The 144,179-nt window shown below is 41.4% G+C and overlaps 1 protein-coding gene across 2 annotated transcripts; it reads left to right on the top strand.

Moving 5' to 3' along the window:
- Positions 1–31,697: 31,697 nt before the first annotated feature.
- On the top strand, positions 31,698–136,862 carry PRDM6 (PR/SET domain 6). 2 transcript variants are annotated; one of them, XM_065934419.1, is made up of 9 exons: positions 31,698–32,017; positions 32,541–33,132; positions 42,107–42,414; positions 104,175–104,302; positions 107,868–107,992; positions 118,932–119,274; positions 128,715–128,891; positions 135,727–135,875; positions 135,989–136,074. In XM_065934419.1, exons 2-8 carry the CDS (start codon positions 32,556–32,558, stop codon positions 135,860–135,862), a joined length of 1,794 nt encoding a protein of 597 aa, XP_065790491.1. In that variant the 5' UTR covers positions 31,698–32,017; positions 32,541–32,555; the 3' UTR covers positions 135,863–135,875; positions 135,989–136,074. The 2 variants fall into 2 exon arrangements, with proteins under 2 accessions (XP_065790491.1, XP_065790502.1); XM_065934430.1 differs by lacking the exon at positions 135,727–135,875 and having other exon boundaries at positions 135,989–136,862.
- The last annotated feature ends 7,317 nt before the right edge of the window (positions 136,863–144,179 follow it).

Raw genomic sequence — 144,179 nt, 5'->3', positions numbered from 1 at the left:
GTTTACATTTCCATCAGCAGTGTAGGAGGGTTCTCTTTTCTCCACTCCCTCTCCAGCATTTATTGTTCGTAGATTTTTTTTTTATGTTAACCATTCTGTTCAGTATGAGGTGATATCTCATTGTAGTTTTGATTTCTATTTCTCTAATAAGTAGTGATGTTGGACATCTTGTCTTGTGCCTCTTGGCCATCTGGTCTTCCTTGAAGCAATGTCTATTTAGGTCTTCTGTGCATATTTTGGTTGGGTTTTTGGTTGGTTTGTTTTGATGATATTAATCCTCATGAGCAGTTTGTAAATTTTGGAAATTAAGCGTTTGTTGATCACATCACTTATAAGTATTTTCTCCCAATCTGTGGGTTGCGTTTTCATTTTGTTTATGCTTGGAGGCACTCCCTTTTGTTAATGTGACTTTGGGGCTCATTTCATCCAGAAGTGGTATTCATTTCTCCTCTCCGTTGAATTTGGACTGGCTTTGACCAACAGAATGTGGTGAGAGTGAGGTGGTTTGAGTTTGCAAGCCTTGGTCTTCCATGGTCTGGCAGTGAAGCACTGAGAGAGATGGCTGGCTGTCAGCCTGAGGCAGCGGGTCTAACCTACAGGAGACGATGCAGCTGTATAAAGTATATAGTGTAAGATTATATGATAACCATGATACTTCTATAGATAACCACTTCAGTCAGCTCAAATGGAGCAGAATCAGGCAACCGAAGCCCTCACCAACTGCCAAACACATGAGTTTTGGCTGTGTTAACTGCCCACCCAGCCACCCAGCCAAATGCATGCAGCTGTGTGGGGGAACGAAAACAAGACCAGCAGAGAAACTGCCCGACCAGCTTACAGAAGTGTGAGAGATAGTACGTTGTTTTTGCAAGACACTAAGTTTTGGGGGTGATTTTGTTATGTAGTAATAGATAACTGATTCAACTCATCAAACCTTTTAACCTGTATTTGTGGTAATAAGAGCTCAATTGCTTAAGGGAATTCCTTGCAATTTATCTGCAATTTTCTATTGTTCCTCAGGCAGAGAGATGGGCTCCCTGGGTAAGGAAAGCTGTTTACTTTCTTTTTCTTCTTTCTTTCTTTCTTTATTTTTACTACTTTTAAAATTGAAGTATAGTTAATTTACAGTTTTAGTTTCAGGTGTATAGCAGAGTAATTCAGATACGTGTATATGTATTCTTTTTCAGATCCTTCTCCTTCATAGATTATTACAAGATATTGAATATAGTTCTCTCAGGTAACTTAGTAGCCTCCTACCGCGCGGTTCTTGCCTGGAGAATCCCATGGACAGAGGACCCGGGCGGGCTACTGTGGGGTTGCAGAGTTGGACACGACTGAGCAACTTTCACTCACTCACCACAGGCTTGCCTATTCTCATTTCAGTGGCACAATATGTAGGACATCTCTTAAATATAGTCAGTAATCTTTTCTCCTTGTGGCATGAGGAAATGATATCTCCTACCCAAATATCAGAGAGACGTTTCAGAGATTAATCTTTGGATCACTCGTTTTAAGAATAAAGTAATTTTCACTCTGAGTAAGCTAATATCAGATCATGAATACATTTTGATTTAAGTTGTAAAATGAATCAGAGGTAATTTGTTTCAGTCAGCCAATATATCATTAAAAAATATTTCCATTCCGAGTGTTACTTTATAAGTAAGATAAAGTAAAGCCAATGAGAAGAAATGAACACAAATCAGAGTTACGTTATTGCTTCTGATGAGGTAAACCCTGTGCAGAGGAATTATCCAGGAGCAGGTGTTCTCTGATTGACAGGTGGGGGTGGGGTTTTTGAAAGGGAAAAAACCTTATGAGGTGAGGAAGGGTGCTGCAGTAAAACACAGTTTGTCTGGAGCCCAGGCATTTGACCATCACTGAGGGATGTCTTTCCATCATGCCTGCCCTCAGCTGCATCTACCTGAAGGGAGAATGCCCAAACTTGGAGACCACCCTAAACTTGGGGCATCACCTTTATACTCTTTGTCCATAACAATGCAGTGAATATGCTTTAAATAATAATCTATGTGACTGAAGATGTTTCATAAACTCTCTCCTCTTGCCCAGATTCTTCTAGCTAATTCTGTGATGCTATTTGCAAATCCCAGTGGCCCAGGCATCTGACACTGACTCTTCAGCAGGTCTCTTTGTGAAACTTAGAGGAGGGAAACCTAAGAGGACGTGCAGGGTGGTATACATGACAGTTATTTGGCACTTCTCACATTTTAATTCCTACTTCTTTCATGAACAGGCACTGAAAAAGTCATTGCTTTGAGGGACTGCCTTTCAGTTTTCCACACAAGGAGCCATATGTGTTAACTGCATAACTGTAGATTATAGTAGATTTCAGCTGTCCTACAGGAATCTATAGGTTAATGTGCATCTGAAATATTATAATAAAGACTTTAGTTGTTTTACATAATATATAAGGGGACTGATCAGAGTTTGTTTATATCAAACAGTAAAATGTCATAGATTATTTTCAACTTTTATTACTACATGTATTGATATCAGGGTTTTTTCTTGGAACTGTCTCTCCCCTTAATTGTTTGGTTGCCATTTTAGGGAGATTTCATCTACATTTATCCTTTTTTTCCACCTAGTCATTTCTATTTTCTCTGTTGGAAGTTGAAACATATAACATCATATACAATAAATCAATTTTTTTCTTTTCTCTCCTCCTTTTCCGAACATTTCTTGCCTTTAAAATTCAGTACCTCTGGTCATTATCTCATAGTTTTATCTGATATGGCTACTTTAGCTAATTAAAGTGGTTATTTGTATAATAAGTACCATAGTTATCTTTACTATGTAACCTTGAATTAAATACTTTACACAGTTTGCACAAATATTTTTACAGAGTAGAAAAGAACACAATAGAGCTTCCCAGATGGTATAACAGAGTGAACACATTTGTCTAATTTTACTCCCTCCTGATAACCTGTGAAAACTACAGTAACATGATTTAAAACAAAAAAAATAAACTCAGCAGGGCCAGGTACAGTAGGAGAGAAGGGCAATAGTTTTGCAAATCAGAAAGCAGATGGACAGGAGGCATCTTTAAAAATGCAGGAAACCAAATTCTAAGCCCGGACTAGAGAAAGCTGGGAACCAACCTGATTTCTTTGCATAGTCAGTCCTCAGAAGGCAATGCAGGGGCTTCTGGAAGAGGAGGTTTGAAGTGAGGAGCAGGGTGAGGAAGTCTGGTGGGAACTGTTGTGGAGGTGGGTAGATTTCCTGCCTTGCTGCCTCTTCATCCTGGGAACCTGCGCCTTGTCCAGCCCTGCAGAGCACCGGGAGGTTTCTTCCCTGCAGAGGGGAAACTGAGGCTGTCTGGTCTAGGGGTGGGAGTACCAGACAATGCTAAGGGTGGGATTTATTGTTGTTCAGTTGCTCAGTCATGTCCAACTCTTTGAGACCCTGTGGACCGCAGCATACCAGGCTTCCCTGTCCTTCATCATCTCTCGGAGCTGATAGGGCTACTGTGTCAAAACAGGGAAATTAAGCATTTGAGCTCTGGATGACGATTCCTTTCAACATTTTTCCTATTTAACTCCCAGTACAAGAAGTCAGCTGTTGACTTTCTAGACAAGAGAGAGAGAAAAGTATTCCATCTGGAAACTGATCAGCCCTAGAAGGAAGACCTGGGGGCTTCCCTTGTAACTCAGTCAATAAAGAATCTGCCTGCAATGCCGGAGACCTGGGTTCAATTCCTGGGTCAGGAAGATCCCCTGGAGAAGGAAATGGCAACCCACTCCAGTATTCTTGCCTGGAGAATCCCATGGACAGAGGAGCCTGGCAGGCTACAGCCCATGGGATCACAAGAGTCGGACATGACTTAGCAACTCAACCACCACCACCAGAGGAAAGATTTAAACCTACTAACATCAAAAGTTCCCCAACAAACAACCTAGCCAGATCATTCTACATTGAAGGGCAGTATGGATAAGCCCAAACCAAACCTTTCAAAACTTTCAATCAGCTTTCTGTCTCCTCATATTAAACATAAGTAGACCATCAAGGATTGCCAGATATCTGCAGGATGTTATGCACTTTGAAGATAGACGTTAAAATGATGCAACAGGTTCAAGTGCAACTTGGGGAAATCAGAAGCAATGCAAAGAAAAGAAAATGACAGACAACATACTAAAAGATCATTAATATCCTCAGAGAGTTAAAAGAAGACACCACATTTTGAAAACAAATGCTATTAGGCAAAAGGCCTAATATTATACAAATGTAACAAACACTGAAAACCCAAACACTTTCAAAGAACAAAGCGCAATTTTTAGAAATTAAAAGCATAATAGCAGAAATGATATTAGTGTTGGAATTAGAAATGTTGGTAAAGTTGAATAAATTTTCTGAAAAATACAGAAAAAAAGACAAGAGGAAGAAAGCACCAAAAAATAGTTCCAGAAAATTTTCCTAGAATCAAAGAACATGAATCTTGACTGAATGGGCCCACTTGACATCCAGCATCACCAATCACAGTGATCCATATCAACGGATACCATGCTAAAATTTCAAAATAGGAAGATTCTATAAGTTTCAAAAAAGGAAAACAAGGTGCATCCAAAGAATCAGGGATCAGGATTATTTCAGACTTCTTACCTGCATCACTGGAAGCTAAAAGACAATGGGAGAAGGACTCAAAATTCTGCAGCAGAGTTATTTCTAACCCAGAATGCATTGTCAGCCAAAATGTAAATCAAGCATAGAATAAAGACATTTAAGACAAGAAAGTTCTGAAGCATTTTATCTCCCATGCACTGTTTCACAGGAAGCTCCTGGAGGCTCTGTTTCACCCAAACAAGGCAGTAAGTGAGCCAAGGAAGAAAGAGGAAGACCTGGGACCCAGTGCTCAGAGCTGGATAGTAGGAGCTGTTGATGCAAGTCCTCAGGATAAACGGAAACAGGGGGACATCTGCACACCAGGGGAGGAGGGAGACCAGTCCTGACTGGAGCAGTGTGACTCAAGAAATAGACGGGGTCCCTTATGCTGCTGATTTCTCCTCATGAACTTGTTAGAGGCTCCATCCCACCAAGACAAGGGATTACACCAAGTGAGACCCGGAGACCTGAAATCTAGACTTGGAGGCAGGCTAAGGCTGGTCACAGATGACAGCAAAGAGTGGAGAGCCCCATGGGAGAGGTCTAAAGACAAAAACCAAATCTCCAGATAGATAAATACAGATACAAATCTGTGAGTAAAATGTTTTAAGAGGCTTTTGGGAGATGTCAAAAGAATGAATAAGAAACTAAGCAAACCAATTAAGCAAATGAAAAGCAAAGGCAGTTATTAACGTCAGGAAAAAATAAAGATTATACAACATTGCATATATTTAAACAAAAATTATAATGATACAGGATGGATGGGAGGCTGTGAAGCAGATGGATGGTGGTGAAAACTGAACCCTTAAGAAACATAACAGAAAGTCAGGTGATAATGTCTAAAAACAGCAGAAGCAAAAATAGTACAATTTTATATTTAGTATTTGCTACATAGTATTTACGAGTGAAGTATCATGATATTTGCAACTTACTTTTTAAGAATTTATCTGAAATGTATGTATATTGTTGTTGTTGTTGTTTAGTCACTGAATCATGTCCAACTCTTTTGCAAAAGCATGGACTATAGCTTGCCAGTCTCCTCTGTCCATGGGGTTTCCCAGGCAAGAACACTGGAGTGGGTTGCCATTTCCTTCTCCAGGAGATCTTCCTAACCCAGGGATCAAACCCATGTCTCCAGCATTGGCAGGCGGATTGATTGCCACTGAGCCACCTGGAAAGCCCAAAGTATACGTATTTTTATACACACACACACACATATATATTTATCTGACATTTCTTATAGTAAAAAATTAGGAATAAAAGTCAGTCATCTAGAAAATGATGATGTATAAACACTGGAAGCAATACCTCGGAGTGGAGCTCCCTGAAGATGGACACTAGGGCTGTGGTGAGGAGTGGGTCAAGGGACTAGTGTTTTTTTGTGAGACTTTTTGTGAGACTCATTTTGTGTTACTTTTTGACCCTCTATGCTACGAGCCTGCCTCACTTGCATAAAAGTAAAATTTTATTAGAAAGGAAAGGAAAATAGGACTCTCAGTCCACTTGCTTCTACCCCTACTACTTTCATGATCATGGGTAAGTTCTTGTCCATGGAAGACTGCAGGCTTCCGAACTATTATATGAAAAAAGTTCAACTAGACCTGCTGCTTCAAGTTAAAACTGCTGACTCTGTTATCAGACACAAACTTCTTTATTTAAACTTTGTATTTCTTCATTACTTTTAATTTTGTATATCTAAACATCTAAAACTTTTTCCAGATTATCAACTTTCATTGAATAGAAAAGTAATTCTTAATAAGCATGACAAAAAGGATTTAGCTATTTGTCACAAAAATGCGCAATTAGACTCGAGTTTATCCTCTTCATCATCAACAAGAAACCTGGTCTTCCGAGATTCCTAGTCTCTGACGTGGAAAAAAAATATGGAGCGTGTGAAATAAATATAGCTCAAATGTAGAATCACTTGGGGAATAGTTTGGACTTACATAGTTAAACGAAAAATCTCCAAAGTCATATTCACCAGAATTACATCCAAGAACAACGTTTTATTTAGCAACTAACTGAGATGAATAGCAGCTTCAGTAGCTCTAAGCAAAGGCTCTATTCATCAAATTTAAGGACACAGGCAAAGGAAATTGATTCATTTCTGGACCTGATTGAGTTTCCACAGTTAGATGCATTGGAGGGAGGCAGGGTGTGAATGCTTCAATTCTGTGGTTGTTGCCTGCATGTAATCTGGTCTGGAACACCCCACCCTATGTCCTCAAGTCTAAGCAGGCTCCCCACATGGACAAGGCTCTTATCTCCATGCCACTTGTAGAATAATCAATGAGATCTTTAATAAATACTTGTGATCTTTCACCAGAAGTCCAGTTTTCTCTCTGGAGATGCCTGTGCGCCTGAAATAGAAGAAGCATGAAACATCGGAAAGCTGGTGCAAGGGAGGGCTCAGTGTGGTGCCCGGCGCTGTCGGTGGTCTATCACTGCCTGTTAAATCAATGGAAAGTCTCATGTTAAATCTGTTACGTTTGACACAGTTGTAAGATTTATTTTCACCTTCTCCCCATCATCCTGAGAGTCTGCTTGGAAGCCAGAAGGCTCTTCTCCTCTGACATGTTATCACTGCCACTTCCATAGATCTTTTGAGTCGTTTTGAGTCACTCTGGCACAGTGTCTCAACTCAAATCTGCAGGGTAAGGTCTGTGGAAGCGGGCACCACGCGTTTCCTTCACCCTCAAGAGGCACGTGGCAGGCGCTTGGAAATGTTTGTTAGAGGAGCAAGCTTGGTTCTAGTTTTCTATTCTTACCACCTATGACATTTGTTTGATGTCAGGATGCTAGTTCTTTAGTTAACACGTTAAGTTAAAGTCTTGCCCTTGGAGTCAAAAGACCCTGGGTTTTAGCCTCAGTTTGGCCTATTAACTGTGAAACTTCAGACAAGTTATCAAACTCTCTGAACTTCTGCCTTAATCTCTATAAAGGAGGTGATAATAACACTTTCACAAGGTTTTAGTGAGAGTTAAATTATATGTATATATGAGTGTGTGTGTATATATACAACTATATACACATACACACACATATATATATAACCTAGGACCTCATAAGTACACAATAATGTTAAAGCTCTTCTGTGCACTGATCACATTACTGATGTGTAGTGTCAAATTCCTTGAAAGTAGTAATAAGGGGCTGCAAATTATTTGTAATAGTTCAAAAAGACTAAGGATTGTTGCATTTACTTATAATAACAATGTTAACCTTTTTGGGTATCTACTCATTGACTCTGGCTAGTGAGCAGTCTCTTTTGGTACATACTTGTCTCAGATGAATTAAAATGAGAAAATGAACTATTCCTATATATAACAGTATAAAAACTTAGAGTATGGAGTTTATGAGGTGTCCTTGGTTACTTGCAACTACTATGGATCCCAGGTTATTCAGAAGCATGTGTTTTGGATCTAGCCCTCAACTCAAAAATTTATGATGAGCTTACAGAATTTGGGGGACTAAAGTATTTGTTGCTGGGCACTTCAAGTGTGTTTAAGTAATAAAAACTAAACCAGTTTCACCATAGTAAGGACTCTGCTGACTAGACTGAGCTATCGCAATTTTTCTTGAAACTCATAGCAACCACATATGTCTAGTTCGTGTGACAGGATTTTATTGCAAATTACTAAATAGTGGATGATGAATAATTTTACCACAGGCTTTTATTACTAGATGGTCAGAATGTAACATTGGCATGAAATGACTATGGCATTCTAAAGCAAAGTAGAGTTATAGTGCACATTGAGAAACCCTATAAACCCTCAACTCTCTTTTATTTTACCCTTTAAAATGTTTCAAGAAATTATCAGCTAGTATACTTTGGAGAGATAGTGTAGAGATATAAAATCAGAGAAGAGAGACTATTTACTAACCTCATAAATATGTTATAAAAATCCTAATGATTTCATCAGACTACCCTTGTTTATTACCAAAGTGTTATCTAATTCCTATGGGACTGCTTATAGTATGAGAGAAAGAGAGAGACCTTTTGATCTTTGGGTAGTATTCCCTAACTCCTTTAGTATGTGGATGATTTTTATGTTATTTTTGTATTGTTACATCAAATTTCCCATTATCCTACTCTGAACTAAACTGAAGCCAGATTGAAATTTGGGAGAGGGTATTTTTTACTAATAGGGCAATTAAACATTAAGCCATTGCAACCATAAGTCCTGTTTATATTTCCTTAAGTTAAAGATGTTTTAACTCCTCTATCCTATATATTTTATCATTACTCTGTTGAAAATATTGTGAAAATCTGCTCCACAGAAGCCTGATAAACCACAAGTAATGATGTGTCATTTGTGCCTGTTGGGCATTTAAACCACTCATATTTCTCACTTGTCCATAAAGAAATTGTGAGATACGATTTATCTTCCTCACCTTGGATCAATTCTATGATAAGACTTGATACCCTAAATAAAATTTTAAGATGTTGCCTACTTATTTACGTAAGAATTATCTATTTTAATTCTTTTCTTGCAAAATATGAAATACTTAAAATAGAACTTTGCTAGTACATTTACAGTAATTTTGGTATCTTATAAAAGTATGAAAGGAAGCTTTCAGTTTTCTTACGAAGTGTATATTTTAATGACTGTTACCTCAATAACAATTATAACTAGCATTTTTATCCCTGTTACATAATATACATACATAACGAACACTATCTCATTTTGTTTTTACAATAACCCTACGAAGTAAGTGGTGCAAATATTATCAGCCTTATGTTATAGATAAACAAGGCTCCAAAAACTGAGACTAGAGGAACTTTGTTTTTGTCCAGAGTGAAGTGGCTAATGAGTACTAAAATCAGGACTCACTCTCTGGCCCTCTTCCTCCCACTTCTGTATTTCTTTTCCCTTTTTGAAAAAAAGGAGGTGAAATTCGCATAGCTTGAAATTAACAATTTTAATGTATATGATTAAGTTACATTTAGTCCATCCACAATACTGTCCAATCATTACCGCTATCTAGTTTCAAGACATTTTCATCAACCCAAAGGGAACTCTGTACCCATTAAGCTGGCAACCACCAGCCCCTGGAAAACACTCATATGGTTTGTGTCTCTGTGGATTTACCTATACTGGATATTTCATATAAATGAAATCATATAATATGTGATCTTTTGTGTCTGACATTTTTCACTTAGCATTAATGTTTTTTGAGGTTCATCCACATTGTACTTCATACCTTTTTATGTATGTGTAATATTCCACAATTTGCATGCAATGTAATTTCTTTACTCACTCATGAGTGTTGACTTGCTCCCACTTTTTGCTTTTTATTAAGAGTAGTGCTGAGAACATTCACACGTTTGTTCATATAATGCTAATTATTGCTAGTGGATATTTGGATTGCTTCCATTTGGGGGCCATAATGAATAATGCTGCCGTGAATATTCATGTACAGATTTTTTGTGTGAGCATATGTTTTGAATTCTCTCATATATATATCTACGAGTGGAAATGCTGGGTCCTGTGATAATTCTATATTAAACTTTTTGAGGAACTGTCAAGCCGTATTCCACAGTGGCTGTACCATTTTATATTCCCACCATAAATGTATGAAGGTTCTAATTTATCCATATCCTCACTGATGCTTTTTAGTTTGTTTTTTAAAAACTTGTAGCCATCCTAGTGAGTGTGTTCAAAAAATTGTAGCCATCCTAGTGAGTGGTATCTCATGGAATCAACAGTTTTGACTTCCATTTTCCTAATAACTAATAATCTTGAGCATTTTTTCACATACTTGTTGGCCCTTTACATATCCTCTTTGCAGAAATTTGTTTGTTGAATTCTTTGCCCATCTTTTTAAAGTATTTATTTCTTGGGCTGAGCCCAGTCATAGTTGTGGCTCTTGGGATCTTTAGCTGGGGTATGTGGGAAGCCTGGCCCCCTGCATTGGAAGCACAGAGTCTTAGCCACTGGACCACGAGGAAAATCCCAATTCTTTGGCCATTTTTAATTTGAGTTGCTTCTGTATTTAAAAGTAATAAGTTATGCTCTTCCCCCTAAAATTCCACTCATGCTCCTTTGGAAAATTTGCCTTCCTGATCCCTTGGTGTGTCATTATGTACAGAAAATACAGTTACACATTCTTGAGATATTTTCATGTGTGTGTGTATGTGATCAGGGGTCATCCTTGTCTAGGAATAGGATACAGAGTTCTCCACAGGTGATGGAATTGATAACCTAACGTGAAGCCTGAGATCATCCATTTGTCAGTTACCATGGTGCTCTCCCAGCTTCCTTGGTGGCTCAGACAGTGAAGAATCCACCTGCAATGTGGGAGACCTGGGTTCGACCCCTGGGTTGGGAAGATCCCCTGGGGGAAGGAATGGCCACCCACTCCAGTATTCTTGGCTGGAGAATCCCATGGACAGAGGACCCTGGTGGGCTACAGTCCTCGGGGTCACGAAGAGTCAGACATGACTGAGCGACTAGGCACAGCACGGAACATGGCGCTACCCTCAGGCTGGGGTGCCCCTCAGAGGAGGAGCCAGGGTGGATGGCAGATTTGGGAGCATGGGCTTCTACTTAACTTGGACCAGGGAGAGGAGGAGGTGCCTGGCTTGCTGCCTTGTGTCAGGGGATGATGTGGAGCCTGCTCTGGAGTGAAAGGTCAGGATGAGATGGCCATGGGGTGGGAATGGAGCTTCCTTTGTGGCTGTAGCAGCCTCTTGGGCCAAGGCCATTTTTCATGGTCAGACACTTGCCCGAGGGAGTCATAATGTTTATGCTGTTTGTATTTTCTGTGACTACTGACTTTTTGTCTGTCTTGGTACAGAGAGCAGCTCTTTGTAGAAGTACCACCTGTTCTAGTTGTGCTAAGGGGAACACAAGAAGGGGTTCTGTGACGACTTGGATGAATGTTTTGAGGAGAGACAGCTCTGAGAGCCAAGTGAGGTGTGGCTGCCTTGGAAGAAAGGCTGAGAAGATACCACTGGGAGGAGGGGCTTGGGAGCCAGGCTTCCAGCAGGCTTCCTCTGGGGCCTCTCCTTAACAAGTCTCAGTGTTTATCCCTCACAAAGCCTGTGTTCTGCAAATGTGACTGAATAGTGCTGTGAGATATTAATTTACAGACTTTTCTCATATTTTCCCCTTCCACCTCCCCCCTTTAAATCAAATGGTTGGCTCTGCTCCATAATCTCAGGAGAAAGAGGTGACTGGCCAAAAAGCGGACTCACAACATAAATTATGTTCTGTGTGTGTTCTGAAAGCCCAAATAGGGGAACATAGGAGATTCTGGGTTTGAACACAATGTTTGGGTAAAGGGGGCTTTCCTTTTACCTTCAAACTTGAATAAAGGTCTTCCTGGGTTGGTGTAGGGATGGGCGGCTAAGGTGGGTACATGGGCATGAACACAGAGAGGAGTGTGGGTCCCAGAGCTGAGGGGCCTGAGCCTGCTTTCCAGGGGAGCCTGGGAGGCCCCAGGGAGGGAAAGATCATGTGGGTTGTGCTAGACTGAATGCGTCTGTGCATGAATGCTCAGTCATGTCTGACTCTCTGAGATGCCATGGAGTGTAGACTGCCAGGCTCCTCTGTCCATGGAATTTCTCAGGCGAGAATACTGGAATGGGGTGCCATTTCCTTCTGAAGGGGATCTTCCCAACTCAGAGATTGAACCCCTGCCTCTTGCATTGGCAGGTGGGTTCTTTATAGCTTAGCTGCCTGGGAAGCTCCCACCACTAGACTGAATAATGGCCCCTAAATGTCGGCCTTCTAATCCCAGACCCTGTGAATGTGTTACTTTACATGGCAAAAGGGGACTTTGCAGGTAAGATTAAGTTAAGGATCTTGAGATGGGGAGAAGGAGCCTGGTGCACCCAGGTGTGTGCAGTGTAAGCACAGGAGCCTTACACAAGGGAGGCACGTGAGCGCAATGGGTCGTGATGATCCTCCATGCCGGCTTTGAGGATGGAGGTAAAGGCCACCAGCCAAGTGCCTGTGGCCCCCAGAAGTTGGCAAAAGCAAGAAAACAGTCTCTCCCCTAGTGCTTTCAGGAAGAACCAGACCCACGGACATCTTGATTTTGCTCATAAGGCCCATTTGGACTTCTGATCTCCAAAACTGTAAGGTAATACTTGCCCTTTGTTTTACGCCACGGAGTTTGTGGCCATTTGCTAGAGCAGCCCTTGGGAGCTAAGGGTGGGTCGTCTTCTGCAACCTGCACGGGGTGCCGGCTGCATCAGGACGCCGACAGGAGGGCTTAAAGAGCCACATGCAGGGGCAGGGGAGCCCAGCTGATTGTGTGGGCTGGGAACTGGGGACTTGGTGGGCTTCTGACCCAGCACTCTGGCATGACAGCACCCCAGGATTTCCTGTCACATCCTAGGGAAGGCTGGAAGCTCTCTCCAAGTGACATTGAATTTCTGTCACCCAGCCTAAGTGAGCACTTAAAATATAAATAAAGGAAGTGATTACTCTTGTACACAGAGCTTTGGATCTGAAATTCTTCCTCTCCACACGATGTTTTATTTTAAGTTTAGGGGATGGGGCAACCACTGTGTGCCACATACTTTATATATACCTGGTTAGTGCGTTTTCACAGCCCAGTGAAGTAAGTACACCTCATTATCAACTTAATTTGTTCCTGAAAATGTGACAGAGGATTTAGGGAATGGGAGTGGCTATATTTCATTATTTTAAACAGTGAGTTAAAAAAAAAAATGAGTTCCAGGCTTGTCCAAAAAATATAATCAGTTTGCTTGAAATAGCACTGAGCAGTAATTCTACTGTCATTCATTCATTTTAAAAAAATTATTGAACTTTTGATTGATTTACAATGTTTTAGGTGTATAGCAAGGTGATTCAGTTGTACAAATGTATATTCTTTTTCAGATTCTTTTCCACTATAGATTATTATACAATATTGAACATAGTTCCCTGTGCTATACAGGAGGTCTTTATTGGTCATCTATTTTATATGTAGCAGCGTACATCTGTTAATCAAAATTCCTAATTTATCCCTCCCCATCTTCCCCCTTTGGTAACCATAAGGTTGTTTTCTGTCTGTGAGTCTATGTCTGTTTTGTCAATAAGTTCATTTTTGTCATTTTTTTAGATTCCACATATAAATGATATCATGTGATATTTGTCCTTCTCTGACTTGGTATGATAATCTCTAAGTCCAACCATGATGCTGCAAATGCATTGTTTCATTCTCCTTTATGGTTGAGTAATATTCTGTTGTATACATATTGCACACTTTCTTTATCCATTTTTATATCGATGGATGTGTAGGTTTACTTCCATGTCCTGGCTGTTGTGAATAGTGTTGCTGTGAACACTGGGATGCAACAGTCTTTTCGAAGTAGTTCAGTTGAGTTCAGTCACTCAGTTGTGTCCGACTCTTTGCGACCCTATGAACTGCAGCATGCCAGGTTTCCCTGTCCATCACCAACTCCTGGAGCTTGCTCAAACTCATGTCCACCTTTTTCCACATATATGCCCAGGAGTGGGATGGCAGGATCGTATACTAACTCTGTTTTTAGTTTTCTAAAGAACCTCTGTACTGTTCTGCATAGTGGCTGCACCAATTTACATTCCTACGCAACAGTGTAGGAGGGTTCCCTTTTCTCTACGTCCTCTCATTCACTCTTTCAACTGATGCTTACAGTTTTTTGCATGTAACTGTGATTCTTTTCATGATCCCTGTATTAGTTTTCTCAGGTTACTTTAACAAAGTACCATAACTGGGTGGCTTGAAATAAAAGAAATTTCTTCTCTCATGGTTCAGTTCTGTTGAGTTCAGTCGCTCAGTTGTGTCCAACTCTTTGTGACCCCCTGGACTGCAGCCTGCCAGGCTTCCCAGTCCATCACCAACTCCCAGAGCTTGCTCAAACTCATGTACATTGAGTCAGTGATTCCATCCAACCATCTCATCCTCTGTCACCCTTTTCTCCTCCTGCCTTCAATCTTTCCCAGCATCAGGATCTTTTCCAGTGAGTCCATTCTTCCCATCAGGTGGCCAAAGTATTGAAGTTTCAGCTTCAGCATCAGTCCTTCCAATGAACATTCAGGACTGACTTCCTTGAGGATTCACTGGTTTGATCTCCCTGCCGTCCGAGGGACTCTGAAGAGTTTTCAACACCACAATTCAAAAGCATCAATTCTTCAGTGCTCAGCTTTCTTTATGGTCCAACTCTCACATCCATACATGACTACTGGAAAAACTATAGCTTTGACTAGATGGATCTTTGTTGGCAAAGTAATGTCTCTTTTATTATGCTGTCTAGGTTGGTCAGAGCTTTTCTTCCAAGGAGCAAACGTCTTTTAATTTCATGGCTGCAGTCACCATCTGCAGTGATTTTGGAGCCCCCCCCAAAATTAAAGTCTCTATTTTCATTGTTTCTCCATCTATTTGCCATGAAGTGATGGGACCAGATGCCATGATCTTAGTTTTTTGAATGTTGAGTTTTAAGCCAACTTCTTCACTCTCCTCTTTCACTCATGGTTCAGGGGCCAGAAATTTTGAAGGCAAAGTGTCAGCAGGGTCATGCTCCCTTCAGAGGCCTTCAGAATCCTTCCTTTTCTCTTCTAGCTCCAGGTGGTTCCTGGTGTTTCTTGACGTCTGACATCATAGCTCCAATCTCTGCCTCCTCCTTCCTGTGGCTGTCTTCCTGTGTGTCCTTGTCTCCACACAGCCGGCTTACAGGGACATCAATCATTGGATTTGGGACCTACTGTTATCCAATGTGACCTTATCTTAAATACTTACATATGCAAAGACCTTGTTTACAAATAAGATCACATTGTGAGCTTTCAAGTGGACATGAATTTCAGGAGACACTATTCAACCCATCGCAACACCCCACCGAACCCCTGCCCCTCCGCCCACACCACCACCACTTCTATGCTCTTGCCAAGGCATGATCAAGAGTTAATTTGTTTTAACTTTTTCTTAAATGTGATATATTCCTGTTATATATCTATCACTTAAGTCGTGGGCCACCTGCCTTGTACATCCCTTCATTTTCTTGACTTGCCTCAGTGTCTCTGAAGGAATCTGCCAGATACCTTTGTACCGCATGCCCATCCTCACTGGGCCATGTACATCTTATGAGGAGGTTCTCCCTCTTTCATCTTGGCATTGCATGGATTTTACAGTGCGCTTGGTCAGAGATGGTGCTCATCTGCATGTTTGCTGGTGGAGGGAATGCTATATGTGAGAGAGAGACACATTGTATCTCCTCTGCTAACTGGATGTGCTAATCTACTTTAGAAGTTTCACTCTCTCTGGCTGCTGCAGGGACTTACCCATTTGTTCCTGTTACTGCCTGGTAGCCTCTGCTGGTACCCCTGCTGATCGGTTAGCCTGATTCATCCCTCCACCGAATAGCTATTGCTGCTCTGTGGATCCTGTAACAAAGAGCGTGTGAGCTGCTTGTTAATCATAATTGGGATCTTGTAGAGCCCAGGTACACATTCAGATGTATAGCACCTCATGAATGTGTAGAGGAGCTGCCTTGAAACACACCAGATGAGGTTACTGCTCAGATTCCATGCAGGATCGGCACAGCGCCCTGCTGCCTTGTAAAATGGCCTGGATTCTATAGAATGGAAATAGTCTAATGAAGTTTACACCCCCTGAAGAGTACAGATGTGCTCCATGAAAAGAAAGTATGGATAATTTATGAACCAAGTCTAGGACAAATTATGGATCATTAAAACCAGCTTGCCTCAATCTAAGCTTTCAAGACTCACAAGTTGAGAGTAATGAGTGTTGAACTTTCCTTTCAAATTCTACTTTTTTGGGGGAATTATTCCTAGAAAACTCTCTCCTAACTTACCTTGTTGTCTAGAGAAAACCTAATAATTATTTCTCTTTGTTATAGCTCTCCTTTTGCCCACCATTAATTTTGGTGATTAAAGGATATCCTTAATATTACTTTGGATTGGCCACAAAGTTCATTCAGGTTTTTCCACAAAATGTTATGGAAAAACCTAAGTGAACTTTTTAGTCAACCCAATATAACAGGTACTGCATTTCAGTCCAGACAAAGAGGTAAAGATTATGTATTTCAGCCCATAGAAAATCAAATGAGTTGTCTAACTTCCTTTCATTTTCCTCGTGATAACAAATGGCAACATTGGAAGGGTGGGGATCACTTTTGGTTTTTCATGTCTCGTCTCTCCTTGATCCTGTGACTTCATGAGGATTCAAACCCCAAGTGATGTTGTCTCCTGTCATTGCTACTGTTTACCACTCCACCACATTTTACATAATGTTATATTGCTAAGCCTAAGTTAATTTCCCCAGCCCTGGCGTTCTGTTCCCTCAGAGAAGTGAGAGGAATTCTCTATGCTCTGTCCTCACTCTTTTCTTTCCTCATTAGACCTCCATCTACCCTGGCCTACCATATTCCCCCCGTACCCTAGAACCATAACATCCAGATGTGCAGGGTCTCTCTCTTGAGTGTATATATTTGCTCAGCTTTGACTTAGAATTCTAACTGTGAATTTGGTGTGTTTAATAAATGAAACTCTCCCATTGTTCCAGGACCTGATGTAGCTTATATTATTTCCAAAGTATATTTTTCATGTGGAATTCATGAAAGCCATGGAGTTCAAAATTCATTTGATTACTCGTTCAGATTATTCGGGGTTTTGCTAAGACTGGCCAAGTTCCTGCTTCTTTCCTCTGTGTTGATTAGATCCCATCATGTTTTATACTAAGATTTCTCTGCACCATTATTACACTCAATGGACTTCATTTAGAATGTCGTGGCTTCACTCTGGTGTAAGATATGAGTGCACTCTGCCAGTCCACAGACATGTGCTGTCATTTCCTATTAAAAAGAAAATGGACCACATACTTCTTGCTGTGCTTATGAGGTCTTAATGGGAATTATTAGACCAGAGGGAAGATTTGTGAGAGATAATGGTAATGTGATCATTTTATCGATCTTTCTATTTGAAGGAAGGAATCCCTTAATTTTACTTGCTTCATTGGAAGAACTGTTGATGAAGGTATAGTTCAGTGAGTCCAGAGGGCTGTGTGAGGGCCATATGGGGGTCTCAGACAGAGATTCTCTTCTTCAGGAAGGATATAGAAGTATAAACAGGTACAGATGGGGATATAATTCAGATTGTAGTTAACTTGTGCACAGCAGTATAAAAGAGAGTGAGCTCTGTGTACCTAGGGCAAAGACAGCACTCTCCTGATACAGAGGGCCGAGGTGGACTTAAACTCTCCTGGTCTTCCAGCTTCATCTTCTGCCCCTACCGCAGTCTCTGAACACCTGCTGGCTTTGGCCCTTCAGGTTTTGTCTCTGACATGCCTCCACATGGTGGGACCTTGGGGATCATTCATTCATTCGCTTGTACATGCATTTATGTGCACCCTTGTTCATTCATTCACTCACTAAAGCATTCACTCATTTGACAATGACTCAGCAGTATTTGATGAGAGCCTCTGGGTTCCTTGTGGCTTGGCAGGTACTGGGCATTGTATACAGATAAAGGTTAGTCATAATCCCTATCCTCCAGAAACTTACTGCTTTTTTTGAGAGAAAAATCTAGCACATATTTTTGAGTTTAGTGCAATACATTGTAGTTCAGAGTTTCAGCACCAAAAACATAACCCAGAGAGAAGGAGCTAGAGGAGATCCAGGGAAGGTGAGCGTGAGCAGTGGGGGGTACCTGGATACAGCCAGCAGGACGTGAGCAGGACCCTAAACTAGGGGCCTTTGGCAGGTATGGAATAAAGAAAAGGAAAGTCAAAGTAGAAAATACAGGATAAGCTAAGGCAGAAGGTCATAAATGATAATGGTGTTTATAGGGGAGAGTGGAGAGACCATTCTGGCAAGAGGAAAAGGGCCATGTGTGGAGTTGTAGAAAGTGAAAGTCAAATTAGATCAGGACCAGAGTGATGAAAGAATCTGAAAGAAACAGCACCTTTTAACTTTATTCAGTACAGGTTTGAGAACCACTGGCACTCTTGAATGTAAATGTGATACTGTTGCAGCAAATGTAAGATAGTTCAGGATTTCACCATTACCCAGTAGTCAGTTGGGGTGTCTGGGAGTGCAGGGTGGAGATGAACCCTGAATAAGATGACCTCTTTCATAGGCAATGGGAGGGGGACAGGAAAATGAGCGAAGGGGTTAATGTCCAGTTTTCCTAACCATATGTGAAACGTTGAAGAATTTTCTGATATACATTTACATGGGTAAACGAATCAAACAGGGTTTGCCAATGAGAGAAAGCCTTGTGAGCAGCGGCTCATTTAGAAAGGACTGTGTACTGACTCAGGAACCTAAACCGTAGGAAGGGCTAAGGATATGGCTCAGGGCAAAGAGGGAGGATTTCATTTATAACTCTAGCCATTTTACCTAAAGTTTAAGACAGTTATTTTTATTTATTTTTTGATTAACATCCAAATAATTCACAGATTTAACCAAGTATATTTCTCTTAAATGCTTTGCACCAGTTACATATCCAAATTCCCAGACAATTTTTTCCCACACTTTGAACTTTTTGTTTTGTATTGGGGTGTAGCCAATTAACAATGTTGTGATAGTTTCAGGTGAATAGCAAAGAAACTCAGCCTTGCATATACAGGTATCCATTCTCCCTCAAACACCCCTCCCATCCAGGCTGCCACATACCATTGCACAGAGTTCCATATGCTCTACAGTAAGTCCTTGTTGGTTATCCATTTTAAATACAGCGGTGTGTACACAACCATCCCAAACTCCCTAACTATCCCTTCCCCCCAGCACCCACAAGTTTGTTTTCTAAGTCTGTGAGTCTCTTGCTGTTTTGTAAGTAAGTTCATTTGTATCATTTCTTTTTAGATTCCACATATAAGGGATGTCATACAATATTTTTCTTTCTCGAACTTCCTTCACTCAGTATGACACTCTCTAGGTTCATCGCTGTTGCTGCAAATGGCACTATTTCATTCTTTTAATGGCTGAGTAATATTCCATTATGTATATATATACTACATTTTCTTTATCCATTCTTTTGTTGATAGACCATTAGGTCCATTTCTTGGCTATTGTAAATAGTGCTGCAATGAACACTGGGGTGTATGTATCCTTTTGGATCATGTTTTTCTCTGGATATATGCCCAGGAGTGAGATTGCAAGGTCATGTGATAGCTCTATCCCATTGGGTAGCTCTATTTTTAGTTTTTTAAGGAACCTCCATACTGTTCTCGATAGTAGATATACCAATTTGCATTCCCACCAACAGTATAGGAGGGTTCTCTTCTCTCCACATCCTCTCTGGCAGTTATTGTTCCCACAAACAATTTTAAATGAGGAGAACAAACCTACTATATAAAGCTATAATGATGCCATAATGAACACTTATATAGCACTGACTATGTGCCAGGCCCTATTGTAAGCACGGTATAGTACTTAGAGCTAGTTTCCCAGGTGGCACAGTGGAAAAATATTCACCTCCCAATACAGGGGGCATAGGAGATGTGGGCTCAGTCCCTGGGTCGGAAAGATACCCTGGTGGGGGAAATGCAGTACTCTTGCCTGGAGAATCCCAAGGACAGAAGCAGGCTACAGTCCGTGGGATCACAGAGTCAGACACGACTGAACACACATATTTTATATACATATAATTCATATACTTTATCAGATAAATTGTTACCAACCCAATTTTTGAAATGAAAAATTGAGCCCTTTGGATTTATGCATTTAATAAGTTGTATAGATTAGATTTCAACCTAGTCATCCAGACTCCAGAGTTCATGCTCTTAACCATTATACTTCTACTACCTCTCAATATAAAAACTATTAGAAAAGTATATTCTAAAACTAGCATCATGCTTAAGAGGGAATCACTGTTACTATCATTATTTAACAATATTTTGGTGACACTAAATAAAGCAACTACATATGAGAAAGAAATCATAAACATGAAACACTGCAAAGCAGGAGATAAAATAATTATTTGTAGATACTATGATTCTACACCTGGAAAACAACAAGAAAATCAGCAGAAAAACTGCTGCAAATAATAAGGGAATTCAGACCATCAGCTTGTTATAAAATGAAATATGATATTTAGTCACAGTCATATGTAAAAACTACATAGACAGAAGATATAATTGAAGAAAAGCCCCATTTGCAATAGTAAGAAAGCTAAAATTCTTTAAGATAAACCAAACAAAGTTTATGCAAGATGCACATAAATAAAACTTTACAACATAAAGACCCAGGAAAAGACATGAGGAAATAGAAAGGCATGCCATATTCTTGGATAGGTTGTTTGAATACCATAAAGGTGTTTATTCAGGTATCTTAATTTAAAGATTAACTTGAACTTAGTAAAATTCCAAAAGCTCATTTTATAGTTCGTATAGAAAAAATATAAAAGCAAATACAAGATTGGCTTAACATCCAAAAAAAAAAAACAATGTAACACACCGTATCAATAGAAAAAAAGGTCGAAATCACATGATCATCTCAGTGGACCAGGAAAAAATCATTCGTGGTAAACAAACAAAAAACTCTGAAAGGGGCTTCTCTGGTGATCAGTGGTTAAGAGTCCACCTTGCATGCAGGGGTCACTGGTTTGATCCTTGGTCTGGGAAAATCCCACATGCCACAGAGCAATTAAGCCTGTGCACTGCGGCAGTTGAGCCCATGGGCCACGACTACTGAAGCCTGTGCCCCCAGAGCCTGTGTTCTGTAACAGGGGAAGCACTGCAATGAGAAGCTCACACACCACAACAAAGAGTAGCCCCTGCTCGCTGTAACTAGAGAAAAGCCCACACATAGCTGTGAAGACCCAGCGGTAGCCATAAAAGTTGCATAAATTATTTATCTTTCAAAGATTTTTTTAAAAACCCTGAAAAACTTAGAAAGGGAAGGAACTTGATCAAACTGTTAAAGGCCATCTGTGAAAAATTCCAGCTAACCTAGTGAAAGACTGATTGCTTTCCCCCCAAGATCAGAAAAAAAAGACAAGGATGGTCACTCTCACTCCTTCTATTCAATATTGTCCTGGAGGCTCTAGCCAAGTCACCCAAACAAGAGAAAGAAAGAAAAGGCATCCAGATAGGAAAGTCAAAAGTAAAACTGTGTCTATTAGCAAATGACATGATTTTGTATAGAAAATCCTAGGGAATCAGAATAACTGTTAGAACTAATAAATTTTTTTTAAAGCTATTAGAATTAACTAAGTTCAGCAAGGTGGCAAGATACCAGATCAACATAAAAAATCAATTGTATTTCTATACATTAGTTCAGTTTGGTTCAGTCGCTCAGTCACGTCCGACTCTTTGTGACCCCATGAACTGCAGCACTCCAGGCCTCCCTGTCCATCACCAACTCCTGGAGTCCACCCAAACCCATGTCCATTGAGTTGGTGATGCCATCCAACCATCTCATCCTCTGTCGTCCCCTTCTTCTCCTGCCCTCAATCTTTCTCAGCATCAGGGTCTTTTCAAATGAGTCAGCTCTTCGCATCAGGTGGCCACAGTATTGGAGTTTCAGCTTCAACATCAGTCCTTCCAATGAACACCCAGGACTGATCTCCTTTAGGATGGACTGGTTGGATCTCCTTGCAGCCTAAGGGACTCTCAAGAGTCTTCTCCAACACCCTAGCATCAATTCTTCGTCGCTCAGTTTTCTTTATGGTCCAACTCTCACATCCACACATGACTACTGGAAAAACCATAGCCTTGACTAGACAGACCTTTGTTGACAAAGCAAGGACTTCTACTTATATTCATTTTTGTGTGTGCACTTAGTTGCTGAGTTGTGTCTGACTTCTCAACCCCATGAAAATCAATCCTAGAAAGTCAGTAGGGAAGAGAGTTGTGAATGGGAGCCCAGTCAGGCAAATATTATGTATCACAGAATGACTTGGGCCGGTTCCAAAAGTGTTAATGCTTTGCTCCTAAGAAATAGCCATGGTGGCTTCAGGAAGGCTAAGAACTGCTACACATGGCCCAATAAATGAATAGAGATTCACTATGAGCAGCCTAGGGCTTGTCAATGGCAATATTCTTTACAAAAAGGGACCTGAGATTACTAGCAGGCAGAACCTTCCTAGTGGAGAGGACATCTGTACTGACTTCTCAGCATTCACTTCCACTTTTCTAGGAATAGCACCCTGGTTTTCCTTTGGAGAGCTATTCCTGCCCAGCTCCAGTCTATGTGATTTGATCAGGGCTAATGTCCAGGCCTGGGCAGTCAATATACTCCATTTCTTCGATTAGGATGATTAGCTCAGGGATAGTCGGGTGACTCAACTTAGCCTAAGCTCCAGAATTAAGACTCAGCTCTAGAATTTTTGTTGGAACAAATGGGAAATAAGTGATCTTTCCCCTTGGGTGGTTATTTAGAAAAATAAGCTTGCATCTTCTGGGGGCAACCACATGGTTGCCTGACTGAGATTCAAGTTAGAACACAGGAAGGCAGAACTAAGAGGTGAAGAGAAAAACTGAGACTTCATAAGGGGTTTGAATCTCTGAGTCCATCTATACCTGAAATCCCGTGACCTGGTTACTCATAAGTCACGGAATCCTTTTATAAAGCTGTTACCAGTTTAGTTTAATTTCTGTCACCTGCAATTGAAGGAGTTCTCAGTAATAAAGCCAGCTACATCAGCCCTGATTCTTCTCAGACTTGGGGAACAAATCAGTGATTTTCTTCCTTCATATTCACATGTACAGTCACTCAGAGACTCACACTAACTTTCTCCTCTCTCCTTTTTATCAGGGAGGAGGGATTAGAGGGGCCTGTGCTACCCACTTTCAAAAATATATATCCGGAAATGAGAAGACAGATGGAACCAACAATCAGATCACAAATAAATTAGCATCTATAAAAATGAAATGAAACGTTGCTAAATGTGCATGTGTTATCTGAGCCATTTTTACCAAGAAAAAAAATCATTTTGAAAATGCTTGCCCTTGTCTTACAAAGTATTTTGGAGGTTAGCCTTGTAAAGCAACCCATGGAAATCTGTATCAAAATGATTGCCCTTGTCTTACAAAGCATTTTGGGGGTTAGCCTTGTAAAGCAACCCATGGAAATCTGTAAGGCATGTGACCAGTAGTGAATCTTGATGGTGACAGAATAGTAGTGATGGATGTATGGAAGAAGTTTTCTGGAATGCTTGGCTGCCTCTGCTGGCTCCAAGACAAACATTTTATTTTGAGGAAACAAATTGTGAGAAATGCTGCTGTTTGAAGACATTGGCTTATGGAGCACACATTTAATTTTGAAATCTATACTTAAACTATTAGGTTGCTGCCAAATAAAATACTTGTCTACCTAAACATATGTTTCAGTTGAAAACGCTTGTCAATGTAGACAGATAAGAAGGAAATGCCCAGAACATGGTCAAACTTGGCAATATTTTTAAAAGCTAAATTGTTAAGCACTGAATTTTTAGAATGTTAATTTTCCAAACAATGTTTCAGTGTCACTTGTCAATTACTGTGTTATAAAAATGAATTCTGAATGTGTAGCCTTTTTAAAAAATTCTATTTACAAACCCAGCAGTCTTGTCAATGAAAAAAATGATTTTTTTTCCTTTGATATTCAAGAATCTTGTCATTTTTCTAAATTCCTTTTTTTTTCTTTTAAAGAGGAATTAAACATAGTCTGTCAGAATCCTCAGGAAGCATACCTGCTTGTTCTAAAATATTTTCTTATATGATTTTTTACTTCAGAGGGATCTAGAGCACTCTCTCATATATATATATGATAAATATATATATGATATATATATGATAAATGTATATTATACATTTTTTTGCTGTATAGTTCTGTATAAACTGTAAACTGTATAGTTCTATACAGTTTAAAAAGAGCAGTTCAAAACTTTTGGACTCAGTGGGAGAAAGTGAGGGTGAGATGATTTGAGAGAATAGCACTAAAACATGTACATTACCATATGTAAAATAGATGATCAGTACAAGTTCAATGCATGGAGCAAGACACCCAAAGTCAGTGCTCTGGGACAACCCAGAGAGATAGGGTGGGGAGGGTGGTGGAAGGGGGGTTTCGGATGTGGGGGGACACATGTATACCTGTGACTATGTGTCACATGATTCATGTTGATATATGGCAAAAAAAAATCACAATATTGTAAGGTAATTATCCTCCAATTAATCAATTAAAAAATAAAAAGAGTAGTTCAGAACATCATGGCTTATACCATCCAGAAAATGGCATTGTTGAACTTGCCAAATCTTGGTCCAATGCAGTGTCTTCTGTGCTGATGGCTTCATCTTGGAACCCTCAACTGGTTTTCAGTTACCTTAATTGTGAGTTGATTTCAGACTTGAACTTGAGCATATTGGCTCAGGATGCTCTCATAAAAACATCTTTCTGACTCTATGGAATATGACTGCAGGGCCCCCCAAGGAGATGGTGTTCTGGCCCTTGGAGAGGAAGCAGTCAGCCAGACAATCGTTATTGTTATGAATGGAGAAAAAAGTCAGCAGCCCCGCCAGTTTGTTTGTACAGAAAGTTCATTTGCTCAGGCAGCTCGCCTGATCTAGGATCCCTTTCCTCAGTTCCTCTTTCCCTGCCTGAATGCAGGGAAAAATTTTATGGCTCATCTCATTTGGGAAACTTTGCTTGATCTTCTCCTCACCTAAAGTGGTGGCTTCCTCTTCTGATCTGTTATGCCACGCACTGGTTCCAGGTCCTAGGAACTAAAGAGAGAAAGCTGAGTTCTTGAAAGATTTCCCCAGTATAAGATCCTTAAAGACACTGGCACTGCAATTTACGCTCTTTTGGTTTTCCCCACAGCAACTTCCAGGCTCCTCTGGTGGCTCAGTGGTAAAGAATCTTCCAGCAATGCAAGAAATGTGGGTTCGATCTCTGGGTCGGAAAGATCCCCTGGAGGAGGGCATGGCGACCCCCTCTTATATTCTTGCCCTGGACAGAGGAGCCTTGGGTTACACAGTCCATGGGGTCACAAAGGGTCGAAGGAAACTGAAGTGACTTAGCATGCATGCACACACAGCAACTTCCATAGAGTCTGTATTTTAAAGAGAAGTTTCTGGTTCCAAAAAGGAAGCTGAGAATACGTGGTTGTTGTTATTGTTTTAACTGAGAGGCTCTTACACAGTGAACAGAAACTCACCAAAAATAATACAGTAATAATAAGCCTTCGTGTCATCATCTGACCCACTAATTCAGAGGGTAAGGGTGGGCACTTGTCCAGACAGGAGAGTGTAGGCCGAGGGAGCAGACAGGTTTCCAGGGTTCCCATCGGCATTCATAAGAGCCTCGGTGGGACTGTGGGTCCTCTTTCCTCAGGCTGGCTGGTGGGGGGAAGGCCTCAGGGCCCCTTCACGTCTGAGGCTACCTGTAGGCCATCCTGGCTCTTCGAGACTGTTGTGGAGCACTCAGGGAATTCACCACGCACTAGGACCCACCAACCCTCAGAATGTGAATCCACCACGGCATATGTTCCTAATTTCAAACAGATGCACGGCAATATGCTTGCCTCATCCTGATTATAATTTAAAGCCTACAGGCTTCAACTGAGGTGACAAACTGGTCACCAAAGGAAGATTGTATCAGAACCAGGTAGAATTTGCTGGAAGAGTTTCATAGGAGGTTGTCCTAAACATCCCTACCAACAGTTGCTTGCACACAGTAGGTGCTCATTAGATATCATTTGTAGCTGTTACTCTGTAAGTGGGTAACTTCCATCAGGCTTGTCTCTTCTTAGAGATTCTTTGAAAAATGGAAGAATAAAGTATAAAGGGACAAGTGGCTGCAAAGGAAATAATGAAGGAAAAATATGAGTTTCTCAAGGGCCAGTTCCCCTTGTCTAATTATTACTCTTTTCCTTTACTTACCAAGAATTTTTTTTAAAAAGAGCAGCTGTTTTTCACACATTGGGTATTCATTAAATCTTTATGGGACTAAACTGCATTTTAAACTGCATGAGGCCTTTGCAAATAATAGCTGATTTCCCTGCAAATGGAAAGGATATATTTAGAGGCTTTCCTGGGAGAATGAACCGGCCCCTGGGGATTTGTAATGGACTGTCGAGCCTTCCACCTCGAGGTCAGTAGGTCAAATCCAAATCAGGTCTGGGGTGGCTGACAAGCATTGTTTGAGTGACCGCTGTTGGGTGAGCAAGATGAGAGGAGCTGGAGGGCTGGGCTACGTTCAAGTGAAGTGAACAGGTGCTGTCTGCAGTGATCTTGGCAGAGGACTGGGGACGGGAGAGTGGTTGGAAGATAGATTGAGCTCCGTGCCTCAGCCCCAAAGGCCATCTTCAACCTGACCAAGTGAGGAGCATGCCTTCCCAGGACAGTTGTGACAGGAGGAAAACTGAGGAGATGACATGTGCAAAACTGCCAAGGCCTCAGAAAAACGGCAGCATTCGTGCAGCTATGTGGGAAGAGCTGACTTGTCCAGGCTAAGCTCTAATGCATCTTCTTCTCCTGTATCTTCCTCCTCACACTTCTGCTTCCTGAAGGTAGCTGGCACTGTTTTCTAAAATGGAGTAAGGACATGCAAGTGAAGGTGCAAAGGGATCAATTGGAAGAGGGCAGTGATTCAAGTAAATGGTGTGAGTTTCTCAAATTCTTCACCCCACACGCCTTAGACTCATGGCATCCAGGGGGTGGAGGTAGAAAATGGGCAGTAGAGAGGGAGGGCAGAACTGGAGAGTTGCTTGCAAAAGAGCTTAGAGCAGACAGCTACATTAGTGCCATCCTTTTGTTTGACCATGGAAGAAACTGCGGTTCAGGGCAGTTTGGAATAGGTCACTGTGTAACGTTTAAGTCACCAGCAGCAAAGGTGACTTCAGCTGATATAAATAGTGAACAGATGTATTTGAAAGGATACTGAGTAGCTCATAGCATCTTGTGGGAACCAGGTGGGAAGAGGTAGGAGCAAGAGGAACCAAGTGTGGCCCGAGGTTGATGAGGCAGGAGCCTTCTCCCATATCTTGGGAGCTCTTTGGGGAAGCCCTTTTCGCACTGTTCACCACTGAGGCACAGGTTAGGGCAGGGAATGTCCCCACTCCAGGCACAAAACTGGCATCCTCTTGTTTAACTCTCCACCCAAATTTCATCTATGAGAGAAGCCTTCTCTGACCACTAGATTTAAAACAGTAACACTCTCCACCTATTGCTCTTGTCTTTCCTCTCATCCTTTCTGTCCTGCTCTTCATAACACTTCTTCCCATCTGACAATTACTTGTTTATCATTTATTCCGTCTCTACCCCCCACAAAGTGATCTTCATGGGGATCTGGACTTTTTTGGGTTCATCTTGCTTTAAAGCCCCCACAGCCCTTTCTGAGGAGCTAGAATCCCCACCAGAAGCTGCTTGTTCCCTCAGGAGTGGGGAGCCTCCTTGGGATCCCAGGTCTGGGCAAGTTGCCAAGTTCCTCTTTTGGTAATGTTATAGGGGTGGGGTGGGGGTTGGGGGGGGTAGGCTAGTCTCCTTTCAGAGGTTCCCCCCCCCCCCCCCGTTTTCCTGCACACCCAAGTCCTCAGTTAGGTGGCTCTCCCCTTCCTAAAGAATGGAGGGATGGCGCTTTCAGAACAAATGTGAATGAAAAGATGTAAAAGTAGGGAAAAGCACTGCTAGAGGCAGAGTCCCTGTGCAGTTTGGATGGCACATTTTCAGCCAGGTGTTTAACAGCAGGGTAGAGGCGTCTGTCCACTAATCTGGCTAAATAAACAAAGATCTTTCCTGGGTCCGGCCTCCTTTTTCTCCTCCCCCTTTTTCACCTGCAGTCCCTCCCACCCCCATCCATTTCTCAGGAAAATAAATCTCTGGGAGGAGGCCAGGAGAGTGGATCTCAGAGAACCCTTCTGAATAAATGTCTATATTAATGAATTATTAACTCAGTCACCCATGACCTTAAACCTGGAAGAAGGAGCATGGAGGGCAGAGGGGAGAGCTGCTGAATTCTTTATTGGAGTCTTGTCAAAGGCAACCGACCATTTGTTCCCCTCCTCCATCAGGAAAAAAACAAATATTAATATAAAAGGCAAACCTTAAAACTGTATGTCAAACGAAATCAGATAGGGAGTCCCGGGGACAGAATTCTCTTTTTGCTTTCCTGCCCCTTCTTGCCTCTCCCCCTCTGCCCTGTCTCCATCCCCACCCACCAGTTCCCCCTCCAAGCTTAAGGGTCCAATGGTTTCCCAAGGATAATTTTCTGGGGGAAAAAAATGCTCGAGAAAATGATGAATTTGGGTAGTTAATTTATCGATCCTGGCTCCTCTTCCCACTTGTTTTATTTTAGAGGTCATTAATCAATGAAGAAAAACACCACCGTGTCCCCCGTTTGCATTTAATACACTCACGCTCCTTATTTATTCCTCTGGAACAAATTCCCAGCAAATATTCACCCATCGATTTGGGAGCGATGGATTTTTATAAAGGTTTGATCGCTTCCTAAGTGGTCGAAGTGATTTGTTTCATTGGTCTTCTAAATAATGAAGAGCAGGGGCGCGGATTTGAGGGGGTGCAGGCCGGTGGGCTCACTTTTTGAAAACTTCCGAGACGTGCCGGGGTGGCCTGTGACAAAGAAGTCCGGGATCAGCTGGGTGAGCGGGAAACGGCCCGGGGCGCCTGCTGTCCCGAGCAGGCAGCGACGGTGCGCCCCAGGGTGGGACTGCGCCGACCCTCTGCCCCTGCTGAGCCCCTGCCGACCTCGCGCAGATCTAGGTGGGAGCTAGGGCCCCGCCCCGGCTCACGGGCCTGCTGGGGAGACTCGAATCCCCGCGACCCTCCCCTCGAGAGGTTTTGGTGCGCTCCTGGACTTCCCGGCCTTCTGAGCGCCCCCTTTAACGTTAACCCACTCCTTTAGCTAACTCTCGGTTCCCTAAGGCCTTTGGGCCCTGGGTCGCGTTGCAGAGCACGCTGGGGCCGCTGGGGGTGGTCCCCAAATCTGGCAGGTCAGGAATACCGCACCGGAGCAGAGAGAGAGATGGGTTCAGCTAGTTTCTACTTCTCCCCGTGCCCCGCCCCCGCCCCCACGCAGCAAGAGGAGCCAAATCTCCCCCCATGGCGCCGCAATACACATCTGGCGTCAGTCCTTCCGGACTAGTGTGGGCAGGAAGATGCACTGACCCGGGTCTGAATCTGCCTCCATCACTCATTAATGTGACCTCAGGCAATCTACCAAACCTAACTGAGCCTCAGCGTCCCCATCCGTAATATGGGGTGAATGATAAAGCTTTCTCCGCGTGGTTGCAGGGCGGACCTGAAGCTTCTGCCTGCACCTGGCCTGTCGAAAGCTCTCACAGACGGTCAGCTAGTCTTATTAGGAAGGGAACTCTCGAGGTTTCCCAGAACGTGGGCGGCAAGAGGCCTTGGGAGTAGTTGCCAGTTCCCAAATCCTGAGATTTTGAAGTGTGTTTGGAGGGCAGTTTTAGGTGGAGTTCTTAGGGACGGCTAGTTCTGGGGATCGGGCACTTGTTAAGTAGCGGGTTTGCACAGAAAGAAGGCGGCGGCGGGACCGTGGCTGCGGTGTCCCGGCTCGGAACCTCGGTGCTCTGCCTTTGTTCGGAGAACAGAGAAAAAGAACAGGAGAAAGACAGTATGCCTCTTCTCCCGTGGCCCCACGGACGGCTGCTCTTCGGCAGTCGGCGGGCAGATGAATTAAAGGGGCCTAGCCCTTCCCCCTCTCCTCCCGACGGAGTCGTTCAAAGCCGGTGGAGACTGCGTGACTCGCCTCGGGGGTCCACAGCACCGTGGGTTTTCCCTCGCGGTGTTTGCCTTAAACTAGGGTCCTATCAATCTCTTCAGGGATGACTGATGACCTTGTCACGGCGACGCCAGTCAAAATATTTTCGGTCCAACTCCGTACCAACCAGCACCGAGGCATCCTGCGTGAGACCCGGACAGAATCTAAACAGCGCGTTTCCCAGGCTCAGAAGAAATGAGTCGTGGGAAGACAAAAAGAAACAAGCGGAAATCAGGAAAGAATGGCTAATAATTGTTCAGAGTGGCAGGTGCTAAGTAAATTGGTTTGTTTCGGGTGGGGGAGATGAATGTTATTTCTTCTCTGTGAGGTATGGACAGAAGTCTGGTGATGGGAAAGCGCCCGAGCCGGTGCGGTGCCCTCTGCCTACCTGACTAATGTGAATGCCTTGAAGAGCTGGGGGCGGCGGGTGTTTAATCCTTGGATGTGAAACCACGCCTGGAAGGACTGCCTCGGAGGAGGTAAGATGGGGGTGGGGATGCGCTCCCACCCCACACTTCGAACACCAGGTTTTGGGGGGCGAGAGACCCCTCTGGGGGCAAATAAGCCTCGCCTGTGTGCGGAGCACTTGTACCACCAGACGTAGCTCGGGATACTTGCCTTGCATGCCAAAAGGGAGAAGGAGCCAGCCTCCCAGGAAGAGCACTCGAGAGCGGGTGGGCTGAGGGCTGGGCGCTGTGAGACTCAACTGCAGCCTCCTTTCAGCCCCGCGGCCAGGCCTGAGTCCCGCCAGGACCGGTGCCCTTTAGAGACCCTCTCGGTCTCACGCCTTCCAGCTCTCAAAGACAGCCTCCTCGACTGCCGACTGAATTTCATTCCAGCTTGCAACCCACCCCACCCCGGACTCCCCCTTCACTCCCATCTCCACCAAGATTTATGTTAGAGATTGCGTGGCGGGCTAGCCGACTCTGGCACCCAGCAGTACTCCTGAGAAAAACGGAGCCCGGCAAAAGCGCAAACCCACTGCCGGGACTTGGTCCCACTCGCCCGGCCGCGCGCGCGCTCGCCCGGATGCCGACACCCGAGCGAGTGCAGAGATGCGTTCCGGTTTCCGCGTTTCCACTGCTTCCAGGACCAGGGCAGTGAGCCGGCACCTAGAAAAGATATATCATGGTCAGAAAGAGACAACAGGAGAACCGGAGACGTCACGCCAAAAAAAAAAAAAAAAAAAAAGTGGGAGGTGGGAGGGCAGAGCGGGTATTTGTACGAGAGAGGCGCAAGAGCTGTGTGTGGATACACCCGAGTTAGAACTTCCTTCTTCCCTCTCCCCTCCCCTTGGTTCTTCTGGCCTGCCTCCCGCCTCCCCCCACCCCCATCTCTCCTCTCGCTCGCTCTCTCTCACACACACACATGCACACACACTTGTATTTTGTGCTGTCGTAAAACCCACGTGTCCAGCCGGGAGGCTGCCAGAGCGTGGAGCGGAGGAGCCGGGACGCGGCAGCGGCCAAGAGCCCGCCGCCGCTGCTCGGTCCGGCGCCCTGGTCCGCCCCGCACTCCCGCGCTCGGAGTAGCTGCTCTCACGCCTTCCGCAGGCCTCCACCACATCCCTGGCTTGTGGCCCCGGAGGGTCCCGAGAGCCGGATCTCGAGCGCTCTGCTCCCGCGCTGCCCAGGGGCATGTAGCGTACCGGGGGCGCACACTCCCCTGCACGCTTGCCAAGACACACGCACGCACGCACAAACCCGCCGGGCAGCTCCGAGTTTTCCGGTAAGCGTGGCTCGTCTAGGGCTGAGGGTCTTGGGCCGCGGAAATAGGAGGCTGGAGGTCCCGCGCTGGGGGCGGGGGGGGGGGGCGGCGGGATGGGGGGTGGCGAGACTGTCCCGCCTCCTGGCGCCGGAGGCCAGCGCGGCTCAGGCGCTGCGCCGCTCGGGCTCGGGCTCGGGCCGGCTTCGAGCGCCGGCAGAGGGCGGGGGCCGAGTCCTGCCGCGGAGTTCCGCGGGGAAGCGCCCTCTCACCCGGCTTCGACAGTACAGGGTGGGCGCTGGGCGCCTCGGGCGGGGAGGCAAAGCAGGGTGCACACAGCTCCCCCCGCGCGACGCCGCGGCTTCAGAGTAAACTTTGCGCCCCAACCGAGTTGGGAAGAGAGAGCCGCCAAACCCGGCTGCCGCTGGCGGAGCCAAGGACTCAAACTCTTCGCTCCAGGGTCTTGGCTGCGGTCCTCCCCGCCCCTCTCGCACCAGGCCCTGAGTCCGGCTCAACGAGCACCCATCTCTTTGCCCTCTGTCCCCAGCTTGAATCGTCGGACATGCTGAAGCCCGGAGACCCCGGCGGCTCGGCCTTCCTCAAAGTGGACCCAGCTTATCTGCAACACTGGCAACAACTCTTCCCGCACGGGGGCGGAGGCCCGCTCAAGGGCGGCGGTGCCGCGGGTCCGCTGGGCGCACCACAGCCTCTCCAGCCGCCGCCACCCCCGGAGCGCGCTGAGCCCCAGCCAGACAGCCTGCGCCCGCGGCCGGCCTCGCTCTCCTCCGCCTCGTCCACTCCGGCTTCCTCCTCCACCTCGGCCTCCTCTGCCTCCTCCTGCGCTGCTGCTGCCGCCGCCGCCGCCGCCGCCGCGCTGGCCGGTCTCTCGGCCCTGCCGGTGGCGCAGCTGCCGGTGTTCGCGCCTCTGGCCGCCGTCGCCGCGGAGCCTCTGCCCCCCAAGGACCTGTGCCTCGGCGCCACCTCGGGCCCGGGGCCCTCCAAGTGCGTAGGCAGTGGCGGGGACGGCCGGGGTGCCCCGCGCTTCCGCTGCAGCGCGGAGGAGCTGGACTATTACCTGTACGGGCAGCAGCGCATGGAGATCATCCCGCTCAACCAGCACACCAGCGACCCCAACAACCGTACGTAGCAGCAACCGGCGCGCTCTCTTTCGGGGAGCTGGCTCTGTCGAGCGCGGGCGCCCGTCCGGGAGGCGCATCAGATGAAGGGAACCCCGGGTGATTGGCTGTCCGGGTCGCGGGCCCGTACCTCCCAGACCACTGTGACCAAAGTTTTCTGGATTAGAGAAGGAACGAGAACGGCTAGGATGGCGGGGTGGCCCCCATGGGTTTCCTCTTCCCCCTTCTCTCATTTCCTGCTTCCCTGTCCCGATTCTTTAAACCCAGGTTTCCCGCGGACCGAGCAGTACCGATCGCCGCCCTACCGCGGCATTTTGCGCCCGGCGCCGGGCGAGTTCTAGCAGCGCGCGATGGGAGTGACCCGGGACCGGCCTGGTCTGGCTTTCCGAGGGATAAGACAGGAACTCTCAGCGGTTCTGGGGAGCGTGGATTCCAGGGCTGATTTCTCCTTCTCTCTGTCTTACCTCTGGGGTTAACCGTGTCCGTTCATTTTCCGACCGTGGGGTTGTCGGGGGACCAGCCGGGAGCTGCTGGCTGGCTGAACCTCTAGTAGGAGTTTTGGATGGCACTTGGTCAGTCTCTCCCTGCAGGCAGGCATTATTCTTAAGTTTACTATTTATTTTAGGGAAGAAGGAAAAGAAAAATAAATGCCAGTTACTTAGTGAGAAAACATTTATGATTTCAGGCCAGGGTCGTTTCCTGCGGATCCCGCATTCTCCGTGCACCCTTGATCCTGCAAACATTTACAGTCCGTAGCCACGCTTGTGGGCTCACACATTGTTATTTTTAAATGAGGGTAATAGTAATTTAATATAAGAAGCGTATTCTTCTTGTCTGCACGTAAACGGAAAATGCCTAAATTAGCATCAGTTTTCTTCCAGCATCCCTTCCTGTATTCACAATTTCAAACCCTTATCACAAGTGAGGTTCCATTTTGAGGCTTTAAAGTAAAACTCTAAATGAACATCAAGAATGTATTATTTATGTTTTATATCCAATTCTTTTTGGTCATTTCAGAAGTTATACACTTTCTGTGTTGGGATAAGTTGCAAATACACTTCCGGAGACCCCAGGAGAGATCATTAAAGCAGGTTAAGAGAGTTAAGTTGAAAGCAGTTCAGGATTTGAAAGAGCAACACTCAGCTACTTTCTTCCTCTCATTCCTTCATCTAGCTTCTCTCTGAGCAAAGCTGGTTACAAATGTGTATGATCATTCTATTTTGATCATGTCCCTTCTTACAGAAGGTCTACCAATCTGCAAGCTTCTTAATTCGTTGTAAAAACAAAATAACTACAGGCTGTAGTTAGTGAAAGGACTCCCAAGTTTATTACTTTGATTTAAAACACTGGGAATGATCCTAGTGATTGAGATGTATTAACCTTTTCATAATAGTTGAAGATAATTGTTTCAATGGAGACAATTACTGTTAATAAGAGCAGTTGTATTTACGTTTTTCCTTTCTAGAGTCTGAGGCTAAAATATTGGGTTTACAATGAGGGTTTTGATTCAAATTTGTTCTGCAGTTAAGGAAATTCTATTTCAGAGTTCCAGAAAATGCTACAAAGCTATGTTGTCTGAATAGATTTCAAAAAAGAATACTTATTGCCTACTGAATTCCTTGATGGTGTTGTTTTCAAAGCATTTCTATAAAAATATTAAAAGCTAATACTTTAGTGAAAAGGTATTTCTTACCACTCGGTGAAGTATAGTCACTGTGGGCTGAGAGTGCTTCATCAAACTTGCAGACTTTCTTCTGAATTAAGTCAGTGCTGGAAAAGACACCAGCAGTACACCCCCAAAACCTTGTCTGTATGCTGAGCTCCCCATAGCGTTTACAATGCAATCTTGAGGTTTAATGCATTCTCATCAGAGAAAAACCTGGACTAATCAGAGAAAGAACTGGGACAAAGTCCTAATTAATAATATGATTGTTAAACCAGTTTATTGTCTAGGTACCATTTTTCCTGGTTGGAGGAAATGAATTATGATTTATTTAAATTATTCCTATTGTGTTAATCTAATGTCTCCTTTTGAGTCGACCGAACTGCTTCAGTGGGCAAAGTGCAGAGGCAAGGCAGGAAAGAAAGGAAGTCAGATTCCCCTATTAGAGCTACACTTCATGTTGCTCTCTAATTAAAAGGCAATTGAGAAAGAAAATAGAAAGCTGAGGTGGCTGGCTGTGTAATGCCGGGAGACCAGGTGTGCCTTGCCTCCAGGAACTTCTCTGGGCAAGAGTAAGCACTCATTTGAAACCAGGAGATGTGTTTTACAAAGACAAAGTGAGAAGCAATTGAGTTTAATCTAACTAGAGGATCAAAACACATCAGAAATGCATAGAGTGGGAAACGTTTTTTTCCTTGCCAAGGGAAGTTGATATATCACTTGAAAGATGGTGAAAAACAGTTTCACCCCATTCCCAGGTTGTATGTGGGTGGGGGTGGGGTGAGAGATGGGCAGAAGGGAATCACCTATTAATTTATCGTGCATAGATCTTCCTAGTTTTCCTTTTAGTCTGTTGCCCTTTCCCTCTAAAAGAATTCTGTGAAGTGACCATTCAGCAGTGCTTTGTTTTTATTACTTTGTATGTAAAAGGGTATTGAGTCGTTTTGTCTTTTTTTTTTTTTTTTTACAAGGGAAAGGCGCCTCTAGACTTGTCATTTCCCTTTAGAAGAGTAACTTGCCTGGGATCACCAACACCTGTGAATCAGTAGCACTCCTTTCACTTGAAACTGTATTGGCATCTATGGGAACTGCCATAGGGAAGGCGTAGTGAAGGGTGTGAAGGCATAGTGAAGGCAGCTCTGTTTCACACATAAAAAGATTGAAAAACAGCAGAAACTATATAGCCTAGCCCGGTGAGCTCTTCTAGTATATATCTAACTCTGTGTATGAAGTTATTCTATAATTGAAGTACACTTTCCACCGAACGTCTCAATGTTTAGTTGCCTCTTCTTGCGTCTGTTTAAAGTCAGGTGGGACTTGTGTAAGTTAAATGGGAGATGGGGGACCTTCCGTCCTCTTCCTGTATTACTGCCCTCATTTGCTGACAGTTTGCTTGAAGCCATTGATTCCGTCAGGCTCTGTTGCAGCGGCAGCCTCTTCTTGGATTCTGGGAGCTCAGTGCGTTGAGACCCTGTCACTTTTCTTGGAAGGTTTTGAGCAGCAGCCAAGCGGCGCACTGAACGCTTGTGTTTGTTCAGAAACGGCTGGCCGAGCCACTTTGCTCTTCATATCTTTTTAATTTTTGACTAAGATCATCCCCCCTTCTACCTGGGAGAGAGGTGGGAGCTAAGCCTGTCCCGGGTCTCTCTGCGGAGAATGGAGTCCGGGCATTCCGCAGCTTCCCCAGCAGGAGGTCTCCATCTCTTCAGATATTTCGGGGAGCCCTGTGTGCAAGGAACGGCAGTGGGAACAGCACTGGCTGGAGCACAGGTGTAGGAGTTGGGGCCCCGAGGCTCCCCTCTTGGTAGCACCATCCTTTCCAAGGGTTTGGGGAGAGATACTGGAGAGAGAAGGAAAGCTGGGGTTTGTTTAGTTGAGAGGTCAGGGCGAAGAGATAAAAGGAGAGCGAGTGTTTTCTGACCTTCCCTAATCTCTTCCCACCCAGTTGGAAAACGCTTGTCCTATTTGGGAAGCTCCCGAGCTCAATAACCCAACCAGTGGGATTTTCCTGACATCAAGACACATTCGCTGCGCTACTCCTCACTGTCAATGGCCCCGAGCGACTTAGATTTTAGACGGGGTCCTCGGTGGGAGGGAGGCGGCTCGGTGTCGGAGTGTGGGCTTTTGTGTCGTTCTTTTTCTTTTTCTGTCTTTTTGTGTGCAGGCCCAGGCCCCATCCCGGAACACACATGATTTAGCTATTTTACATCATCCGTTATCTAGTGCCCTGAAACTGAACATAGAGCCATATATTAGATTGAGGTTAGGAGAGGTGGCGACTGTTTATTTAAGGTGATAAAATGGTCCATCAGCAGTAATCTCCATCGATATGTGCCACCAGGAGATGAAGGATGAGGGGACAAGCCACAATTAATTGCCCTATAGTTTTGTAGGAGAGAGTGGAGCCGGCCCAGACCCGCTTCGATCTCCTCTCGCGCCTCCTATTCATCATCTCCGCATTGTATATGGCGGCCTCGCAGGGGCAGGGGCCGGCGAGGTTTATCTCTGCGCAATATTCTCTTGCCCTCACACACTGGCGCTCCCATTTAATTTATTAATACAGTCATAGGGAGGCCAAAAAAAAAAAAAATCACATTTCCTCTCTTTCTTTCCCTCCCCCTTTTGTCTCTCCCTCTTGGTCCCAGGGCCAAGCCGGCAGCCAGGCCGAGCAGGGGAAGCCTTCAACTCGCCTAGAAAGAGTCCCACAGAAGGCTCCCCGCGAGCTGGGCCACCCCGCGGAGACCACGCTTGGCGGCTCCCCTTCCTGGCCTGCCTCGCCTCTGGATCCGCTCGCTCCTAGTCCCGGTGCCGGGAAGCCTAGAAGATCCCTTCCCAGGGGAGGAAGGGGGCCGGGCGGGTGGTGGCGATCGTCTGGCCTTGTAAGCGAGCCGTTCGCTGGCAGCTAGGGGGGCGAGGACTTCCACATTCCGGTTTAGTGCTAAGGGGCCCGGCGTCCACCCCGCGCAAGATCCATCACCATCCCAGCCAGCCGGCGGCTGGGCGCGGACAGAGCTGAGAGTGCGCGCTGGAGTCGGGCGTCGAACCCACGTGCGGAGACTCCCGGCCACTGCACTCCACCGGCCCCAGGTCCGGGTCGGCTGACCCCCTCGGCGACCCTGAGTGTCCGCACCACCACCCCTCCCCACTACCCCCCCCCCCCCCCCCCCCCGCCACGAAGCACGCGGAGCTGCCAGCAGGCGGCACTCCCGGGGCCGCAACGCGGTCGCCGGGCAGGGATCGATGGGCACCGGCCCCGCGGGGCTCGGCCTCAGGACAGAGGGCGGCGACCTCGGCGGTGGTCGCAGAGAATTTATGGCTCGGCGGTTACCGCGGTCCGGGCGCGGAGGCAGGCTTTTCAGCTGCTCCCGGGATCCCTGTCCGGAACACGCGTGAGGTCAGGCGAAAGCAGCGGGAAAACTCTGGGGAGCGAAGGCCCAGCGTGGCGGGCGCGTCCCCGGGGGTTCCCGCTCCGCCTGCGCCCACACGCGCCTCTCGAGGGCCCTGGAACGCTGTATATTTCACCTTTCCTAGAATGAGAAATGAGATACCAGAGGACTCTGGCCTCCTTTGCCCCTTTTGCCTTAAAAGAGATCCATTTTCAATTACAGGAGCCGCACGTGCTCTTGTAAAAACATCCAAACAGTACAGAAGGATAAGGAGCTAAGAGTGAAAGTCGGTTCTTCACTCCACTTGGTCTGGCCTTTTAAAGTCAGAGGGTGAACAAATCTTTAACTTAGTGATACCTCCTCCTCATTCAGAGACCAATAAACAGGAGCTTTAAAAGATCTGTTCAAGATAGAGACCATGATCTCACATCCCCCAGTGCTATAATGGCATTTCCAAATATCTTGCTTGGAGAGTATAATCTGTCTCAGGAGCCTAAGAGACAGTAGGAACATTTGTTTGCCTCTTCTTTATGAATACAAGTAGACATATTATGTATCGTTTGGCCTAGAATGCTGTAACATGTATTACATATATAATACCTATATATTTTTTTATGTGTAGTTTAGGCATCTAGCCCACTTCTCCCTCAAATCTATTCATGTAGGTGTTGGTGGCTTACTATCTAGAAGACACTAGAAGGTGTTGCTGGTTTGCTATCTAGAATGTTTGTCCACTTGGGCCACATTTGTCAACCCCAGGTAATCAGTTACTTGTTTTAGCCATCCTTAGGCTCCTTTGGGACTCTTGAGACATAAGTCAGAAGTCACATATTTTCAATGACAGAAGCTGTTTGTATTAAGAAACAGTACTGTTAGGATTAACATGTATTTTGATGTAATTGGTCAGCTTTTGGGGTAGAATATTTTGAAGTAGCTTGAAGTCATTTATAAATGATGATAACTTCTATTGGACAGACTAATGACAGTGGATTGGCATTGCCTATCCTGCAAGTATTCTTCTACATATTGGGAGAGCCTCTGCTTGTCACTGCGGAGTGCTACTATTGTTTTAACACTTCATGGAGACAAATGAAAGTTCCTAAGTTGAAGAAGTGCTTTAGAGGCGAAAGCACTTTGAGAAATCTTTGAGAAGGGACTAGCAATACTCTATCACGTGTAACAAAAAACAGGAATATGCTTGTCTGGGTGGTGGCTGCAGTTGGCACCTTTGCACCTTATTTTATTGCTGATGTAGTTGGTATGATGTTACAGGTTGTGGTAATCTTGTAGGTTGACAGAATCTCTGGCATGGACTGTCAGGGAGTGAATACCAAATGCTCTTTCTTCTCACCCTTTGTTTCATTGAGCCAACTAGAAAGGAAAGGTCTGTTAATCAAATCCCTGGGGTGATTTATTTTTACTTTTATGGGCATATTGCCTTTACTTGTTGTCTTTTGTTTTAAGCTATTTTTGCTAAGGTGCTGAAAGGCCATTTCTGAAGTTATGATTACAATTCAAAATTATGGACATTATCATCTTACTTTTTAAATCATCCTCTTAAGTTAACCTCCCCAAACCCCAGTGTGGAAAAGAGAAAAATCTCTTTAATTCAATCATGCTACAACAGTTTTGTAGCGCCCCGCCAAATAGTGACTTCAGTGAAATATTTCAGTTCTATTGACTGAGTTATAAGTTTGGATATAAAATTCTCCTGGCTTTCATTAATCTTAGATCTCTAGATCTGGAGGCTTTTGGAGTCAGGTGGACCTGATGGTGAATCTTTCTCTGCCCCTTTCTAAGTTTCTGGTCCTTGGTTAAGTTATATTGCTCATAAAGCCTCACTTGCCTCATCTGCAAAATGGGAATTATGATATTACAATGATATAGTGGCTGTTTGGTTGAAGATGGGTGCCTGGCACATAGTGGTAATTGTGAGTTTTTATTGTCTTTCTTTCCATGCCCCCTTCGTCTTCAAGTTTTTGTTTTCACAATCAGGAACTTGAGAAGGCATGAGAAGTGAGTACATTGTGGAAAAGTTGAGAATAACTCCCTCCATCTAGGCCCGAGGGTCAAAAGCATAGCCTGGCACGGTTTTGATGGTTAGTTTGTGTTGCTGAAAGAGGGGTCCTTTGTGTGAGGGCAGTCCAAGGGGCACGATCACTGCACTACCTGCAGAAGGAGGTTGCTTCTTTCCACTGGAGAGGCCTGGGGACACCCTCAAGAAGCTCCAGTCAAAGGTCCCTCATTCCCTGGGCTCTTTGGCGAGAAGTGTAGGAGTAGCCAACTGAGGGCTGCAGCCCTTCTTCACTGAGATAGGATGCTCATGTAGTCAACCTTCAGTTCACTGTGAAGCAATTGAGGAAAACAGGGGATCACTCACCAAGCTGGCTTGCCATCAGATGTTCCTCAAAGGTTGCCCCATGGCTCATTTGTCACGAGTTCTTTGGGCATTTCAGGTGTTCCAGCACGGATAGCATACACCCAGGGCCATCCACCAGGACTGGCTGTGACCAAGGCTGGGCACAAGTGTCCAGAGGCTGATCCGTCGCCCAGTGCTGGCGCATCCGCTGCTGCCCAGCTCTTGCCATCTCTGCCAGTCGGGGCTCGCCCTACATCAGGCCCAGTGCCACAGGGCTCTGCTGCGCAGGGGCGCCGCGGCTCCCCAGGGAGGCTGGGCCAGAGAGGCCGGTGTCGCCGGCCGACGGGCGCCGAGACCGCGTCCCAGAGGCAGGTCCGCCGAGCCGGGGCGCAGACACGGCGGCTCCGCCAGGCCCATTAATAACCCGGAGGGCGCTGCGATCCGACAGCATGGTCGCCGCAGGCCTGCTTCCCGCGGCTGCCGGGCCTGTTCCTGCCCGGTTTGAGTCGAGGGACACCGGGCGTTCATGGCCAGCCGCCCCAGAGGGTGTGGTGTGTGTGTGAGGCCGGGGGTTGGGGGTGGGGGAGAGGGGGTGGTCCTCTCATGCGCCGGCTGCTCTGAAGGCTTCGCTAAAGCTCTTACTTAGTTTATAATGTTTAAAAAGAAATCGCATTTAGCCTCGGTATTAACCGTCTGGGCGGGATTTAGGGCCCTCTTCAAGGAAACTTTATCTTCATCATTAAAGACCCATTATTTTGATCATTACATTTGCTGTTCGTTTTTTCTCGGGGAGGGGGGAAGGCTTCGGGGAAGAGCTTGCACGCAAGCACAGGGCGCCCCAAACCCGCCAGAACATCCCCCCTGTCTCCCACCGTCTCCACCGGAGCGGGGGCCGCCGCAGCCCTCGAGAGACCCTAGCGCCAGGGCGCCCTCTGTGGCTGGGGTGTGGGACTGCGGCTCCACGGGGCCGCGGCCGGCTCCGCCCCCTCGCATGGACGTTCTCGCGGGAGCAGAGCGAGGGTCGAGGACCCGGGATGGCGGGTAGGGTCGCCCGTCTGCTCTGGTGATTTTGAAAGTCTCTTCGTAAGGAAAGGAAAACCAAACATAGCCAAGCAACCAAGGTAGAATCTCTCCGAGATCCCAGATGGGTCGAGAGACACTTTCCTCCTGGTACAACGATAAACACACCTCGAAACACCACGGAGAGCGAGAAAAGGGGAGAGGGTGAGAGGGAATAGGGAGGGAAGCGGGGCAGAGGCCCGGAGAAGCCGCCAGCCGTCCCCGTCGGTTCCTTGGAGACGACGACGCCATCCGCAGGCTGGAGGACGGCTCCGGAGGCTTGTGGAGGGCGCGCGGGGTCTCGACCCCGTGCCAGGCGGATTTGGGCGCGGTGAATTCCAAGGGAGAGCGTCGAGTCCACCTCTCCCCCTGCTCCCAGGGGCCTCGGCGCCCTCGCGGCGTCACCTCCCTCGCAGGTGGCTCACCCGGGCGGGGAGGCTTGTTGTCTCGGGGCTTACCAGGGGTTAACCCTCTCCCTTTCCTCCCCTCCCTCTCGCGTGTCTCCGGCAGGTTGCGACATGTGCGCGGACAACCGCAATGGCGAGTGCCCCATGCACGGGCCACTGCACTCGCTGCGCCGGCTCGTGGGCACCAGCAGCGCCGCGGCCGCCGCGCCCCCGCCGGAGCTGCCGGAGTGGCTGCGGGACCTGCCCAGGGAGGTGTGCCTGTGCACCAGCACCGTGCCCGGCCTGGCCTACGGCATCTGCGCGGCGCAGAGGATCCAGCAGGGCACCTGGATCGGGCCCTTCCAGGGCGTGCTCCTGCCCCCGGAGAAGGTGCAGGCCGGCGCCGTGAGGAACACGCAGCATCTCTGGGAGGTAAGTCGCCTGGCCACCCAAGACCTTGCCAGCGGGCAGAGTCTAGGCCCATATAGAGCCTCCCTTGTTCCCCAGAGGGCAGTGGAGACAAGATTTCTCTGGTCATGCAAATATCTGGTATTTGCAGCACCTGCAGAAAAAGAGGTGCCCATAGCAGCCCAGCCAGGAAGTAGCCCAGGCTTACAGGTTTCTGAAGATGGAATCACCTTAACAAACTTCCAGTCCAGCTGCGATAGATTTGACCCTTGGTCTCCCTTGATCTTGAGAAAAAGAGAAAACACCTGAGGAAATAGAACAGAGGCTGTTGGGCATTGGGATGTGAGCTAGCTGAATTTTGTGTCCTATTTTTAAGCTCTTCCAACATGTTTTTGTGTTTGTCCACTGGGCAAGAAGGAACAAAAGCATAAACAGAAGGAAGGAGAGTCAGGCTCATTTTCTCCAATACAGACAATTCGGTAAACGCCCAGTGTAAGAGACTATAACACATTCCACAACTTTCAAAGTGCCTAAAGTAAAGGAAGATTATATTGTGAATCAGAAATCACAAATTCTGCTTCTTCTCTGACAAAGTACAATTGTTCAGGCTTCAACAAAGATAGAAAATCATACTGTAGGAAAAACTCTGAAGCGGTTCAGTGTAACCCAATTGATAGTACTTCAACCGTACAATCTTACCTGATGCTTTTACTTAGAAATCAACAATGTATTTGAAACATATTAACCTGAGATTTGTCTCAGAGCTTCATGGTTGATTACTGAGGTCCATTCTGAAAGAGAGAAGACTCTTAATATAGGTCCTCCCCCCATCAATTTTGGATATTCCTACCACGGAGAGTTGTTTGTGAAAATAAGGTGCCATAAATCTTACCCTTAAGCGATATGTAAATCTGACCGAGACCAGGGACTATAATGGAATGGGATTAGCCAGAAAATAAACATTTTTAAACGCCAGGGGCCAAGTTGTCATGGACCTTAGGGCTCCATTAATAGGTCATTTTTGTAACAGTTTGCACCCCACACTTGGCTCAGTATCCTGCAAGATGACCATTTCCATTGCAAGCTGCCCTGTAGTCACTAACTAAACTCATGGGATTCAATAATCTGCTCAGATTTTTGCTGAGCACCTTCTCTAGCCAGCACTGACTTGGTCTTCAGAACACTTATATGACTCTTGGCATTGGGCCACTATGGCTTGTGTCTGCAAAGCCACCTTTGATGGAGGAGGAGCTAAATCCGTGAGCTTATAGACAAACAGCCCAAGATGACTTCATGGTACCTGTTGGTCTATGTACCATACAGCTATCCACTGGGGCACTGGGCCCAGGCTCCCAGGTTCCAATTCACACCTAAACTGTTATTGGAAAACAGTTACATTTTCAGTCTTTCAGATTAGGATTCTTGAATGAGGGGAACATAGAAGCATATTTACGTTACCAAATAGTGCTTTTTTTTTTTTTTTTTTACATAATTTTATATAGGGAAATTGGGCAGGAGAAAATGGTTGATACATTGAGGCAAGTTAGACATTAGCATTTTGGGGTAGGAAAAACTGAGAAGTGGGAAATAAAGCATCTGGTTCTGAAATGTTTCCTAGTTGATTTTTGTTTCTGACTAATTAGTTGTAACCTCCAGTGTGGTTTAAAGTTTGTAGAACAATTCCAGGCACTTTTCATGTTCCAGTGGTGTTATTAGGAACTCTGTACCATACAGTTGAAGGTCTGCCAATACTTTTCTGAGGAAATTGTAAAGCAATTGTTTAGTGTACAGATTTATTCTATCTGAAAATGTTGAAACTGAGAGCTATTATATTGCCCTCTGATGCCTTGAGTTCAGTGCCTATCTATTTTTAGAGTGCCAGGGACAAAGCCACAATCATGTAAAAAATCCCATAGTTTATTGTCATTGTTGGTTTTTGTTTTCCTCAAAGGCTTTGAATGATTGGGATGTTGGCAGGAAACCACTGTATAGGTAGAATATGATGATTTATATCAATATTGAAAACTATGGAGTCTTTCTTCTGTACCTTTACTTGTACTTGATGAAGTTAAAATTCTGTTGCAGTAAAGAGACCAGGGAATTTAATTTGTTGGTGGTGGTGATGCTTTGGTGGATAGAGTGAGTTTTATCTGTTGCTTGAGGTATGTGAGTTGAGTGTGTTGGGGACTAGTGCATAGACTTGATTTTGTGTTTAAAAATAATACTTGTTGGGTTTATGCTTGAATGGTCTACTTCTAAAAAGGACATAATCTGTTTATTTTTATCATCTGTAAGAATAGTTATAATGACATGCCTTTAGGGGACTGAAGAAATATTAAAACTGTGACAATGTAAAATGTATCAGACTTCTGGGAGATCATATAAAATGCGACTGACTGAGGTCAGGTAACTTAGGTTTCAGATTTTTACTAGTATAATTATTTTTAAAATATGAAGTATAAGTTTATTTTTAATTTTTAAGCATTATAATATATTACTTTTATGAAATGTGACTATTTGGATTAAGTTACATTTATAACAAAATTCTAAATGTTGAATTGTTCCTTAGACTTTAGTCTTTCTTTTCAAATCTAAATTTTATTGTGAAAAGAATTGTAATTATATTTTTTATATTAGAATCAGTAATTGGAATACACTGTAGGTCTATAGGAAACTCTTGGCAATAATTGTTTAATGACTCATGTAGTAATTATCCATTTTGAAAACATACTTTTAAAAATACTTTCTAGAATACAGATCGACGTAAAGCAGATCTTGAAAAATTTAAAGGAATTGAATCATGACTATTGCATTGTAAATGTTAACTGGAATCGTTTCTCTTTCTCACATTTTTTCCTCACTTGCTGATGAAGAAATGTCTTTATATTTAGAGTTCAATACTCAGATCCTGATGGATCTTACTAAGGTTACTTATCTTTATTTCAGTACAATAAATGGATTGCTAATCTTTTCCCATCACTGTTTCCAAGTAGATGATGGATTTTTGTTTCAGTTTACAGTTCATTGTTTTTAGTATGGTTGGACTTTATTATACACATGAAGGCTTATTACAGAAACAGATTCACCTTAGTTAGTCCTTTTGTTTAATTTTTAAAAGCTCTATTTTTTTTAGAAAAATGACTTTTTTTTTTAATATTTAAAGTATATCAGCTATGGAGAGCTTGATTGGTTTGTAAGTGTGATGTCATCTTTTAGTTAATATTTTCTTTGTGTATAATGCTGGTTCATAAAAATATAATTTTATGAAAGTTAAATATCATACCACTACCTTCATTATGTTTTGACTCTTTAGGGTACCTCTTTAGGGAAATTCTAAGAATTTTTCTTTTTTAGCAATAATCCAAGGCAAAATTTTTTTGTGTGCTTTAAAGAGGTTAACAAGCTAAAAGTCAAATTTATCATTTTGGGGGGCCAGTTTCTTTTAGAATCAGAATTTTAATGTATTTTACAAAAATAGTGAATTTAGATATCTTAAAATAGAAATATAACTGGATAGATTAAATAATCTCTTGCCTTGCTTGTATACATTTATTCCAGCCAGACTTGGATGCATGATATATTTCTAGCTATTTGGCCATAATGGGAAAAATCTTTCTAAATGTTTTGCAAAGAAAACATAGTCTTTCTCAGCAACTAGGTCTTATTGATGAGAGTGAGATAATTTTGTCCTAATGTGTTTTCTAATAAAGAAGTGAAAAGGCACATTTGATTCCAACATTTATGAAAACATTATCTCCATTATTAATGTGCCCCTTTTCCCTTGAGATAAATTAATCTAGTCCGCACATGGTTTCCCCTTTCTGCTTAACATCAGAATTTAATATGACTGGACCTGAGGAATGTACACAGTGTATACTTTAAATTCTACTGGAAGAAAATACGGAAGTTTAAAATAAAGTTACAGTTTAAGATAGGCTAGAATTACTCAGGCCTTTCAACTCAAAGGTTGATCTGACAAGAAGTTTTAACAACATTGACAAAATAAATTGCACTTATTTTCACCCTAGAAAAGTTACTCTGTTAATTGAAATAATGTAGTAACTTGTTAGGATTACAGTCAAGGTATTAGAAATTACACTAACTTGGAGTACTTTGCAATACTTTGGAGTTAATTTTATAGAATTTCTCTTTGCTTAGGTTAATTTGAGTGTCTCATTTTCGTTTGTACTATGTAGAGACTTTCATTATTTTTCTTCAGAAAATCAAGGGGGATAATATACAGTGGTCCTTTTTGTGGTTTGATTTTGTGCCATAATATTTTAGATTTAATAAGAGGTTTACTTTGAAGCAAATAGTCTATTTTTCATCATTACTATTTAGCTTAGGTAAAAAGACATTAATGAAAACCAATATTAAAAATATATTGCACGCTACTAAATGTTTATATTTCAAAGCCATCACAGGTAATTGGTACTAGAAGGAAATGAATTGATCTCATATTTTAAATGTATTATGTATGTTTTCATAAGTGAACCAGTTCCATGTGTAGTACTGTACACACTTGTATGTATTTAGATAGTAAAAAGTCACTTGAGAATAATTTTAAATTGAATAAAAGTAATTTAAAAATTCAGTTAAAATTATTTAAAATTTTTCCAGTGATTGTACTGTAACTGCATATTCCATATTTTGCTCTATAGACCTGGGTTCATTTTGGCCTGATTCACCAAAGTACCAGGGGACAGGATTATGTAGCTATCACAGCTGTATTGAAGTAAAAGTTATGTTTCTTAGCAATTTATCATTTAATATAGCAGACTGTCATTTCAGTTTTGAACGTATTGACTTCATGAAATCCAAATATTCTCCTTCAAAACAAATCATAGTAATGTTACTATTATGTTTTTAATTATGCAGAGGAACAGCTGGTGTATCTCGTTGACTTTGCCTCATTTGATTTGAAGATGTCTTTTATAGTGGTGCCCATTTGATCGAGTGTGAGCATTTTGTAGTTTTACATAAACTGTAAAACCATCTGCCGCCTCTTGGAATGGTTTCCAGCATTGTGTTAAAAATAAAAACTTCGTACTTAAGGCTGGCTTTGAAAAGGTCATTTAAAGTCCCGATACTCTTGGTTTATGTACCAAATGTACCAAATTTTCTAAGTCCAAAAATGACTCTGTTAAAAAAAAATTATAACAGCCATTTGGAGATTCTCATGTTAGTGAAGTTTAATCCAAATATACATGTGACTCTACAGTGTTTTACTTTTTTAGTTGCAAATGCTTTATAAAGAATGATGTATTCTATATCTGAAGGACTATTTTTCTGATCAATCAGTTCAGTTTATCTATTGTTTATAGATTGCTTCTTTCGATAGCATTTTGTCCACATGAAGAAAACAATCCCTAAGTTTTTTGTGGTCCCTAACTGCATATTTTCTTACATTGTATGATTTTTTTCCCCACACTGGGAAAAATAGAGAATGGAGGTTAAAATAGAGAATGGAAATTAAAATCAGAATTGCGGAGGAACTGGACAGATGAAATCTGCTCTCCCCAGTCACTGTGGCAGCAAGTGATATGATGAAAATGCGATTTAGGTAATACTGCGTCAGAGAAACCTGCAGGGGAGCCTTTTAATTTTATATGTCAATTAAGGCAGTTTTACTTGTTCAAGGAAATCTACTGTGTTACCCAGAGACCATTTATAGTTGTTGTATAATGTGAGTTTTAAAAAATTTTGGTTGAATATGAAAATCTTATCTTTTACTCAGTTGAGCGATCATATGTCCACAGTATCAAAATCCTCTTTTCTCAGAGGGTAGATGTGATACTTTGGTGTTTGGCCATTCTAAAAAAAAATGCAGTGCATGAAACCACTATGAGACCGCCTTGCTCCCCTTCTTTCTTTCTTTCTTTTTTAGAATCATATATACTCCCAGATTTCACGAGTTCAGACATTCCTTGTGTATTTACACAAGAAATACAGACTCTGGTATAACTACTTAGCATAAAAGCCAGAGCAGCATATACTTTTCCTTGTAAGCGTTTGCCACCTCACTCAGATAAGTTACAGAATTCCATTATCCAAATTGTTACACATGTGTGACAGAGGTTGACCTTTCGTCATGTCAATCCTTTTTGTGTAGGCCCCAGGCTCCAGCCTAATGGCTCAAACCCTGATTTACTCACTGTAATAAGGGCAGGAGGTCGAGCAATTGTCAGGCTGCCTGTTCGTACTCTTCTTGGAGCCTGGTTGAAGGCTGTTAACACAAAGCTTTTCAAAGTGAATTTACAACCGGCACCACTGACAGAGGCCAATCAGTGCACCATAAATGTCAGGTTAGTGAGATTGAGCAGTAAGTAAAGTACTGACAGCACACTATTGGCTGGAATCAATTGACCAAGGTTTAACTGAGAAGAGCAACCTCCTTGTGGTGGTCTTAGGGAGAGACCTAAGTGTGCAGCCAGGGTTTCCAGGTCGCATCCGTAGGTTTACCTGTAAGAGTTGGGATGTCATCCACTTGCCGCAGAGCAGCCAGCATCCTGGTGCTGACACGCTTCACAGTCTGGGAGTTCAGAGTGGAGGAGCCTGCTGACTCTGAGTTGGGTGGTTAAAAAAAAAAAAAGGTCCCAGCATTAGAAAGGAGAGAGAGAAAAAAAAACTATTAAAATATGGGGCTGTCAGAATTGGGAGACACATCCAGTGTGTTACAATTCAGTGAAAGGTAATTTGTTCAAATTGCAAAGTGTACCAGGGAATTTCCACCAAGGCACAGACATAAATAAGCCCACTCTTCCTGGGGCTCAGCAGGGTGAGACTTTCATGGAAGTCACTAATGAGTGATTATGGGTTGAGGGTCTGAATATCCATGAGATGTGGTTTCTCTACCAGACGAATGTTTTTATCATTTTGTGTAATGACAGCCTGGACAACAATTCATTGAGCTCAGAAGGCATCAGCATTAAAATGGAGGAATCCATTAAAATGCTGTATGCAAGGATTTATAAATTAGGCAATTTCCTTGATTATTGCAATCATTTACAAAATTGATTGTTCCAGTGTGGTATAGACAGATTTCAGCACTGATCATTGACAACAAGCACATTCTCTGATATCTGTAGCTACTGGTCACTAAACCAGGTCACTATTCCTCACCCCTCTGCTGTTCTTGGTCTCAAGGTCAGGCAGACTGATCTCAAAGAAGCTTATAATTATGAAGTTTCACTTGTCTTCAGAGGAGATTCACCTAGGCTGTGAGGGTAGGTAGGTCCAGTTTGCTCTAAAGGTTGTTACATTGTTTTTATAGTTTAATTCTAAGTTGGGGGGAAGATATGGATAATCCTGATAGGCTTCAGATCAGCAGCACAGATTTTGAGATGCTGCCAACTCAAATGGAAATAATTTTTGCAAATTGCAGCTGTAAATATTTGTTTGATTGAAGATCTAAAAGTCAATAATGTGTTTTATGTGTTGGTCCTTAGAGTTCTAATTATCCAATAGATATATCGTAGAGTCACTGGATTTTAGGTCAGTTAATTCTGGAAGGCATAATAAAGACATTGTTACAAGTGTGAAACAGTCAAAATGCTGCAGATTTTCCTATATATGAACAGACACAAGTTCACTTGGTGCTTAATCACTAACCACAAACCACAGAATTGTCTTTATTTCTGAAATATCAGAGATAGGCATGCCAAATGTGTCTGCAGAGCTCTGCCCAATGAAAGCTAGCCGTGCAGTTTATGCTTAGTACAAAATAACTTTAGCCATTTGTTTTCAATCATTTTGTTTTTAATCATAATTTTCCCCTTTTGGAACTCTAACACAAACTAGGGTTTGTAAAAGAATAACACTTTTATAAAATTGTTTAACACTGTGGGGAAGGCAAAAAATTGTTCGTTTGTCCTGATTTGAATATATAATAATTTGATCTCAAGGTAGTTCCTTGTTTTAAAGTGAAGATGTTACGTTGTGGGAAGGCCTGTGGCCTGGGGACACTCTGCACTTACTTGGCTATTATTACTTAATACTGTATGTAAGAAGTTCATTTTCACTTTTAATTAGTTGTAAAATTCACTACTTAAAAATTCAGTACAAAGGCACTGTTTTCAGTACTGTGTCTTGACGTGATCTCTTCATTTTTATTTAAATATTTCTCTACACAGTATTCTGGTTTCTGTTAAGAATTAGAGGCCGTGTCACTAGATCTGTCTTGGGAGATTTTTGAATGAGGCACTCAGTTTTATAGATGTTTTTGCCTGTCCCTTTGTGCATTTATTTAATAAACCAACACCTCACACACATGTTTGTCAAATAATGATATGGGATTAAGCCCATTTTATTAAAATGAACAGTATTTTCCCCTCTCTGTGATCGTTTTAAATTAAAGCTGCCTCAGATAATGAAGTGTCGTCTATAGAAACATTCAGTGTAATCTAATTCACTAGAAAGTTCTTAAGTGCTTTTTAATTGGAATCAAATTAAATGTAATCAAGTCATGTTTTCAGTACCTTGTAAAGCACTGGGGCCTTAAGTGTTGTTAGCACACTTGGGAATATTAATGTTTAGTGCAAAAGCAGCAGTACTAAATTCTGAGATATCCTTGCAAACTCCAAAATGGTAGATAAACCATAAATAAATTATATGTTAGAGTGTAATGTTTTTAGAACCTGTTGTATTTGTCCCAAACTAATATTCAAATTCATTTTTGATGTGCGAAATGCACAAATAGTTCCTGGGGCAGAGAATCCTGTAAAGTATTGGTCTTTTGAGGAAAGCACTTAATTTCAATTTATTAAGATTAATTGCAATTTAAAATTTGACCTGGGTAATCTACAAAGAAAATTTAATTATAAACTTTAAAATAGTAGAAATGAGCTTTTCTATTAAAAATAATTCTTATCATGAGAAATTTAAACTATATAAAAGTATAAACCAAAGGTAGCCATTAATGATGATTTTTATAATAGCCTTTTGAGAGAAAACTATGTAATGTGATATACATTTGTTTGTATATGCATTGTATATACATTGAATAACAGTTTGTGTAAAGATACTTGTGCTATTTCCTTGATACCACAAAACACATTTTTAAAGCAGCAACTAATGGCACTATTTTCATGGAAGTTCCTGCAAATGTTTAAATTTGGCTCACCCATGAATAGATTTTGTGTCTAGTTCCATCGTTTGATCTCTGTATGTTTCCTGGTGGGAAATTTCAATCTGTAGACCCCACTGATACTATAGATGCATTTCTACTGGTATATTCATATGTTTGATAGCCCATCTTAGTAAGACCAGAGTTTTTCTGGGATCGAAAGGAAGATTTTAATGGTCCTCAGGGAAGAAGGAAAAAAAATTTGTGTTTATTTTAATAGATCAAGGTGTTAACAAAAAAGAATCAGATCTCTTTGAAATGCTTTTCTAAGTAAGAATACTCTATTTATGTAGCTGTATATGAGACTTCAGGGAACATACTTAATTTCTTTATATCTCTTATTTCTCCATATGGAAAAAAGAGCCATATTTGACTACTATGCAAATTAGAGGGATAATATTTGTGATGTTTGTGTAATAAAAGAGATCTTTCTCTTTTCAGTTAGCGTTTTAACATTACTTTTTAAGACTAGTGGACTCTGCATAGAGTTATAAAAATCTCGTTATTTGTTAAACCAAAAGATTGTACATGGTAGACCATGATACATAGCTTGGATTTAATTGCTATAAAATCAGGCTTAAAAATAGTGAAATACAAATTTATTTAGCACTACTCTCAGGTAACAAATGTATGTATTAAAGGGATACCATACAGTTTGGAGGGCTTCCCTGGTGATGCAGTGGTAAAGAATCCGCTTGCCAGTGCAGGAGACACAAGAGCTGCAGTTTTGATCCCTGGTGGGGAGGATCTCTGGAGAAAGAAATGGCAACCCACTCCCACTTCTTGCTTGGAGAATTGCATGGACAGAGGAGCCTGGCGGGCTGCAGTCCACGGGGTTGCACAGAGTTGGAGGTGACTGAGTGTGTGATACACTTCTCACAACTGAGAATTGACTCCCGATGTGGAAGGGGACGGACTCAGTAAAATCACAAAGGGCCCTAAACCTGAAGGTCTTTTGACTCTGATCAGGAGCAAGTCGTTAGGTAGGTATGCCCCCACATACTGAATTCTGAATAGAAAAACATCTCCATGCCCAGCGTATTGTGATTTGTCAGTAAATATTAAAGGGCAACAAGTCAGCATAATGGCACCTTTGCCACTGTCCATAAACATGTCTGTAGCTGTGTGTGTATCAGTGAATACTGACATAATAGTGCATTATACAACTCCTGAATATGTGTCAATGTTAACCATAAAATGTATGTAAAGCACGAATTTCAAGTGACAGAGCAAGTTTTAATGAAAAAAGTAAATGTAAATACTGAAGCATGTCATAGAGAACAAAAATTAATCTGAAATTAGTATTTTTTCTAATATATGTTTACTGAGTATTAACCATGTCTCTTATGGTATCTGGAGTTTCTCCTTTGGTAATCCAATGGAGGTGATAGTCAAACTATTTTAACAAGCACCAGCTTAGACCTTGCCCGTAAATCTGAATGCCTGTGGTTGTATCTATGCTCCATGGGTTGATATCAGCTCCAAAGCTAGACTAGCTAGCAGAGCTTTAGCAAAGCCACTAAACATAATCCATCATGGGTGTAAAGTTTCAGTTTTGCAAGATGAAAAAGTTCTGGAAATTGATTGTATGACATTGTGGATATTCTTCACACTACTAAACTATGGTAACTTTTATAGCAGGTGCATTTTACCACAATAAGAAAGGAAAAATAACTCTATTTTCAGTGCTTTTTCTTCTAGCTCACTGATTTTTAAACTCTAACATCCATAAGAATCTCCAGGTATAGGGAGCTCAGCAAAATTCAGTCTGGGGAGCTGCTCCCCAAAGATTCTGATTCTGTCCTGCAGGAGGACTTAGGCACCTATTTTCTGAACCAGTGTCTCTTGTGGTGCTGGGACTATACTTGAAGAATATGAAATGCCAGGCTCTACCTTTCTCCACCTTACTCCTGGGTTACCCACTTCCCTTTCTGCTTTCTTTGTCTTGGATGCTCTTGAGCAAATCCAGCATCTCTCTGCTTCCGTTCCATACCTGGTCTCATCTGTTCCTGTGTGAATTCTACTCTTACCCTTGCTTTCATTTCTGCTACACTTTGGCTAGTCTATGGGCATTTCTAGTCTTCTCCCTTACCACCCACCCCCAAAATAGATAGATGAGTAGATAGATTAAAAAAAAGATATAAATATTACAGAGCTACTAACAGACAGCCCTGGTTGCTCAGCTGGTAAAGAATCTGCCTGCAGTGCAGGAGACCCTGGTTCGATTCCTGGTTTGGGAAGAGCCCCTGGAGGAGGGAATGCTACCCACTCCAGTATTCTGGCCTGGAGAATTATGGACTGTGTAGTCGATGGGGTCGCAGAGTCAGACATGACTGAGTGACTTTCACTTCACTTCAACAGACAGGAAAATGGACTTCCCTGATTTTCATCTTTTCTGTTTTTCTGAAGTCCACCTGACCAGGTATAAGGAAGCAACCAAAAAGGAGAAGGCTCTCCACAGCATTTTGACTGCAGCGTGTAATTAGCCCCTTAGCAATCAGGGTGTGCTTCAGGAGGAGGTGGCCTGCTGAAAGTTGTTCAGTAGGTTCATAGGTCCTGAGTTCCAGCTCTCACTGGGTCTGAGCTATGTGACTGCAAGCGATACCTTCCCTCCCTTGGCTCTTACCAGTGCTACATCCGATGGCACTGTCCTTTCTGTTCCTGCCAGCCCCGTCTGTGCAGCCTGAGATCATAGAGAGAGGCCATATGCTTGCATGATATTTGCAGTTTGCAGCCAACTTTATCTGCAAATGTGTTGGTTGTTTTCGGTCTTCCTCCTCAGGTTCGCATTTCTGCTGGTTGAGAGAGCATGCAGCCTGTATTCTGATTAGAGCTTAGCTGCTCTTGTTATTTCAATTGGTGCCACTTCCCACACTCATCTCTCTTGGATCCTCCATCCTCACTTGTCTGTGGGAAGTTTCCATTTAGATATCCAGACATTGTTTCAAATTGAGTTCACTAATCATCTTCACCTCACCTCTCCTCAAATAAGTATCTCCTTGTTCCTAACTTACAGTGCTCTGGTTGTCCTTTTTGACCTATGAGCCCAACATTTTTGAGTTACTATAATGGCTTTTTCTTTTAAGATTTTTTTTTTTGGATGTGGACTATTTTTAAAATCTTTATTGAATTTGTTATAACATTGCTTCTTGGCTGTGAGGCATGTGGGATCTTATCTCTGCTACCAGGGATCGAACCTGCATCCCCTGCCTTTGAAGGGAAAGTCTTGACCACTGGACTGCCAGGGAAGTCCCTGTAATAGCTTTTAAAAATATTTCTATTCCTGGCAACTAACAGAGTATCTGGCACATAAAAGGCACTTAATACACACTGTTGATCTTTTTTTTTTTAGAATTGGAGTTTTTATATGAACAAACTGGAGGATCACGCAAGTAAAAGTTAATGGTGCATACAAATTATTTTGTAAAAAAAAAAAATCAGTCTAAATATGAATCCTAAATTGTATCCTAGCTTCTGGCCAGAAATATCCATTACTGAAAGCCAAATATCCTCTGTTGCTAATAACAAAATAAGATTTCTTTTTATTCTTCAACTTTGTGACTCATTTGAAATACTAAAATGTCTAAACAAATCTTATCTGTGACACTTTTATAAACAAGGTATTAAAAATTGCAATGGGACATCTTAGACACAAGCTGCAGTTGGTGCTAAGATCCACTTTTAGAGTCTACTTCTGTAAAAAGTAAGGTGGTAATGATCTGACACTGGAAACACTGTTGATCTGACCGCAGTAATAAGAGCTAATACATTTAAGCTGAGACTTTGTGCAAGGCGTTCTGCTAGGAGCTTTATAGGAACTATCTTAATTAACCCTTAATCACCCAGTAAGGTAGACTACTACAGTATTTTTCAGATGAAGCAACTTTTCAGATGAAGGAGAAGTAACTCACCCAAGGTTTAGGTTAGCAAGGTAGGGTTTCCATAGGGTGTGGACTGCAGAGTTTTTGCTCTGAACCAGTCTGTAGCTATGTCGCCTGCCCCTTCTCGCTTTCAGACCTGAGCTCCCATCATATCACACAGGGCTCCAGTCTCTAGCCCAGACTTTGCCTCTGGACCTGGCTGGGAGCACTCCCTCCTTGGTGGTCACTGCTTTGGTTTGTCAGGCACAGCCCAGCTATCTTCCCAGAGACCCCATAGCTCAGACCCTTGGCATACTTAGCCCACCTTGTGTTCAGGACCATGGACTCCACATTTATCATCCCCAGAAAATTTAACCTCCCCAGCATTCAGTAAAGTGCATTTATGGAGAAACTGCTGTGCATGAGTTGTGCATGGCACAGATATCATGAGTAATTCCAGTTGAGAACAGTGTCCAAAAAGTGCAGTTTGAAAGGAGAAGTTCCTGCTGGGAAGACCAGGGAAAGGAGTAGGAAGTTGACCCTGGGACATAGATAGTTAATACTCAAAGAGTTAGAGGTTGGGAGGAAGGATGCTCCAAGGGGAGCCTCAGCCAGCCACTGACAGTACTTGCAAGCACAGCTCTCCTCCCTCTGTCTGCTTCTTCTTTCTGAGTGGACTGCTTCCTATTCTTTGCCCTTGTCTTGCTAATTTCCAGTGCTGCAATTTTGCCTAAGCTGTTATTTCACCCAGAAGGCTTTTGCTTCTTATTCTGGTCAACCTGTACCTTTTACTTTTTTCTAGTTTTATCTTCAATGGGTGTGAATCCCACATCTGCACCACGCTTTCCACATTCTTTTTTCTTCAGTCCTCTCCTTGACAGTTAAAGCTTTGCTCTTTGCCTGATATTGCCTGTAGCCTCAGTTTGGTAAGCTCACACTTGGGACATACTTGCACTAAACCATTGCTTGTTGTTCATCTGAGATTCAACTTTGACTGGGTGTCCTGTATTTTTATTTGTGAAAGTTCAGTTCAGTTCAGTCACTCACTCAGTCATGTCTGACTCTTTGTAACCCCATAGACTGCAGCATACCAGGTTTCCCTGTCCATCACCAACTCCCAGAGCTTACCCAAACTCAGGTCCATTGAGTCAGTGATGTCATCCAACCATCTCATCCTCTGTCCTCCCCTTCTCCTCCCTCCTTCAATCTTCCCAGCATCAGGGTCTTTTCCAGTGAGTCAGTTCTTCACATCAGGTGGCCAAAATATTGGAGTTTCAGTTTCAGCATCAATCCTTCCAATGAATATTCAGGACTGATTTCCTTTAGGATTGATTGGTTGGCTCTCTTTGCAGTTCAAGGGACTCTCAAGAGTCTTCTCCAACACCACAGTTCAAAAGCATCAATTCTTTGGCGCTCAGCTTTCTTTATAGTTCAACTCTCACATCCATACCTGACTACTGGAAAAACCATAGCTTTGATTAGATGAACCTTGGTTGGCAAAGTAATGTCTCTGCTTTTTAATATGCTGTCTAGGTTGGTCACAGCTCTTCTTCCAAGGAGCAAGCATCCTTTAATTTCATGGCTGCAGTTACCATCTGCAGTGATTTTGGAGCCTGAGAAAATAAAGTCTCTCACTGTTTCCATTGTTTCCCATCTATTTGCCATGAAGTGATGGGACCGGATGCCATGATCTTAGTTTTCTGAATGTTGAGCTATAAGCCAACTTTTTCACTCTCCTCTTTCACTTTCATCAAGAGGCCCTTTAGTTCTTCTTCGCTTTCTGCCCTAAGGGTGGTGTCATCTGCATATCTGAGGTTATTGATATTTCTCCTGGCAATCTTGAGTCCAGCTTGTGCTTCTTCCAGCCCAGCATTTCTCATGATGTACTCTGCATATAAGTTAAATAAGCAGGGTGACAATATACAGCTTTGATGTACTCCTTTCCTGATTTGGAACCAGTCTGTTTTTCCATGTCCAGTTCTAACTGTTGCTTCTTGACCTGCATACAGATTTCTCAGGAGGCAGGTCAAGTGGTCTAGTATTCCCATCTCTTTAAGAATTTTCCACAGTTTATTGTGATCCACACAGTCAAGGCTTTGGTGTAGTCAATAAAGCAGAAGTAGATGTTTTTCTGGAACTCTCTTGCTTTTTTTTTATTTGCGAAATGTGGGATCCTGTTAAGATGACAATTGAGGAGACACCTGATGGAAAAAGGAATGAACTGCCAGGGAGGCCGGTGTGCCAGTAGCACAGTGAGTTCAGAGGAGTGTGGTGGGAGAGAAGGTCAGAGGTAACTGGGTTCAGGTAAATGAAACCATGGGAAAGACTTTGCATTTGATCCTGAGTGAGGAGTAGCGCAGGTTTGCTGTGTTTTAAGGATCACTCTGGGTACTGTGTGGAGAACAGTCTGTGTGGGATGAGGGTGTACACCGGCAAGAGAAACTCAGAGGACAGGATGTGGCTGGAAAAATAAATTAGGAGTTGTGAGCATATGGCTGTTTAAATCCCTAGGACCACTTGAGTTCAGCTGGGCAGTGTGGGAAGGCAGAGCTTTGTATAGAGGAGGGCTATGACATCTCTAGTTCTAGAAACCTCTGTGGATTGGATCTGCAGGTTGGCTGTGGATGAGGACCCACGTAGTTGGGCACAACTGCAGATGCATCACCTTGTGTTCTTCCCGTGCCATTAATGGGGGCTGTCCTTACTTTGCCTCTGTGATTGAGTGGCAGTGAGACAATAATATAGTGACCTAGAATGCTGCTGCCGCTCCAAAATGTATTGGAGACTGTGAACCATGAGGCCATTACATAATATGTCCTAAATGCAGTCTCTACCAGGATCCTCCAAGGAGATGCTTAACCTGACCCACCTACGCATTCTGTGGAAAATGTCGTGTATGTCCTTTCCTCGTCATGAGGCAGCCCCACTCTCTCTTGTAATTTTAACCACGTGGTTTAGTTGCTAAGTCATGTCTGACTCTTGTGTGACCCCATGGACTGTAGCTTGCCAGGCTTTTCTGTCCATGGGATTTCCCAAGCAAGAATCCTGGAGTGGGTTGCCATTTCTTTCTCCAAGGGATCTTCCCGACCCAGGGATATAACCTACATCTCCTGCATCGCAGGTGGGTTCTTTACCAACTGAACCACCAGGGAAGCCCAATTTCAACTATGCTTCTTGTGAAATCTTAATTTTTTTAATGATAATAAGGGCTAAACATTTATGAAAGGTAATTTGGAAAAATGCAGAAAAATATTTTTAAAAGGAAAGAAAAATGAGCTGAAATTAATTTGGTGTCATTCTTTCTTATTGCAGTTGATTTTTTCTTTTATTATACAGAAGAAAGCATGCTGTTTGCCTTTTATCATCAAATCAATAAGCATTTTCCCCATATTGAAAATTCTTTGAGTATATAGCCAGTAATGTTGATTGGTTATATACTCTTTAATATGGTTGTATCCAGTTGTTGAACTTTTCCTTTCTCCTTCTCACTCCCCTTTTCTCCCTCCCTCCCTTCCTTCTACCTTCTCCTTTTACTTTGAAAATATTACTAATCATTTGATATCCTAAGTGTGTTGAATCATGTTTGCCAAAATACCTGCAGGAAAAACACACACAGAGAGAAAAATTCCCTTTGTATACTCACAAAAATAATATTAAGAACAACAGGAAACATTTATCCTGCAGTTTCTAGTTTATATGAGGTTTCGCCACGGCTCACTGATTTTGTTGCTGCTGCCTCACAGAGGCAGGGAGCTCTCTATCCCGCCGGTTGGGAGTGAGGTGGGGAAGCTGGGGCCTGCGGGCTGCCTGCTCTGCTCCTCAGAAGGCCGGGCTGGTGGGGTTGGCTCTTTTGACCCGAATGCTCCAGGGGAGCTTTCCATCTGTCCAAATGTTAGCCTGGAACTAGACGCCTCTACACAGTGATGAAATCCTTAACAAATGTAGTGAGAACACTGAACATAAGGGCTTCATTTTTTTTTTTTCAAATTGCTTGCATTTACAGTTAATTCAATTTGAATTATAAGTCACCTCCACGCGAATGACTCATGCACTCATAATTATGAGCTTTGTTTTCAAAAATGTACAAAACAGAGAGAAGTTGGTTTGCATGCTCTGCCTTGCCAAGGTAGCATGGAACCAGTTTCCTACTGAGAAAAGGGTTTTGCATCTTTGTACATCTTGTACATCTTGTATTCCCGGCCTGGAGTTCTACAGGAAAACAGAAATATCTTTTAAAAGCACACTTGGAACACTGTCCACACTGGCTCTTGGAAGGGATCGATATGCAAATCAAACTTAACTGTGTAGCAAACTGAAAAATATTTTTTCTATTTCAGGACATTTCACTTCAGGCTAGTTGAAACCCTTTTCCCAAGTTCTGACCTCTGGGATCAGAGGCAAATAGGTTAGGCCTTGTAGGTTATGATGAAAGTGAAGAAATAGTTTCAGAAGTGAATGACTTTCATTCTGTTTAAAGGACTGGAGAGAAACAGTAAGGATATATTCAGAAAACAACTATATAAATAGATAATTGCTGAAATATTTGGATAATTTTGAGAATAAATGCAGGCTAACATTTTTGGACAGTTACATCAGCTTTTCATAATAACCCTGTCTCCTGGCCAGTAATTTCCTTGTTCTCCCTAATTTACTTCACTTTTCTGTAGCTGACAAATTCCTTGTTCCGTACCTCAAATAAACCGACTTTCCAGCCACTAAGTTCTGTTTGGAGACTCTTGTGTAAGTTACCTCCTGTTTTTATGCACAAGCTGGTTCCCACCACTCCGCCAGGGTGCTCCAGAGCCCTGAACTGACTTTGGGCTTTCTGATGACTTTCGCCATGGGGCATCCAAGGATGCCTGATATCTCAACAGTTTGCTGAATTTTGGACCCAGGTCCAGAGTAACTCTAGAGTTATGCAACTTTAACAGTCTTAAGGTTCCTAATAAGGGGTGTGGGTACTGGGAGAGGGCAGTAAACACACCCAGCAGTGTGCTAGGGGGCTGATGGCTAAGTGGTCACAGCCAAGGTTGGACTGCCCTAGAAGGCAGGGGTCATTTGAGGTACCTTGGGTTTTTTACTTTCTTTTTTTCCTGGCCGAGGGAGAGGAACGTCAGTGACTTCTACTTCTGAAAACTATTTAGTAGCCTGGCATGATGGAATTGTTCACACTCTTAACTTTGGATCACAGCAAGTTTGTGTCTGGAAAATGTGAAATGGGTGTTTTATGAATACATCCTAAAGGACTAGATAACCAGCAGGTAATGGGCTTGTTTCATTTTGGTGTCTCATCATCTCTCCTATTTGGCTAGAGTCACCAATGGATTTTGCTTAGATTTACCCTGCTGGCATAAGATCTCTAATGGTGGAAGTTCTATTTAAATCTTGCCAAAGTTTCCAGAGCAGAGAGCTTCTCTCAAAGTACTTGAAGATAGTGTCATATAGGAATGAGTGTAAAGTCCAAGCAGCATTTGCTTTGCACACATGATGCTTAACCTACTGAGAACTGGAGTGGGAGTTGTGGAGTTGTGGAAAGTGTTAACAGAGGCAAACTTGGAAGAGTTCACAGGCTGGCAGAGGAGAGCCACTTAGTCAGTCTATATATTTGATAGGCACCTGCCATGTGCCAGGTACTCACTATTCAAGGTTGTTGGAGGGTAGTGTTGTCTTAGAAAGACATAGTCTGTGCCTACAAAGTCATCAAATAACCTGGAAAGATATTTAAATGCAGCAATGCACAATGAGTATAACAGAGCACCTGATTGTGAAAATCCAGAGTGCTAACTCAAGAGGTGAATGAAGGGCAGTTGGGGAGGAGAGTCATCTAAAGCCTCTGAAGGTGAAGTTGCTGTCAAGGCTTTCAGGGACGGGTGTACGTGGAATAGTAACCAAGAGGAGAGATGGTGTTTCAGGTAGGGAGAAAAAGGGGTGCAAAAGACTCAAGGAGGAATAAACAACTTAAAAAAAAAATTTTAATTGCAGTATAGTTGATTAACAATATTGTGTTAATTTCTGTTGTATAGCAAAGTGGTTTAGTTATACATATATTTTTCCATTATGGTTTATCACAAGGTATTAAATTTAGTTCCCTGTGCTATACAATAGGATCTTGCTGGATTATTCATCCTCTATATAATTGCCTCTGCTAATTCCAAACTCCCAGGATTCCCTCCTCCACCAGTCTGCTGGCAACCAGAAGTCTGTTCTCTGTGTCTATGAGCCTGTGCAAGTTGCTTTTGTCCGAAAGGATCCTTTGGTCTGTTGGTGTCTCTCAGTGGGGTGCTAGTAAGAACCAAAAAGACATATCAGTGGGATCCTTGAAAATTGGTTGGAGAGTTGAGATTGGGGTGCAAATAGGAAACCCCAGCAGTATCTTCAGAAGGGTCACTTGAGGAGGGCCAGTTGCAGATGAAGTGGATGTGAGTTGGACCCTGCAGATAATATTTTGACTGCTATGACTATAGGTGATGGAAGTTTCACCAGCATTTGAGATCTTGCCTTCAGTCAGACTGATAAAGATTTTAACAAAGCTAGGCACATCCCTGAATCCCAGAGAATTTCAAAGACTAGAGCACAGTTCATCACACACATGAGTTGTGGGTCAAGGTGCACAGCTGTCTCAGGGCGAATGAATGTTGTAATGTCTTAAATTTGGTATCTAACTCCAAGTAACATCGAATTAAATGGACAAAGGAGTAGTTCAGTTTAGTTGCTCAGTCATGTCCGATTCTTTGCAACCCCGTGGACCGTAGCACACCAGGCTTCCCTGTCCATCACCAACTTCTGGAGCTTGCCCAAACTCATGTCCATAGAGTCAGTGATGCCATCCAGCCATCTCATCCTCTGTCGTCCCCTTCTCCTCCTCTTCCAAGAGTGGGGAATAAGTAGAAGGATGCTTGAAAGGGGATTGGGAACTTCTCTCAAACAGCAATTTTCTGTGTGAGAACCCTTTTCCCCCCTTGCTGATAGTGTTCATGGTTGGGCCACACACAGCTGGGGTATGCTCTTCTGTTGAAACAGGGAGGTGTATCTTATGCTTTGTGACAAATGAATGCATCTCGTTAGACTCAGGAGCTAATTATTTCTACCCTTGTGAAGTTCTTCAACAGATAGCACTGAGCTGTACAAATAGAAAAACAATAACTACTACTAGAAACTCAGCTGTTTAGGAACACTGGGTTGAAAGAGGGAAGGGCTATTCATGACATTTGCAAAAAAAAATCTGTGTGAGGTATTAAGTGGCTGATGTGTAGCAGGTAGCGTTAACTGTTACTACTTTCTACTTACCAAGAAACAAAAAGGAGAAAGAAACTAACCTAATCCATCCTGCAAACTAGTAAAGAGTACTAAGGAATGCCGTTTTTTAAAAATTAATTAATTAATTTTAATTGGAGGATAATTACTTTGCAATATTGTGATGGTTTTTTGCCATGCATCGACATGAATCAGCCACGGTACACACGTGTTCCCCCCCAATCAAGATTAGGGTAGGGAGAAGCAAGATGAGAGATTTTTTAAAATGAAGGAATGAGAATGAAATTGGTGATAAAGAATGAGTCAGAAAAAAGAGGACCTGAGCAACAGGATGATAGTCTGTGAGAAATAAAGAAGGAATCGAGAGAGGGAGAAAGAAGCCAATGAAGCCCTGCCATGCACTTTCCAGGCTGGGCTGGGCTTACAGGCTTGTCACCTTCAGGGCCACCGTGCTGTCTCCCCTCCTTCTACAGTGACCAGCAGCTTCTGCTGTAATGCCGAGCCCTGCCCCCTCTTGGAATTAGAGGAATGCATCTGTTTGTGGCTGGAGATTAGAATTCTGAGTGGGCGACTACCAAGGAAAGCTGTCTTTTTGGGTGGCCTCACAAGACATGCTTCAGACCCCAAGCTGATACTTCTAAACTTCCTTCCCTGATGATCTATAATTTTCTGTTTTTAAAACCACATTGTTGGCGATGTCAGGGAGACCCCTCTCAGATGATCCATCCATTTAAGTAAGACTAGCAGTAATATCTCTTGTTTGAAAATTAAGCAACAGGAAGGAATTCAAGGGAGCAAGCTAAACAAAGACATTTTAAATTAAAATATGTCTCAGCTTCTACAACGAAGTTAAGTCAGGTCTGTTTTATTCCAGAGCTTTAAACAAGGTGGAAAGATTATATTTAAATTCATATTTTAACATTTTTTAATCTGAAAATATTAAGTTAAAAATTATTTTTACAGGTTTTTCCCTCATCATGTCTTCTACAATGCCCGGCACACCTTAGCTATCTTGTGAAGAGTTATTGCTCAGCTTTTAGTATCTTTCATTTTATTCAAGGTGTTTTTTTGTTCTCAGTTTACCTTATTTCAAAAAGATCTAAAATTACTCAGAGAGTCTATGTTTAGAGTCAAACATATTAGGGAGATGAAAATGGAAAATAGCAACAAATGTGAGTAATTTAAAAATATTTAAGGTACTGTTTTGGTGCTAGGATGTGTTATATCCAAATAGTGTTGTCATGACATGATTAGCTGGTTTACCATCCCTGCCTCAGGTACTCTGTTGTTTATTTGTTTGTAGGATGGATATGATGTTACCAGGATGTGATGTTTTACTCCGTCATCTGGAGGCAGTGTCTTACACAGGACAGAGAGATGCTTCCAGAGTTGGGCAGCTGGAAATGTCTGTGGGGTGTAGTTGACTGTAGCTGTGCAATACTGTTTCTTTATTAAATTGTTTTTTTTTCTTATAGAACAAGTAATTGATGTTAATTATCAAAAAATTTTTTAAAAACAGGAAAAAAATTCAATTCTCATAGCCCATCACCTGATAACAAACTCTGAATTTTATTTTTTTTACAAACTCTAAATTTTAAATGTATTTCAAAGAAAATTATGTATATGTTTGTGTGTTTTATGTAAAAAACATTTTGCTTAAAGTTATTACCTAAACATGTCTGAGTATTATTAATAATTTTTATCACTTTATTTAATATATTGTCCAGCAAATGGAGTCAGGATTAGCTTAACTGTTTCCTCATTATTAGGCATTTAGCTGTGTTGTTTACAGGTTTCCATTATTTTTGTAAACATATTAATATTTAGACATGTTACCATAGTTTGGACTTCGGTGTATTGGGAAATGACTTCTTTCCTACAGGGTTATTGATAATAATGAATAAGGTAATATAGGACAAGTAGTAGGTTCTTATTAAATATGGGTCACTTTTCTTTACTTTTGACCTGAATAGGGCTGTCTTCAGATCTGTGAGTTGATGTTTATAAGCATTAACTTACTGATGTTTTGAAAGTGATGATTACAAAAATGTATTTTTCCTAACTTTGTATTCTACAAGAGAGAGAGTTCTGAAAAGTTCTGAAAATTAGGTTCAATTTGCAAACTTAGTCATTTTTAAATTACTAGGCCAGTGGGTTTCCAACCCATGGGGAAACTTTTACCCTAACTTTTCATAGAAGTTTAATATCTACCCAAAGGAAGAGAGAACTAGTATAGGTCCTCTTGTACATAGCATCTGTTTTGAATAATTTTTCTTTCCATCCTTTTCCATCTGTTCTATACTGCTTTTTTTTTTGCTTTAATTTTGCTTTGTATTTTTTGTTATTTTTCGGATATTTTAATGCAAATCCCAGACACCATAGCATCTGACCTAAAGATATTTTCTCTAAAAGATACAGATTTTAAAAACCCACATAACTGTAATACAATCATCACACTCAGCAATATTAACAATAATTTCTTAATATTATCTAATTTCCATTTTCCCTCATTTCTTCCCAGTTTCTTCTTTGTTTTTTGTTTTTAACAACTAGTTTGTTTGAGTAACAGTGAAGCCAAAATCTTCACATTGCACTTTGTTGAAATTTCTCTTAAGTCTCTTTTGATTGTAACTGTTGAGTAGTTGTGGGTTTTTGTTTTAATGAGAATTCTTGAATCGTCCCCTCTAGAAGACCCTAGAGTCTTCCCCTCCTGAATCATGATCGTCAGGGAGGTGGTTTGATGGTTTGCATTTTGTAGAAGCTCTAGCAGTGATTCTGATGGAGAAACAACTTTGAGACTCTTGTACAAAAGAGTATCCTTAAGATACCTTTGGAGTGAATTTTTTTAGTAAAGGAGGAAACTCTTTGAATTATTAAAATAGTCACCCCTAATTCTGTGCTTTATTATATATATGGTAACTCTTTATTTATTGGATTTTTCCCAAATGAAAATTACTTTTTGTATGGATGATGATTGGGGTAGTTTATGATTCTTTTCACAATAAATTCTTTTTCTCTTGATTATTCCTCCTGATGGGTGTTTTTACTGTTTCCTGTTTAAAAATCAATACTAAAAATTTCTCAGTCTATTTGCATCATATCCTTGGTTATGTATCTTTGTGAAAAGTTTTTAAATGCGGATGTATAGGGCAGTAAGAAGAAAATAAAAATTACCTATACTCTATTTAGAGGTAATCAGTGGTAGTATTTTCACTGTATTTCATCCTAGTCTTTTCCTATGGCAGTAGACTTTTTAAAAAGCAAAGTCTTAAGTTCTATTATGAACATTTTGGTAACTCTCTAACATATATTGTAATTTTTTCAATAAACATTCTATACTATATTGACTGGTATTTAAGCATATGGGTATGGTCTAATATATTTGTCTTGTTAATTTTTTCACTGGTATAGGTAATACTGTTAGAATTGTTATAGTTTTTTTTTTTTTTTTTTTTTAACTTGTATCAGTTTACATTCTTCTTGGTGGATGAGACAGTATTTGTTTCCCTAACCCCTTATCTACTTTGTCTTTATAAGACAGTGCTCTTTGTCTATTATAAATCAGTTAGGTGTTCTTCCCTCATTGTATCAATGGTTTTTAATACAATACCTCATTTACACTCAGTTATGCTTTCTGAAGCACATCGTACCTAATGATTCAATACTAGGTCCTTTTGACTCTTGGAGTGTTAGGAAAATAACACTTTTGGAGATCAGGGATGCCACCTGTGGTCAGTTCAAAGCCCTCTGCTCTCATTACAGAAAAAAAGGATGATAGAACCATGTAGCTGGCTATTGAAATTTTTTTTTAATCTAGTTTGATCATTTTAAATATTGCATTGTGACAGAGATAATGGACTAACCTACTTCTAGAGGTGGGCTTCCCTGGTGGCTCTGCAGTGAAGAAAATGCAGGAGACTCAGGTTTGATCCCCAGGTCGGGAAGGTCCCCGGGAGGAGGGCATGGCAGCCCACTCCCATTATTCCTGCCTGGGAAATCCCATGAATAGAGGAGCCTGGCAGGCTGCAGTCCATGGGGTTGCAAAGAATTGGATATGATCTAACGACCAAACAACAACAAAAGCTTCTAGAAGTAGCTGTGTTTTGTGGATAAGCAAAATGAATCCAAAATAATTGAACTTTGTCAGATATCTTTAGGATACTTAGAGTCCAAGTTTGCAGGAAAAATTTTTTACAATTGATGGTATCATTTTCATTTTTATTGCCCTTCATTCTCCTTCCACATTTGTACTGATGCTATGACAGACGTATGCTCTCTCTCCTCCCATGCAAGCTCTCATACCACACTGACGTTATTTGACATTTCAGTCCTGGGTGACATGGGCTCTTAATATACCTTATCTAGCTTTTTTGGGTGCTATCAGTCCAATCTCTTGTGTCAGATGGGAGCTCTGTGGGCTGTCATTACAGGGTGACTGAAAAAGGAATAACATGGAGAGACTGCTGAGGTTTGGATAGGGAAAGAGAGATCTGGGGGTCTTTGAATATTTAAAAATACTGGAGAAATCTATGGTTTGAAGTAGATGACAGTCTTTTTTTTTTTCTTTTTTCAGTGGGTTTTGTCATACATTGATATGAATCAGCCATAGAGTTACACGTATTCCCCATCCCGATCCCCCCTCCCCCCTCCCTCTCCACCAGATCCCTCTGGGTCTTCCCAGCCCACCAGGCCCGAGCACTTGTCTCATGCATCCCACCTGGGCTGGTGATCTGTTTCACCCTAGATAATATACATGCTGTTCTTTCAAAACATCCCACCCTCACCTTCTCCCACTGAGTTCAAAAGTCTATTTTGTACTTCTGTGGATGACAGTCTTTATATGAAGCTCATCAGAGTGGAAAGAGCCAAGCCAGGGAAGACAGGATCCCCTGCAAATTTCAGCTTGGCTCAGGGCAGGCCAGCCTTGGAGACTGACCTGCCAGGCTGGGCTGCTGCTCCTTCTATGTTGCAGGCAAGTTGGGTTGTGCATCTCTATAGTGTGAGGCACTTGTTATGAGCAATTTTGAACTTGGTGTTGGAGAAGACTCTTGAGAGTCCCTTGGACTGCAAGGAGATCAAACCAGTCAATTCTAAAGGAAATCAACCCTCAATATTCATTGGAAGGACTGATGCTGAAGCTTCAGTACTTTAGCCATCTGATGCAAAGAGCTGATTCCTTGGAAAAGACCCTGATGCTGGGAAATATTGAAGGCAGGAGGAGAAGGAGATGACAGAGGATGAGATGGCTGGATGGCATCACTGACTCAATGGACATGAGTTTGAGCAAGCTCTGGGAGTTGATGATGGACAGGGAAACCTGACGTGCTGCAGTCCATGGAGTCGCAAAGAGTCAGACACGACTGAGTGACTTAACTGAATCAACTGAATCACACCAGAATACTTTGCACTTGTGACTGTTTATGCAGCACAACAGGAAGAATCAGTCTGGTGATTTTCTAAATAATTATTTCAGTCTAGATGGCCAGCAGGATAACTCAGACTCCAATGAAAATGATTTTATCTTAAATTATCTAGTATAGCCACTCACTTTGGTACAATGAATGTTGCCAAATTTTAGTTTACTTTTGTGCTGTTTAGACACACTTCATATGGTGCTCTGTTTTAAAAAACCTCAAAGTATTTTTATGGAAGTATTTACAGGAAGTTTGGTATTCAAGGGCTAAGGCAAAAATATTATTACTCCATTGGTAAATACATTTATCCAAATCTGCTTTTTAAGACAATAGCCTAACATAGAGCTGGCATTAAATGAAATAATTCTGGTCTTTCACAGTTACAGTGTCTAATTCAGAAACTTTGCTGTTTTTGGCAATCACACTGCCTTGATTTAGGTGGGGCAGGGATCAGGGAATAAAATGATTCCACCTAGGAGCAAAGTATACAAGTTTGAGAGTAGTGAAAACTAAGACATTGCCACATCCGGAACATTTATGGTTAAGACCAGGGAAGTCTGGAAAGTTAGACAATTGTCATTTATTAATGTATTACCTTTACAGCATGCTTTACTTCAGAAGACTGACCTCTGAAGGGCTATGTCTTCAAGCTCTATATTTCTTCTCTTCATATAAAATAAAGATACTTTACTTTGAGTTTTCTAAAAAAGGTAAAATAAAGGGAAAAACATGCATGCTTTTGCATCCAGATCTGTGGAAAAATCTCTTTTTCCTGTAGTCACATATGTGTATCCCAAAGATTTGATGCTAGAACCTCATCATTACAAATATTTCCCTGGTGACTTGTGTGGACAACTTTTTTTTTTTTTGGAAACCTTGCATCGCAAGTACTGCCAGTACTCTATTCAGTGTATATAACTACACACACATGCACACACATATACACATATACCCAGGGACTCTTAGCTGTGGATGCCTTTTGTGCTGCTAACCCAGCTAGCTTGTAGTACATTTTAAGTCTGATGACTCACAGTCTATTTGTTTTGTTGCCTCATTTAAATTGTAGTATCATAAATCACTCCATTTTTTTAATCATTTGAGTAGCAAACACCCCAAAGCATTAAAATTAAACAATGTTAATGGGGATTTACTTTGGATGCTATTGTTTTAATATGACAAATGGCCATGCATCAAGCTGCGTAGCACAGTTTATTTATGCAGACATAATTGGGCCTTTGAAATGAAATATACAATGAGCCATTTGCCAAAAATTCAAAGTCGACTTGACATGGTCCCTCCTTCAATCTTACTCCTCCAGTGTGCCTGTTGAGTTTACAGCAAAATGTAAGCCAGATGAATACTCCTGGGTGGGGGACATTATAATTAGGCAAGAAGCTACCTGATACTCAAGATGGAACACTTCCTCCTGCATTTCTTTGGCATATATACGTATGTACGTACATACATACATACATATATATATATATATATATATATTGTGTGTGTGTGTGTGTGTGACTTCTAGTGCGAGAAACTTGAAAGTCAGAAAAAAATGCTTTTGGTTTCAGATGTCTGAAACAGATGCGATTTCCCAAAGTGTTCTCATTGAAGAGTTCTGTGGTCTGAAGGATACTGAGCAGCCCTAACATGCAGACTTTGGAGAGAAACTATAGAATGTCCTTTCTCAAAAAAAAAAAAAAAAAAAGAATGTCCTTTCTCAGAGATTGTGGGGAACAGGGCACATGTGATCGTTTCCAAGTCCTTGTCAAGGAGTTCTCTGTGTCCTTCTCTCTCTCTGTTCATTCTGTTGTGCTTAGGGTAGAGATTTAGTCCTTCATTTATAGCTGGACACATGTTACTTTAAGGTCTTATTTACTTATGTTTTAACAGTTAGGAAATAGGCACTAAGTTGGCACAGGAGACGAATTCTGGACATGAGGAAAGTGAAAGTGAAAGTTGCTCAGTCGTGTCCGACTCTTTGTGACCCCATGAACTATACAGTCCATGGAATTCTCCAGGTCAGAATACTGGAGTGGGTAGCCTTTCCCTTCTCCAGGAGATCTTCCCAACCCAGGGATTGAACCCAAGTCTACTGCATTGCAGGTGGATTCTTTACCAGCTGAACCACCAGGGAAGCCCAAGAATACTGGAGTGGGTAGCCAATCCCTTCTCCAGCAGATCTTCCTGACCCAGAAGTCGAATCAGGGTCTCCTGCATTGCAGGCAGATTCTTTACCAGCTGAGCTACCAGGGAAGCCCTGAAACGAGAAACCAGCCTGCAAAGAATTCTCCCCAGTTCGTTTCAGCTTCTCACTCTTGTTCATGTGTAACTAGGCCCAGTCTTCGTCATTAATCTGAGAGGGGTAGGGTCGTATCAATAAAGGCAAAGAGAAGGAGCAGGATTCTATGAGTTATGTCACATTGGTGACAATCACTCTGTCTCTTGCTGGGAATGAAATGTCAAAGGACACCTCCTTTGTTCTTAGGTAATTGCTTAGAAGTCTGAAAGGGAGGATTGTTGGCTATAATTGATAGTGATTTTCCTAGTGAAGATTCAAATGTAGCATTTCTGTAGTAACAGAGATCTGAGACCCCTGGCAGGGAGCAGTGGATTAGTTCTGTCTGGGAAGAGCATTTTCTCTGGGCTTAGCTAATTAGTTGTGGAAATGGTCTCATGCCAGCCAACACTGTCCCTGGGTTCTAGCATATTCTCAGAACTGGTCCAGTTCTTTTTAAGCTATTACCAGTTTCTTGGATTCTGTTTTAACCAAGTTTTGTTAAGCAAGATAAATTTCCTAGACAACAGGTGATATATATTCCTACATTTTCTTAGAATGTAGAGAATGAGATTAATTTTAAGGATATTATTCCTAGCTAATGACAGGAATATCCAAGTTTTACAGCAAAGAAATATTGCAAATACTCAGCTGACTCTAGTCTTGAAAGATTTTTAAAATTATATACATAGTTATTAATAAGATTTTTGTGTTTAATATTGTAATACAAAGTGCTTTCTTCTGTTGGTGTAAGGAAAGTTAGATGTTAAATGTTTGTTGTTTTTGTACAGATGACTTAGCAGTAAATTTAACTGGAAAGCCAGGCTCCCAAAACACAGACAAAATCCCCACCCGACTCCCAACACTTATGTTCCTGTTCATCAGAAGCACTGGGAAAATCTGACAGTTGAAGTGGAAGGAAAAAATAAAATCAAGAGGTTGGGAGAAAGTTCTCATTTCTAATCCTTGGAACTATATATTTGAGGGCAAACAATCTGGTCTCTCTACGTAGCACCATTCAAAGAAGTAAATGGAGAAGTGACTGTACATTTGGGGTTGAAAGAATGAAAACATTGCTGGTAATGAGACTTAACCCTTTTCAAGGTTTGTTAACTTTTAAATCCGTGCCAGAAAAGATCTATGGATGAAAATAAAGTGAAGAATTTTGATCCTAAAACAGAACTTTTAAATAACTGGTAGACTAAAGTATTTACCAAATGATATGTTAATATTATGAAGCCATTTAGGATCATATCAACTCCAGGATAGGGCTTCCCTGGTGGCTCAGATAGTAAAGAATCTGCCTGCGGTGCAGGAGACCTGGGTTTAATCCCTGCGATGGGGAGATTCCCCTGGAGAAGGGAATGACAACATTCCCTTGCCTGGAGAATTCTACAGACAGAGAAGCTTGGTGGGCTACAGTCCATGGGGTCCTGAAGAGTTCCTTTCACTTGGTTTGTAAATAATCATTAAAAAAAAAAAAAAAAAAAAAACAAAGTCCCCAAATTCTAAGCACAGTAAAAATATCTTGGGTGTTCATGAAGTTTTAGTTCTACCCTAAATCTACTGAAGTGTCTGGAAAAGACCTTGCATTGTAAACAAGCACAAGAACATTTGAGAATATTAAATAAAGGTTGTTGTGTGATCTGCCTAGGCATTTTTCTTCCCGTGCTGTATGAAAAGTGAGCCTTTATGTGAAAGGAGCTATGTGGGGTGACGGACATAATGAATAGGGCCTTGGTAATTATGCAGGTTGTTCACATCCTGACTCCACTTCATGTGATTTTGGGCAAGTCATTTTTAATTTTTCTTAGCCTCAGGTTTCTCATTTGTCAAATGCGGAATACCAGTCTTATCTAACTTTGATAAGAATTAAATATAACTAATTTATATAAATGAAGCATGTTGCTTGTCACATAATAGCTTCTCAGTAAATGTTTCCTTCCCTTTATTGCACTTTCAAAAAAATTTTTATGAAGTTCTGCTTCACTTAGCATCTAAGCCAGAGAGAATCAACAAATCTAGTATTTCAGACCTAAGCAATTCCTGTTTGTAAAAATAGCATCTGAATGAACTGGCACTCTTCCTTCTTTCCTTCCTGTCTTCTTCCCTCTCTCCTTCCTTCCCTCCTTCTATCCTCCATCCCTCCCTTCCTGCTTCTTTTCCTCCCTTCTCCTCTCTGTCTTTCTCTCGACAGCAGTTAGCCCTGAAACACATTTTGAAGAGTCAGGAAATCTTCAAGCATGGCAGATAACTCATTTCTTAATACGTGCAGCAGTGGACGTATGTTTTGGGATCTGAATCAGACACAGAGGGTCTTTTCTGTAATGGGTTTATTTAAATACTCTCTATTTATTTAGAGATTTTTTTTAAAACGATAAAGTCCATGTGTTTCAGTAAGAGTAAAAATTGCATCTGAGTCAAATGATAGTCAATAAACAGTTACAAATTCTCTCAAGAGATAGTCTGAGATGTTGATACCACTGTAGTTCCACTTGTATTTCCTTGTTCTTGACAGCATGCAGCATTCCAGGCAACTACAGTCTGTTCATCACATTAAAAATTATAGTTATTAGTATTAACAGCATTTACCGTGTACCAGGCATTATTCTGTGCACTTTGCACACGTTATGCATCTGAATCCTTGAATCATCCCTCTGAGGGTGGTTTAATTATGCCCGTTTAAAGATTTCTTTTTCATTTTAGTTTTGACTGTGCTGGATCTTTGTTGCTATGTGGGCTTTTCTTAGCTGTGGCAAGCGAGGGTCAACTCTGATTGCAGTGCATGTGCTTCTCGGTGCAGTGACTTCTCTTGTTGCAGATCATGGGCTCTAGAGAAGGTCATGCTGGCTTCCGCAGTTGCAGCACTTGGGATCAGTAGTTGCGGCTCATGGGTTCTGGAGCACAGGCTCAGTAGTTGTGGCACATGGACGTAGTTTCTCTGGGGCATGTAGGATCTTCCTGCATCAGGGATCCTACCCATGTCTCCTACATTGGCAGGTGAATTCTTAGCACTGAGCTACCAGGAAAGCCCTAAGTATGTCCATTTTATACATTAAAAACATGTATTGGGAAGCTATATCTATCATAAAATGGTGGGGCATTGTGGTCATAAATTTTAATATCTGTATTTCTCAGTCAATTGAATAAAAGCAACTTGAAGTTACAGATCATGTCTGATTCAAATGTCCAGCTGACCCTTGAGCGTCATGGGGATTAGGGATGCTGACTATGCTGATGTCTATCCAATTGAAAACCCACATATAACTTACATTCAGCCCTCTGTATCCTTGGTTCTTCCCCATCTGCAATTTTGCATAGGGATTTCTACCAACCTTGGATATGTGGTGCTATAGGATTAACTATCATAAAATTCGTGTATAAATGGACGTGCACAATCCAAACTGATGCTGTTCAAGGGTCAAGTGTATAACCTCAATTACTGATAAATATTTGCTGGATGAACAATGGTGGTAAGAGTTATTTATTATTTTGAGTGCTTACTATGTGCCTCGATGTTTTGCATCTGGAATAATCTAGCTTTGCATCTCAGCTTTGTCCTCCACTAGGTAGATTGCTTAGCTTTTCTGTGCCTCATGTGCATCAGAGGCAAACTAGGCATAATAACAGTGTCTTTTCTGGAAGGCAGTTTGAGGATTATATGAGTTAACATATAAAGCTCTTAATGCCTGAAACAGAGCAGGCAGGCTATAAATATTAACTGTATCATTATTATTTCCAACCCAGGTGTGTGTCATTCCAAAATATGTGCTCTTTTTATAAAAGAACCTATATTTCTTTTTAAAATTATATACATATGTTTAAATAAAAATTGTGTATATTTAAAGTGTACAGCAGGGCTTCCCTGGTAGCCCAGCAGTAAGAAATCCCCCTGCCAGTGCAGGAGATGTGGGTTTGATCCCTGGGTGGGGAAGATCCCCTGGAGCAGAGCATGGTAACCCACTCCAGTGTTCTTGCCTGGAGAGTCCCATGGACAGAGGAGCCTACAGCCCATGGGCTACGGTCCGTGGGGTTGCAAAGAGTCAGACACAACTTAGCAACTAAACAACAACAACAGAGGTGTGCCGCATGATTTACATATATATATATAAATGAAATGATTATATAGTCGAGCTAATTAACGTCATCTCACATAGTATTTTTTGTGTGTGTAATATGTGCACTTGAAATCTGTATTTTGAGATATTTGTAGTGGTCAGTACGGTATTGTTGAGTTTGGTTATCATGCCTGTACATTAGCTTTCATGAGGTTATACTTAGAAATGTTCATGTACAGAGACCCAGACTTCCTTTGTCTGAGTAAGAAAGACCCTATTTACTCAAGCTGAATTCCTACTTTGTGGGCTTTTTAGCCCCGAGAAACCCATTCATTAACACACGGGGTACATAAATGTGGAGAAACACCTCAGGCCTTCCAAAATTGGAATTATTGCTGGCTCAACCTTCACATAGGCTTCCCTGGTATCTCAGATGGAAAGAATCCACCTGCAATGCAAAAAACTTGGGTTCCTTCCCTGGGTTGGGAAGATCCTCTAGAGAAGGGAATGGCTACCCACTCCAGTATTCTGGCCTGGAGAATTCCTCCGACTGTATAGTCCGTGAGGATGCAAAGAGTCAGGTACGCCTGAGTGACTTTCACTCCACTTCAATCTTCACATAAGTGGGATAAACAAATTTCTCTGTCCAAGTAACAATAAGTTATGTGAGGTTTTTTGTTTGTTTCCTCTTCCTAACTTATCAAAGAGAAGTTTCCGAATCCTGGATGTTCCATAAGTACTTTCTAATGGATTTCCTTGTTTAGTTTTTCACAAGAGCAGGTATCTCATTCGCATATCTCTGGTGAAGCACTCTTAAAGTGTGTTGACATTTTAGGCAGCTTTGAATGTTTCTAAATGCATTGGTGTTTGGGGCTGAGTGGTTGGCCCAGACCCAGAGAAATGTGCTTGCATAAGATAGTTTCCAAGGATGATTGCTAACATGGTAAAATTGTGGTTGTACACATGAATGTGTTGTATAGGAAGGTATCTTTTCCAGACCCCTACCTTTCTTTCAACATCATTATTTTAGAGGTTTTAATTATTTATTAAGCATTTTCTCTCTCAGACATGTTAAATTTTGCTCATTTTTTTCTATCTTGCCAACATGTAGATACTAACACTTTGGGCTTCCCTGCAGGCTTAGATGGTAAACAGTCTGACTGCAGTGCAAGAGACCTGGGTTCAATCCCTGGTCAGGAAGATGCCCTGGAGAAGGGAATGGCTACCCACTCCAGTATTCTTGCCTGGAAAATCCCATGGACAGAGGAGCCTGGCGGGCTCTGGTTCGTAGGGTCACAAAGAGTCAGGCATGACTGAGCAACTAACACTTTCACTTTCAGATATTTTATCTTTACAGTTGTTGAGCTTCGATAAACTCTTACGTATTATCTTTGGAAAATATTAGCCTGAAATATTGTCTGACAAATAGGACATACTGTCTATCCAATTCTGTAAGCCCTAGAAATGTACAGTATCTCCCTAGTGAAGGGCCTTGTAAGGAGAGAGGACACATTGATATTGGTAACACATTTTATCTTTTGGAAAGCAGATACAAAGTCAGCGACACTAGTGTGAGATAGCTATACATATGAAAGTAAAAAGAAAGTAATGACTTGGTAGCAGAAATCGTGTTAATTACCTTTGCCATAATCCCCTTTTCCATTTAAAACAAACCTATGATTGTAATCATAGGTTATGCATTTTGCCATACTGAAGAAAAACTAGGAATCTCATATATATTCTCCCTGTTCAAACATGTAAGTTTCTCCAATAACTGAGAGAAATAACCACCTCTGATAGTACTGGTAGTTTTCTCCTTTTAAAATCAAATGCCACAACAGAGTTAGAGCTTCCATCATAGAAAAGGCAAAAAAAAAAAAAAAGTTCTGATAGCATAGTACACCTTTTAAAGAAAAAGGACAAAAGAACAAGACACAGCCAAGATATCTTTTTTTCATTAAAAGTCATAATTAGCATTGCAAATACAACCCAGAACTTAAGAGCTGTCACATAAGGTGAACCTTTTGATAAATTGCATCATGATATTTACAAAATCTATTAAAACACAACCAATAATGTGTTTGTTTATATGTTGACAAGATGATATACACCCTGAAGGTCAAGGGTGATGTGAACTGTTATGGTGTTCCTGTCAAAGTAGCTAAGAAAGGGGGGCGATTTAAAGAGTTTTGATGGAATAATGGCTTCACTGGAAGGGTGACAGCACAGGCAAAGACCATCTTGAAAAAGTTCAATTGATTTGAAACAAAAATCTGTGATGTTTACCAATCAAAAAAATAAAAGGGAAAGTTTCTCTTCCTTCTGTATGTAGCATGTTAACAAAATTGGCAGCTCAAATAGAAAACAAATAGTGAAATTAAACAGAAAAATATTGATTTAACTTCTTGGGTGGTTTATCAAATGCCACAACGAACTTTTCATTCTGTCTTGTCATTTATTAATTACCCTCTTTTAATCAAACCAGTTAAGGATCACTTTACAAACTTTTGGGTTACTTCTGTATAAATAGTTTCAGCAATTCAAAATCACTTTGTCTTTTCACAGAGATCTTTCTCTCATTGTCAGCCAAGTTGTAGTTGTTATCTCCTTGTAAAAAACTCAGAATGTCTCTAAAAAATAAATGTGAGATTTACGTAATATTTTTCCTAGCATGATTTTATCACTGCATTTGGTAAAATCTTTTTACTTTTTCTTAGTAGTTGTAATGGCCTTAGTTATGAGAAATACTAGCTCTAAAATGTAACACCAAAAAGAATGTGGACGCATTCAAAATCAGTTAATTTTTTTTAAAGAGGTCTTTATTTTGATACTTCAGAGTAGCATCTAGAAAAAACTTAGGAAAAAATTGTATGTGTTAATTTCAAAGTAATGTGTTAAACTTACTTTAATGAAGAGGGTTGGTACAGTCTGTTAATAAAATATGAATTTGGTGTAAAGATAGATATTTGCTCTCCTCCATCTCTTTAGAAAGCTTTTTCATTTTCATGTATTTTAAATTATAGTAGCATATAAAAAGTAATTTATGGGCATGTTTTAATTTATGTTTTGAAAGGACCCGAACCTGTTTATGTGTTTGTCATAAAATGGATTCATTAAATGAAAATAAGCTAGAATAACTATAAATAGACATAAACATTATTAACCTCACATCTCCACCAATCCTTTTCAGTTAGGATTTCTGCAGAAGAATCTGTGTGGTTTAGCTCCCAGGAATTAATTCTTTGAGTACGTTTCAATAGGTTGGTTCATCTCCAGTTACTGTTCAGCACGTGGAGATGTATAATAGAACGTTTGAGAAGATGTCAGGGTTTTAAGAAACTGATCACATTGCAGTGCTGGGACTTTTAACCTGCAGTGGTTGACACATTCAGCCTCTGCAGGATTTGAGGACACCCAGATCGTACCAGATAAATGCGTGAATTAAGCCAGAATATTCTTCCAGCAAAGCTCATCAATTCTTGTTCTCCTTAAGTAATTAGAAACTGTGAATGAAAACAAATCTCTATGCTTGTCTTGATTTAAAAGATCATGGTCATCCCAGAGGTAGCAGTTATTGAATGGTTTATACAGGCTGGAAACTGTAGTAAGGTAAAATGTATGAGAGTTTTTTGAAAACAATAAAGTTCTACACAAATGCACAGTGATGTTGGATGAATTTGGACGAAACTGTAAGCATTGAAAACGTTTACTTATCCTAACAGAAGATGGGATAGAAGTCAGCAGTTCAGATAAAATGTTCGTGGAACATCTTGAAGGCAGTGTGTGATTGTGAAACTCTCCATGCTGAAAAAGCTAAGGCCATTTGCCCAAACAAAACAAAACAAGCCAGAAAGCCATCCCTGACTCCGAGAGTGAATGCAGGAAGGAGTTTCTCCACTGATGTGGCTCTGCTCTGTGTTCGTATCTAACAGCTGTGTGTCAGCTTCGCATTAAAGACCTGTGGATTTAATAAAACCTTAAGGTGTATCCTTGAATGGTTGCTATAGAGAGGATATTGGTAATGCACCCCAAACCACCCTCATTTCACTAGCTCAGAGTCCCAGGAACCATCCCTAAGCCACTAAACTATCACTAAAATTGATTAATCACCTCTGACTGCTTTGAAATAAAACAAATGATTTAAGAATTAAAGTTTCTGTATCCTATTATCAAACTCATTAAGTCATCTCAAACTGCTGGATTTTGGATGAATTTCTAAATTCCTTAGAATCTATTCATGCACCATCACCCCACAACACACACACACACACACACACACACACATATTTATTCATGTTACACAAATATTGTAATAACCAGACCAATCCATTTGGGCAGCAGAGTTCAACATAATTATTTTTGAGTTTTGTTACTTTGTTTTGTTAATTGTCGCATTGCCCTGGGATTTTTTTTTTTCAATTTTTTAAAATTACTTTTTCACTCTCACTAACTGAAGGAAATTAAAATATTAAAATTAAATTGCAGATGGTCTAAGATCTTACAATAAAAACGAAACTTCCTTATTGGGCCGAGTCTCACTGTTCTGCTTACGTTCATGGTTTTCAGAGGTCTCTTGATGTGAGAGCGACCAGGTTCCTTGTGAGAAATTTTGGGGAAGGGTTAAATTATAAGGCTGTGTTTTCAGCCTCATGGTACTATGAAGTCAGACCTTTATCTCCTTTTGGAAATCATTCCTTTTAAGTTTTAAGGCAGTGATCGTATGACTAGAACTCTAAATGTATTCCTTGGCATGTCGCATAGTGTAATGTGAACTAAGCAGGCCTTAAATGAACCACTTCTATTTTATTTCTGCTCTAATTGTTTTAATGTGTTTATAGGGTTCGTGTTGGCCAGGAATGACAGTGAGATATACAACATTGTTCGTCCAATACAGTAGACTATTTCACAAAGTAGATACCCAAGAGGCCAAAGTGTTTCCAATTGTTATTATTTTCTGTTCTTTTGTAAAAAGAATGAACATGTAAAAAGAAGAAAAAAATAACCTAATTGCAAACTATTTTAAGTTGTCAGTAAATCAAAGTGGCTGCAAGCACATTTTAGTGCATTTGACTGTACTTTGGAATATTTCAACCACAGTTTTTCTTTTTAATAAGAATCCTTTAGGGGGCAGGGCAGACAGAGATTGGGTATGGATTATTTGAGTTTTTTCTTTTTTTCAATTGATTGTAGTACTGTTGAAAGATTTAATATTACTGATGTCATTTAAGCTAAATTTAGTGTAAATAATACATTTTGCAGCGTATTTCTTTTCAGTTTCCTTTTCATTTTCCAACTGTTGTTCACTTTCCATTCAGTTCAGTTCGGTGGCTCAGTCGTGTCCGACTTTGCAGCTCACCAGGCTTGCTTGTCCATCACCTACTCCTAGAGCTTGCTCAAACTCATGTTTATCCAGTCGGTGATGCCATCCAATCATCTCATTCTCTGTCATCCCCTTCTCCTGCCTTTGATCTTTCCCAGCATCAGGGTTTTCCAGTGAGTCAGTTCTTCGCATCAGGTGGCCAAAGTATTGGAGTTTCAGCTTCAGCATCAGTTCTTCAATGAATATTCAGGACTAATTTCCTTTAGGGTTGACTGGTTTGATCTTGCAGTCAAAGGGACTCTCAAGAGTCTTCTTCAATACCACAATTCAAAAACATCAATTCTTTGGCACTCAGCTTTCTTTATGGTCCCACTCTCACATCCGTACATGACTACTGGAAAAACCATAGCTTTGATTAGACAGACGTTTGTTGGCAAAGTAATGTCTCTGCTTTTTAATATGCTGTCTAGGTTGGTCACAGCTTTTCTTCCAAGGAGCAAGCATTTTTTAATTTCATGGCTGCAGTCACCATCTGCAGTGATTCTGGAGCCCCCCAAAATAAAGTCTGTCACAGTTTCCATTGTTCCCCCATCATGAAGTGATGGGACCAGATGCTATCATCTTAGTTTTTTGAGTTTTAGTTGAGTTTTAAGCCAACTTTTTCACTCTCCTCTTTCACTTTCATCAAGAGGCTCTTTAGTTCTTCACTTTATGTCATAAGGGTAGTGTCATCTGCATGTCTGAGGTAATTGATATTTCTCCCAGCAATCTTGATTCCAGCTTGTGCTTCCTCCAGCCCAGCATTTCTCATGATGTACTCTGCTTACAGGTTAAATAAGCAGGATGACAATATACAGCCTTGATGTACTCCTTTCCCAATTTGGAACCAGTCTGTTTTTCCATGTCCAGTTCTAATTGTTGCTTCTTAACCTGCATACAGATTTCTCAGGAGGTAGGTAAGGTGGTCTGGTATTCCCATCTCTTTAAGAATTTTCCACAGTTTGTTGTGATCCACAGAGTCAAAGGCTTTGGCGTAGTCAATAAAACAGAAGCAAGTGTTTTCCTGGAACTCTCTTGGTTTTTCTATGATCCAATGGATGTTGGCAATTTGATCTCTGGTTCGTCTACCTTTTCTAAATCCAGCTTGAACATCTGGAAGTTCACAGTTCATGTACTGTTGAAGTCCTGGAGAACTTTTGAGTATTACTTTGCTAGCATGTGAGATGAGTGCAGTTGTGCGGTAGTTTAAACATTCTTTGGCCTTGTCCTTCTTTGCGATTGGAATGAAAACTGACCTTTTTCAGTTACTTTTTAATTTAATTGCTTTCCATATTACTTTTTAATTCTCTCTGTGCCTCTCCTACCTGCTCTCCTTACATCCTCTGATGTTATCCTCAACAAAGTGTGCATGGGAACCTAAAAGCCCACGCTGCAGCCAGGCTCATGGGCTCCAATTCCCAGCTATCTCACCTCCTTCCCCTCTTCATGCCTCAGTTTCCTGTCTGTGAAATGGGCTAAAGAATGGCTTGAGGATCAAGTGAGATAATATATGGTGCATCCATGGTATCATCCTTGGCACAAGGTAGGCACTGGGAAGGTGTTTGTTGTCATTTCCCAATACACTCATTTCCAGCCACTTACAAATTTATGTGCAAGGTAGGATGAGGATAAAGGAGCACTCAATTGGAAGTCAACAAACCTGAGGTCTGGATCTGGTTCTCCTCTAGCTTTCTTGAGCTCAGTGATGGTGCAAATCATTCCAGGAGTCCCATGATCATCACCTTTTAGAATTTAGAAGAGCCTTGAGGTTGCCCTAATGTTTTACTTATAACTGAACAAAAGAGGGGATCCACAGAATTTGCAGTTGCTTCCTCCATGTTACATATAACTAGGGCAGAGCTGGCCTTGGAAACCAATGCTGTGTTCTTGTTTCAAAAGTTGATGTTTGCCAAAGTATGCATATTGTTTTAGATAAAAAGAATTCTGGGCAGTATACAGAAAAATGTTTTCAATACTACCATATTAGTAGTATTAAGGTAATATTACACTTCTTACAGGATTAGTAGTAGTAAAGTAGCAATAGCAGTAGTATACAAACCAACCCACAGTTTTATAAATAGTATTGTTTACACTGAGGCTAAATAACATGAATAAATTGAATTAAAGTCATTTTAAAATGGGACATCAGGTAGGTAATGGTATACATATTGTAAAGATAAAGCAAAAATCATTAATCTGCAAGCTGAAGTCTGGGAAATCCTGCTTTTCCATATCAGTTTCAGACACTGATTGAACTCTGTGACAGCCAGAACTCTGTGACAGCTCACATGGTTTTCTATGATCTAAGATCTTTTTTTTTTAAATTCGTCATTATATACCCAAAGAGATTTTTTAGACCTGAGGAATTTTTCCTATCCTAAAATTTAAAAAATGAATAAATGGATATTGGTTGATCATGTGGCATCCTGTTCTAGAATCCTAAGTGCAGAGGGAAGCAGTGGTCATTGGCGGTGGCACCGAGCAGAGGGAGGTGTGAGATGCACTTTAGAGGAAAAAGGCAGATATGAAAACCCAAATGTCAGGAATGGTTCTGATAGTGGGTTATCTTATCACACGCAGATGTGCATTTACCCATTCATGTTCCACATGACTGTGACGTACCCTTATCATCTCTTCTCTGTCGCTGTGTGTACACACAGGTAAGCCCTGTTTCACACAGTAACTGTAGTTTTGCAATGGTATGACTACTTTGAATTTGTTTCATTCAGGTTATCCTTTAGGGCTCTGCTGAAGTCGAACATTGTAAGGAAAATTAGTAAAGGTTTTACTAGTCAAACAAAATCACCCCATAACTCTTGTAAATTCAGTTATTTATATATCATATTTTTTAAAACAAAGCAGACATAATTAGAATGTTCAAGATTTGGGCACATTAGGTGACAAATGCTTGGTTTTGTTTCAGTTGTTTGTGCTGTTTGTTGATGGTTTTTGAAAGCATGGAGGGAAGCCCTTGGAAATGTCAGTCAAACTCATGGAGAGGAATGACAGGTCCCTTACCCACCCTTGTTTTTTTTTTTTTTTTTTAATTTTTATTTTATATTGAAGTATGGTTGATTAACAATGTTTTCATAGTTTTGGCTGTACAGCAGAGTGATTCGGTTATACATGTTATCTATTCTTTTTCAAATTCTTTTCTTGTTTAGGTTGTTACAATACTGAGCAGAGTTCCTTGTGCCATATAGCAAGTCCTTGTTGGTTATCTATTTTAAATATAGCAGTGTGTACATACCCATCCCAAACACCCTAACCATGCCTCCCTACCACCCTTTCCTCCTGGTAACCATAAATTTGTTTTCTAAGTCTGTGAATCTGTTTTGTAAATAAAGTTCATTTGTGTAATTTTTTTAAAAAAGATTTTGCATATAAGTGAGATCATTTCTCTTTCTTTGTTTGGCTTACTCAGTATAACAATCTCTGGGTCCATCCATGTTACTTCACCCACCCTTGTTAAGCTCCATATCTCTGTCTCTCCCTCCATGAAAGTATATTTGGTCATTTTTTAAATGAATGAAATTTTAATATTACAGAGGCAGTTCTGTGACCAAAAAAGGGGGAAGTTTCTTATTATGTTTCCAACTAGGGAGCTAGTCTGGCTCAAATCAGCTTTAAAGCATAACTTGGAATCTTGGTAGATTCTGAAAGCCAGTTCTTTTTTAGGTGATCTATCAGCTAATCTTCTCATGGGAATGATTCAGAAGTACAGCCAGTCATTTAGAGATTATATATAGTGAAAGTCAAGTTTTGCTGCGGTGTTAAAATTAGCATCCCTTTTGGAGTAATCTCTTTTGTGCATAGTTTGGGATGGTGACCTTGAGAGAGAGGAGGATACAGGACAGTGTGGGCCCTGAGGTCCTTTCTGTTCTTGAAAAGGTCTTTGGAGAGTCGTTTCCTTACTGGTACATGCTGAGCCCATTCTTGGGGACATATGCTTCTCTCAGTGTGGACTCTGCTGACTTATTTCTATAAAGTCACTGTGTCTACTGTTTTGATTCCATTGATTGATTCAACCAATGTTTAAAATGTGGAAATTGAGGGACTTTGGGTTCATTCCAGGGTCAGATTTGGATTGAAAGAGGGCAGAGGTTCTGAAACCCCTTGCTCAGTGAGTTGAACTAAATGAGAGAGAGAAGAGCTCGAGGGCTTGGCTGAGGAATGGGGGAGGATGACCTGGAATGGCAAAAAGGAGGCTGCAGGAATGGCCTCGATTTGATGTAAATGTTTTTGTAATTTGTTTGTGAAAAGATGCTGACAGAATTGTAGCCTTTATTTCAAACAGCAGTGATCCCTGCATTTAACTTGACTTTTTTTTTTTTTTAAATAAAAGAACTGTGTAATTGGTAGTCACTGTTTATATCAAGCTGTTCAGAACAAATCCTAAGCACAATTGCAAGCTCAGAGATTTCCTAAGTAATGCCAAAATTTCAGATCATAATTGTAATTATCATGCTTATGGAAAAAATGGTTTAAGTTCTAAGATATAAAGACATCTTTAATGTAAAATTACCTGTGCTTGGCCAAATCAGCTTGCCTGTATTTTCTTTCACAAAACATTTGGTCTCAATTGTAGATTTCTTTCTTAAAAAAAAGGTCAGAAAAAGTTCAAAATGACATGATGGAATATATATTTGTTTGGAAAAATGATCTGGTTATTGCCATGGCAGCTATATTAAATTTTTAGGGCTATGTGATATAGTTTTTATATTAATACCATCTTTGAAATTTATTTACATGATGTAACAGCTACAGTGGTCACATTACATCCTGGAAAGCAAAAATGTACAGACTAGTCAAGATTTATGCAATTTCTAAGCAGGACAAAATTATTCAACTTAAAGGAAAAATATACATGTGTTGAATTTTAATTATGCCATTTAGAATACAATGTGTGTTGAATTTATGACAAGAGAAATGTAAAGATGGTTTATAGAAAAGAGTCTTAAATAATGACACATATCTTGGTAAGATTATTTTATTTTGCTTTAAATGAAAGCAAAAGTCAGAAGCAGGCGTTATGAATGAGAGAATCTTTGTTTTCAGTCTTCGCTCTGGTGCGTGAAATTATTACATATATTTACTCTTGCTGGGAGTCTGGTTTATAAATGGTTTACTGATCAAGAGAAGGCAAGTTGTTAATTATTAAATAAATTATAGTTATAGGTATTATTTCTAATGTTTTTATTGAACAGTTATTTCATCAGTCACATTTCCCCCCTTTAAATTGAAACTCAGATACTAATGCTAATTTTTTTTTCAAATGAAGTCAATTATTTTTTAGGGTTAATATGGTAGTTATTACAAGGGTAATTATGGAAACTAAATATTTCTATTGAGATAGAGAAAAAAATAAAGTCTGTGACTCTTTTTGTGAAATACTTCCTTGGTTCTATAAGCCAGTTTTGAGTAATTATATCCCAAGCTCAGAATTGTTCTGTAAAATAAATATATCAATGGGGAATACATGTAACTCTATGGCTGATTCATATCAATGTATGACAAAACCCACTGAAAAATAAAAATTAAAAAAAAATATATATCAAATTCTGACTCTTTTGAGGATATAGTAGTAGTAGTGTTTTCCCCCTTTAAACTATTATTTTAACCTAAAAAGAAATATAATGTGGTTCAATAAAATGAGATAAAACTGAAATGATGTGGAAATATATTTTCAAGTTGAAATGTGCCTCAGTTAATATTTTAAACTGAGTACTTTGGCATTTATGTTTTTGATTAAAAATAGTTGTATAGAGGTTTTTCAGAATTTGTTATTCTTTGGTGTTCTTCATATTTAAGATAATGGGGCCACTAAACTACAGAAAAAGAAAGCTTAATTTTTCTAATAGTTATCTTTTGTAGCTGCATGTCCACCACTATTCTCAGCCCTTGTTTTATGCCTTATTTTTCTCAATCCTAGCACAGCCTGTTATTATCTTTTTACACATGAGAAAATGAACTTGGGAATATTATGCAATTTGCTCAGAGTCACCCACAGCTCAGAGTCACACAGCTGAGATTTGATTCCTGCTCTGCCCGATTCCATTGAACACTACAAGACCCCGGAGTTGAAAATCCTCTATCATTTCCTTCTGTAATTAGTTTTTCAGCAATACTGAAATATAGGGAAATTTGTTTGGGAAAGGAAAACTTAAACCCGTAGTTAAAAAGCAACAATAATGGTGCTATTAACATTTAGGGATTTCCTGGTGCTGCAGTGATAAAGAATCTGCCTGCCAATGAAGGAGACATAAAAGAAGCTGGTTTGATCTCTGGGTTGGGAAGATCCTCTCAAGGAGGGCATGGGAACCCGTTCCAGTATTCTTGCCTGGAAAATTCCATGACAGAGGAGCCTGGTGGGCTAATAGTCCATGGGGTTGCAAAGAGTCCTGACACTACTGAGCAAAGCATAGCAGCAATGATGCTATTTATTGAGCACTTACTATGTTTCATGCACTTACATGGATCATCTCATTTCAGCCTCACAAAACCCTTTTGCAGGTGCATTAACATCTTCCTCATCTTACAAATGAGATACGTGTTTTGCTTAGGATGATGACACAGCTCCTAATCCCTGAATCCAAGACTCAGACCCAGGCTGTCTGATTGTGTTCCATGACTGTCTCCTTTTCATTGAAATCTGAATGTAACTATTACATATCTACATAATTGAATTCACTTTCAATTACATGTGATTTAAAAACATATTAACCGTTGAAGAGTTTATTCTTTACTTAGGTCTCTTCTGCAGTTTGGTAGGTATGAATTATAATTAAATTTGTGTAGATCTAATGAAAAAGTATGTGACTTATAGTTGTTATTCTAAGCGCCTCCCTGCCCCTTCCCCACCCCCCCACCCCCAGTTATTGGACATCAGAATGTTTTTATAGATACTCAAAATGGTTGTTGTGGCTTTTATCCTTATGGGTTCCAGCAACCAAGTTTTTATATTTAAAACATATTTACATAGTTATCAATTCATAGGGTCATAGAAGTTGATCTGGAGGATCCCCGAAATTATCTAATTTAACATCCATGCTTCACGTTGGAGGACTTACAAAGTTGGCTTAAGTGACTTATGTACATCACAGAGTTAGTACTGGCTAAGCAGAGTTAGAATCCAGGATTCCTATTTTGTAGCTCATCTGTCAATGAATTAATTAAGAGCTACAAAGGCATAAGCCTGAGGAAGGTAAACGATGCCTTAATTTATAAAAATGTTACCATTTACAAAGCAAGTGGTTCTACTGGGTGAGTTGATTTAGTGTGACAATATACTTTCCTTTTGGTAGTAAAAAATGGTGGCATCAGAGTTTGATCAAAGCTGAAAAGAAATGCTTTAGAGTATTAATAATCATTGACTCGCTAAATCCAGAATGTTTAATGTCCACTGAGCTGAAACACTCAGCTGTCCAATATAATCTGGCCCACATGATCTCTAAGCTAAAAATATCTGTCTTATGAAATAAACCAACCGAAGGTTTACTATTCCAGTTTACTTTTCTAGTGGTCATGAAAATGTGATCAGAGATTTAGGCAAAACCAATACAACAAAACATAGTTGCAATCAAATATAAAATCAAAGTCCAGTAAAGGGGTCACAGGAAACTCAGGGTCCTTGACTTCAGAGAAGAGGAAATGAGAATGAGATCAGATAATTCAGAGACCCAGAGAAGCCTATCAGTCTTTAAAGAGAACCTCATCAGAAGTATATAAAACACTTCAAGGATTCTAGCTCATCATCCACAGATGGGTCTCATCTTTTCTTCATTCAGTACTCTCCTGTCTGAATGTGTAGGATTCTGGCAGTAGTTCTGCGTGTGTGTGTGTGTAAACACACCTCATTTGAGACTCCACTAAATCTGCAGACTTTTTTCCCAGAAGATTACTCACATGCTCATCCATCATTTTCTTGAGATCCAAGGTGTTTGTAGCCTTGCCTGGAACTTCACTATGCACCCTGGTGTGAAAGATCTCTTTCTGTTCTTTCCTTTCAGCTCACAGATGCTTCCTGTGGAAAGAAAGGAATCCCGAGTCTTGTCTAAAAGGAAGCATGCATGTTCTAACAGTGTGATAATTAGGTGGTTGCTTTGCTTTGGGTGTTGAAATACGTCACACCCCCACTACCCAGAGGATTTGCAAACCTGTGGCCCCAGATGTCCAGGTTTACTCCATCTCTTGGTTAGATTTCCGGGGAATCCTGCCTTAAGGACTTGACTGCCTTACCAGTAACACATGACTGTCTCTGGGGGGAAAGCAGTGCACCTCAGTGCCGGCTCCAAGCTTGCCAGCCCTCTGACCTAACTGTGTAAAAGGAGCTTTATTAACAAGCCCTAAACAAGGCTTGACAGACATGGGATACTTCCATTTTTTTGAGGTCCTTGATATATGGAAAAATGAAAAAATGCTGAAACAGGGTTACAAAAACAGTGGTATACTTTAAAATGTTTACCTTTAACAACTTAATGCTTTTAATACCAGCAACATATAATTGTGCTATTCATAAGTTAATTACAGGATTTATAAAAATGTTAATTTATGACTCACTTCAGGCCGTGTGGTCTGGTCAAAGGACCCAAGTTCAGAGAGTGCGAAGGCCGCCTCCTTTTAATCCTGTGGGTCTGTCTCTGTGATTGCATGTGTAGCCTCATTTGGAAATGACTTCAGAGGTCTCAGTTTGAGGTTCTTTTCATAAGTGAGGCAGAATGGCCCTGTTGGCACCCCCTGGAGGGGATCTGCAGGGAACTCTTCTGCAGGAATAGCTGGAGTTGCCCAGAGTCCCTGACCTTCTCCTCCGAGCCCTCACCCTTCATAAGATGCCTGTGCCCTTGACTGGAGCTACAGCAGTACAGTCAGTGGCCTCACCCTGCATCTCTTCTGAGGATCAAAATGGACTGTCTGTGCCATGGCAGGGTTCCAGGGATGGTCATCTGTTCTTCCCAGGATGACTTCAGCCCTTACTATGGTACTTCAAATTCCTTTCTGAGGGCAGACCCCCTTCCAAGCCTCACTTGAAGATGAAGTTCTAGATGCACATATTCCTTCTAGGAGCAGCACCTTGACCTACATTCACTAGGTGTAAATCTCAGCTTCTGGGAGCCTGCTGAGGGCAACATTGGGGCCAGAAGAGAGGGCTGGGAGCATAACGGAAGGTAGAAAAAGTGCCACTTTAAGGGAAGACCCTGGGCTTCCCCAGTGGCTCAGATGGTAAAGGGTCTGCCTGCAATGCAGGAGGACTGTGTTCAATCCTGGGTCAGAAAGATCTACTGGAGAAGGGAATGGCTATCCACACCAGTATTCTTGCCTCAAGAGCTCCATGGACAGATTAGCCTGGTGGGCTGCAATCCATGGGGTTGCAAAGGGTCAAGGGATAGTAACAGTGACTCTCAGCTAGGGGTAGATTTGGGGAGTGGGATGGGAGGAGGGGCCAACAGCAGAAAGTTAGGTATGTGCCAGGTTCTGAGTAACTTCTGGCCTTGCTGTTGACTGAAGTTTCTGTCCAGCTGCTTTTCACTGACCTCAGCTCTGCAGAGACAATTAGGCATTTTTAAAGGAACTTAAATGTTCTTACCAAATAAAAAAAAAGTAGATGAAGTGATGAATGTGTGTTAAATAACTAGATGGGGAGGAAATCCTTTCACAGTATATATCAAGTTACCAGTATGTACAGTTTAAGTATCTTACAATTTTATTTGTCAGTTATACCTCAGTAAAACTGAAATTTAAAAAAGAAACAAAAAACTAGGGGGAAAATAATAAAAGTAGTGTCAATTTTTTTTTAAGGGCTTCCCTGGTGGCTCAGATGGTAAAGAATCTGCCTTCTATACAGGAGACCTGAGTTCAGTCCTTGGGTTGGGAAGATTCCCTGGAGAAGGAAATGGCAACCCACTCCAGTATTCTTTCCATGGAGAGGGGAGCCTAGCAGGGGGCTACAGTCCATGGGATCCCAAAGAGTGGGACACAACTGATCTATGGATCAAATAGTGAGATCGTGAGTGTCCATTTTAACTAGTAAGGAAAGGTAGACCTTTTTGGAAATGCTGCTTTCCTTAAATTTTTCCAGGATATTTAACTCTGCCTGAGATGTGTGGGCCTGCCCAGAGGGCAGAGTGGCATGGTCCAGCCCTTAGTGCTTGGGTACCTAGAAGGTGTCTGTATCCTTCTAACTGTCCATCCATTCATCTAACCAGCCATCCACTCAACCACCCAGCCATCCACCCACCAAACCAGCTAACCAACAGACATTGATTGAACTGAGCTCTCTAGTAACCACTAGGGAATTAATAGCCACCATGACAGATTTTATCTTTGTCTTCATTGAGGTTATAGCCTAGCAGATTTTAATTAAACATTTGTTTAATGCTGCCTTCACAGTCCACAAGTTGTTTAAACAACTTAGATGACTTAAAGAGCTTTAACTCTTTTAAGTCTTTAAGTCCTCATGTCATTTTTACATTGTAAAAAATTTATAATGGGTTACTCTTCCTACACTTAGGAACCGCATTCTAGACATCAAATGTTCAAAGACTGGATAGGGAAATCTACAGTCAGGAAGAAGTTCTTCTGATTTGTTTAAGTGTTTATCCCTTCTGCATGCTGTGCTGTGATCAGTCACTCAATTGTGTCTGACTCTTTGCAATGCTGTGGACCATATCCTGCCAGGTTCCTCTGTCCATGGGGATTCTCCAGGCAAGAATACTGGAGAGGGTTGCCATCTTCTACTTCAGGGGATCTTCCTGACCTGAGGATCGAGTCTGCATCTCCTAAATTGGCAGATTCTTTACCATGGTGCCACCTGTATCTCTCCTATCTCTCCTATTGAATGGTAAACCTGGGTCTTCAGTTTTTATAAACCTGCACTAAGCACAGTGGCTGGCACATAGTAGATGCTTTCTAAATGTTTGTTAAAAGAATGCCATTTGGGGAGTCAGAAGTCTCATATCGAGGCTCACCACTACTGCTATGATCTTCTGTTCTTGGCTACATCATCTCCTGGTTCTTGATGGGGGGGAGCTCTGTGCAAACCAATGTGTTCATTCAGTCCTCTGCACAACTATGCAAACCTTCCTTCAAGAAGAATTGTTCCAAGAAGCCAAAATTCATCCCTCTCCCATGTTTCTTGCTCCAGGACAAATGTGGAATTTCACTCAGGTTTTTCTGCAAGCAGTTATTTGTTGTTCAGTCGTTCAGTCGTGTCTGACTCTTTGTGACCCCATGCATTGCAGCACGCCAGGCTTCCCTGTCCATCACCATCTCCTGGAGTTTTCTCAAGCTCATGTCCATTGAGTCAGTAATGCAATTCAGCCATCTCATCCTCTGTTGTCCCCTTCTCCTCCTGCCTTCAGTCTTTCCCAGCATCAGAATCTTTTCCAATGAGTCGGTTCTTCACATCGGATAGCCAAAGTTTTGGAGCTTCAGCTTCGGCATCAGTCCTTCCAATGAATATGCGGGGTTGATTTCCTTTAAGATTGACTGGTTTGATCTCCTTGCAGTCCAAGAGACTCTCAAGAGTCTTTCCCAACTTGGGAGAACAGCGAACTCCCCTCAGGACCACCTGGTCTAGGCCTGCGTTAGCCTCCACACTCTCACTTTCTTGAGCACCCGGAATCTAGGGTTTATTTTGTTTGCTTGTTTCTCCTGTGATCCAGGGCATGATGGTGTAAATTGGGAATTGAGGGCATGTTTGGTACTGTCCCAACTTGACGTAAGGAATGTCTCCTAAATTATTTAAGATCTGAAAATATGTTTTCTACCCTTGACAGATGGTCACTTTCCCCTTAATAAAGCATGTCTGACAATCACACTTTATTGGTGTGGCTAGGAAAAAAATGTTGTAGACTTGAGAAAACATAATAATTCAGAGAGTGACACATTTCAGAGAAGAAATAAAGCTGTAGACTACTTTGAAAAGAAGTAAAACCATAGGAAACCATGATTTCATTGAAACAAACATTCTGTGTCTTCAGAAAGTTTTTACTTAAAAAAAGAGGGCGATCTCTAGGGCATGGTACATCTGTGTCTACACATTCGTGGAAGTAGCCTCTTTCTGATTTTTTAGGGACATTCTCTTTGCAAACATTCCCCACTTAGTACCTTGTAAGTTTTTAATACAGTTGCTAACACAGCAGTTTGCGTGTAGGCTTTGGTCAGGCTACTTCTTGCAAATCGTAGCTACCATGCTGAAGTATAAAATCACTAACCATTTTCATCAAAGTCTAAAGGTCTGCATAGTATCATACCAGTGGAATTTTTAAACCAGAAATTTCTACTGCAGTAAGGGTTAAATAGCACCCCATGAGATACCATCTGGAGAATTCAAGTGCTTGCCACAGTGCATTCACTTTACTATGCTCTTTTATAGCTTTCAAGCATAGAACTATTCAGTACACTGTCATGGATAATTTGCACATCCCAGAAGTTCACGTTGGTAATAATCTGGGATTATTTTTAACAAAATAATGGTCCCCTTTCCTGTTTGGTAGATAACTAAGGCTTTGTTTTTTTCAAGTGTGTTCATTCAAATTTCCCTGTGGTTTAATTTCCCCAAATTGGTGCTTTCTCACATGGAATACATTATTGTTTTTTGTTTGTTTGTTTGTTTTTTAAAACCACCTCTCATGGGTTGGATAAAGGATGGTGAGTGTTGTGCATGTTTGTTAGTCAGAGTCTGAGATCAGTATCAAGGCCGGATTCTCCGAGGCTCAGTGCTGAGATCTGGTTCCACCGATTCTTTTCCTTCTCAGCAAAAGTGAAAATGAGAAAAGAAAGAAAGGCCAGAATGGGAGGGTGGCTGGAAACTGCAGTGTTTTACTTGTTCATCTCAGTAGATGGAGAAAAACGTGGTAATGCTGTGAGCTGCCCTTTGTTTATAACACACACAATTCATAGCAGCAGTCTTTATAGGCTCCCAATGGCGTTTAGCAAATATGAGAAGATACAAGCTTTCTTGATTACTTAGATCTAAATGTTTATTCAAGCTTCCCTGAGAGCTTTTCTTCATTTATACAGAGTTCTCTCCACTGGACAAATGTCTGTTTTTAAGTGTGGACTCAGTGTATATGAAACAAGTTTTCACATCATCCAAATTCATTTCATTTGGTCAGGACTTCTTGTTGGTGAATTTAATTAAAACTGGATTTTTAAAAAACTGAGTTGAAGCAATATTTAAATGGGTGGCTTATATAAAAAATTTTACAGTTTGTGAAAGACATTAGTGCTGATACAAATAAAAAAAAAAAATAGAAAAGGAATGCAAAATAAATTGCCACTTGAAAATATTTCCAAGCCTGTTCTTAGCAGTATAGGATTAGCACTATTTTCCTTTTCAGTGTCGATGTTGTATGGACACTGGAGACAGTTGTGCACTGTGGATATTACTGCTGTGACGAAGAAGGGAAAAGATAGGTTTGCAGCAGAGCCTGAGGATGGCACCAAGCCAGTGCCCTGAAAAATGGCAAACATGTCACAGCTAACAGCTGGATGCAGAAATATTTCCCTTTAATTTGGATGGATAAAATTTTTTTCACAGCAGGGCACTCTCAGAAGAGGACAACATCAAAGAGGGCGGGTCTCTTCAGTCAGACATCAGCTGGCTCCAGGATGGAGCAAAATGAATGAACTGTCAGGACTTTTCCAGCATATAGGCTTCTGCCAAGTGAAAAGTTGAAGGTTCAGTGGCTTGTTCAGATCACAGACAGAGTCCTGATAATGCAAGTCTGATTCCCCAAAGTCTCCCCTCCGATCAGCAGACAGGATGTCTGAAGAAGCCTCTGGGTTGATGGATGGCAGACTTTGTATGGATGACCACTGCTGTCCTCGGAGATAAGGGAGATTCACCAAGTGCTCAGTGGCTCTCGGGAGCTCTCAGTCTCTGTGCTGGAATCCTCAGTCACCCACTCTCCTCTGCCAGCTTGCAGCCTAACAGCCTCTACCCCAGAGTGTGACTGAAACACCCATTTCTTCTCCTTCCGTGCCCAGCTCTCTGAGGCAGACTTCACAAATACCACCACCAGTGTTTTATGGTTTATTGACACTTTTCAACTGTTTTTCTGATTACCATATTTCAGTCTTGACTTATATGTTAGTATTATCTGCAAACTCAACATAAACCTCTAATGATTTTCTAATATTTCTGGAACTTGATGAATGTGAATTGACAAAGTACAGTATATAGCTTTATATCAGCATTACTGAAAATACGGCAACGGTGTATATAACCATTACTCATTTCTTTTATGGGGCGTTTATTACTTGACCTTTGAAACCTCAACTCAAAATCTTGGCATTCCAATGTACTCCAAACCAAAATGAGAGGGAAGAGTTTTCTTATGAAAAGTAGCAATGAAACAACTCAATTCTAATGGAGAGAGAAAATATTGAAATAAAAAAACATGTGTAGTATTACATATTTGAGAAAAAAGTGGGAAAACTGAACACAAATAAATCTGGTCACACTAGCCATTATTTGCTTTAAGGAAGAAGCTTTCATTATAAAATGTGTATCTTCCTCCACAGATTTATACCCTAGCCATTTTTTGATGGTCCTTGTCATAGCACATGGTCAGCAGAGGGAGAGTGGTGTCTTTATCCACTACATGCTTGCTTTGTGTAAATTTGACTAATGGGTTAAGTAATTCTCAGTAAGTTGGCATTTTCTCTGAAGGATAGGAGTTTGTTTTATAAATGACGTTAACTATTATGAACATGTTTTATGGCCCTCATTCTTACATATTAAGAGTTTCAGGCACTTTTAATGAAAGAGTTCTACTGGTTCTCTTTGATAGGATGAATGGGATGTGATGAAAGCAATAGTCACATGGTGGCCTATGATTCAGGAGAGTTTCCTCCTTGTCACACAGACCTGCTGTGTGACTGTGGGCAAGTCATTTCCCCTTTCTCAGCCCAAAGTTTCAAATCTGTAAAATGGAATAAATGCTCCGGTCTAACTTCTAGGTCAGTTATAAGGATCAATGAAGGTTGGGAAAGTATGTTATAAACCAAAATACCACCCAGATGCATATGACCTGGTTAGCTGCTGTTCTTTCTTTGTGTTTAGGTGGTGGTAGATACTTCACTCCTTTGAGAGTATTGCTTTGTGGTCTCTATTCTCAGGCTGGATTTAGCTGGAGTTGAGAGTTTACAAGTAAAAAGGTTAAGACACCTCAGTGGTGTGGTCCTTGCTGTCCTCTCTGGATTGGGAAGCAGTGAGCAGAAGCGCTCCCTGTTGATCCGATTCCCCAGGCTGCCATCCACAAATGTCCCCTACTCCTCATCCAGGTACATTTGACTGCACAAACAGCTCATGTACCTGGGCCTTGTTCAAGGTTCAGGTACATATAAGATATGTGAGTTGGGGCCTCTTCTGGCTAGAAATGTCAATGTCCAAGCAGTTCTACATGGTAGATATTGTTCAGTAAGAGGGCTGAAGCCACAGTGAATTAAAACACTTCCTAGCGGGCGACAGTCTATGGGTTGCAAAGAGTCAGACATGACTGAGTGAGCACAAACAGCCTGTTAGTTACAGAAATGCTCCAGGAGTGCTCTTAAAGCTGTGGTGGCACCTGTGTCTGTGTTAACTTTAGCAAATGGAAAATGTAGGACTGGAAAGATGCTTCCTTACTGTTTTTTTCTAAAGAGTATTCACATTTATCCAGCATTTTCAGTATTTTGTTTTATTTTTTGATAGACTCATCAGAGGAACAAAAACATAAATGAATGGCTTATTGCTACACCCCCTCTATGTTATTTCCAACTCTTTTTCTCTCTCTCTCTCTTTGAACAAAAGTCTATTTCCTGAAATGTACAAAGCTTTGTGTAAGATACTGATGGGTAAAAGCTTAAAATATTTAAAATGCATTCCTGCCCTCACTGAGCTTGTTACCTTGTGGTCTTATAACCTTAGCAATAATGAGTTGGCAAACGCTGCACGTATTATCCTGTGGTCACTGTCCACGAGCAGGTTAGTAGGTGAAGCCTTGGCTGACATTTGCCATCTGATGTGATGGCCTCAGAACAGCTAATGCTTTTTGGACTCTTACTGTGTGCCCAGCACTGATTTAAGTCCTTTACATATACTAGCTCATTTGATTTTCATATGAGCCCTATGACTGGGACTGTCAGTAGCATCATTTTCTCAAAGAAGGTCTCACCTACCTAAAGAGACCCAGTTCCTAAGTAACTGCCCAGAGTCACTTGGCCAGCAGATATGCAGCTGTGATTGTAACTCACATACCTTGGAGCTGACACCCATATGCGTGCTCTTAACCTCAGCCCTCCACCCCCCTCTCCAGTTCCTATTGACTGGGGCGACTTCTGTTGCATATTTTCATTGGTAATAACTTTAGAAATTCCCCTCTAACAATTATAATATTAAAAGTAAAATCTTTTATTGAGCAATAAGGTATTGGATTTTTTAACTTTTCACAATTCAGTCAGGAATTATTCTTGTGTATATAGTTGCAAAAAAGATTTTCACCTCTTCTGATACAAAGAAATCTCACAGTAAAATACTTTTATCTATCTAGGCAACAGTATAGTTTTCAATTGAGTTTCTCAAATTACTAATACACTTGATTATTGAAGCCCTCATTTTCTGAATTTAACAGAAAGATGGGGCCGTCTAAGGTAGTGTGTAGAGAATAGGTAGAGAAGATCTGAGAAACCATCTTTGTGTCTTTTCTTCCCTGGATTCTCCAAGTGCTGTGAAAGAACCTAAAACAGTGCTGGGTTCTCAGGTCTAAACGGGAAACTCCCTAAGACCTCTCCTCGACCCTTTTCTGCAGGCTTCCCTGGTGGCTCAGATGGTAAGGAATCCGCCTGCAGTGTGGGAGACCTGGCTCGTTCCCTGGCTTGGAAAGATCCCCTGGAGGAGGGCATGGCTACACACTCCAGTATTCTTACCTGGAAAATCGCTATGGACAGCAGAGCCTGCTGGGCTACAGTCCATGGAGTTTCAGAGTCAGACGAGACTGAGTGACCAAGTATAGCACATGGACATAGACACAGCTGTTTATTACATTTTAATCATCTTATGAAAACTACCTTTGCATTTCATACACTTGAAAGAACTTAAGTTCAAAAAGATGTCATATTTTCTTTAAAAAGCCCTGGTTGTTAGTGCTTAGAATGGAGTTTTAATTGCATTTAGTGGTGGTTTCTTCTCAGATTTTGAATAAAATCTGAGATCTTTAAGAAGCTGTTTAATTATTGTGAGAATTCAGTTCACTTCAGCGTATTTTGAGTTCCTCCAATGTGTTAGCCCTTGTTTTAGATGTTTGGGTATAAAATATACACCCTCACCTCAGCTTTTTGGGGGGAAAGCTGAAGGATACTGGTGTTTCAGTTCATGACCAAATGCTGCTGTCTGGGCCCTTGGCACTGTGTGGAATCACAGGAGAGGGAGCGTGAGACATCTCCCTGCTCGCTGAAAACTGGCTAATCCTTTCAAATACCACCTTTGGGTCTTTTCTTTTTCCTCTGTTTCATGCCAAGATTCGGAGAACCAGGTTCTGGGAAGAGTGGATTAATGTTTAAGTTATAATTTAAGTTTCTTTTGTTTAAGGTTCTTGGCTCTCTTTATTTGTAGTATTGAATGAGGTGTGAGGAGGCATCATTGTGCCTCTGACTAGCGTCTGTTTGTTGAGGTCCCTAATTTCTGGGCTTCCCTGGTATCTCAGATGGTAAAGAATCTGCCTGCAATGCAGGAGACCTGGGTTCGATCCCTGGGTTGGGAAGATCCCCTGGAGAAGGGAATGGCTACTCACATGAGTATTCTTGCCTGGAGAATCCTCATGGACAGCGAAGCCTGGCAGGTTATTGTCCATGGGATCACAAAGACTTGGATACGACTGAGCAACTAACACAGCACTATACAACTAACTTTTGGAGACCCCTTTTTCTTTTGTATATAATTGCCCCTGGGTGTCCTCGTGGTGTCAGTTCCAGCACCCACTGCGGATACTCTACTCTTCATTGTTCAAGATCCCTTATACAAGCCTGACTAGTGCATTTGGCCCTGAGCCATCCTCCACAATTGGTTGAATCTGAGGGTGCAGAACTTGCAAGAGAAACAAAAGCTGAGGACTGTAAGCTGATGAGGTTAGAGCTGGTGGTCTCTCCCCATCTCATTTTCCTGCCCTCGAAATGTGGCTGAGGTACTCAGTGGTCTAACAGAAGAAATGGAAGCTTATCTGGCGGAGGAAGTGCTCTGCCTGCCATTTTCCAAACAAGGTCCCCCCTTCCCTGCCAGTCCTTGGTGATGTCCCAGAGCCTGCATCAGAGAGCAAAGGTGAGGTTTGTTGAGGTGGTAGGGTGCTTCCTGATGGGCTTTCTTTGTATTTGTTTTTAGAGTAGACCCAGGCAACTTTTATCTGATTTTATAGTGTAATTACACTTATGACATCTTTGAATTAAAATAGACCCCTTGCTTAAAAAGACTATTGAAAGCCCTTCTGGTAAAAATAAGTGAACACTCCGCTCTACTCTCCCACTCCCTGGAAAACTATAGCACCAAATGCCTGCATCTCAGTCAGATGATGGCTTCTGGGCTGCGAAGGAGTGAGGGACATTTGCATTGTTTCCAGGCAATCAGATCAGATGGTTTTTCTTGCAAGTGCCCCCAGCTGTAGCAGATTGATTTTCAGGGATAGCAAAAATTCCTTTACAGCAGGGTTTACCAACTTAGGTGCTTCATGAGGCTGAGCAGCTAAGTAAATGAGTGAAGTAAGGAACATCTAAGAATAGGGGAGGGGAGGGAGGATGGGGAAGGAGAAAAGCCCATGGCTGATCTCAGGGGGCCACTTTGAAGGGGACCTAAGTTTCCATGGATTAGTCTCAGAGATTGAGGACCCATCTTCTGATTTTTTTCCTCAAGAAAAATTAAAAATTAGATAGAATTTCCAAAATTTTAAAACACTCGTGGACAAACAAAATTGGTCAAGCATTCAACCCAAGAGCCACCAGTTTGAAGATTTTGTTTTAGAGATACAGATTGCTCAGAGCCACCAGTATACATAAATTTCTATCATTCAGAAGATGGTTTTCTTGCTATTACGTTAAAATGGGCCCAAGTCAGTCACTAGTTTACACTATGTCTGTGATGATTATTGTTGTTAATGTACGTTGGCAGCATTCATAAATGACAAAGCTGTGGATAAGCCACTCATGACCAATTTATTTAAGACACAACACTGGTGCGGTTTTTATTCATGTTCTCATTTTTTAAAAAATTTATTTATTTTTGGCTGCACTGGGTCTTTGTTGCTATGCAGGCTTCTCTCTAATTGTACTGAAAGGGGGCAGCTCTTTAGTTGCAGTATTTGGGTTTCTCATTGTGGTGGCTTCTCTTGTTATGGAGCACAGGCTCTAGGCTCATGGGCTCAGAAGCTGTACCTCCCAAGCTCTAGAACGCTGGCTCAAGAGTTGTAGCGCACAGGCTGGGTTGCTCTGAGGCATGTGGGATCTTCCCTGATCAGGGATATAATCTGTGTCTCTAGCACTGCCAGGCAGATTCTTTACTACTGGGCCTCCAGGGAAGCCCTGCTGTTCTTATTTAAAGTACTTTCTTGTTCTAGGAAAGTAAGATTGTAGCAAAGAGTGCAGTTCCCTGATCTTCAGGATTGCAATGAAGTCTTTCACATAGTGGTTTTCAGTTAATGGCATGTGTGGTTTATAATGAGTGACAGTTTGTGTGATCATTATCTCAACCACATGTGTGGCATTTCAGTAAATATTATTGGTTTGTAAACTATAAAAAATATCCTTAAAAAGGTAAGAATGAGCTCTCCTCTTATCTTTCTCCTCCTGTTGATACAGGATAAAAGAAAAAGTACAGACCACAACCAGGGATTTTAAAATAGCAACAAAGCAGTCAGAAAGGCAATCAGTGTCTGGTAATGTAACGATACATATTACTGAGAGTTTCCCAGGAGGATAGCACAGATAATTTCTAACTTTGGGTAAGATAGTCTGCTCCTCTGTTTTAACAACCCATGCAGAAATTGATGTACATAGAAATAGATGACTAGACTTTTCATTTATTGTTTCGCTTTAATTTAAAAAATCAGAATAAGTTCAAAGTATAATATATAAATGCCAAAAAAGAGAATGTTAACACTCTGTCATATTTGCTTCAGAAACTTTTTTTTTTTTAAGAAAAACAAAGCATTTCAGATACATGTGTGTTCCCTTTGTTATCCTTCCATCCCCTTCTTTCCCAAGGCCAGGAGTCTGATGAAGTTAATGGTGAATCCTTCCAGCATGTTTGTTGTAAACAGATACATATAGATAGACATATTGCTATCTGTATATTACAATATACACTATTTTAAAATATACAATTGGGTTATTTTGTATATTTTGAAATGTTAACAAATGATATCATATGCATTAATCTGCAACTGATTTTCTCAATCAACATTATTATCTAGTTGATCTATATCAACTAGATCTTAATACAAACATATTTTGTTCATTCATTTTAAGTGTTTAGTACTTTTTTGTTGAATAAATAAACCACAGTTAGTTTATTCTTCTGATGATGGATAATTCTCTTATTTATAAGTATTTGCTGTTAAAAGTTGTGCTCCAGTGAATGACCTTGAACTTTTCTCCTTAGGCACATGTATCAGAATTTTATTGGAGTAGTTTCCTAGAAGTGAAATTGCTGAGTCACAAGAAATATGCATTGTCAAGTTTATTTCAACATGGCCCAAATGTTCTCCAATATAACTGTGCCATTGTATACTCCCTTTCAGCAATGCTAGGACTAGCTTTGTAAAACAAATATGCTTTCTACAGTTTTGAGGGGTTCCCGTTACAAAATTTAACCCTTTCCCACCAGGTGTCCTGTGTGTTTCTTTACATGTGTTTCCCCTACCTCTAGCTTCCTTAGAAGAAACAGAGCAAGGATAAAACTTTGGTGGTTCATATTCTTTGAGAATAAAGTGCACAGTTTTCAGCAAAACTGTGCTTGACTCAAGGGTTCTTTCAAGGAATTTTCCCCTGAATTTAACTCTTACTTTCATTCTTACCAATTGAGCAAATTCAATTTCTGACCTTTTTGACATTTTCATCGGTCCTCAGGAGATTATCTAAACACTGTGTAAGATTTTTGGTATTTTTCTTCTTATTTTAAATCTTTTGAAAGGTAATGAAAACAAAATAAGTCTTGGTCTTGGCGTTAATAAATCTCCTCAAATTCCTTAACATTTTTAGACCTGTTAGGTATCTATCTTATGGTTACATTTTAGTGTCACGCAAATGTAGATGTTGGTGCAGCCTCCAGGAACAGCTTCTCAACCTTGAAATTGTTGCAGCTGCTGTAGACTGAAATCTACTGAAGCATTTCCCCACTTGTGGTTGCTTGTCTCCCAGAAGGACGAATGTCAGCCCGTCTGGGTACAGGGACAGTGTCCTTGTATAGGTCAGATGCCTGTGGAATTTTATCGCTCTCTTTTAAAAAGTCTTTTACTGAACTCTGAAATAAAAACAAAGTTGAGCTAATGATGGAGATTAATAACAACACTCAAATTGGGACGCAGAACTTTTTTGAAAAGTTCCTCTTTAGCGCTTACATGTGGATGTTGTGGTTTCTGCTATTTTATTATACTTTTATTAGGAAAATGAACAGAAATAGGCATCACTGACTCCTGGGCCCTTGTTTCTTTTTCAAGAAACACAGTTTAAATGTTTAACAACACAGGCTAGAAAGGGCCCCAAGATGGTCTTGAGCCAAATGCAAAGGTTCGTGTTTTTGGCCAGCCTCCCTAAATAACTTCGGCTCGAGGTGCTGCCCATATTAGCATGATAGATCCCATTGAGGAAATCTCATATGCTGAGAATGTATGGCATTTATGAAACTCTTATTTTGGCAGGGGGAATAAAAGCAAATCATTAGATTTGGATTTTGAAAGGTCCCTCTGGCTGAACTTGAGAGACTAGGTTAGAAGGGCCTGGAGAAGCAGCAAGGAACTCTGTCGAGGGACTTTTCTAGTCCTTCAGGTGAGAGAAGAAGCTGGTTCAGTTAGGATCGTGATGGTGGAGAGGGAGAGATGGATGCGTGTGCAAAGTTTTAGGAGGCAAATTCAACTGGATTTGGTGATGGCTGAGTTCTGGGTGCTAAGGGAAAGAACAATATCAAGCCTAAATGAGTTTCCTCACCTCTGATGGGGTGCACACTTACGGGATCTAACTTGGTAAGTGGGATTTTTGTCGAGTTTCATGTAAAACAGTGTAATACTGGTATCAGGCTGAAGCAAGGAAGGCTCAACTTCATGCTGTGTGCTCGGTGTGTGATACTTTGGGGAAGCCTGACAAATAACCATCTACTTTTCCTCAAAGCAAGTAGCAGTTTCACCAGTTCAGGAATTGTAGGATTCCTGTAACCACAAAAAGTTTAAGGAGATTATTGCTGAAACAATGTGGGGGAAAACACTTTTTTATACTCATTTTGGAGACTGACTGGCTAATGTCTGGTGTTCAAATGAGCTAACACTTGGCAACACCCATGATGTGTAAATGTTAGAGAGTTTAACTTGCTGTCGAGGACATTGAATGGAAGCATGAAGGAGAACTGCACTTCTCCAAGTGCTTCATAAGTATTTTCACCAGCAGCTGTCATGGAAGATTTGTTCATGGGAGAAGGACAGGGCAGAGGGCTGGGTTCTCAACATTTGGGGCTCCATTATAGATAGATAGTGGTATTCAAAGAAGTGATGGCTTTGTACAGTGTCACATGGGCTGTTGACAGCAGACTCGAGATTGAGACTTTGAGCCTTTGAACCAGTTTCCTAAAACGAAAACAAGAGCAACAAAATAAGTACCATGTAATAATCTTACCTAAATATGAAAACTATCATCAGGTTGCTTACAGAGCAGATGTATTTACCACATGAAATGCTCCCATTTCCTGCCATCATCCCCAAATTAGGAGTTTAAAGTCATTAATCTTAAATATAATATAATCTAGGACTCTCTTCCTTCTTCTCAGGCTACACTGATTATCAACTGTAATCATTCTAGCCTGCTACCCAGTCATAGCTTCCCCAGCCATTATATTGATCAGGTTGGCATCCCCTCTTTTATTTGTGGGGGTTAGTGGAAAGATCGGGGGTGAAGACAAATGAGTTCAAGAAAAGCCCCCCCCCAAAAAAAAATCAGCTGTTTTAAAATGCCTGATGATAATAAAAAGAACTGTCATCACTAAGTCCTTTGGCCCCCAGAATAGAAATGCTGAGCTAAATTAATATGAATGACCTTACTAATTTTAGGGCTGAAATGTAACCAGTGAGGCACTCTGGGAGACTTGTTCTCTGTGTCTGTTTGGAAAAGAAAAGTGGAAAGGCTGATTAGCAAGGATAAGAGACATAATTTCTCAGGATGCTCTACGGAACATAATCTTACTGCTGACTTTTCTTTAAAAGGCCCAGTTTTGCCATGGTCCTTCTGAGAACTGTACCCCTTGCTTCCTGGCTGCCCTAGGACTGAGGATGGCCTTCCAGAATTGCTGCCCGTATATAACTTCCCAATCCACCCTTGCAGATACCCCAGCCTCCAAGGTGCCCAGGGCTAGCCTGTTTCTGGAAGTGGGGGCCGATTGTCTCTGCTGTTACCCCTGATTCCAACATCCTGGGCTGGCTGGTTGTTTAGCAGAAGGTTTTGTTCCCATGCTCATTGCCTGGGATTCCATTACCTTGGATGTGATCTTAAAGAAAATCTGCTTGAGGTGACCTAAGGCAATAGTGATTAGACTGACCTCAGTTAAGACATTTTAAATCCATAGGAAACTTTTATTATTTTTTTCTTTCCCTTTGCGAGGGTCTCTCTTTTTTGATGACTCCTCTCCTAATAGTTTCAGGTCCTGACAGCTGAAGTCCTACATCTTCTGCGAGGTGAGAGTGCATTTCTTTCAATCCAAATCAGAGTCTAATTTTATCAATCTGAAACAGCTCCATAACGTCCCAACCCCTGCTAGGTGTCTCCTGGCTTGTTGAGCCGACAGTCCCTGCCTCCCGGATGCCTTCGACCAGTTACGTGTTTGAGACGAGGGCCTCTCATGCAGATGTTCCAGCCATGTCAGCGTGGCCTCGCCTCTCAGCTCGCTTTGTTTATCCAGCAGCTCATTACTAAAGAGTAGCCTGTCAAAAAGAGGTTAAATATTCTTTGGGAAACATGGTCACTCACATCCTTGAGATGCCACAAATATGTTTAATAAAGTGAAGATTGGCTTGATAAGAAAAATGTGATTGACTTGCATCACCAGAAAATGTTTCTCCTGTTATTCTAGTTGAGTTTCCACAAGCATTCATGAGCACTAGCAAACCTATGGGCAATAAATTGCTGCAGCCAACACATAAAGACACCAAGGGAAGCAGGGAAAATGATTGCTGATGATTCGTTCTAACTACTTGACCTTCTGACCTCTTCTCTAGATATATGACCAAGATGGGACACTACAGCACTTTATTGATGGTGGGGAACCTAGTAAGTCGAGCTGGATGAGGTATATCCGATGTGCAAGGCACTGCGGAGAACAGAATCTAACAGTAGTTCAGTACAGGTAAAGTATACCTTGATTTACCACTTACAAAGCCAAAGCCCTTTGCCTTGCATATATAAATTCAGGCTTGCTGCTAGTTTTGAAAAAATCCTGCAGAGTCCTGAAGAACTCTGCAAGGGCTGGCAGGAATTTCTTTCTTTTTTTTTTTTTCTCCTAGGTTTGTGATACCTCTCTAGTTCTTGTAACAGTCATTTCTTGAGAATTCAGGAATAAGGGTGCTAGGAGAAGGCCTTTTTCACTCACTGCACATGATAAAGTTACTTCCACATCATCACATGAATGTTCACCATGGCCTGAGTGAGCCCAGCGAACTCACTGACTTGCTGTGATTTCCTCCCCAGCAGATGTGTCCACACGCAAACAGGAGTTCACGGATTCAGACCCAGGTCACTTGTTCTCAGTCACCTTCCGTCTGGCTGTCTCTCAGAGGGAGCAGTTTGAGTTGCACAAAGGCGTGAGAAATCAAGAAGTCTCAACCCTCCCCAGGCTGCTTTCCTAAAACCATTGTGCTCAGCAGCCTTGGTTGAGTCACAGTAACCTCTCCTGATCCCTTGAAAAGTGCCAAAGCATTTGACTCTGGTCCTGTGGCCATTCAGAGTATGTTTCAGGGGATGGGGTGATTCCAGAGCACAGAGAAGGCACCAGTCCCCTAAGATATTTTGGAAAATCCCACAGGTGAATGGAGATGAGGTGGAGCCTCCCCTATTTCAGAGTCTCATAGGGAGGCCTAGAGTGGGGGAGGGGCAGAAAAGCCAGTGGGCATCCCAGATCCAAAGCCACACCTGCCTCATGCACCTGTTGGTCAAGCATTTCCATGAGGTACTAAAGGCTAGAGTGGCAACCGAAAGGCAAACACAAATCCCATAGGAAAAAAGCCCTGCCACGAAGCCTTCTTTTCTCAAAATCCCTCGAAAACATGTGCCATGTAAATATATGACCTCAGTTATAAACAGCCACGTTCCCTTTAGAATCATAAGCAACTGTTTAGCTTTATCAGGCACCACAGACACATCAAAGCAGAAGGAGCCTTGCTCGGCAACTTGGAGTCCTGCCGATGACGATTTATTTTCAGTTTTTTTTCTTTTTAATTTTTAAAAATGAAGCCTTAAAAAAAATAAGCAAACTTTATTCCCCATATAGGTTAAAGGCTGCACAAATCTGGCTTGCTCTCCAAAGGCCTCCAAATTCAAAGGGAACATATTTGGGCAGCATGTGACTCACTGCCTTGGTTTCCTAGGCAGTTATCTTTCATTACATAAGGGTTTATATGAACTTGCACACGATGGTATCTGGTTACAGTCTGTATATGGGCTTCACCCATCTTCCCTGCAGCTGCATCTCTGTTGTGACGTTTTTATAAAACTCGGAGCTAGTAAAGTAGTAAAGATTGTGTTTGTCTACTCGGCAAGAGATAGTTTGACTGGTTCTGTCATGGGCACCCTGGGAGCTCTTGAGGAGAGTTCTGACTTTGGGAAAATAAGAAACCTCTGCAAGAAAGGTGGGCATGAGAAAGTCGTTACCTTTCTGTCAATATTAAGTGGGTTTTATTGCTCCCCTTCCTCATGGTGCTTCCACACTGAATTCTCTCTGCCGATCTGTTTTCGATTACCTCAGATCTTTATAAAATGAACTACAAAAACACAATTTAAAAACTGGCATCCATCACCAGTGACCACGTCCAAGAGTAGGAAAATAGAAAAGTTGGACCCTGAAGAGCCAGCCTAATTTTTATTGTACATGAATGTCCTCTTCACAAAAAGTCAGCTGGTTTAGATTCATTCTGTTATGATTTGTAATATCTAAATGGAATTTTCTTCAAAGCGCCCTTGATTGATTGACCCTTAGCTGAACGTTTTGTTTTTATTTTGAGGCTGACAATAATGTTTGTTGGCGTGTGTTCCGCTTCAGCTGCGTTGGGACGCCATGAAGCTATCTTTATGAGTCATCCAACCACAATACTAAATACATGTCAGCAAAGGAAATATTATCTGAAAAGGGAAAAATCCCTTTGATGTGCTTCAACATGCAGAGATTTCTGCGAGTTTTGGAAGCTCTGCCCGCTTGTAAGGAACGGTGTACGCTTACACTTTTCTTTTTCCCCTTTTGGCCTACTCTCTGCCTCAAAAGACCACCCATCGCTCGAAAACAGTTCTGCTCTTTCAGCGGCAAAGTGTGTCATTTGGTTTTAGCACATTCATTTGCCGGCGCTGTGTTTATATTAAGGGAAGCCAAACCGAGAGATGAAATGTTACAAGGGTGAAGTACAAAGTCGACTCAATTTTTCTCAAGTTAGGAGATGCCAGTGATTTATATCCCAGCTCCAATTTTGATTTTTTTATGTAGCAGTGGAAAGAATTAATAAAATGCACAGCTCTTGGAGATGCGGAGGGAGGAAGGGGAGTAAGGTCTGGACAACTGGCTGGAGTTTTTGTCAGATATTCATAGAATGTTGGGGAAAAACATTCTGCTTAGCTAGCAGTGCCCTCATGAGACAGAATGGCAGCAAGTAAGGAAAATAACAAGATAAATGAAATTTTTGCAGCTGCAAGTAAAATATTGAGAATCTGCACTTTTTTATTGATCTTTATGATCCTATTGCCAAGAGCCACTTTGTGGTGACAAAATATGTTGACAAGTGCATATCTCACCACCATGAAAAATGTGGTGAAGGATTCGCCTTATGTCTACAGTGTTGTACAAGGAACAGATTGCCCTGCTATGACCAGTTCCTTAGAGAAAGGCTAAATTTAAGGTTCACCAACCCTGAACACTTCTATCTTGAACTTGAGGCTAATGTTTGTAGCAATTCTTCACTGAGAAAACCAATCACAGGCTCCTCTTTTTTTTTTTTTTTAATCTGTAGATTTTTATTTACTGTGCCACAGCTGTTTACTTCTCAGTACCTTCACTCTGTCATTTCATAGTGTAATCTTTCAGCCAGAGTAAAGTGCCCCTCTTGTATTTATTGAATTTCCATCCACTTCACATAAGAGGGTTGTGGTTTTTTTTTTTTTGTTCCCCCTTTTCTCCTGTATCAAATTTTAGGGAAAAAAAAAAAAGCTATGGGGAAGATTTTTATTTCTCTCAGCCCTTATATCACAAAGCTGCTTAATTTTATTACAAATTTGAGAACTCCCATGCCAAGTTGTAAGAATACACCTAACGCTTTTCCTTCAAATAAGAAATCAATGGTGTTAATTTGTATGTGGGATTGAGGCACCAGAGTCTACAGTTTACGAAGAAAGAGAATTTTCTCATTAGTGTGAGATGAAATTTTTTCTTTAACTGAACTCTTCCTTTCTGCTCTCTCCGGGGCCAAATATCTGTCTCTTCAGCCAGGATGTTCCTTGGAGGGACACTGTGGAAATAAACTGTGAGCTATTTATCGTACTGGGTTACAGGCTCTAATTGGTTGCTGGGAACGATAAGGTGGGTGCAGATTTTATTACAAACAGAAATTGTTTAGGTGGGAAACTGGGCAGAACTTTTTTGGGGCAATAAAAATGTGGATGGAGCATGTGAGTCCTACCAATTACTAAGCTGGGTTTTCTTTTGTTTTGAATAGGTCGAATATATTCTACCGAGCCTGTATAGATATTCCCAGGGGTACCGAGCTTCTCGTGTGGTACAATGACAGCTATACGTCTTTCTTTGGGATCCCTTTACAATGCATTGCCCAGGATGAAAACTGTAAGAATTTATTTTAGCTCTGAATTCACATTTCCAAATACCTATTTCAAAGCTAACTTTTAAAATAAGAGTGTTGTTTGAAACTCCTGAAATGTGGTTCACTCTGCTGTGTAACACAAATGTGCACAAGTCTGTTCCATCATTTTATTTTTCCTTGTATATCCTGTGCTTTTTCCCAGGACGTCTTGACCTGTACAGTCCAATGTTTCTTCGCCCATTTATGATTTCAAAACCTTTTTCCTAGTTTAAATAATTGCCTGCAGCAGTGTTAAGGCAGCTTGTATCTACTGAGTACCGACTATGTGTCTGGTTCCAAGAGCAGCATTAGTTATAACTTCTGCTCTGAAGGATTGCACAGTCTTCCTGGAGTCATACTGTTTGCAAAAACGAAGTAAAGAGACAACACTTTCTTTAATCAGGAATAACACCCCTCCATCAATTGGCTTTGCTGCTACTTCAGTAGTTGTTGGAATGAGAAATGGTAGTAAAAATCATAGACATATGATTGAGGAATTTGTCTCTAAACATCTTAGTCTAAAATGAACCATGTAATTTCCTTCTATCTTTATTGCTGTCACTATCATTATGTTTGAAAAAATAATTTAATGCAAACCTTTGTAGTAGTTTTCATATAAACTTTATTTGTTTTTATGAATTTGGGGGAAAATGTTATAAGGTGATTTCTAGCATTTGGAATAGATTTAGGTGATTCTGATGTGCTTCAGTGAGAAACACTGGTTTGAATGATACAGTTTTTTTCTTGTCATCCAATTGACTGATCTGTGAACTGATAAGTTGGGATTGTGCAGTAGAAAAAGAAGCAGAGAGAACAGATTTATGTAAGAAACTTAATTTTGGGAAAAAAGTGTTATTTTAATTTTTCCTTCTTTACTTTCTCTCACACACATATAAACTCACAAAATGTTTATAATGTTACTGATCAAAATGCTGGTGATCAGATATTTCTTTTCCATGCTATCTTTGTTTTCTTTGTAAAAAAAAAAAACAGAATCCTCAAAAAGCATATTATGCTCAACTTTCTTTGCTACTTTACCCTAACCCCAAACTAATCTCAAATCAAAAAATGAATCTTTGGACATATAAATACATTCTTCTTACTTACCAAGTTTCCATTGGAAAGTTTTTTTTCTGCACTAATGCTCCTATCTGAGGGAGTGTCTACTTTCCTAGGGGAAAATCTCCACGTTACACATGAGCGTGTGGTTGGTGTTAGAAGCAGAAATGGCCGTAGCGGCCAGTATGCTCTGTCTTCCTAGTGTGACTCCATGCCCAGTTCTCCCAAGGTTGGATGTAGGTCCACACATGCAAAAGCACTGTTATCAGCTCCTCTGATTAGAACCTTGGTGTAACTTCACCTTCTAAAAGATAGAGTCTGCTTCAGAAAGATTCCATAAATCCTAGAAGGCCTTCTATTTCCTTCTTTAGTACAGCCTACTACAGACTGAAGATATTCTGGTGTGCGTGTCAAGGAATGTCTGGAAGTAAACACATCAAAGTCTAGAGTTCTAAAGTACATAGCACACAGTCCAAAAATTCATTCATTCATTAGATAGTTGTTGAATACATACTAAGGACCAGTGTCATTGCTGCATACTGTAAAAACAGCAGTGAACAAGACAAACAAGAATTCCTGCCCTCATGGAGTGTATAGTCTAGTGGAGGGAGACAGATTATCAACCAATAAATAAGTTAGTTAGTTTGTCATGTGATGATAAGTGTCATAGATATAACAAGCAGAGAAGGGGCAAGGAGTGCGAGGAAGTGGGAGTTGTGGCTTTAGAGATGACCAGTGTGGGCCCTACTAGGAAGGTGGCCTTTGGGCAAAGACTTAAGGAAGTGAAAGAACAAGCCATGTGTTCTTTGGGAGCAGAGTGTTGCAGGCAGCTGGACTCCAAGCGTAAAGGCTCAAGATGGAGATGCTACTGGCCTGTAGGAAGGGCATCACAACGGTTAGCATAGGTGTGTCAGTTGGAGAGAGTGAGTTGGGGGAGAATTAACTTAGATCTGGGGACAGGAATCTTATAAGGCCCAAAAGGTCACTGTCAAGACTCTGGATTTTACTCTGTTTGCATTGGACAAATGGGGTATTGTAGAGTTTCAAGCAGAAGAGTGATATGATCTGACTGAAGTTGTTACAGGCTTACTCTGGCCACTGAGTGGAATCTGACAGTGAGGGTAAGGATGGAGCAGGATCCAGTTAGAGGCTCTTGCTGGAATCCGGGGAGGAGGGGTGATGGTGGTTTGGACCAGGGTAAAAGTGGTGGAGGTGGTGAGAAGCGCTTGGATTCTGGATACATTTTGAAGGTAAAGTCAACAGCATTTGTTGACACATTGGATGCCAAGTGAGAGAAAGGAGTCAAGGATCACTCCAGGGCTTTGGTCTGAGGAGCTGGATGGATGGAATGGCCACTTAACTGGATTACGAGTCAGACATGGGAAGCATGAAGTGACTGCTGAGGGAATGCCTTTCTTCCCTTTGACATGGACCTCTGGGGTGGAAGTCTCTCGTCTGCAACATTGCTTCTACCCTGTGATGCTGTTACAAGGACGAGAGGGATTTAGGGGCTGGGCTGGCTGATTTGGGTTTTATGTGCCATTCACAGCCACCTGACTATGGTGTCTTGGGAGTGGACCAGCTGGTCTCCAGGCTGTGTACTAGTGCCATCCAAAATGCGCTTGGTGGCAGCCCCAGGGACTTTGCTCCTCAGACCTTCTTTCTCCCATATTTCAGCCTTTATGAAGCATTCTTGAGGTTGCTGATTAGAGTATTGAATAAACTCTACTAGGGCACATGTTATGTATCATTTAGCACCTGAAATCCTTGGAAGGAAATTCGCAAAACTTCAGCACCTTCAAGTGTTAAGGATTCAATAGGTAAACTATGTAGCTCTTTTGGGTTGAGTTCAGAGCTCTAAGTTAAGGGTGGAGGGAAGTTGAAAGAGAATTAAGTCATTAACTAAAATGCTCAACAATGACAATCCCCCATTCCCCTAAGAGTATTATAGGAATTTTATTTCAGTTCCTGTCTCAAAGTCGTATATCTATCATGGGATTGGCTACCCAAGAAACCAGCAGAGAGCTTCATCAGATGGCGTGGGGGTAGATATATGGCTTTGACTCTAACTGGAAGATGGATTCTCATTCCATATGATTCACAGAGATACCTAGGGAGGCTTTATAATGAGGGCTCTTTTTTCTGTACTGAGAAAATACTCGGTGTGATTTAAAAGAGCAAATGTGTGAAAGTGCATGGACTGATAATTTAACAGATAGCCTTTCACAGCCCTGAGTTATTTAAATCATCTCACCAGGATTAGCAATTTGAAGACAATTTTTATTCTACCAAGCTAGCCACAAAATAAATTAAGTACCTTAAAAAGAAGCTTCTTGAGATCAAAGACTTATTTGACAAAATGCCTCCATAGAGCCTCCTTATAGTGCTGTGCACACAGTAAACAATACATGCTCACTGGATACATATTGAGAATTTTACTGCCATTATTAGAAGCGAAGGATACAAAGTTCAGCCAGATTTTTCTTCTTGGTTAATGAAATTGTTACATGATCCAAGACATTCAAGGAAAATATGATTTTGCTTAGTGAATAATACTTATTAAGCACTTTCATTTATAAAAATACCACTTTCTTCCCATGGTTCTTTCAACGGTGAAAGCACACATTTCCTGTTGAGCGTGTGGGGTGGGTTCAGGCTTCAGGCACTGGCCCCTCTGGCAGCGGCCACGAAGCAGTGGGACACGCTCCCTGCCCGCACAAGCCACTGAAGGCCGCCTTGCCTCAAAGCGAGGGCCGCGTTTCACACAGGCATTTGGGCTCTGGAAGCAATTCCTACGTTATTTTCTTTAAGAAAGAAAAAAGAAAAAACCCCATAGTTCTAAATGTAATAGAGCCGCAAAGAGAGCACGGCTGCGTCCACTGTGGGCCTTTCAGAAGAGCCTGAAGGAACGCCTGTGTCGACAGATTGTATCCGCAAGGAGGAATGAGGTTCCCCAAAGCTTCCAGTGGGGGATTAGCTCCTGCAGAGTGTAAAGACCATAGTGTATTCATATTCACTTCAGAGGAAATTAAAAAAAAACCTGGGAATAAATGTTAAACAAGTCTTCCTGCTGCTTTTTCTGTCTTGGTGTATGAAGCTGAGGTGGTGGAATGTGAAACTTGATGGCAGCGCAGAGGTTGTTACACCGGACTAAACTCTGTCTGAGAGAGGTCCTGCCTTTTCGTTTTGATTTTAAAGAGCGGAAAATAAAGACAGGCACGTCTGCATGGTGCCCTGGCCCCACCATCCCACCAACAGTGTGAAACTAGGCCCTGGGTAGAGAAGGCTCCATCAAGCCTTCTGTCTGTGAACACTGAGGAGGTGGTGGTATAGTTCAGTCCAACAAGAATAGCTGTCTGCAAGACCCTACAGGGAGCATCGTGACGGGGTACAAAACTTCAGACCTTTTCCTCAAAGGGCTCAGTGTAGGAGAAGGCACGTAAGCAAAAACTACACTGCAGAACCTAACACAGGTGCCTTGTGACATGGCCATAGCAGGGAGCTGGCCTCTGTGGTGGTAGTGATAGTCAGTTCTGGCTGACTCTTTGCAACCCCATGGACTGTAGCTCGCCAGGTTCCTCTGTCCATGGCATCCTCCCAGGCAGGAATACTGGAGTGGGTAGCCATTCCCTTCTCTAGGGAATCTTCCCAACCCAGGGATCAAACCTAGGTCCCTTGCATTGCAGGCAGATTCTCTACCCTCTGAGCCACCAGGCCGGTAGGCTCAGTGTTAATGCAGTTGGGAGGAGTCCAATTCTAGGCCCTTGTGCACAGTGGGCAGCTGGGATTGGACCCCTCCTATAAATCCAGGAACCAGAAGTCACTGTTTGTCCTTGAATGGGGACTAGAAAGTGCTACCCTCAAGCCAGTAGTCCAAGGAACTCTCCATCTGGGGCCATTGGTGAAAGCAGTATGTCACATTCCAAAACCGGCCCCAGCTATGGGAGAGTATGGGGTTGGGTTTTGCATTACCTGCCAGTTGTGGAAACCCTTGGCCAAGAAGCTGTTATAAAACTTGGCCCAGAACTGGAGGGACATGGAGAATCCTAGAACAAGCAGAGAAGAGTTCCACCCCAGAGGTGTCTGCTCAGGACTCCCAACAGAAGGCAGTGGCCACTGAAAACACCTTCATTGAAGGAAGCGGCAAAAGACACAGAGGAGCACGCTGTCATGAGAAACTTGACCTCTTGGATGCCTCGATCCTTGGCATCTTGGGAGCCTTGCTTTAGGATTGAGGCCCTCATCCCTCCACTTTCTGAAGGTGTAGAGGGTTGACAGCTGAATTGTCTTCAGCCTACAGAACCACTTTACCCTTGGTCATGTTCCCTCCCCATGTAGCCTGTGTCCAGGGGCTATTCGGTGTGGATGGGTATTAAGGACTGCTCCCCTTATTCCAAAGCCAGGTGACTCGAAAGGTTAATTAAGTGCTTAGGTTAGTTAAGTGCTTTTAATTGCTCTTAACACCATCCTCTCTCCTCATTTGGCAGTAAACCTCTTGTACACAGAACGTTAGATCTCCATTTCAGGTTCCAGGGGACCCAACTTCAGACAGGTGCTCCCAGATTTATGTTGCCAGCCCAGACCTCTCACCGGAGACCCCGGCTTCTGTCCACCTGTTGAATTCCCATCTGCACTTGGCCTCAAACTCAGCGCATTAAACTGAAACCATCCTACTCTGTCCCCCAAGCTGTCTCTCCCCCAGTTCAGTACCTCTCACTCCCATTCACTCAGCTATTCTTTCTAGAAACCTTGTTCTTTCTCAGCCCATCTGTCTAGTCATTCATAAACCCCTGTTGATTCTATACTCTTAAATGCTTTTCTTTCCATTTCTGCTGCCGCCTCTTGATCAGCCTCACAGTCAGCTTTGGCCTGGACCTTTACATTGTCCTTTTTAGTATCAGGGCAGCCAGAGTGAAGTTTCGTTGATTTTATTGTTTCAGTTTAATCACTTATTTGGTTAAAAGTTAGTTTTTAACTAACTTTTGGTTCCGTTGATCAGAATTCAGAAAATAATATGGGCATATAATTTTTCTTCCAAAGGCAGTGAGTTGACACATTCTAAGGTGTCCTTCCAGGTGTATTTTTTTGCCCATTCTCTCATTTGTGCACATTCTCCCTCTTTTTCTCTGCCCCTCTGTTCCTGGTGACTCAGCTGGTAAAGAATCTGCCTGCAATGCAGGAGACCTGGGTTCAACCCCTGGGTCAGGAAGATCCCCTGGAGAACCCACTCCAGTATTCTTGCCTGGAGAATTCCATGGACAGAGGAGCCTGGCCGGCTAGAGACTGTAATGTTGCAAAGAGTCAGACATGACTGAGCGACTAACACTACTACTATTAGATTTTTTGTACTGCACCTCACTTTTTCATTTAATGATAGAGGGTGATGATGCATTTAAAGTATAAGTCCGATCACCTCACACCCTAGCTTAAACCCGTTTTTTGGATTGCCATTACTCTTATACTCAATCCCCAGCTCTTTAAAATGATAGTCCATGGACTACATATGGTCTTCAGAAATGTTTTTTATGGCTCACTTAGTGTTTTGTAAAATTCTAATTCAAGCATCCTCAGACTGGCCATGCCTTATTTGGTTTGCTACAGATCCCACCGTCCTCTGTTGTACTAACTTACTTCACATTCAAGGTCACTGTCTCAAGGAAGCTATCTTTCCCACCCCAAGTTTAGCCAACCTTGATAGATGTTTTCCTGACTCCTTTTCTTCTCTGTCACAGCAGTTATACTTGTAGAGACTGTATATTGTCAATTCTAAGATTTGCATATTTTTTGCATTTTAATCTTTCTGAACCTGGTAAATGTCTTACAATGCACAGTGACTTAAAATTAATGGTGCAGCTTGCAATTCATGGAACTTTAAATTTGATGAAACCAAATAAATAATTACCTGTGAAGACGTTTGTGTATCTGTCTCTCTCACGAGAGTTTAAGTGGTCTGAGAGTTGGGTATTACTGTCTTGTTCCTCTATATCTGCAGTGCTTTCAGTGTCTGGCTTATCACCAATGCTCTGTAAGCACTCATGGGCTGAATGAATGACTGAGGGTGTAAAATAGGACTTTGTTACACGGATCCTGTATTGCGCTCTCTCAGAATTTTAATTTTGCAGGATTTGGTGAGTTCATGTTCTTTCTTTTTTTTTTTTAGAGCTTCCAGAGTTTGCCCTCTCCCCCTCAATCTTTGTCTTACAGACTGAAGACAAAGTCTTCTTTGCTCACCATATCTTCATGGAGAAACCCCTTTATCCTTTTGTGGAATTTCCTTAGTTGTCTCTGGGAATTTTGCAGTTGTCTGGATTGTCTTGGCTTGGGATAGCATAGTCTTTTCTGATTCATTTCTTGTCCCCTTATAATTCCTGTTGTTTATTAGTACTTTTGTTTATTGGGCCAATCAAAGTGGAATTCAGAAAGAATGCTCCTCTGTATCCTTCAAGTCCTGCTTAAAGTACTAGACCTTTAAGGGTATCTGGACCTCTAGGGTCTGTGGGCGTGTGCAGGCACTCTGCAGAACAACTTCGAGAGCAAATACAGTTGATTTTGTGAAAATTATCCATTCCTAGCCTTACTTTTTTCTTTCTCTAAATTATATGCTCATTTCATTCAGTAAGATTGAATTTATTCACAAGTACAAGAAAAGGTGATGCCAAAAGCAGAATGTAGAGTGTAAGCATTGCTAGTATATCTTGAAAACATGTTTGTTTGGGGGATTCTGTAGGAGAAAATAAGACAGAGAATAGGCATCCCAACTCTTATTACCTGAATGCTCTTATTATCATTAACTTAGATCCCTGTTTACCCCAAATCATCATAAAAGCTAATATAAACTTTTCTGTATTACTATTTTGACTTTGGTTATTAAACTTAGAAAAATCTGTTGGCCCACACATTCTTTTCTTTAATAGAACGGTGATGTGACCTTAACAATTTTTGAAAATGAGTTTATTGAGTTACTTTCCAAGAGCTTAAGTGAGAAGTCAGCCTTTATAATCTATACTCAGAGTATCGTTTGTATGATTTTCCCCAGAGACATCTTATTCCTCTTTCCAGCAGCGAGCTTCTGGCTGGCTTTGCTGCTCTCTTGCATGTTGATGACATCTTCATTCCACAGTCTCCCCGCCCTGCCTTCCTTCCTGCCAGTCTGGCCTCCCCAACCCACCAGAGCTGTGTTGTTGCCTGAAGACCTGCGGGTTTCTCTTTGCTTTATCTCTTCCGGATTAGTTGTGAATGGGCTAAGTAAGAGGAGTTTTACCTTAATCTCTTGACAGTACTGGTTTTGTTTGTTAAGAAAGAGTCAAAACATAAAACATTTCTCTTTATCTTTCAATATGTCATTTAGAAGTCACAGCCTCTGTGCAATCAAAGGTTTTTCTGAAAGTCTAAAATGTGTGCACACATTTCATATTGGTGATACACTTTTGCCCCAGAAGTTGAAATTATACACAAATTTTATACATGAAATATAGACATAAATATGTACATGCATGTGTCTGTAGGTGCGTTTATAACTTTCATGTTTATGTATGAGTTTATACACACAAAAATCTCTGCACTAGCTGTGAAATGTCCTTTCTGTTTTTGCAACACAGCTATTGAGTACACACAGAATTGGAATGTGGTCAGGAAAAAAAAAACCACCCTGGAAATCAGAGTGCACCCTGGAAAGCTTCCAGCTTAGCTGTGCCCTTAACCAAATGTGTGACCATGCGCAGTTATTAGACTGAGCAAATTATTAACCTTCAGCTTTTTTTTTTTTTTTTTTTTCTTTTTTTGGTTATAAGAGAGGGTAGAAGTGGATCAGTTGTTCTCATCTTTATATATTAGAAGTACTTGGGGGGAACTTTTAAAAATGCAGATGCCCAGACCCTACCAAGAGATTCTGGTATTTCAAAAAATATCTCCCCTGTGAGTCTATTATGTATTCAGGGTAAAGAACTGTCCACTAGACAAACTCTCCCTTGGTCTGTGAGTCTCTTTTTTAAGTTGATATTTCTCCTTCCTAAGACAGGACGGGCCAGGCCAACTGCGTGGGCCAATCCAGAACCCAACAAGATAAGCTGTTCCTTTGTTGAATTCACCTTATACATGTGATTATTACAACACTCAGGGGTAAAGCGTCCTTGTTGTTGCTGTTCCATCACTCAGTCATGTCTGACTCTTTGCAGCATGCTAGGCTTCTGTGTCCTTCACCATCTCTTAGAGTTTGCTCAAACTCCTGTCCATTGAGTCGATGATGTCATCCAACCATCTCATCCTCTGTTGCCCCCTTTTCTTCCTGCCCTCAGTCTTTCTCAGCATCAGGGTCTTTTCCAGTGAGTCAGCCCTTCACATCAGGTGCCCAAAGAATTAGAGCTTCAGCTTCAGCATCAGCCCAATGATGGGTTCTTGCACTATCTCACTCAAATCCTTCCAATGACCATTTTACATTTTACCAAGGACTAAATTGTGGATTTAGATGTTCTATACTTGCCCACAGTCAAAAGTAATACAGTCAGCCCTTTGTATCCTTGGGTTCCATCTGCAGATTGAACCAACCACAGATGAAACATATTGGGAGAAAAATTCTAGAAAGTCCCAAAAAGCAAAACTTGAATTTGCTGTATGTTGGCAACTATTTACATAGCACTTAAATGGTATTAGGTATTATAACTGATCTAGAGATGACTTAAAAGTATCCAGCAGGGTGTGAGTAGATTATATGCAAATACTGTGCCATTTTATATAAGGGACTTGAGCATCAGCAGATTTGGAAATATACAAGGGTTCTGGAACCAAACCCCTCTGTATACCAAGGGACAGCTGTAGATAGTGGAATTTAAATCTTGGCCATCTGAATCATTAAGCCATGCTGCTATTACTGTTCAGATTATTGTTTCCACTGTCCTCATTTTACAGATGAGGAAACAGAGACACAGAGAGATTGTGTAACTTGCCTTAGGTGACCAAGCTAATAAACGGCAGTCAGGATTTGAACATAGCTCTTTGTGATTCCAAAGCCCTAGTTTCAAGCTCCGTGACCGTATACTCTGTCGCCTCCCACTCTTACCTTATCCACTGCACCCTGGCTGTGCATCGCGCCTCTCTTGGGCCCTCCCTGAACACTAATTCTTTCTTTTTTCTTGCTGTTCCTGTGCTCAAAAACAGTCAGTGTCTGTTTCTTAGACCCAAGGTCTTTTGTTTATTTATTTATTTGGACATTAAAGGCTCACTGAGGTCTGCCCCCTGCCGCCCTTTTATTCCCACAGTGCCGAAAACCCATGCTGTGCCTTGTCGGCCTGATTCCACGCCATCCCACCAGCATGCCAGACTTCTGTCTCCAGGCGTCTTTCATAGGGTTGCCTTCATCCTTCAGCCAGGTTTCCTTGAAAACCTGTTTTGTGCTGACAGGATCGAGTGGAAGGCCTGAAATCCTGAGGGCCTGAATCTCCCTTCTCTGCTCAAAGCCCCTTTTTCGGGGAGCCCTCCTTCATCTCCCTGTCTCCTGCTGTGCCTCCCATCTCAATGCTGCCCACATCTGGGCTACAGTGTGGAGCCTCATTATGGAGTTTTTATCTCAGGTCATAAGTAACTCTGTGAGGGCAAAGACCATCTATGAAAATCTTAAGCAGGTAATCATTGCTTAAGAAATAGACACTGAATGAGTTCATTTTGGATAATTGTGCTTTCCCCTTCAAATCGAACTGTCTGCTCTTATATTTATTCTGAGTCCAGAAAAGCCAATTTTTAAAATACAGACTTACAGGATTTTTTTCAGACATGTTTGTTATTATGACTTCTAGGAATTTTTTAGAAGCTTGTGCTTTGCTTATTTGAAGGGCAAATAAAACTGATCTCAAACTTTTGCTGTCCTTCCAGTAAATGTCCCCTCAACGGTCATGGAAGCCATGTGCAGACAGGATGCCCTGCAACCCTTCAACAAGAGCAGCAAACTCCCCCAGGCTCCCCAGCAGCGCTCTGTCGTCTTCCCCCAGACTCCATGCGGCAGGAACTTCTCCCTCCTGGATAAGTCAGGGCCCCTGGAATCCGGATTTAATCAAATCAACGTGAAGAACCAGCGCGTCCTGGCGAGCCCCACCTCTACCAGCCAGCTCCACTCGGAGTTCAGTGACTGGCACCTCTGGAAATGCGGGCAGTGCTTTAAGACTTTTACGCAGCGGATCCTGCTACAGATGCACGTGTGCACACAGAACCCTGACAGGTAACCCCACCTCTCGTGGCTCACAGGGTGTGTGTGCTTGTGAGGCTCACTGCTTGCCTTCCTGTCGCCTACTCCAGCCACACCTGGGGGGAAATCCTACAATCAGAGGTCTGGAAGGCTGAGAGTCACGTGAGGCACATTGTGTAAAAGGGCTGCATGAACGGGGGCTGCAGAAAGGAATCTTCTGTCACTTTCCAAACAGCTCTGCCTGAGTCTAAAGGGAGGCAAAGTAGAAGGCTCAGACTTATGAATATCATAGGTGGAAAAATGAGGTCAGGATAATTAGAATCCTCTCTGTCTTCCAAAGATAATATAGCTGCCCGCTCTGCTGCTGTCACAGTCGTTTCAGGGTTCACCTCCAGTGTGCCGTGGGTATGAACTTAATTAAGTACTAAGAGGTAATGAATTGGAATTTTTTGCTTAGTACTATTTTTCTTCAGAGCATGCAAACCCATAAATCCTGCAAAGCTGTCAAAAGGAAATACCTACTCTGCTAGTGATGTGGAGGAAAACAGATGCCACTTATTCAATAAACTAATATCCACACAGAAGAAAAATGTTGACTAGATACCTCGGAGTCAAAGTTGGTTTGAAAGTTTGTCAATAAAGAATTTTATGGCCATGAACTGAAGATGAAATTTAGCTGAACAAGTGAATTAAAATTTCAGGTACTCTGACGAGTGGCACAGTAGACATAATGGAACTATTATTTATGAATCAAAACGGTTTTATTCGACAGTCTTGATAGCTGGGAGTGCAAAAGACAAAAATCAAATTAATTCAGTAAGAAAGGACGGTGTTTTATCTCCCCTTCACATCCTATGAAAATTTGATTAAATGCAAACTATCTAAAAATATTTTTAATATAAGGGCAGAAAGTAAATTTTGGAAGTAGAATAGGAGACTCCAAAGCAGGACTCCTGAATTAATTTTCTTAATTTAGCCACTGGCTAACCTTAAGCCACTCAGCACTCCTTGCCTTAAGATATATGCACCCAACTCTCCCCTCTTAGCTCTGCAGGATACAGCAGTGTGCTCGAACCCAAGCAGGCAGGGAGGATGTTGGAGAGGGGGTGGATCATTTTTATTTTTTTAATTGATTTTATTTTCATTTAATTTATCTTTTTTAATCTTTTAATTTCAGATAATGATCCATTTTTAGGGTACATGTGCATTTTTATGTGTGTATGTTTTTTTTGGTGCCATGCTAGAAACCATTTGCTTGGCATCAAAGTGTTGCTGTAACTGATTGATGTTGAAACATTTGTATTAAGGCCATTAAGGCAGCTGTGTCTATATCATCTTTTACCTTCAATAGGAGAGCCTCCCGGTGAAAATATCAACAGCCTTCTGTATATCTTTGTAGTGTTGGCTTTAAGGGAACACAAAAGTTTTGGAAATGTTTTTCTTACTCGAGAAGGATTTTTTTTTTTTAAATTTGCCTTCCTTGCAAGTATACAGATAGCCTCAAGATATATCTGTTCAAAGTTTGCAAAGCATTTTGGTTATTTTTTTTAATATAAAAAGTGCACTACAATTTATTATAAACTTGCTTTTTAAATTGAGGGAGTTTAGGTGTGCATGAGTTTAGGTGTATTCTCAAGAGATTCATTGTGATCATCACAACTGAATATACAAGGTAAGATGAAATGATAGTTGAAAATTTCTGGATAGAGGAACTGAAAGCTTAGCTTTGAGTATGATGATTTCATGCTGAATGTCATATAAAACAATGAAATATGTCATGGTAAATAAAAAGATAGCAAAACAGACTGTTTTGTCTGACCTCAGTTTCGCTTCAAAAATCATGTATGTATTCAGTTTGAGTTCCTGTGAAGTCTGTTCTGTCAAATAATAGTGTTAGAATTTGTAAAGCATCTATGTAATCTGTCAGACAAGTGCCTGACAAATTAGAAAACTTACAAAGTGTACAAAAGTGTACAAAATACACTTCCACGAGAGACTGTTAGGTTATTGCTGATTCCAAGCTAATCTAGAGTTACTGGCAAAAATCCAGGTGGCTTGAGACTCCTATCCTGTGTGAGACCCTGCTGGGCTTGTTTGATGCAGATACCCAGCTGTGGTTTGGCCAGGCCCTCCCAGATGAGGTGAGGTAATGTGCTTTATATGCAGGTAGATTGCTGTATCTCCTCCTTTCCCGTCACTTTGTTGGTGAAGAGAGGTGGTCACCATCATTCATGAATAAGTTAAAAGTAATTATTATGACTTCAATAAAGTAGTCCTTTTAGAGGCAGAGGAATAAAATATAGTGTTTCTTACTAATAACAGGGAGATGCTTGAATTATTCCATCACATTTGAGTTGGTTAGTGGAGATAACGGAAATAGAGATGCTCAGTCTCCTTGACCCACTAGTTTCACTGAGATATATAATGTGCTTTTAGGATATAGGCTTGGAAGAGCTGTATGGTTGGTGTTCCAGAATCTTACATGCTTTCCTGTACCAGCACACTTGGGAGTAGAAGACATTCTCTCTGTAATTCTTAACCACACGAGTGAATTTCTGAAGAGGAGAAATATACAGAACTAAAGTGGAGCATCAATTTGTGCATAGTTGTGAGATTTGGAGTCTTTTACTGTCCACATGGAGACTGAACTGCTGAATATATGTGTTTTCTTTAGTGATTGACTCCATAAATTAACTGACTTTTAGTCCTTGGCAGTTTGTGCCCATTCAGCCCTATACAGTGAAAAAACTTAGAACCTACCAGTCAGAAACCATTTCCTTTCTATTTGAAAAATGCAAATGCTTTTATTTTGATAGGAAAATCTTGCTAGAACTAGAGGCAAGAAAGGGGGACACAGAAGACAAAGTCAGAAAGTAAACAAGCTAGAGTTTAGTTTCAAACATGTCCAGATTTTGAAACAGGCCCCTGAATCTTAAGTCTAAAAGATTTTTCACTCAACAGACTGAATATTTGACCATGAAACCCAAGACATTTGAACTTTCATCAAAGAGACTGTGTGTGTCTTTATTTGTGAACTTTTTCATGTGAGGGACCGTCAGTAAGTCTATGACTTGATAAAAAGGAAAGAGATCTGAGGATACCCCGGATTGGCAGCCTTACTGATTTTCACTACCATGTTATTTACATTGTACACAGAAAGAAAATTCATTTGACCTGGCAAAGTAGCAATTAGCATTAAAGATAAAAATATACCCGTAATAGGGTCCAGAAGCCACAGGATTGTTATTTCTTAATTTTATTGTGTTAATGTCATGTCCAACTCTTTTCGACCCCATGAACTATAGCCCACCAGCCTCTTCTATCCATGGGATTCTCCAGCAAGAGTACTGGAGTGGGTTGCCGTTTCCTTCTCCAGGGGATCTTCCTGACCCAGGGATTGAACCCCGGTCTCCTGCATTATAGGCAGATGCTTTACCATCTGAACCACCAGGGAAGTCCTAATATTAAACATACGCCCCCCCCCCCCCCCAAATCTCTTCTTCCCTTTTCTCAAGCTACTGACTTTATCTTTCATGAGTAAATTCAAAGGAAGGAAGCTGTAGGAATCTAGATCAACCTAGGTATTATTTAGGGATTTCAAAAAACATTTATGGTTTAGCATAAATTTATTCCAGGTGGTGCAGTGGTAAAGAATCTGCCTAACAATGCACACGATGTGATCCCTGGGTCGGGAAGATCTCCTGGAGAAGGGAATAGCAACCCACTCCAGTATTCTTGCCTGGGAAATCCCATGGACAGAGAGCCTGGTGAGCTACAGTCCATGGGGTTGCAAAGAGTCAGACAGGACAGAGTGACTAAGTGTACACACAGGCGCATAAGCTTATTATCCAGGCCAGGGCAGCTTGACAGACTTGTGCTTGAACCAGGAATTAGAAATCCCCTTTCCCTTCTGTTTTTTGCTGCAGAAACTATCAAAGGTTCCACTGGGGGTAGTGGTGGTGGCCATGGGTCTCCAGAAAGGAGTAAGCAAAGCCTTCAATCACAGTGGGTTATTTTCTGATGAATATGTTCTATTTTATTCTCTGCAGAATGTCTTTACAGTGCTTATCTTTATTTTTCATTATTTTCCTTTCCTTCTTGATTGTGCCACATGGGGAAAGCTTGTCTTTAGCCTCCTGGACACACTGTCAGCCACTCACATTTGTGTTTTGAGCGTCCTTGTTTATATAATTGGATGTGGAAGTACCAGAGGGGAAGATAACTCTAGAAAGAGCTGTTTGATGGGAGGAGCCTGACGATAATCCATCACCATAATAGTTGCTTTGGAATGCATCGGTGTTTCTGTTCCAATGTTTCCCCCTCCCCTACGTGTGAAGGTTACCTTCTCTCTAGCTTTCAGCATTCTCCGAGTGTCTTGGCTCTGTACTTCTGCCAGTCTCCTGAAATCCTTTTCTCCTTACGTAGTGCTTAGTTCTTTTCTCACTCAGGACAGCCTGCAGTGGCCTAAATGGTGCCCTGTTTGAAGTCTCTGGGGATGGGCTCTTGGGCTTGACTGACGGGGAGCAAGGAGGGAACGTGGGCCCAACTGAACAACTTTTGTCCTGGAGGCTTTCATGCCATGAAAGAAAAATCAAGGAAGGATTAATAATATTTTAAACCAAACCACACTTAATTTTGTTAAATGTTTCATCCTTTTCCTATGTGTACACCAAACCAATTACAGACGCAGAGTAAATGAATTGCACATTTTACTCGAGTCATCTTTGGCAGAGGAGCCACCAGTTGCAAAGAATGCCAGGGGAGGCACAAAACTGTCCTGCTGCTTTCTTTCTTCTTAGAAATTTACTGGCATTGATATATGCTAACTAAATCAACCTAGGCTTTTGTCTATTTTTTTAGATATTTCATTGTTGAGGACGGAGCACCTCCTAGTTTTTCTTGAAACTTGATATTTCTGTGTTGGAACAAGTCACACAAGGTTATTTAAATTAATCCAAATTAAGTAAAATAGTATTTTAGTTTCTTAGTCACCCTAGCCACATTTCCAGTGTTCAGTGGCTGTGTGTGTCTAGTGGTTCCACTATTGAATAGTGTAGATACAGAACATTTCCATCATGGAACAGCATTGCTAGGTATCTCAAGTAGAGTTTAAAAAAAAAGCAAACAGCCAAAAGCTTTTTCTGGTTACTAGATATTTTCACTTTGTAAGGAATGTTCATTGCATTTGTTTGGAGAATAATAAAATGATATATGTGTATGGTAACTTGGAGAGAATCAAAGTGCTTTAGAAAGGAGAGTTTCATTTAGTTGCTCAGTGACCTGAGATCCTATGAAGAGTGAAGCTGAACACGGTACATGATGATGCCAGTCTTCCTGTGCTGCTTCTGCTATGACACATCAAAGGGGCACAGAATTTGGGAATTGAAATTGATTGTATCCAAGAGTTTAATAAATTAAGACTTAAGTTTTTTTTGTTGTTGATATTTTATTTCATTTTTTTCACTTTTTAAAAATTCTTTTATTATTTATAGAACTTTTCAAACCCCACCCTCTATTCTGTGAGTCTTTTTAAAAACTGTACAATTTTTAAAGGTTACTTTCCATTTATAGTTACAACAAAATGTTGAGTGTGTTCCCCTTGTGCAATACATCCTTAAGCCTATCTTATACCCAAGAGTTTGCATCTCCCACTCTTCCATCCCTATACTGCCCCTTAACCAAATCTTGCTTGAAAAGTTAATGGGAATGTTAGTCATCAGAATAAAAAGCTGAGAAATGGCAAGTGATTCTGTGCCCTCAAAGCCCTTTAGATGTAAACTGAGAGGTGAGGAGTCAGGGTGTGCTAATAAAACATACATATAGCATCTTAAATCCCGAGGTCAGTTGTTTAGAAACAAGTTGTGACATCTGAGATTCTGTAGTAGCCATGATGTTTTCTAAGCCCTGCTCTTGGGCATGAAGATTTCATTCTGTCTTAAATGTATTCCTGTGTGCTTAGGTCAACACTGGGATGCAATCAATGTTAAATTTCTTTTTGATCATTTCCTTTTATTCATTCTTGGGAAATACTGAAAATTCAGAGAAAGAAGGATCTTGTCTGTATTTCCTAAGGGTTCACTTTCCATATATTTCTAGGCTGAGAGAGAGGATCTGTTGTTATAATGGCAAATAGAGTACACATTTTAGTACTAAATTCTACATAAAATAAGTATCTGCAAAGGTGAATGTGACAATATGGTTTAAAATCTTACTCTTCAGGGTACCAGAATTAAAGGGATATCACTTTGTTTTTGAGATCAACTAAAGTAATTGTAGCCATGAAATTAAAAGACACTTACTCCTTGGAAGGAAGGTTATGACCAACCTAGATAGCATATTAAAAAGCAGAGACATTTCTTTGCCAACAAAGGTTCATCTGATCAAGGCTATGGTTTTTCCAGTGGTCATGTATGGATGTGAGAGTTGGACTATAAAGAAAGCTGAGCGCTGAAGAATTGATGCTTTTGAACTGTGGTGTTGGAGAAGACTCTTGAGAGTCCCTTGGACTGCAAGGAGATCCAACCAGTCCATCCTAAAGGAAATCAGTCCTGGGTGTTCATTGAAAAGACTGATGCTGAAGCTGAAACTCCAGTACTTTGGCCACCTCATGCGAAGAGTTGACTCATTAGAAAAGACCCTGATGCTGGGAGGGATTGGGGGCAGGAGGAGAAGGAGACGACAGAGGATGAGATGGCTGGATGGCATCACCAACACGATGGACATGAGTTTGGGTAAACTCCGGGAGTTGGTGATGGACAGGGAGGCCTGGCGTGCTGCAATTTGTGGGGTCGCAAAGAGTCGGACACGACTGAGTGACTGAACTGAACTGAAAGTAAAGTTTGTTCCTGTATTTCAGTTCTAGATTTTCTTGTTGCTTGCAAGTCTCAACAGTTTACCAAGTCAGTTTAAATAGTCCATATTTAATTAGCAGGACTAGAGACAAAACTGTGGAAGACTGGCTACAGGGCACTGGCTGGTACAGACAATGGAGGGTGGAGGTCACGTGGTTGATGCTGTCTCCCGTGAGGCTGTGTCTTGGCCAGATCCTTAGGTGACACATGTTTGTTGGTTATCTAAAAGCAGGAGTAGAACAGGATGGGATGCGAGAGGGCAACTAGTTCAGTCCATCCTGCTTACCAGAGCGATGAGGAGATGGAGAGTTAGGGAAGTTGGGCGACTTGTCAAGTCCCACAGCTGATTAGGTTCAGAAGCTGAAGCAGGACTCATCTCCATTTCCCTCATTTGAGGCCATTCCATTCATTCAGCTGAATTGTGCAAAGTGGCTGTGCCACAGGTCACGGGATACCTAGCAAACCTCTCTCAGGCTAGTACTGGCCAAGGTGATGTTTTAGAATCTAATTTGCCTTTCATTGTTGTTACCTTGATATAAGAATTCAGCATAAACCCCTCTGTGGTTATTTCTTCTCTTTGGTGTGTAAATCTTTGCCACCTTGATTATTAGAGTAAGAAGGCTGGAATGACTTCTGACTACAGGAGATAAATCACTCCAACTTTTGACGGCAGAATTAGAAAAAAGAAAAGATTAATTGGTTTTATTTAGTGGCTTATTTTTTATTGTGATAGCTATTAAAAATAGATAACCAGAGGCTAATAAATGTTAATGGTCCTTCACTATTAGAAAAATCAATTGTCAGTGGATATAGCATATATTAATACATTATTTTGTTTATGATCTTCAGTAACATTAAAAAAATTCACCCCGAGAGAATGATTTCTGGAGGACCCCTCTAAGGTTAATGGTTACTACAAAGAATAGATTTGGCAAAAGGACATTCTCATCTACATATAATTTTAATGACTTCAAAGCTTTATTTTATCATTGTAATAAAATGCATGTGCAATTTGTCAAGTTTGATAAACTCCTTACCAAGGACTCTTATATATTTCTTTGAAACTTGTTTGAAAGCAGATAGATTTCTAAATGTAAGTAATTAAAATTGTATAGTATTGAGTTATTGACCAATCCTGGACTATTAATCAAGCTAAAAAATTCTACAATCAGTGCTCAGTGTGCTGAAGCCTGGTAAAATAATAGTATTTGTGTTCAGTGAGGCAAGTAGCCACAATTAAGCACTTCACTTGACAAATGAGAGGGTGCACTTTATTTTGCACTTAATTGAATTGTTGTACATGTTCGGTCACTGTTGTCTCCTGGCCCTACATTTTGGTTTCTAGTCTTTGGAACATATGCATTTGCTAAAGGTAGAGCAATTAAATCTGTTTTAGTCACTGGCTTTCTAAACACAGCCAGGAATGTTTGAGCCACAAGCCAGGGCTTCCTGAACTCTCTTGATATCACTCACGACGGATTATTAATTTTCTTAACAAAAATTTTGATAAACAAATTAGAGCCCTGTCAAGGAATGATATGAAATAGCCTCAAATAGGGAAAACTCCCCAGGTTTTATATCACTCACCAGATTCTGCTTAAGTAAGCAGAAGAACTTCTGTAGAGAAGACAGAATTTTAATCTATTTTATGAAAACCAAAAATTGATTTCCTTCTCAGGAACTGAAAAGAACATGCTCCGATAATCTTGCTAATTATCAGGTATTTGTCACAACTTCCTTCCATTTGCTTTTGCATCCCAGTCTTCCTCCTGCAAACAAAGTGATATCCTGTCATTTCTGGGCTGCTATAAATCATCACTTGCTACCAGATTAAACTGGAGAACTGAAGTTTCAGAAAAAGACCCAGTGGATAAATATGAGTCAGGGTTGGGGGTAGGGAGATTGTAAATGGAAGTCAGGATGTCTTTTTCAGAGAAGCAGATCTGAGTGCATGAACGTGTTGATCTGTGTGCTACCAGATAGCCACAAGTTGGGGATGTGCTGTAGACAGAGCCCAGGACCATCTAGTATCTTTTAAAACACACACGCAGCTTGCTGACTTGCCCGCCTGTTTACCTGGGACTTAGAATAAAGTCCAATCACTCTTGAGTGACCTTGACATCAAGAGCTTATTTCCTTTGAGGACAGTTTATCCTCCGTTTTTTGAACTGACAGAGATAATAATAACTGCTTTCCCTGAGGATTATCATAAAGATTAAACCAGATAATTGATTTTAATGCACTTTGTAAAGTTAAAGTGCCACAGAATTATAAGAGACAATTACATATTTTCTCTTATACCATTCTCCTTCATCAAGTCTGTACTCTCAAAGCTCCCATATTTGCCTGGGGGTGGGGATCAAAATAGGAAATAGAAGTTGTGGAAATGGTGCAGTTAATATTGGAAAGGAATATTCATGGGGGTATTGAATGTGCCACATCAGCTTTGTGAATTTTGTTCCTATGGCAACAAGTATAGTAATGAGAACCCAGTGGCCCCAGCTCTATGCTGTGTTTCAAAAACTGAATGTTCCGAAAACATTTTGGCCCTAGCCTCGTGATGCTAACTTCTACTGACTAATGTAGAATATAATGACCAGGTAGTGTCTTCATTTGTTTCAGACCTTACCAATGCGGCCACTGCTCCCAGTCCTTTTCCCAGCCTTCAGAACTGAGGAACCACGTGGTCACTCACTCCAGTGACCGGCCTTTCAAATGCGGCTATTGTGGTCGTGCCTTTGCCGGGGCCACCACTCTCAACAACCACATCCGAACCCACACTGGAGAAAAGCCCTTCAAGTAAGTAGCGGCTCGTGCTGCCTCCTTCCTTTCTCCTCGCCTTTCCTGAGAGCCGGCAGACAAGGTGGACAGCAGTGCCCAGCTCAGCTGGCTGCTGGAGAAGGCTGGGTACAGAGTCAACGTCCAGACTGCAGAATCACCTGCTGTGTAGTAGCTGATGCTAGGAAAATGAATTCAGAATATTTTTACACTGAGGCCTGGCTTGAGCTGTGCAGCCTTGAACGTGAGACATTCTTTGTGATCTGTTTTCTCATAAATAAAATAAGGAAGTAGGAATGAGTAATTTAGAGATTCTTTCTAGTTTCTCAGGGTCCGTGCCTCTGGAATTTGAACTCGGAGCCTCGCAGAGTGCCATCTATGGCCATCTGCAAGGTGGCCACAGTTGAGAACAGCTAAATAATTGTCTCTTGGCAAATTTGAACCCTTTAAAATTCTGATGAATGATTTCCTCCTCTTTTATATGTATTAAGGAGGTTTGAATCTGTTACAGCAGCCAACTGGTAGCTTTTCAACGTGCCCTTTTGGATTTCAGACTTACCATGGTAATGAAAGAAAGAAAAACAAAACGAAACACAGGACATGTTTGAGTTCTTGAGGATTCAAGGAATGTGGAAAGAGGTAGACAAGGGCTTTGGCCAAGGCAAGGGCACCTAAGCGAGAAACAACGTTTCTAGATATAGCACAATCATGAAAACAGAGGACATCTGAATCCTATAAGATGGCCTTTTCATTCTCTCACTCATTCATTCATGTATGTATGTGTTCATTCATGCAGCAAATATTTATGGAGCACCTTCTTTTGTACTAGGCACACTGCTAGGCAAAAGAGATAAAAAGGTAAGTGAGACTCAGCTCCCTAATCTTTGAAGACCTCATAGTTTTGGGGGAAGTCCAATTAATAAGCAAGTATTACCACATAGGGTGGAAGGTGCAGAATTGAAAAACAGTAAGGCAGGTATATACAGTGTTTCAGGTAGCACAGAAGTGGAGTAATCAGTGCTGTCTGGAGGAGATGAGGTTTAAGGTATGTTTTGAATGCTGAGTAGTTTTCCAGACATACAAGGGAAGAAGGCTTTCTGGAAGCCCATGTGGGATACAGAAAGGCTTGGGAGTGTGAACCAGCTTGTGTGACCAATTGGTCATCTCAGAACAGGTTTTACTGTCTGTGTGATAGGCTCTTCTTTGTTCACCCCTCTTGTATCTCTCTTTGCTCATCTGCCATGATGACTTTACTTGATTAAGAAGGAGCATGAAAAGGGCCTGGATGTACAGTCTGTTTACGTTCTGTTCAGTTCAGTTCAGTTGAGTCACTGAGTTGTATCTGACTGTTTGTGACCCCATGGACTGCAGAAAGCCAGGCTTCCCTGTCTTTCACTATCTCCCAGAGTTTCCTCAAACTCATGTTCATTGAGTCAGTGATGCCATCCAACCATCTCATCCTGGGTTGTCCCCTTCTCCTCCTGCCTTCAGGCTTTCCCAGCATCCGGGTCTTTTCCAGTGAGTCAGCTCTTTGCATCAGATAGTGAAAGTATTGGGACTTCAGCATCAGTCCTTCCAATGAATATTCAGGGTTGATTTCTTTTAGGATTAACTGGTTTGATCTCCTTGCTTCTATAGGATAAGATCAAGCAAGAAAGGAAATGATTCAGGCAGTAGGAGGCAGATCCCCTTGTTGGTCTCAGCCAAGGAGTCTCTGCGAGTCTCAGTCCCCATGCTTTTCCCTCCGGATCTGCCAGGTGGAGCATGCGGTTGCCATGGTGTTCAGCGGGAGACGGGGCTTGGCTCAGGGAGGCAGAGTCCTGCTGGTCTGCATCCTGCATGCCTCAGTGGTCTGCAGCTGAGGGAGAGGTTCATAAACACTCATCTTCACCCATTTCCTCATGAATTAGTAACCTTTATTCATTATTCTTAACTATTTTCCATTGTGGTTTAATTTACGATATTAATTAATAATTGAAAGTTTTCATTTTTGTCTGTGTTTGTGGGTGGGGCTTGTTTGTTGCAAAGGACATCTGGTGAGGGGACTGGATGAGGTCTAAAAATCCAGCCTGCACCACATCGGGCAGACTGTGTCCTCTGGGACTGCCATAGCCCCGAGCAGCCCCTTTCTCTCTAGTTCACTGTGAGGAACAAGTGGGTTAGCACAGCCCTGGAGTTCCCTGGGGCAGGCGTCTGTGTCCTGCACAGTGGGCTTTGTCACTGCCCCAGTCCTCAGGGGGTTCACAGTCTCTGGCTTCACCACTGCTCTGGGTGAGGGAGATGACAATGGCACATTCCCTGTGCCTTTGAGCAAGAGAGCTCTTCAAAGGCAGAGATGCAAGAGGGCCGACGATCCTCCTGGCCCCTTATAACAGAGAGGGTAGCCAGGCAGACCCAGTGCCAGGCATCAGATTGATTTTTATCTTGTTGCTGTGTAAATAGATTTTAGTAATTAATTGAAGAGGTTTCAGGGTCAGAATGGAAAATAGATTTCTGTTAATGTTAAGGTGTTACTTAAGTGTAACCTCGTTGACTCCACTCAATTTTTTTCCTCTAACATCCTGTTTTTGTCATGTTGCCGATAAAGGTGACATTTTAACTTATTTTATTTTTATTTTATTTTATCAGATTAGTAGTTCAAGTTTATTTTATTTTATCAGATTAGTAGTTCAAGGACTTTAGTATTTGTATGTTTTTCCTTTCTCAAAGTAATTTTAGGGACCGTAACCTAATTTCATCTGGAAAAACAAAGAAACACCAGAGTTGGTTGGATTAGATTCTTTGTGCACGGTTAGTTCCTCCTGCTGCTTCTTGTATTAAGATAGCCACATGCTGTGGGGTTTTTAAAAATTTATCAAATATATGTTGCCAGGCGAGAACTGAGTGAACACTTACTTTGTAAGTGCAAGATATAAACGTCTTCTAGGAAATGGAAAGCTAAATCCTTCAGTGTACACAACCGGATCGTTCAGGATTGAACTATCCCAGGGGAATTTTGGGAATCTTCCAACCATAGCTCATTGATATCCATCCCATGGACATTTGTAAATATTTTGAAGATATCCTTTTATAAGCCTATAAAACAAACATCTAAAAAAAAAGTTTGTTGCAGATTAGTCATTAAAATGGGTTTTGCCACAACAGTTAATTTTACTACTTCAACTAATGGGTATTGGCTTAAACAGTTTTGCAAAGAAGGAAAAGAATCTTGTAAAGAAGCACAACCCTAAACTGTACGCTTTGGGCAGCTTCCAAATAGATGCCCCAAAGGACTCAGTCCCCAAACTGTCCCACCCACCCCAGGGCCTGGGAGGCCTTTGCAGGATTCTCAGGGGCCAGGCCCCAGCAGGGGAAAGCCCTTTATAGGTTCTAAAATCTTCTGCTGAAAAGTGGTTTTTCAAGGCAGATCAAGATTGGTGCCATACAAGCAGTCCGGAGAAGATCTGGTATTGAGAAGAGAGTTTCATTCCAGGCTTTGTCTCATGGTGTGATTGGCTGAAATCCCACTGAAAAACTCCCCTTTCCCCCCTACCCCCATGCTCAAGGTAGACCTTGAGCTTGTCAACAGTTAACCTGGGCTGTGGACTCCGAATGTGTAAGGTGAAGGAGTTCATAGGAAAAGCACATTTCAAAGGATCATATACTTTCAGTTTGTACTGTGAGACTGGACTTTGTGGAGAACAAGGGACGAACATAAGATTTCATTTTATCTCACAGCAATTGCCAAGCGCTTTATTAGAAAGTGGAGGGAAGGAAGGGAGGAAGGAAGGAAGTTGTCAGTCTCAGACTTACTCTTTACAATAAGATCTCCTTCTCCTTCTCTGTTACTAAACATAAACTCTCAAGATTTCAGGGAGGTTGCTCTGCCTGGAATCCATGTGAGCTGCTTGATGCCTGGCTTCTGGGCCTGGGAAGACCAGGAGTTTTCATAGAATTTCTTTTTCTCCTCAGCGTTAGAAGCAGGGGAAATGCTCATCACTACATTTTTGCCTTAAGACAGTTTGACTTAGTATAGAAAATAATCAAAGGATATTCCAAAAAGCATTTTATATTTTAACAAGATCTAGGCAAAATCAAAGCAAATCAAAAAAGCACATCAGTAAATATGCATAATGTGCAATAAATGTACGTTGGATCATAAGTATGAAGCAATCTGATTTAATTCAGGAAGTATTTGGTAACAGGCCATAGAGGACCAGAAAGAAAGCTTCCTGCATGTTTTCTGTGTAACAGAACTTGACATCATTTTACACTTCTGTCAGTTTCAGATGACAATTGTTAAGCTCCCTCTGAACCTATAAGCCAGTCAACTATCATGTTAAGTAAGTAAAGAACGATCTCAAATCTAAAAGGAACTCAAGTGTAATTATATAAGATGCCCACATTGGTACAAAGCTGGGGACTTGCTCTTTGTGGAAATATTTGGACAACTTTCCCTTCATTGTTCCTGCGATGTTTCCTTCAAGGCTCTGACATCAGCACCGTGAGGAGGACCCTGTGCCCGAGCAGGTGTTTTGCTCCTGGATCATTACCTATGTCTTTTCTTCTTTTTTTTTTTTTTTGCTAAGTAGCATGAAATCCAGGCTTGGAGGTTCCCATGCCCAGGCACTTGTCTGGGATTGTAATTCAGGATTAGTTCAATCCCAGTCCAGCTGAAGTCCAGCTCTGACCTGCCAGAATCTAAGTATTTACTTTGAGTCTGTCCTTCTGATGAGTTCTATTGTCTATGAAAATGATTTGTGAAGAGATTTGTTTCTAAAATTAAAAATGATGAACATAAAACCAAGGCTCTTCCTTTATTAAAAAATGGTTTTCAATCAAGCTTTCTTTACTTCCTCAATTATATAAATGGTATTCTTATAATTACCAACACACATAGGTATTAATTCTGGTAGCCCACTTTTCTCCAGAAGGAGAAATTCCTAGGTAAAGGATCTAAGTTAAGGTAACTGTCTACACATCTGCACACGTTTTTCACTCACACCTGGTGAGCAGATGGCCCTAGAGAAGATTTTTCAGTGATGATCTCAGGAGCCCTATAGACTTAGTAAATCTCCCGACTATGACAACAAATGGTTCCATGAGTGTAAATGTCTGGGAGGCATTTAGGCAAACACATGAGAAAAGTGTCAACCCCCCTCGTACTGCCTGATGCTTATATATAGACATACACCCTTGCCATATACGAAGCACTACACTTCCCACTTCTGAACTGTTTATATTCTGATACACAAGGTCAGAGGTACAAAAGCAGAACCTCCATGACTGGTCATTCCTTATAATTGTTCAAACTCTTCTGCTCTCTTTGAAATTGATTCTAAAGTTTAAAAATTTAAAAGAAGAAGGAATATAATAATTTGAAAGTTTATCAGGCAGTGAAAGGTAGTATATTTTGACACACCAATCCAGTAACTAATCAGATTTCTAATAAACAATCAGCAGCTCACTAGCATGTCATCAGCACTTCAGGAGCTCTGGAGAGGGGATAAGCTGCCCGTGGACGTTAATGAATACACCAAAAATCATTAGCTGATCAATACTTCTGAGTTATTTTCATTGAGCTGATAGGTCTGATACATTAAAGCTGACATTGTACATTTGTCAAGATCACAGTGCAGTTTTTAACAGTGGAACAGGCTGCTAAGAATATTCCCCAAAAGACAATCAAAGAAACACAACTTCCTCATCCTGACACATCCAGCTGGCACAGGAGCCCTGAAAAATCCAAGTGTGATGGTCAAGCTCAAGTCTCCTGACGTTAAAAAAAATAGGTGAGACTCCCTAATATGGATAGAGGTGCTTTATTTTTATAGGTGATTGTCTTCCTAGCAAAGCACTTGGTGTACTGTACTCAAAAGGAGAATGAAAGACTCTCCCACCGGATAGTGGGGCTCACAGCACGTGTGATGGCAGTGTGGACTTTCTGCTGAGTCTTCCCCTCAGCCGCACCAGTGCAGGAACCTGAGACTCAGAACTGCCTCATTTAAAAGAAGACACGTGTCTGCAGCTCTCTTCAATACCTTTTCCTTCAAAGGACATTAGGGGGAGAGCTAAGGTGGCTGCTGTGCCCTAGTGGGTGCTTGACCAGTGCTCCAGGTAGCCCAGACAGGCAGCCTGAGTGACAGGGAGCCACTATCTGTGCAGAGCTTGCTGCTGCAGTGTGTGTGTGTGCACACACGTATATACACACACAGTCGTTGGTAACCAGCCAGGAACAACCGTCACCACAGAAAAACCAGAGGACACCATTGGATTTGTGTGTGTGTGTGTGTTTTGAAGATCGTGTAGCCATCAAGCTAGTTGGTATGTGTTGCATGGAAGATGGGTTAGGCCCAAGGTCTCTAGATTAGCTATTTTATTTTTTAAGTTAAGGACACGAGATATTCTTGAAACATGATGCCAGTTTTGTCCTCACTGGACACACCAACTCCTAAGTAAGGCCCACATGTACATTCTTTCTGCTGTGTCTCGTAGAGAAGTAAACTTGAAACACACAGACATTGATTGATTTTGAGTTTTTCCGAGTCCCCTATCCCTCTGCAAACATTTTTTAACTCTAACTTTGGTTGGGGTGCAATACTCTAGTTTTGCATGAAAGCGGCCACTCATACCCACCTCCCACACTCACCACAGACTAATGCATTGCTTCCTCCAGTTTCCAGATTCAGGGCTGATGGCTCTCTGGCCACTGTGCTGAGGGGAGTAGAATTCCCGATTTCAAATTAGCAGCAGGTGAAATTCTATTTGTCATCCATTTCTCTTTGGGGTTACGGAGCAGAAAACTGCAGACAAGCTGCTGCTTTGATGGCTCACTCCTAAAAATCTCTTTTTGTTCTTTATCTATTTGAACTGACAGTGATCAGAGCTGCAGCAGGACAGGGCCCTCTGGAGAAATCACCTTCCCCCTGCCTATTGACAGATCCCTCTGTTCTGCATCAGCCGTGCTTTGTCCCATCACAGGCATCCGGGCCTTGGAAGGAGCCACCAATTAAACCTCTTGAGCCGGTAAAATCTGAAGCCACTTTGGAGTGTCTGTTCTGATTAGGCAGGATGAGAGGAAGCCCATCACCCTGCGGGCCCTGCTCCCTGGTCTCAATTTTCTCTCTTGCCTCCTCCAGGTGTGAGAGGTGTGAGAGGAGCTTCACGCAGGCCACCCAGCTGAGCCGACACCAGCGGATGCCCAATGAGTGCAAGCCAATAACCGAGAGCCCAGAATCAATCGAAGTGGATTAACTGATTGACTGGTTGGAATTAAACTGCAAGGAAAGTCATGATTAAATGTCACGGACACTTAAGCAAAACCAAAGATTTCCTCGAAGCAACTTTCAATCAGTCCCAGAAAACCAAAAGCAGTAATAAAATAAGTAAGATGTTAAGAGATATTGATCCTGGCGTGGAAGTCAGACCAGGAGACAGATTATTTATTTATGACTAGGGATGAGACTCATTTCAGTGGACAACCAACCTGGGATGGCTTACATTTCCAGGCCCACCATGTATTTGCTTTGTTTCTAAAAAGCTTTTTTAAAAAAACTGTTATTTAATACCAAAGGGAGGAATCGGATGGGCTCTTCTGCCCACAGTTGTGACTGAAAATGCACAGGGACTTGTTTCTCATTGCACCTTTTTTAGTAGCATGATTCAAGGGGACCCGTTGTTCAACCCTCTTCCTGCTGTTGCAGTTTGGCCTGGCCTCTGCCTCGGGCTGCCCAGCGGGGACTACGGATGCAGTTGCTGGAGCCTTTGCTGAGTCCGGGCCGTCTTCAGCCCCACAGGCACTCCATGTCTGTGTTTTCCACACTTACTTCTCATGCACTTTTCTCATGGCTTCTTCTATCCAGCAGCTGGTCTTGATGCAGAAGAGCCTGAAGGTGGAAGAAGATGGTTTAAAATTTAAAATTCAAGTGGAAAAGAAAAATGGGGACTTAACCGTGTCCTGTCAGGATTTCAGAAACATTTAAAATGTATGGAGCTTCATAATACAGTATATTGTTCCAAAGCAGCTAGTTGAGAACATTTTGTTTTCATGTTTTCAGTAACATTTTAGCGTTAAAAAAAAAAAAAAAACACGAAAATAAAGTACTTCAGTGAGAGGCTGAATATACAATATTAAGCTTCCAGTAATTTTTTTGTTGTGTCTATGAAAGCATTGAATATGTGCCAAAAGTCATGCCAAGCCCCACCGTCAAGACTGTTCTAGGCATCTTCATCTTTCTTCCTCGTACCTCCAAGGGGAAGCCTTAGATGCCCTCCTGAGTGTGGGGGAGTGTTTCTGCAAAAATAGGTGAAAATAGCCCAGACAAGGAAACCTTGAGAGGAGGAGCCATGCAGAGGGTTGTGGTTAAAACAGACTGCCCTGGAACAGCTAATTTTTTCAAGAGGAGTTACCTTCTCATCCCCTCTGGCCCTTGATAATATTCTTCTTTCAGCATTGATCCAATGAGAGAGAAAGGAGTATGTGCACAGTTTCACTGACCTTTGATTGAGTGCTAGGAGAGTGAGTGTCACTTTCACTAGCCTTTGGGCAGTTCAGCAACGGTGCTCAATCAGATTGGGTCCCATCCCACGCAGTGATCCACCATCAGGAAGAACTAACAGCTCTTGCTTATAGGCCTTTAGCTCCCAGCGACATTGGAGAGACTGAGTCTACCTTGATGGCCAGTGTAAATCTGAACAGCTTAGAGCACACACCAGCAGCGGTCTTTGTAGGTTTCTTGGTCATGTGATATCAGGACACACCCTTTTAAGGAATTCCTTGTCTTTTTAGCCTTCCCATTGTCTTCCTGTAACAAAAATACAAGACCCATAACTGAACTGGTCACTGAAAGGCAAGGATATCTGTGGTTTGGTTTAATCTGTCGTCATGTATTTTGTTCTAAGAAATCTTCCTTCCCTTTTCATTTCACTTTCCCCATCCCTTAGCACCCATTCTGCCACATTTAAAATGGAGTGAAACAGGGCCTCACTGATTGTGTTTGTAACTTATTTATATACGTCTCAAAATAATCTTTCGTGGAGGAGTTTGGCTAATTCTGACCTCCACTGTCCAATCTGAAGTCATTCACATTTCCCCCCATTTCTTCTTGGCTCCTTGTCATAAAAGTAGTAAGTAATCTGTGCAACTGTGTTGCTGTTTCTGATGGAAAATACTTTCTCTGTTGGATTGGAATGTGTTGAACTTTTATAGTTTCTTGTCCTAAGTGATGGAAACATTTGACAAAAACATGTGCCCTTGGGAAGGGTGGAAAGAATTATGTAGTGGTGCTAACTGGAAATCTGCAAGGCAATAACCCACTGGCTACACTGATGAGCAGGCTGTTCAATGTACACAAGTTGAAACATTTGGTTATACTTTTTCAACATGATAAGGAACTCACCTGTTTGTTTCTAATATTGTTTTCCGTGAGAAAAACCAGTTCTGCATTTTGCCTCACTTCATAAGTTTTACACAGTGCACCCCCCCCAGTGCCCGTGAAGTCCCATGCGAGTGTGGGAAGCCTTCTCTCTGCCCTGTAGTCATGTCGTCAGAGTCCCCATGACCGTGGTCTCTGCCAGTCTCTCGTGGCTTTGCCAACTGATCCCAAACTCCCATTTAATATTGTGATGACCTCAATACTGAAAGATTCTTCTAACTTTCTGCTCATGTAAGCATCTTTTCCTCCTTTATAAGTAAGGGACATTTTGGCCATGTCTTTTCCACCAAATTTAGCCTGAAAATATTTGCCACTTAATAAATAGAAAACTGGGGACATTCAGAATTTTCACACTGCTGAGCCATTGCTGGCTTCTAGCAGACTGGCCTTGGCTATTGGTTTACTGGTAAGACAGGCCTACACCTGTGGATTGACTTGGAGCCCTGAAGCATATACTAGCATCGCTTGGGTCCTAAATGCTTTTAATCAAAGTATGCACTGGGCAGGAGGGTGGTGGAGGGAGTTTCTCCTTAAAACGTACCAACAATTGCTTTAGCCTTTTCTGTTTAAAATTAACAGATATTCTCTAGGGACACTGCAAATGGGTAGTAGATGCTGCAGTCATCAAGAGTCTCTAGTTTTCCTTATTGCAACTTCTTAATCATTGTATAGAGAGAAGACAAACTCAGAGTCATTGTGGAGAGGGGAGGATATCTGAGATGAGAAAGGGAGACTTTCTAAGCTGAATCTGTGTTTGGCTCTTGAAGCAACCTTTCTTGCCCCTTTCTATCACTGGAGATGGAATTATGCAGAATAAGACATGCCATTTCAGCATATGACTGTTTGTCTGGCTAAGAGCCTAAGCTAACAAGTAATCCTAGGTGGGTATGCAGATAGCACATTTCTGGAAAAGTCTCAATAACTTTAGATAAAGCCAAATATTTTCTCCAGGAAATGTACATGATTTTTTTTTAAGATAAGATTTACATTTTGGTTGTCTTTATCTTTAAAAATGACTTTTTAAAAAGAGTAGTTATGCTTTTATAGAGTTCTTAGGATAATTAAGACTATAAAACTAAATCTTGTATAATTTATATAATTTGATTCAATTAGTAAATATTTATTGACTGTCCATTCAAATATAACCTTATAGGGGGAACTGTATGATAGAGGTACACATGTGTCCTCACATGGCTTACGATTTATTGGATTGTACTTTGGGAAAACTTCATTCTAGGCAAGATAGACAAAGATTTACTAACATTTACCAACTCATCAATTTTTTTTCATCAGTTGGTTGATTCATTGTTTCATCTATTCGTCGAGTATTTGTTGAACTCTAGTTTTGTATAAAGACCCCATTTTAGGTGTTTGCTGTAAGGAGTTTTATTTGAATGAGAAAATTTATTTGATGAGAAAATAATATCTTCTTCCTAAGTGGCTGGCTAATAGCAATAGATCTTTTATTGCTCTAGACCATTGTCTCCGGAGTTGCAGAGATTGCTGCAACTGGGAGAATCAGAGAGATGTAAATTCAGCTGGTGACCAGAAGGTAGCAAGTTTCGGAACAGATTAAGATATACAACTTGGTTGTCTTTGTCTGATCAGCCCAGCTGTTGTTTCTTAGCAACAATCTCAAGATACCAGGATTAGGGTCTGGCTCTTAGACTTTTATGAGCCTCTTCCAGTGATAAGACAACAAATGGGGACAGGGCTGGAGCTGCTCAGGACAGGAGTTCTGCAGACCCTGTGTGGGTCTGAGTGGCTTCATTAGTGTCAAGCCTTGGCAATATGGTCCCTGTCCCCTGTGTGTGGCTGTGGTGCTCTCAGAGGTGGGGACTCCTGATTTGCACTCACAGGCTTCAGAGAGCCCTGTCAGGGTGAATATTCACTGCTGGTTAAAGATAGCAGTTGCTTTGATAACTTTGTTTTTGAACCTCACTATCAAGCTCTTCTTAAAGCGCTAAAACTGGAGTATCTTCCTCTTAAGTGGCACCACCTTCAAGGCCCCAGGTATCTGGTACATTATTACAAAACCGTTTGCTGATTAATTGGCTCTGAGTTGTGCATATAAGAAACTAATATTTCATTGCTTTTTGTAGTAAAAGTATCATCTTTACTGTTACTTGTTTTGTGCTGATTCTAAAAATCAAATGTGGTGCCTGTTGAGCTGTTTAAATTGGGAAACGTGGCACATCTCATGAAGCAGGGTGTTTCCAGGACAGCATGGGGTCATGGGTCCTCCAAGCAGGCGCAGGAGCCTTTGTTGAGGAGCAGATGAATCGTTCTCATATTAGGGCTACATATGCCACTAGAAACGAGGCCAAGAAAAACAAACTAAATAAACACATTTTTGAAAAAGCGAGTTTCAATTTTCCTTCCTTGATGTGAACTTAATTTTATTTCCCATAGCCTTTGCTGAATCTTGACACCAAATCCTGAAAGTTACTGAGAGGTGCTTCTTTAAGTGATAACAGTAGGTTCCAGATATGTCACTCATTTATCAAATTCCTTTCAAGATGAAGAGGTTTGGAGACATTGTATGAAGTGACTAGTTGGATGTTTAGGTCCTTATCCACCCAGGGACTGAGGCTTTCCCCATCGCTAGTGCTTATCTGAACTACCAGAAAATAACAACAGGATCCCAGGAAAAACCATATGTTTCAAGACCTCCTCAAGATTATATTCTACAAATCCAACAATCAGCTGTCCCAGACAACTGACCAAAGAGAGCCAAACTGAAAAGGATATTGCTTTATCTGGGGAAGCTGTGCCACAAATGTTTAGCCTGTAATCCATGATCATGTTTAACATTTAAAATATTTATTTGGTTTGTTCTTTTAAGTAATAGATGTCAGATGTTTTGTCAAATCAATACGAAAAATTATTTAGGAAAACAAAAATATGTCAGAAAACAGGAAGTCATTGGATTGTCTGCCCTATGCATTGAGATGCTAATCTGCTGAGTAAATTTTAATGGAAAAATAAAATATGAGCTGCTTATTCCCTCAGATGTTGATGACGATAATAATGATAGCAATTTATTTTATGCAATCACTGTTAGGCACCATTCTAGCTGCCTAACATGGATTATCTAATTTAATCCTTGTAACAAAGATAAAATTATTATCCTTTTCTCTTATATTCTTAATCTTATCTTTGCATTTCTACAATTTTTCCACTCTAAAACCATCTGATAGTACTTTTTAAAAGGGAAAATATCTTTATTCCAACTGCTTTAACCAATAAGAGCTTTTTAAAATAAACACAAGTATAATTTGTCAAATGTGTTTGTGGAAAAAGTGCTAAAATATTCTCAAAATATGTATTATTGCAGTTGGTGATTTTGTCATCTCTCAACCTGTGCCTCTGGACAGCAGAATTTCAAATAGCCCACTGCTAGCAGGTATTGTTTTGTTTTTCTAAATTTGCAACTAAAATTCCACATTAAAAGAAAAAAATCCTCTCAAGCATATGATACACATTAGGACAAATGGCAACAGTCAGGAAGGCAGGTTATGTTGGACACTGGCCAAGAAAAAGTAGGCTTGAATGCTATTGACAAGTGAAAACACATCCTGAATGGGGCTAAGTGAAATCTAGTTTTCTTTCTTTGTTCTGACTGAATGCTAAGTGAGTTACTTTGCAGGCATCAATTGAGTAATTATGCAGTTGTGTCCATTAAGAATATGAGCTTCTGTGGTTAGGCTGTTGGTTTAAAGCACTGAGGTAGAAACACTGGACTCATGAGTTTGGCTTGTCAAAGACACAGATAATGTAGTTCTATGCATGCAGTACTCAAGGAACCAATTCAAGTTCTTAGAAACAATCTAGATGAGACTATTTATGAGAGGTATTCAAGAAGGAAGTTTATAAAACGTCATGAACTGAATTACAAGTCAGTTCTTTACTGTGGTCCTGAGAGTACAGTCTATGTTATTTTTCCACAGATTCTAACAGGCACAGTGATTGTCAAAACAATGAATGTGTTTTCCCCGTCAAACATGGTGGACTCCAGTTGGTGTTTCCTGCCTCACACAACATCCTTGTTGCTGCTTTTCTCCCCCAAAGCTTGGCACATGACTCCTGACTAAAAATTATTATCTTGATACAGACCTCAACAACTTGGGTATATTTTTCTACAGCAGAATTTGTTCATGTTTTCAAGAAGTCCTATCCCACAGCAGGTGATCACCACATGTTGGGGAGAGCAGCCATTTTAGACCAGTTCTCCACCAACTCATCATCTCTGTTGATCCCCATTCAAGTTTTACCTTAATGCTAAAAATCAACCCTGTAGACTCACTTTCTCTGAACGGTTTAGTGCAAATACTCAAGCTTCTCCCATCTTAGAGAGAATGAAATAGCAAAAAATAGCCAAGATTTCTCTCCTTGGAAGTTATAGGTACTCTGTGAAAGAGACTTCCTCAGGTATGAATGCAAATACCAGGTTGGTGACTGAGATATTGAGGAAAACTTTGGTTCAGATCAGCAAAATCAATTTGGAAACCTGTTGTTCCCTTAAATTTTTTAAAATTTTTTTGTTATCTCAAGGGGAGGACATCCAGCTTTATAATATGTTAATAAAAGTGTGGTGTGACCACTCACCTAGAGCCAGACATCTTGGAAGGTGAAGTCAAGTGGGCATTAGGAAGCATCACTACAAACAAGGCTAGTGGAGGTGATGGAATTCCAATTGAGCTATTTCAAATCCTGAAAGATGATGCTGTGAAAGTGCTGCACTCAATATACCAACAAATTTGGAAAACTCAGCAGTGGCCACAGGACTGGAAAAGGTCAGTTTTCATTCCAATCCCAAAGAAAGGCAATGCCAAAGGACGTTCAAGCTACCACACAATTGCTTTCATCTAACACACTAGCAAAGTAATGCTCAAAATTCTCAATGCTCAATTTTGAGTAATGCTCAAAATTCAAGCCAGGCTGCAACAGTACATGAACTGTGAACTTCCAGATGTTCAAGCTGGATTTAGAAAAGGTAGGCGAACCAGAGATCAAATTGCCAACATCCGTTGGATCATAGGAAAAGCAAGAGAATTCCAGAAAAACATCTACTTCTGCTTTATTGACTATGCCAAAGCCTTTGACCATGTGGATCACAACAAACTGTGGAAAACTCTTAAAGAGAAGGGAATACCAGGCCACCTGATCTGCCTCCTGAGAGACCTGTATGCAGGTCAAGAAGCAACAGTTAGAACTGGACATGGAACAACAGACTGGTTCCAAATCGGGAAAGGAGTATGTCAAGGCTGTATATTGTCACCCTGCTTATTTCACCTATATGCAGAGTACATCATACAAAATACTGGGCTGGATGAAGTACAAGCTGGAATCAAGATTGCCAGGAGAAATATCAATAACCTCAGATATGCAGATGATACCACCCTCTGGCAGAAAGTGAAGAAGAACTAAAGGGCCTCTTGATGAAAGTGAAAGAGGAGAGTGAAAAAGTTGACTTAAAACTCAACATTCAGAAAATTAAGGTCATGGCATTGGGTTCCATCACTTCATGGCAAATAGATGGGGAAACAGTGGAAACAGTGAGAGACTTTATTTTCTCAGGCTCCAGAATCACTGTAGATGGTGACTGCAGCCGTGAAATTAAGACACTTGCTGCTTGAAAGAAAAATTGTGACCAACCTAGACAGCATATTAAAAAGCAGAGACATTACTTTGCCAACAAAGGTCTGTCTAGTCAAGGCTATGGTTTTTCAATAGTCATGTATGGATGTGAGAGTTGGACTATAAAGAAAGATGAGCGCCAAAGAACTGATACTTTTGAACTGTGGTGTTGGAGAAGACTCTTGAGAGTCCCTTTAACTGCAAGGAGATCCAACCAGCCCATCCTAAAGGAAATCAGTCCTGAATATTCATTGAA

The sequence above is a fragment of the Muntiacus reevesi genome, chromosome 1, assembly GCF_963930625.1.
Source record: "Muntiacus reevesi chromosome 1, mMunRee1.1, whole genome shotgun sequence".
NCBI lineage: Eukaryota > Metazoa > Chordata > Mammalia > Artiodactyla > Cervidae > Muntiacus > Muntiacus reevesi.
This window is presented reverse-complemented; position numbering and strand designations above follow the sequence as displayed.

Bases quoted from the DNA above. Each gene is read 5' to 3' on its own strand.
- PRDM6 (XM_065934419.1), top strand. From the start codon at position 32,556: ATGCTGAAGCCCGGAGACCCCGGCGGCTCGGCCTTCCTCAAAGTGGAC. The intron at 42,415-104,174 runs GTAAGTCGCCTG...CCTCTTCTCTAG, and splicing joins ACACGCAGCATCTCTGGGAG to ATATATGACCAAGATGGGAC. The intron at 104,303-107,867 runs GTAAAGTATACC...TGTTTTGAATAG, and splicing joins CTAACAGTAGTTCAGTACAG to GTCGAATATATTCTACCGAG.